Source organism: Halichoeres trimaculatus, unplaced genomic scaffold, assembly GCF_033239565.1.
Source record: "Halichoeres trimaculatus isolate MK-OKI-2021-1 unplaced genomic scaffold, fHalTri1.1 fHalTri1_scaffold_9, whole genome shotgun sequence".
Taxonomy (NCBI): domain Eukaryota; kingdom Metazoa; phylum Chordata; class Actinopteri; order Labriformes; family Labridae; genus Halichoeres; species Halichoeres trimaculatus.
In genome coordinates this window covers 28,915,991-29,049,856 of record NW_027437188.1, presented here as the reverse complement: position 1 = coordinate 29,049,856, position 133,866 = coordinate 28,915,991, and the positions used below count along the sequence as shown (strand labels likewise).

At 40.1% G+C, this 133,866-nt stretch overlaps 4 protein-coding genes across 5 annotated transcripts; 3 read left to right on the top strand and 1 right to left on the bottom strand.

Annotated features, from left to right (window-relative positions):
- Window positions 1–35,231: 35,231 nt before the first annotated feature.
- On the top strand, window positions 35,232–48,284 carry LOC141797538 (uncharacterized). Its single transcript, XM_074679009.1, has 14 exons — window positions 35,232–35,320; window positions 37,787–38,119; window positions 39,160–39,468; window positions 42,110–42,385; window positions 42,463–42,619; window positions 43,373–43,542; window positions 43,668–43,949; window positions 44,068–44,367; window positions 44,459–44,743; window positions 44,839–45,001; window positions 46,364–46,524; window positions 46,660–46,735; window positions 47,877–47,904; window positions 47,988–48,284. The coding sequence occupies exons 1-14, from the start codon at window positions 35,254–35,256 to the stop codon at window positions 48,135–48,137; spliced, it is 2,757 nt and encodes a 918-aa protein (XP_074535110.1). The 5' UTR covers window positions 35,232–35,253; the 3' UTR covers window positions 48,138–48,284.
- A 654-nt stretch (window positions 48,285–48,938) lies between these two features.
- rrp8 (ribosomal RNA processing 8) lies at window positions 48,939–52,718 on the bottom strand. The gene is made up of 8 exons (XM_074679010.1): window positions 52,515–52,718; window positions 52,285–52,405; window positions 51,406–51,658; window positions 50,414–51,281; window positions 49,887–50,016; window positions 49,696–49,802; window positions 49,511–49,607; window positions 48,939–49,302 (listed from the first exon to the last, which is right to left on the bottom strand). The coding sequence occupies exons 2-8, from the start codon at window positions 52,390–52,392 to the stop codon at window positions 49,189–49,191; spliced, it is 1,677 nt and encodes a 558-aa protein (XP_074535111.1). The 5' UTR covers window positions 52,393–52,405; window positions 52,515–52,718; the 3' UTR covers window positions 48,939–49,188.
- Window positions 52,719–53,627: 909 nt separating this feature from the next.
- LOC141797540 (scaffold protein ILK) lies at window positions 53,628–69,396 on the top strand. Its single transcript, XM_074679011.1, has 13 exons — window positions 53,628–53,780; window positions 54,708–54,958; window positions 62,954–63,119; window positions 65,212–65,307; window positions 65,421–65,517; window positions 65,615–65,698; window positions 65,938–66,023; window positions 66,122–66,231; window positions 66,407–66,534; window positions 66,697–66,818; window positions 66,941–67,040; window positions 67,595–67,725; window positions 67,850–69,396. The coding sequence occupies exons 2-13, from the start codon at window positions 54,870–54,872 to the stop codon at window positions 67,997–67,999; spliced, it is 1,359 nt and encodes a 452-aa protein (XP_074535112.1). The 5' UTR covers window positions 53,628–53,780; window positions 54,708–54,869; the 3' UTR covers window positions 68,000–69,396.
- A 1,147-nt stretch (window positions 69,397–70,543) lies between these two features.
- apbb1 (amyloid beta (A4) precursor protein-binding, family B, member 1 (Fe65)) lies at window positions 70,544–81,052 on the top strand. 2 transcript variants are annotated; one of them, XM_074679392.1, is made up of 14 exons: window positions 70,544–70,708; window positions 71,364–72,014; window positions 72,364–72,569; window positions 72,660–72,719; window positions 73,500–73,588; window positions 73,681–73,747; window positions 73,921–74,067; window positions 74,209–74,336; window positions 74,923–75,037; window positions 75,158–75,242; window positions 75,333–75,413; window positions 77,831–77,946; window positions 78,132–78,308; window positions 78,655–81,052. In XM_074679392.1, exons 2-14 carry the CDS (start codon window positions 71,381–71,383, stop codon window positions 78,808–78,810), a joined length of 2,061 nt encoding a protein of 686 aa, XP_074535493.1. In that variant the 5' UTR covers window positions 70,544–70,708; window positions 71,364–71,380; the 3' UTR covers window positions 78,811–81,052. The 2 variants fall into 2 exon arrangements, with proteins under 2 accessions (XP_074535493.1, XP_074535492.1); XM_074679391.1 differs by having other exon boundaries at window positions 70,545–70,708; window positions 73,497–73,588.
- Window positions 81,053–133,866: the final 52,814 nt, after the last annotated feature.

Sequence of the window (133,866 nt, the reverse complement as noted above, 5' to 3'; positions counted from 1 at the left end):
GCGTTTGGGGCCCATACACTGGCTGATTCATGGCGAGCACACTGATGGCTGTTCGAGTCATTAAGGTCAGTGACCATCAGTCACTGTCACCGTCCACACCTGTGCGACTGGCTAACTGACCCATTTCACACAACTCTTCATCCTGTCCAACTCAGCACCCTCTTCATCAGAGCTCCACAGAGGAAGAGACACCTCTGGGTGTCTCTATCACACCTGCATGGACCAGACATTTACTGACCACCCACAAATCCCCCCGGTCACCCCTCAGTCCTCAGAGAGTGAGATGTTTCTCCTCACTAATGTGAACTTACAGCTCTGAAATCATGCCCTGAGAACATTTACAAAAGAATTTACAACAGCAGCCCTAATCCAGACCCTCCCGCTTTAAGTGCCTGGGTTTAATCCCTGGTGTTAACCTGGCTTTGGAGGTGGCACAAACACTATCAACGTGTGTTGTTTAGCAAAGTGACAATCGTCCCCTCTGGTTCAGATTAAGAGCAGGAGGAGAAACCAGATACCTAATCCTCTCTGGCATGTTGGACACAATCTCCCTTCCTTGACTTCACTTTCATCACTTCAGCCATGTCCACGTTGGCCGAAAAGCACTCACTCTGTTATCGCAGCATTGGCTGACTGGGATAACCCCAGTCTAATCCATCACTGTGACCATCTGCATGTTTGCGCAGGCAGTGTGGGTAAATAACGTCGTGTTGGTGGGCTTGGGTTACCGCTCCGTCTTTCCTTCTTTCAGGTTTTTTGGCAGATGGCTGCAAGGGGCATTTTTTCACACTTAATGAATCAGTCAGCAAATGTGTTTAGTTTTGTTGGCTCGTAAAGCAGCGGCAGGTCTTTTCTTGAAACATTCCTGGAGACCCCACCCAAAGAAGTCAACGTGGAGAGCATCAAACTGTAACCTTTTGGAGCTATACTCATAAAAATACCTGCTACTTCTTCCTAGTGTTGGTCTCTTTTGTTACATCTCTTGATTTATTAATCTGAAGTGAAGTAAAAAGATGTGGCCTCCTCCTCCTCCTCCTCCTCCTCTTGCTCACTAAAAACACTGATTGTTAGCTAATGAACACGACAGCAGCACCAGGGAGCACACATCAAAGGCTGCAGCTGACTGAGCTGAACAGACAAATTGTTTGAGCTCATGGGTTTGGAAATAATGAAATGCTGCAGAGGGTGGGAGAGTGCGGAGCAGTTACAACAAAAATGTTGTCACATGGCCTGCGCTCTGGCCGGTCCTCGTCTCGGTGTGAAGTGTGTGAGGCTTTGGGGCGGCAGCCACCTGCAGCTGAGTCAGTACCCAGGGAAAATAGTTTGTGTATCAGTCATTGAGTGTTAGGGTGGTCCCTTTGAACGGGAAAGTGTGAGAAGCACATTTTTGGTTATTTAGTTCAAAGGTTGTTATATTAACCGTTGTGAAAATAATCTTACTGCAAGATCCACTAAGTAGCTGTGCTGAACATAGCATAATTTCATCCAACAAAGTCTGCAGACTTCTTTTAACAATTTAACATTGACCGAGCTCCTCAAAGATGTTTTATAATCTTAAAACAGCTAAAATCAATGTATTTACAATGAAAATAGATGATAGAGAAATAAGCATTATCTTACAGCTTTAGCAACTGCTTTTGTGTCTTTTAGCATCGTATTTTGGTTTTCAGGTCTGCAATTTCAGTGTTTCATTGATACTTCTGTTGTCATGATAGCTCCCTGATCACCAATTTTGCTAAGGAATTAGCTGATATTAGCACAGCTAGCATAGCATTAACCCTAAAGCCCTAACATCAGGTGATTTTTACCTACACCATCATGTGATTTTGAATTGCTTGCTGTCTGAGTCGCATGGGACCTTGACCTTGGGTGGCTTCAGGCTGCTCATGACATAATGGAGGGTAAGTGTGCTTACTTGTTTCCGTCCCTGGTGTTTTTTCAACAGGCACGTGTTTGGTTGACTTTCATGCAACGTTGGGGATTTAGGGTTAAAATATCGTTATCGATATTTATTTTCAATAAAATAAAAATTGTTTTTTGGGCTTCACTGGGCAAGCCTCACATGCCCAGTGAATGTCCAATGAATGGGTGGATTTTTCACTTATCTTAGAGCCTTACTTTTGGGTCTGCCCATGATACCTCTTTTTTTTGTTTTTGTTTGATAAGAGGACTGATGATTTTATATCAGGTATAATTTACCTGATGTAAGTGATGGTGTTATAATTTGTTACCATGTGGTAACAAATTATAACATTGGTGTTCAAAGGTCAAGCTGTTAGACATACACATATAACCTTTGATACATGGTGGTGACCAAAGATGGGGCCAAAAGGGAGTCAAAGCCTTGGGTTCAGTCGAGTCAAACACTGAGGATTGTCAAAAACAAAGTTCATACACTGGCAAAAAACTGAAATCTTATCAAGTGTTTTGATTTTATTTAAGTAAAAACTATCTTATCTTATTCAGAATGAGCCACATTCACCCGACCAGTCCAGAGAAATGTCTTGTTTCAGGTTATTTAATGACAAAAATTGCTTGTAACACGTGAAAAAAAAAAATCTGCTAATGAAAAAGAAAGAGAAAAATGACTTGTATTGAGACATTATTCAAGTTTCAAGCAAAATTTTAAACAAAATTTTCTTGTTCCATTGGAAGATTTTGTTACTTGTTACCAAGGTTATAGTAGTTAACTAAAACTAAATTAAAAAGGAAAACTAAAATTTAAAATACATTGCAGTTAACTCAAACTAATAAAAACTAGGAGAGAAAACAAAAACGATAAGTAAACTAAAACTGAATCTTGTGTTCACAAAACTTACTGAAACTAACTAAAATGATAGAGAAAATGTCCTTAGTTATAGTTTTTGACAATATTAATAGCCTTTAGGATTTAAATTAATCTGACACATTTTCCCAACCAATTTTAGACGGTTTTAGGCAGTTGTCAGTGCCGCACAGCACCATCATAGCGACGTATAGGGACGAGCTTGTTTACTGCACTGACTGGCTGTGCGCTCTACTGCAACGAAACGTGGTGGAGCGATGAATCAGAGCATCTGTAATAGTTTAACTGTTACAGAGTCCAAGTCTTTACTTATTGAAGCTCATATTATATTGTTTTTTTTAATAATTTATGTTAATATTATATTATGTAATTTATGTCAACAATATTTTATATAATTTATGCTTGTATTTTTTTATACTAAGTTTATATTATTTTTTTATGTGTTTAAGGCAGCAGCCAACATTTCGGTATCAGCATTGACTGAGCAGTGAGCACTATGTTGGACTTGAAAATAAACAGCATTACAAAAAAATGTACTCTGACCTTTTTGAATCCTGCACCTGGTTAATAAGGTATGAAAAACACAACTCACTGAATTTCTTTTACAAACACAGTACTACAGTAACATTAAATAGTCATTACCGTTATAGTGTCCAGGAGCCGTTACAAGGAAGTGGCTACAACCCAACGCACCAACACTGGAGGACTGGCAAGAAAGTATTCATGAAATCTATAATATGGAAAGACTGACTTTTGCTTTCAAACTACAATCTGAAAAAATTTAAGAAGATGTAATTGGATTACGAAAAAGAGACGAAAAAAATTACAAGAAAGGGACAAAGACGAGAGAGCTGCTGCAAGAGGCAGCTACTTGGGCAGCGCCTAGCAACGAAAAAAAATAGAATAGAATAGAAAAGAATAGAATATACTTGTCTACAGTCTATTTTTCGTAATCTTTGTATTTGGAGAGGATCATTACTTTGTATGGCTCATTTGTTGGTCATGGACACCAAACTTTTTGTGGCTTCAGTGATATTTTTACTACTTTTTCTCCAGTGTTTGTCTGGAGATCCTACATGTAACCATGGCTGCATTGTATACATGTGAACTCAGCTGTTGGCAGCCTGTAGCATGTCAATGCTAACTGGTGTAAGGCCTGATGTCTTCCCACAAGGTGAGGAGAAGGAGGTGAGGACGACGTGCTGGTTCTCAGGTGTGAGCTAAGAAGTGACGACATTGACCTGTCCTTCACTCCATCATTACTGGGAACATAAGATCTATCTCCAATAAGATGGACCAGCTAGCTGTGCTAACCCAGCAACAGAGGGAATACCAGAGGGCAGAGTAGCAGAGTAGCATCATGCTATTCACAGACATGGCAAACAAATCTAACATCAGGCACCAACGCCACATCGGAAGAGCTTCACCTACAGTGAGCAGACAGGATCCAGGAGACAGAGACTGAACAGACTGCTGAAGAAGCTCAGTCCTGGACCCTGTGGAGGTGGAGGCTGGCTGAACTGGGGAATGATGGACAAGCTGTCATCACCTATTTTCTTATGGACCATTTTTGCTCCTCCTATAAACTTTCTTACTTTTGTTTTCTTGATTGCTGCTGTGACTTCAATTTTGTTTTTACAATGACAATAAAGTTCTAGAGAATAGAATAGAATAGAATAGAAAATACTTTATTTATCCCCGAGGGGAAATTCAGGAGTCACCGCAGCATTTAAGAAAACAAAAGTAAGAAGGAGTATAGAAAGTGCAAAAAAAGTCCATAAGAAATTAGATGACGACATCCCGTCCACCACTCGTCCACCACTCTCCAGCCCAGCCAGTCTCCACCTCCACAGGATCCAGGACTGAGCCTCCCCAGCAGTCTGTTCAGTCTCTGTCTCCTGGATCCTGTTTGCTCACAGCAGGCGAAGCTCCTCCAATGTGGCGCCGGCGTCCGATGTCAGCTCCGTCAGGCACATCCGTGAACAGCACGATGCCGCTGGGTTAGCACAGCTAGCTCGTCCATCCCCTGGGGCTAGATCCCACGTTCCCAACAAGGATGGATGGAAGGACAGGTCCACGTCGTCACCTCCCAGCTCACATCCGAGAACCAGCACGTCGTCCTCACCTCCTCCTCCTCAGCTCGAGGGAAATCATCAAGCCCTACTCTAGTTAGCATTGACATGCTACAGGCTGCTAACAGCTAATTTTGCATGTAAACAATGCAGCCATGGTTACATGTAGGATCTCCAGACAAACACAGGAGAAAAGTAGTCAAAAATATCGCCGAAGCCACAAAAAGTTTGGTGTCCGCGACCGACAATGAACCATACAAAGTGATGATCCACTCCAAATACAAAGATTACGAAAAAGAGACAAAAAAATTACAAGAAACGGACAAAGACGAGAGAGCTGCCGCAACAGGTAGCTACTTGGGTAGCGCCTAGCAACGGAATGTCTATTCTATTCTATTATATTCTATTATATTATATTCTATTATATTCTCAAAGGGGCTTTACTTTCTGTGTGAAAAAGTCTGTCATCTTTGCTTTCCTTGTGTATATCATTGTGTATTATTGTCTTATATAACTGGTGCTTTGAAAACATTGTTTTTGCTCGGTTGCTAGGCGCTACCCAAGTAGCTGCCTGTTGCAGCAGCTCTCTTGTCTTTGTCCGTTTCTTGTTAATTTTTTCGTCTCTTTTTCGTCATCTTTGTATTTGGAGTGGATCATCACTTTGTATGGTTCATTGTCGGTCACGGACACCAAACTTTTTGTGGCTTCAGCGATATTTTTTACTACTTTTCTCCTGTGTTTGTCTGGAGATCCTCCATGTAACCATGGCTGCATTGTTTACATGCGAAATTAGCTGTTAGCAGCCTGTAGCATGTCAATGCTAACTAGTGTAGGGCTTGATGATTTCCTCAAGCTGAGGACGAGGCGGTGAGGACGACGTGCTGGTTCTCGGGTGTGAGCTGGGAGGTGACGACGTGGACCTGTCCTTCCATCCATCGTTGTTGGGAACGTGGGATCTCGCTCTGGGGGATGGATGAGCTAGCTGTGCTAATCCAGCGGCATCGTGCTGTTCACGGACGTGGCTGACGGAGCTGACATCGGACGCCGCGACACATCGGAGGAGCTTCGCCTGCTGTGGACTGCTGGGGAGGCTCAGTCCTGGACCCTGTGGAGGTGGAGACTGGCTGGGCTGGAGAGTGGTGGATGGTGGACGGGATGTCGTCATCTAATTTCTTATGGACATTTTTGCACTTTCTATACTCTTTCTTACTTTTGTTTTCTTAAATGCTGCGGTGACTCCTGAATTTCCCCTCGGGGATAAATAAAGTATTTTCTATTCTATTCTATTCTATTCTATTCTATTCTATTCTATTCTATTCTATTCTATTCTATTGAGTTGAGTTGAATTACATTAAACTGAGTTGAGAGATTTGAATGTAAACACAGAGTTCCGTCAGAACACGGTCACAGTGAGGAGTTCCAACAGCACTGTGACCTCACAGAACATGTTCCACAGTTTTTAGACTAGACCAGCATTTCAGCTCACATTTCTTCACAGAGACGATCTCTATCGAGCGCTCACCTGCACGAAGTACGAACGATTTACAGTGAAACTTCGAACATTTTCCTTCCACCTAAACTGAGACTGACTGACTGAGTCCAGAAAGCTCAGAGGAAGAGAGACAACCTTCATTCAAAAAATAATTCATTTGACGACGTCTGATCCTAGACAGGTAAGTTAGTGAGCTGTGCCCACACTTTAAGGTCATGTTGTTTAAGTTTTTTTATTGAGTAAATATATTCAAAAGAGGTAAATAGTTTACAAATTGAGATTACTCTGCTGTTAAATAAGTTAGTTAATCTGATTGACTTGGGGATGAGGTGTAAACTGAAGAGCTTTAACTTCTGGATACCCAGTGTTTTTATGAGCCAATCTGATTTAATGAACAAGGATAAACCCACTATATCACAAATTGAACTACATTTTTTTCTGTTTCAGCTTCTTAATTTCTCCCCAACAACCGTCTTCCATATTACCTGTAAATATTTTTCACTGACATCTATATTTGCATTGAATATCAAAATTAATAAAGCCAATCTTTGTTATCATTTTCAGTCTCCTGTTAAAAACTTGAAGTCTGTGTTGTTGTTTTTTCGGATCACTTGTGGGCAAAGATTCACATCATATTGCTTTCTTGGTCTTGTCCTGTAGATGCTACAACAGAAAAAAACACATATATATCAGATCTGATCAAAATGTGTTGCTCACAGCAAACATTTACTGATGAGAAAGTGGGTTTGTAGGGGGAGGGAGGGGTCTTTCAAAAGGCCTTAGCTAAAAACAAAAGCAACTAAAATGTTGGTTTACAAAGACAACAGATAATAAATTAGGTTTTTAAGCTGTGAATCATGTAAAGCTTCAGAGGAACATAATGAAGCCTGAGAGGAACATGATATCTCCCCTTCAAAGAGTTCCTCTCCATCACTTCAGCACAGTCTAACGTTTTCTGATGTTTGTGTTTTTCTGCTTTAGATTCCTGTTTCTCTTGACTCCAACAACAAAGAAACAGAGAAAATGGACAAAGTCAGCGCCACTACTGCATGTCCCACAACCTCTGAGATGGCCGAGACAAACAACACCGTCCAGAAGGAAACCACAGCTGATCTCAATGAGTCCAAGAACCTAGACGCTGTCCTGAATGAGGAAGACATCACCAGCTCTCATGCTGCCTCACCAACTGAACAGGACGGGGACTCCTGGTCAGACAGCGAAGATAGCTGGGATGGTTACACCAATTCAGAGTGTTCCTCTGACTACGAGATCTCTGAAACCATCTCATGTCTCGATCAGAATCTCGATGAGGAGATTTCAAAGGCCTGCCAAACCCTGTTCCCAGAAGACCTGGAGACTGAGGCAGAAGACAAAGACAAAGAGGAAGACCAAACTTTGGAAGAAGAGTCAGCCTCTAGACTTTCCATCAGATCAGAGGCATCATGGGCCTCAGTAAAGTCTGTGTTATCTTGGGCTACCTCCAGATGGTCCTCCTCATCCTCCATCCACACATTGCCCGAGGTTTACCAGAAAATGAAGGACAATGAGTCAATCACCAGCAGTGACAACCTTGGCTATCCTTTCCTTGACCTTAAAGAGGACACTGTCCTTGCCCCCAAAGAGGACGCTGTCCTTGAATTTGAAGAGGACGCTGTCGAAGAAGAAACAGGGGTCACTGAGGAACTAAACTCTGACCCATTCAGCCTTAAGGTCATAGTGGTCTTTAAAGACAAACCAGAGGCAGGAGAGTTTTTACAGAGGAGGAAGAGGAAGAGGAGCTTTTTAAAATGGAGAGCATGGAGAAAGATCAATCCAGCTCCAGAGAATAATGTGGATGGTGAAATTAATCCAGCCAGTCCTGGGTCCACAGCTTGCTGGTCTGTCGATGACAAACAGGACTGTGCTTGTCCACAAGAGCCACCTTCCTGCAGTGGTGCAGTCCACGAGTCCATTCCTTTAGTCCTGGAGGACTTCACAGAGACTGATGACGAGGCACAATCAGAAGCTGAACCTGTGGAGCCGTTTTTGACTCAGACCAGCTCAGACCCTCAGGTTACATCATGTGAAGTGCCAGAGGACACATCAGTGGCTGAGGGGACAAGTTCACACATGGACAAATACCAGCCCAGCTATCCTGAGCCTCTGGAGCGCTGTGAAGTGACTGAAGACCCTGAGCCTGCAACCAAACCCAGGAAAAAGGCATCCCTCCTGATTCACATCAGAAAAGTCTTCTCAAAGGTAAGGATGAATATACATCCAAGCTAATAATCATTTTGTCGGCTCAAGAAGCAACTTTCGATGTAAAGATTCTTTTGTGCTGCAGCTGCATCATTTTAATATTATTTTTTTATTGTGAAACAATAAAGGGGTCTGTCCTTTTTTTTGTTTTCTGAACTGTGAGCTTCACATATTCATGTCTGTTGTGTCTGTTTTCATACTTTCAGAAAAATAAAGAGGAGAAGCCAAAGGGGGCAGAGAAGACGGATTCAGCTGAAAACGTCGTCAAACAGAAGAAGAAGAAGGAAGAGAAGAAGACCAAGGGTCCCTCTTTCTGGGCACGACTGTTTCCCTCCAGGCGTTGCCAAGTTGTGCCTTTGAACCAAAGAGCAGAGCTTAAACTAGAGACCCATGTCTCCTTCTGTACATTCTCCTCCTAAATGTACCCTGAATAAAAAGCAAAAAAAAAGAAAAAAAAATGTCATTAAGGGATATAAATCTTTATTCTTTCAGAGTAACACTAACACAATAAGGGTTGTTAGGATCAAAACAGTCTGAAGTTTCACATCAAGTGTGTGTATCTGTTTATCTAACGTGTGTGAAGTGTCTGAATAAATCATGGATTTGGTCTCAGTGAGGTCAACAGGTTTCTGACTAACAACACCCTCTCTTTAAACATTCTAACAAGCTGCTGTTTTATTTGAGTTTGTGGTGAAATCCACAGGTAACGTCTCATCTTTAACCTCTCTTCATGCTTAGATGTAGCTAATGTCACATCCATCATCTCACACTCCACCCTGCGGTAAACAAACTCACCTCTTGGAGAAATCCAGGTGTGAAAATCATTTCAGTAATTGATGCTCTGTAATCTGATCTCTCATTATTAGAGCATTGTGTTTTTACAGACAGACATTGTTCATGGTAAAAGCCCTCCACATGTCGATCTATTCATAGAAATGTGTTGGTTGCAATCATATTAACACTCAACCTTTCTCTGGGGTGATTCGGAGCTGAGGGGCAGGGTGCAGAACAAAAGAAACACGAGGCAAGTGATGTTAAAATGAACATTTATAATGACTCTTTGTTGCCGTCGCAAAAATAATCTTTAAAAATACAAGTCAATTATTAACACTGAAATGCTGACTTCACTGGTAGTCCACAAGTCATAAAACTAAACTAAAACTAAGCCTTGTTGCAAAAATCAAAACTAAATAAAAACGAGAATGCCCGCTCTAAAACTAAATAAAACTAAACTGTAATGGAAAATAGAATGTCAAAACTAACTAAAACTAAACTATAATGAAAAATCCAAAACTATTATAACCTTGCTTGTTACAAGAAATTCAGACCTCATTTTTGTCTTTAAATAACTTAAAACAAGACATTTTTCTGGACTGGTCAGGTGAATGTGGCTCATATCAAGTACTTTAAGATAATTTTTGCTTAAAGTAATCCAAAAACACTTGATAAGATTTCAGTTTTGTGCAGTGTAATTATTTATACTGCTTCTGGGGCTATAAATAGAGTACTGTACTGTAAAATTTGTGCTGATTCAGTTTAGAATATTAAAAGATTTAGGTGTTGTGTTCATTGTGACCATATTTCCAAACCTCCAAATAGTGGAACTTTGATTTTTACAGCAAGCCATATTACAGCTCATGGTGTAACAAGGTTTTTCCATCATTGCACCCTTGGACATTTCCATTTCTGTTTTCAAGCCTCTATTTGACATGCATTTGTGCACAGTTAGTGTCAATGCAGTTGTTTTGGCTTTTCATAGCATGTTTCTTTATTTGTGTCTGTGCTTTTCCACTTTACGTGTGTTGATTGTGTCGATGCATCGTTTCTACATTTGCAGCTCATTTCTACTGATGAAGAATAACTCGGGCTGTTGTAAATTGTTTGCCCTTGTGTGCCACTATAAGAACTCTCTGGAACCACTAACTTCCTTTTTGGCGTCACAAAAAGATTTATCTGGGATGTTTTTGTGTGCAAACACACAAGTTTAAGGATTTGGGCTCTTTAAGTGCTCAAAAAGTAATGAAAGTTGACAAAAAAAAAATACAATTCCATGATGACAGCAGAAAACTAAATCTGCTGAGTTAGTGCTGGCATCACATTCTTTCAAATGTGTGTGATACAGCAGTGTAAGTCCTGACCGCTTTGGTTTCCTTTCTTTGTTTCTCAATACCCAAAACAAAGGTCACCCCGAGCCAGTGACTGAATGTGATATCTTAGTCATTCACTCTAAATGAAAGAAGTCCCAAACCGGTAAACAAAAACAAACACAAATTAAGTATCTTTCAAAAAATGTTGAGTAAGACATGAGCAGCCTGTGACCTGCAGGTTTTGTTTGCAGTCTGTTCCTGTTTCGCTCATTGTCTTCTACAAGCCACTGGTGTAAAGTTTCACTGTGAAAAACATGAAGCGTTTAAATGATGCGTTATATCACCAACGTGACACACATACTGTTCCTCATTGTTTTCTGGCCTCTTTAAGCTTCATGTTCATGTTCCCATTACATCACAGGTTAAAATCTGGACTTACACTTTATCAGATAAACAAAGAAAAGAGCAAACGACAGTCATATCAACATTCCCACACTCCCTTCACATGCATCACCTTCAGCAGGACTTTCTGACTGGTTTGCAGCCTGGACGTGCAGGGATGAGAGGTAGGCCTGTGTGACAAACCCCCCTTTGTGCGCTGATTCCTCTGAGACAGGGAGTAAAGACAATGAAGGTTTTCATGGATGCACCACATTGTTACTCTAGCTCGCACTGACTGAGGGCCTTTCACAGATCGGATCGTGTGTGTCGTGTTCCCAGCTCGCTGTTTTCTGCCACTGTGGATGAGCTTGCTGCTCTGAGGCGCAGTGTCTCTCTCTGCTGAGTCAGAAAGTTTTTTTCCAGAGACGGTTTAAAGAAAAGCACAGAGGGAAGCATATCTTTTACCACAATGTGAAATTAAACGAGGATGATCGAGTAGTTTCCTCTGGGGCCTAATAAACAAGGTATAAACATACACATTAGGTCGAAAGAGGATCTTCATGTATCGCTCGTCTTTTGGCAGATTGAGCACCTCTGCTCCTCATGGCTGAAACAGGAACCTTTAAAGACAAAAACACATTTGGAGTGCAAGGTTCAGTCACTTACATGGTTTCACATGTGGACTCAGTTTTCTTATGGATCAGTGTCTAATTGGGCTCATGGCACGCCACAGGCTCTGATCAGAATGGGTGGGCACCTATCTTGCCGGGCCGGACAGGGGGGACCCCCTCATCCCTTCTGCATTGTTCTGCCGTGCTGGAGCAGATATAATCTTCAGTGAATTTTAATCCCTGCAAAACAATGCAATGTTCCCTGGGAAATGTCTGTAGGGTATATAAAAGGAAACAACAACACAGAGTTGAATACAGCTCGGACTTGACTTGACCTTCAACTTTACAGGAAAAAATGTGTGAGGAGCCCGCAGGATGATGACGAGAGTCTGCAGACAGGTTCACAGCTCCATGAAACAACAAGAGAGTTAACTGCTACTCAAACAAGCTAACACAGTCACTTTGGGAAAGCTAATTTTTCAACCTAACCAACTGTTATCTTTTCCTTTCTCATACTCTTAGACTACCATGTTTGTTTATTCTTTCATAAAATTAGAATGACAGCCTTATTTGTTGATGTAACCCTTGTAAAAAAGTTCCCTTTGACCTCAAGGTGTTGTAAGGTCTAGAGATTGATCACTCATATTGCATTTTATCCTCTGAGAACCATGAATTCAGTCCACACTTCTGTGAAAAATCAAAAATGTCCAAAAATTGTGACCTGACCACAGTGCCAAAAGGAACGGTAAGAAAATTATCAAAGCTGCTGGTGACACCAAATTACCGGCAATAAATAAAGTCCACTTTTGGCTCTACATACGTTTGCATTTAAGATAATTAATCATTTATCTGAAACCTCCTGATTGCCTGGGGAGATAGTTTGTAGTCGCATGGTACCAGTGACCAGCTACATTTAAAGCAAACATCAGGATGTATGCTTCAGAAAAAAGCTGCTTTTGCTTTTAACAGCAAGACATGATCTTTATCAGACAAATATACTTTTTTACTGACCTGTACACTTTACCTGGCGTCCCAACTTGTGAGTATCATAATCTACCCCGTCCTTTAGACATCCTTTAAAATTCAACAATAAATGAGGACGTACAAAAGTGTCAAAGTATGCAACTTTTTGTTGACTGCCTTGTTTTAAAGAAGTACAATCTTCCATAACAAATTGTATAAACCATTAGCCACATAAACATAGTGGATTTAAACAAAGCAACTTGCATTACCTTACCATGCCATTAGGGGCAGCTGTGGCTCAGTGGTAGAGTTGTTGCATCTCAAATGGAGACCAGGGGTTTGATTCCACCTCCTGTGTCCTTGAGCAAGACACTGAACCCCAGTGCTCCCACTGTTGGTCAGTGTGTTCAATAGGTGTGAATGTGTTAGTTAAGAATAACAATTTTCAATAGAAAACCTCTAGTGCCATCAGTGTGTAAATGTGGTGTGGATGGGTGCATTGGCCTAGCAGTGTAAAGTGCTCTGAATGGTCCAAGACTAGAAAAGCGTTGTATAAGTAGTGGTCCATTTACCATTTAAACAAACAAGACCATTAGTAAAAAGGTATTGATATGGAACAGCCCATTTGGCAGAAGTGTTATGCAAAATTGCCAAGGACTGCAAATCCATTGACAGACCCGTAATGTCCCACTGTCGGTACACTTCTATTGGTGCCAGACATAACAATCTGACCCTAGAATGTGGCGCTACAAGACTGCAGTTGTTTGGTCTAAAGAATTGTCAGCAGCTGTATTTCTTAGAAACGCTTTGTTTACTGTGTTGCGTTTTTCTTCTTTGTTAGCTGGGTACACTGTCTCGCACTGTCGTGACATCACGCTATTACATAACTGATGCATCTTCCGGCAACGCGCCGCCTACAAAGAAGGGCACAGTTGGCTTTGGATATGTAAACAGGACCCCAACTGCAATGATCCATACCTTAGTGGAAATGGGGTTTTTGGTACTTGGAAAAATAAATTGTAGTCCCACTGTTTGATGGATTTGAGCAACCATAATCAACGGAAATCTTGTGCATTTTCCTTGTGTTCATGTTGTTACCCTCTGAAAATGACTTCCTATCTGCCTTTGAACAACTGCTGTTGATGATGTCACTGAGGTCCTTAAATGATTTTCTTGGGACCATGAATACTGACACCAAAATTTAGGGCCATTCATCTTATTGTAAATCATATAATTCAAGCAACGGCCTTCAGGACATACAATAAGAGGCATATCCAGGACTCTACATCCAGCTGTTGTCCATGTATCTCAATATGAACCACACTCAAACACATGATTTCACCACAGGAAACATTTTAAGATCAGCAGACACATTAGGGTTCGTCCTCTGGGAACCATGAATAAGTAAACTTTGTGATTATGGCAGTTTGTCCAGTAGTTGTTGAGAGCTCAGTCTAGACAAGGAGTTGAAGGACTGACATTGCGATCCCTTGCACCCGCTGAAGGCTTAAAGCTGACAGAAGAATTCCATCTTTCATTTTCAGGGATGTCTGTCTGCGTGTCTGCTATTCTCTGCGTCTGTTGTTGTTATTTTTAGTGTTAAAGTCTGCGTCTTTCACCTGCTCAGTCTGTCAGTCTGTGACTGCTTCAAGGCCCCGGAAGCAGCAGATCTAATCTGACCAACCAGACGGTCCGCAGCTCCCTCTGCACGCTGCCTGTGAACAGCTGGACGCGGTCGTGTGGATGATGTCTGTCAGCCGGACCAGTCAGACTGACCGTCCGCTCTCCACTCTGCTACCACCAACTGTGCGCACGTGACGGCGTTCGTCATGTGACTGCTGCCTGTCTGCCTCAGTGTCAGAGCTCAGCAGCCTCCAGACCACCACGGGAGGCTGTTGTTGTTAGTTCCAACTCTTTGGAGCAGATGAGGGGCCGTAAAAGCTCACCTCACATTAAGCCCCACTGCAGGCTCAGCTCATTAAGAGCCAGGCAGGTAGTTTGGGTTTTACTCTGTTTTATCATCTGTTTAGCTTTGATTTGTGTTTGCTGCCTGTATTTTTCTGCTTTCTTCTTTTGGTCTTTTATCTTACAGGGAGACCTCTTCTGACGCAGACAGATGAGCCTGTCACACTCAGCTGTTGGGCTGGATGATGTATCACCAGGACTTGGGCTTACAGTCAGGACATGTGCTTTTGTTACAACAACATCAGCGCGGCCTTTACATATCTGATTTATAACTCAGATTTAGTGCGGGGGCAGACAGAGGATTTACATTTCTAAGGCAGAGGGAATCCTTCATCATTAGGAGAACAACCTTGTTAATTACATGACTTTTATTGTCATTGTTGCTGTCTATATTTGAATCATCTCACAACCTTTTTATTTGGCTTTCTTTTCAAACAGACTTTTTTCAGGGTTCTGTGAATATAGTTTCTTTTGGTTCAGCAGTTTCCATTTTGAGGTAACTTTGAAGTACCTTTTCTCACATTAGCAGGGTATGTGACGAAAACCATAATAATACAATGCAATATAATACTGTTAGGTACAAGACAATATGACACAATATATTATGATATATGATGCGATTTACAATAGAGTACCACATAGTGCAATAAGATGTAGCTCATACATGCAAAGCAGTATGTTATGATATATGACCTGATACAATAGGATAATAATAATAATAATAATAATAATAATAATAATAATAATAATACATTTAATTTATAAAGAACTTTTCTCAACACTCAAAGTACCTTTGCAGAGGATTAAACATCATCTAAAACAACACACCATAATAAACCAGAGTGAAAAAAAAAGAAATTAAACATTCAAAAAAGTACATTTTAAAGTATTTCTAAACTATTTCTGATAGAACAGGATGTAATGGGTTATGATACAATACCAAACAATACAGTATAACAAATTTAAAAATGTAATCCAGGGCAATTACAAGTCACCTGTTAAAAAATGTAATCATTAATTCACTCAAAGTATCACAATATTAAAGTAATGTACCTGATTACTTTACTTTTGGATTACTTCAATACCAAAGTTGCACATACAGACAAGAGAGTATTAGAGATGTGTCATTTACTCTGTATATTTTTTTAGAGAAACATACAACTATAAAATCTCCTTTTCCACTTTTAACAAACCAGGTGTCTATAAACTGAATTTTAAAAAAGGAAAAAAAGAAAATTAAAACTAAAAAGTAAATTCAGGCAGTGCACCTACTGATTACAAATCATCCAAGTATTTGCCTAAGTAAACAAAAATTTAAAAAAGTAAACTTACAATGTTGCATGCACGCTCACTGTGTATGTGTCAGCAGCATTGTAGTGCTTTTTTGATTTTACAATTTAATCCAGCTAAATAATCCCTGTTTTTATCAAGTATACCAGTATTCTGATTACAGATTTTTTTTTCTGTACTGTAATGGATTACAGTTACGTTTTTTTTGTATCCTAATAACATGATGCTGTTACATGTACTTTGTTACTCCTCAAGTCTGATAACAGGTTACAATGAGACTAAGTTTGATACAAGACAGTACAATACAATACAATACAATAATGGACTTTGTTGTGAAACAATGCGAGAAAATACAATGTGATGACATACATCGGTGATAATATATGATATATGGAATGCGAAATAAAACAATGTGATATGATATTATTTTGATACTATATGATATGAGACAATATGATACAATACAAAGCAAACCACACAATACCAATACTATAGAATATGATACGATGTCATGTGATAAAATATGATACTGTACAGTACAATTAGATAGGATACAGTATGAGATGTTACAGTCATATGAAACAAAACATAATGACAGGATATGACATACAGTATGAGACTAGTTAGTATGATACAATACAATATAACATGATGCAGTGGGGTATGATAAAGTATGTTGTTGTACAGTTTGATACAATACGATGTTATGATAGGGTGCAATACTATACTTAGCAATGTGGAATGATAAAACTGAATTTGATATGATGTAGATGCAAAACAAAATAAAACACTATTTTTCACAACGTATTACCAAATGATACAAACAGAAATATTCTACAACACATTATAGAAAATGGGACATTTTTTATTATGTGGAAACCCTGGAGCAAAATCAGGGTTTCAAATTAGACCAATCAAACAAACAGATCAACACTCCAAATGTCAACAGAAAATAACTGGAAGGCTTTACAAACACACTGACTGCATTAGAAAAAAAAGTTGTGTATAGATTTTTGCATCAACCTTTTAGTTCTTTATTTGATCATTGAGCAGGTTTGATGGTTAAATGACCTGTTGTCAAATAGCATGCCTGACAAAGCTTACCAATGACCCAAAGTAAGTAAATGCTAACACAATCGAAGGTAAGACCTTAACTGTTTGGTGAATTTCATGTTTAATGAGCTGTTTTTCTCTTACTGCCTATATAAAAACCACATTTGTATCTATTTGCGCCTGATTATGCAAACACAAAAGTGTTACTTTCTAATACAGGGCACAGAGAGTGGGAAAAATCGTGGGATCCACAGCTTATTTTCGCTCTAGGGCCCCATGGAGAGTTAATCTGTCGCTAAGCCTATTGATATACAGGCTTAGTCATTTTTAAACATGTTGACCTGACAATATATTTAAATGAACCTTTGGTTTCGGGTCAGTCTGCTTCCTTTCAGTGATTATAAGTAATCCGACGTCCAAAACAAACTGAACTTAAAAGCATGTCACGGAAAGCGCCACAGACTGGATGGTTATTCAACAAACTCAGCTGGGAGGGAGAAAGTCCAGCATCCATCTCTCGTTCTCTCTCTGTATCGTGGACTTGTTTTTTCTTACACAGTGATTCCCTGATTGACCACTTGACTTCTTAATTGTCATTCTCTCATCTAAAACAGAGGCACTGTAGACTTAATTAAAGCCAGCCACGATCAGGCACAGAATCATGGACGACAAAAGCAGACGGAGACAAAAGAAGGAGAGGAACTCTATTGTTCCAACACAACACAGGCGTGTGTTGTGGGAGAGGCGAGGGTGAGGTGAAGCACAGCTCATGTCAAAACGAATAAATTACTTTGAACAAGGAGGGTTGGGGGGCTGCGGGAGGCCCATTTAGGAGCTTTTAAAGTCGAGCAGCGTGAAGTCTTAATTACTGAGACTTAACACTGGCCAGCGCTGCGCTCACGCTGCGATGGTCAGGAGTTGGAGGCTGCCGCCCTCACTGCTTCATAGGAAGGAGAGAAGACCGAAAACTGAAGACAAAACAGAGCGTTTTTAGTCTCAGACAGCGGGAGGGGAAATAAAGGTTGATTAGGTTTCAAATGGTTGGATAAAAGTGGTTTAGGCCTCATCCTGTTCTCCACCTGGTGTGGTGTGATGAGATGGATTTACAACAAATTACACTTTTTCTCTCCCCGTTTTTCATCCCTGCTGTCGGATTGAACCTTCATGCACACTCAGGTTTATTGGCAGTAATGATCCTGCGCTGCTCCCCGCTGACCAATCACATGTTGATGCTTGCTGTTCAGATGGAGAGGGGGAGGAGGGGTCCAGTACTTGGAAAAGGAGCAAAGGTAACGTGGAGTTCCAGTTCAGTAAGGTGTGATGGTGTGATTCATAATAAGGCTGTACATGCTGACCTTTGACCTTTAAAGAAGAGAGGTGTCAGGAGTCGCATGGGATTTTGCTTCTTGAAGGTGTTTGAGAACTTCTGTGGAAAGGCTTTTGGGTTTACACAAAGACTGTATAAAGAGTGGACAGCGTGGCTCCGCCATTTACTATTGAGTGGTTTTGAAGCTAAAATACCCCTGTTAAAGGCACAGCCACTGGCAGTTGTGCAGCCAGAGTAGAGGCTATGAGGGACACTGGGGGAATCTGAGTGGAGCCGGGTGACAAAAAAAAACCCCTTTTTTTCTTTCAATAGTCTAATCTTTTCTTGACTCTACCTCCCGACATATTTTACAATCCCTGAAAAAAATACATAAGAACAGCAGCTGTCAATCATTGCTAAATGTGACGTAAAGCCTCGTTTTTAACCTCTTAAAACTACTGAAAACAAAACTTTTCAGAAAAAAGAGGACTTGTAAACAAGGCAGCCAAATTATATCTTCACCACAACAATTGGATGTGATAAACATTTCTACGAGGTGTATTAATTTTTTTTAGTTTGACCACAGCCCATCTGGAATGACTGGAGAGCCTGATTTCTCGACCTATACTGCAGCCAGCCACCAGGGGGAGCAATTTTTGGGGCGACTTTGAGCTAAGCAAGATGACTGGGTTTACACAGCAAAAAGCTCAAAATAGTGGCAGTTTTCCATTATTTATATTGGACAATGCGGTAAGATGCAGTGAGGATTTATCTATATGCAGATGATACACTCATCTATATTCATCAACTGTGCCATAGACTGTAGTCTTTATCTTAAGAAAAAAAAACTACAGATTTTGTCGGAAGGTGTTAAAAGAATCAAACCAACGTATAAACCCCTCACAGAGCCCCTAAATATGTCTCTGAACTATTGATGTATCTAAATTTACTGAACTTTTTTTCCCCTCCAAGTTACAAAAATGCTGATAGATTTACAGCAGCTGAAATATTTAAATGTATAAACACTAAAGCATTTAGGTATAAATCACAAAATGCTTCACAGGTAATGTTCCTGTGTCAAATTATCACATTTCTCTTTTCTATGCCTCTCAGGTCTTATTTCACAACACTTTACAAGAAAGGTGTGAATTAATTGTGTTTGACTCTGTGTTTACTTCTCCATTCTGCCGTTTTGCCAACGTCTCTCTTGTAAAATGGACTAAGCATCTCCAGAGACGTCTTGGTTATGTTAACGTTTCTGTGTAATGACCTGAAATCCCTGTGCTGCATTTTATTTTGGCTTTTTGTGTATTTGTAATTATAATGATTTTATGACAAAACTTTTATTGAGACTTAGAATCTCACCTGATTTGAACTTCTCATCATTCTGCACAGTCAGGTCTTTATTTCTCTCCTAATTAGCCAAGTATCCTGATGTCTCCTGTGGCGATAGCCGATCAAATGTCACGAGGCATTCTTGTTTTGGCAGAAGCACTTGTTTGTGCTTGTATAAAAACCTCCCCGGGCTGTGTTACCTTTAGAGGTCATGCTTTGGCCCCGCAGCAGCCGGGAGGATCATGGGTCTGGTAGCCGTGACGATACACTTTCATTTCAGCCTGCTAGTAATCCCACTATGCAATAAAACCGTCTGGGCCCTGTGTCTGGCTCCAGTCAGACCAACTTTACTCACAAAAATGTCCGAACCCCCCCTCGATGTTATTAAGAGGAATGTAAATCTCAACCTAGAAATTTAGAGCGCTTCTGCTTCCAAATCTGAGTTGTCATTAAACATTTGTTAACCAAGAAAGAGTTAGAGGTTCGAAAGGAGAAAAAGATTTATGTACGTCATAATGACAGTGTGCATCTTAACCAAACCAAAACACCAGAGCGGCCAGAGGTCAGAGCACTCAGGTCAGCCTGTGTTTATGTTGGCAAAGGAGTTACAGCTGTTTGCAGGGAGTGTGTCTCTGGGTTTAGACATTATTTTACAGTCAGGTTTGGTCAATGCCTCACAATAAACAAGTTGTTGCTGCACTGACCTTTGCTGTTTTATAAAGTGGGATACCAGTTTGATTAGAAAATGAGGACATCATCACTTTTCACTCTATGACAACTTAAGGAGAACTGTTTAACCTGCAAAACTCTTTTTTTTTCTTATTTTGGCCACCTGGTGATAGCAAAATCACGCTGAACATGTTGTTGACGTGTCAATACACATGTTCTTTTTTTTGTTACATCTCATTGTTAAAAGCCACCTTGTCATTTGTTAACCCCGTTAAGCCCAGGGTAGCACTGGGGCTACGATTAGCATACTTAGTTTTAATTGGTGGTACACTTAAAAACCAGATAAGATAGATTTATCATTCTTTTTGCACATGAAATCTGGGGAGTTACACTTTCATATTGCATTTTCATCCTGTCCTATTGCACTGTTTACTTCCATTAAGTTTTTGCAGGAATCCAGTATCAAGCATAAACAACAAAGATATTACAGTCCATTAGCAGTTGTCCACATCGCTTCCTACGCTGAATACATGTCATAACATTTTTTTATTTACATTTTGTTGGCCTCATAGAGTAATTTCCTAAGACGTATTTCAACGTTTTCAGAAAAGAAGAAAACATGTCAATGTATGTTTGAATGCGAGGCCAATGCATATATTCATGTACGAACATTTTTTATTTAAATGTGTTTATTTATCCACGTTTCCATGTTCCTAATAGAACTGTTGTTGCTCTTGTGTTGTGTGTGTGTGTGTGTGTGTGTGTGTGTGTGTGTGTGTGTGTGTGTGTGTGTGTGTTTGTGTGTGTGTGTGTGTGTGTGTGTGTGTGCATTGCCGATTGAGTGTTAATATGGGTTTTATGTGCCCGGTTGGTTTCGACCTGAGGTGGGTGGTTTGGAAGAAGGAGAGGGAAACAGGTTTATTGATAAGCTACCTCAGAGTTGTACCACTGTCGTTATCAAATTATTGTCAATCGCAAAAAATGTTAATAACAAGAGTAAAAATATTTTAATAATATTTTTGATATAACTGTTTATAATATAATGTTTATATCATCTGTATAATAATTATAATAATAATAATAATAAATAATAATAAGCACAGTTGCCGAAGTCAAAGAAATTTCAATGAAATTATTATTATTATTATTAATAATAATAATAACAATTATTATTATTATTATTATTATTATTATTATTATTATTATTATTATTATTATTATTATTATTATTATACTATCATGATAATAATAATTATAATAACAGTAATAATAATAATAACTATTATTATTATTACTGTTATTATTATTAACATATTTATTGTATTGAAATCTCTTTGACTTGGGCAACTGTGCTATCAGGCTACCAATTCAATTTTTGAGGAAAACAGCCATGACATTTCTGTATTTAGAAAAATGTGTGTAAAATGTTCATTTTTTAAAAATGCTTTATCACACTTTATAGCAATTTATTTAGTTAGTCTGGACATAAGTCTATACATCTTATTAAAATTTGGTATATAAGGGTTGTATTGATTTATGTCAAAAGTATTTTGCAAAAAAAGTGTCACCATAGCATGTAAAATTGTGAAGATACGCTCTGGCAGACTTGGTATGGTAGGTCATAAAGGGTTAAAGAACATTTTCTGCCCACCTGACAAATGGAAGTCCAATATAAACTTTATAAATATATATTTCTTGCCCTGGCTTTGGTCTCCACCAAGGCCTCATGGGAGTGTGTGTCTGCATATCCCGTAAATGACGCATTTTTTTCTTTTTGGCTCTGTCAGGACCTTGGTGTTAAGCAGCAACCTCAGTTTTTAGAAATGTCTTTACAATAAAAGCTGCTCTTTGTAAGCAGAAATTACGCTGTAAAAGCAGTAAAAGTGGACTTGAAACAGTAAAGCTGGCCCGACATCCAAACCATGGGCTAAAATTTACCATACACTAAATCTCCATAAAACAGAGGGGAACTGGTGGTAGTTTGTCTAACTTTATCCCCCAAGCAACCAACAAAATAATCCTTTTTCTTTGTGTCAGAGATTTCCACTGTTGACCAAAGACTATTAAACTCACATCAGCAAGGCCACACTCATACTCTGGGTGTTCCTTATGATTAACACAGCCGCTGCAGTTTATTTTGAGTCAAACCCTCAATCACCCTCCTGCTGCTGCCATAAATACTCAACAAGTAAAATCCTCCGAAACAAGCCGGTAAGAGACCTGCTAATGTGTCAGGAACATTTGTTAATGGAGGAGTAGTTTCATATCACAGCTCTGTAAGGCTTTGATGAGGAGCTTTGAGCAACATGCTATGAGCATGCAAATATACCTAGAGTTCACAGTAACCCTGACCCTAACCCTACAGACAGAGCCCTAACCCTATCAGGGTTTTCACATACATTTAAGCTTAACACAATATAATAGTGTCATTTACATCTTGAAACCAAATGACAATCCAAAAAATGAAGGTACAAACTTTGATCTAATGGTGGAGTGACATAAAACTGTCATATGTCAGTGATATTTTGGATTTTAGTCCTTGATAAAATTCCCTGTGATGTTATATTTGTTATTTTTATGGTGGCTATTGCATATAAATATGGACGACTGCCCTCCATCTTCTTAGATTACTAAAAACTGAAGCCAAAATCTTGCTTTCATACTGCACTGGTTATATTATTAGGGGCTGAAAGTTAGTTAGTTAGTCCCATCTGCTACCACATACATATGACCTTACACTTCAGCTAATCCAGGAATAAATGCTCAATTATCTGTATCCGTTAAAACAAACAAACAAACAAACAAACAAACAAAAACAAAACAAAAAAACAATCAAACTGCAGCCAGTTATCCAGGGGAGTTTTAAGTATGTTGGTTTCACCTTTGGGGAGTGGTTGCGTCATCCATCTTTTTGTACAGTTTATGTGGTCTATGATGTGTTTGAAAGAAATCTGGAGACAATCTATTTCTTTGTACAGTTTTATGGTTGTATATCCAATAGGGTTAAACGTTTCTAAAGCCTGCTCATTATCATGGCCCCTTATATAAATCCCTAGCATCCTCATTCTGAAGACTTAAAGCATGAATACTTCATCATTTCATCCTTCACTCCATCCAAAGTCTTATACTGCCTTTACAGCAATAACAAACAGTCTTACAAACTCTGCGCATTAATCTAATGCAGAGAAAGTGAGACCTATTGATGATGCAATGGAGATATGTCTCATATTACAGCCTGACCTTCATAAATCAATCTCACTTCATGCATCACATATTCAAGCTTAAGGTGTTTTTTTTTTAGTGTAAAATGATCCTTTTATCCTGACATGAACCAAAAGTGATGCTAAGTAAGAACACAAGGTTTTTTAAGGTGAATTAAGGTGGAAAACCAGATTAGGGAACTTGATATCATTTGAGATTTAAACTTTTATAATCCTGTTTTATTATTGGTAGCTGTCATGATGCCAAGACGTGGGCACTTACATTACATTTCTCCTTTCAGAGCTGGTTTCAGCTCAATAACTAATCCAAAAATATCTACTTAAAGGGTCAGTTAAATTAGAAAATAAAAACCACAACTCTTAGGTATGATAAGATCAAAACAAAATTTAGCCCTATTCATTAAGTTTTGCTCATTACTGTAATTATCCAGTTTCAATGAGTCGGAGTTTATGGCCGCAGCCTTTCGGGCCTCTTAGATGTGCTTAAGAGGATCCTGATCTGATCCCTGACAAATGCCTCTCACACCCAGCGGGCGTCACCAGCAGCATAATCACTTAACATTAAGCAGCAAATGCTGAGTCAGCACAGGTAAGAGGAAGGTCAGGCTGTGTGTTTGAGGCAGAGGCAGAGCGAGCGGTCACGCAGGGACACTGAACACACCTCCTGATGGCACAGTCTGATTCCATACGTACAGTAACCGATAAATGCATGCAGATATGAGACTCCTCCAGTTGGAGGTGAGGAGTGTGGGAATAATGTTATTTTTAGATCCTGTTGTCATTGTGCTGTCATTGACGTGCAGTACAGTGTGCTGCAGGAATGCACTGGTTGAGCGCTCACTGCATACACAGGAGGCGCCACCAGGATTTCTGAGGGCCTCTGTGTGTGTGTGTGAGTGTGTGTTTTCATAATTGCCCACATTGGTTAAAAGACTGCAGCTTCTCTACAGTTTACCTTTTCTTATCTTGGCAGCAAAGGAGGTTTCTTTGGATTTCTGCTTCTTCTCTTACAAAACCCACACTGCAAAGACAGCCGATCTTAAACAGATGAATATGATAACAAACAAAAAACTAAAAAAAAAGGTAATAAATAAATGAATAAATAACTGTTGGCACCAGAACTGCTCATCATTTAACCTTTCAAAGGACACTAGTTTCAATTCTAGAGTGTTATTGGAGCGTAACAAGATGTTATTACTTCTATGTTTAGTTTTTTTTTATTTTTCATCTTTTTAGTGTTTGCAGAAGTGACCAAAATAGTTCCTTGCCCTATTAAGGGTCAAATTATTGACATTTTTATTGTTGAAGGTTCAAAGGGTCATAGCATGGCATGGCTTTGTGGTATTTTGATGTGGAAAATGGAGGTAAAGTTGTGCGTGAGCTGTGTCTTATTAAACTGTCGTATAGATACTGGTCCAGGACGATTTATAACAGACCAAAGGCTGGTGGTGCTAGCTCTGCCAGCCTCATTTTTTGGAGCATCAAATCTATTAGGGCTGGGAGGATATGCTGTTTTTGCGATTTAAGTCTTTTACAATTTTTGGGGTGCTGATGTAATATAAATTGCGATTCTCCGCTATGTCATATTTGTGCAGTTTTTAGTTTGCTTTTTCAACAGCAGACCATGTGAAAAAGTTGTAGGATGACAAGTGTCTGTTCCTGACACTTAAAATGAAGCCAATCCACAGACGCAGTCACATTTGCTATGATGCAGGCTGTAAATTTGTCTCAAATCTGTGTCAATTTGAACAGCTACAGGGCCGCTCGTCGGTCACGTGACCTGAGCTGTGTCTCTGATTGGACAATCAAGGACAATCAAACGATCCTAATAACTTGTAAACTGCTCTCACCGTACAGCATGTGCCGATAGTGAAATCAGCGTTTTAGACCCAAGTCGTTTTTTGAACCAGGCTGTAAACATACTTCTCAATGCCGTAAATCTCTGTGTTTATGGCTTGGTGTGTAGGTGACTTGCAGTCTTTCTGCAGCCAGCCTCAAGCGGATTCTCGCTGAACAGCAACATTTAGCACTTCGACATAGGCTTCATTTTTATTAACCGAGTGCTGCCCCTTGGTTTTCCCCCCCAAAATGCACATCACGTGAGCCAGAGGGAAACATTTCGCCCTCTGCTGGGGAAAAGTGGTAACTTTTTTTCCAGTCCAGTTTATAAACAGACTGAAAAGAAGGATTTTGATTTGAACAAGTTATTGATTTTTTTAGCAAAGAATCCTGATTTTAATATTGTAAAAAATAAAAAATAAAAAAAGAATTCTGACACATCTGTGAATTGTTTTTTCCCCTACCCCTGATATCTATATCTGCACTAAATTTGTCTTTAAACTAGAGTTTAAATTAATATTTACAGTCCCGTGTTAAAGGGTTAATGTAAATTCAACACCTTTTGTGTGTGAATGGTTGAATAAGGTAAATATAGACTGTATCACCCTGTCCTGTAAAGGCTAAAGAGGGCTGGGTCCATTCAGCATGTTTTAAAACCCGGACAGGTAGTACAAAAGAAACATGCTGCTGCTGCTGCTGCTGCTGCTGCTGCAAAGAAATAAAAAAACTCCTCAAACTTCTCAATTATCACTTCTGCCTATAGATGGCAGCCATGAGTTTTGAGTTTGATTTAACTGGGAGCCAAAACTGAGCCCTGTTGCACAAACTTTGCACAAACTTCTTTTCTTTGTTTACCTCTGACATTTTTAACCTCAGCTTGTGCTGTGCAAAGTTGGATGAGCTCAAAACAAGATTAAACATGGTCTTAGAGCCAGAATAAAGACTTTAAAACAGCTCATATCAAGGGAAAACATCCCCCTCTCCATCACACAGTTTTGAGCATGTGTGAGTGCTGCCCATTTCCTCCTGAGCAGCCATGAGACAGAAAGATGAATGAAAGCAGTCAAGCAAAGAAGGAACATTTAGGCATGATTCTGGTCTATAAACCTGTATTGATTGTTGCTCGCCTTCCTGCACAGTCCCTGCCTGGCCGGTGCCAGAGTAATTTGTCCCCCAGGTCTAAGGTTGCATGTGAATTTTCTGTGGTGTCAGCTGAGTTTAGTGCAGTGCATGCTTGAGAGGAGGTGATCTTTCATTATCCCACACTGCTTTAATTAGGAGCTCACTGTCAACCAAAGCAGCATCTTTAACTCATTTATTACCTCCTACAGTAGGCATCTCCCTACTGCAAGAGGCAATATTTCATCTTCCACGGTAGATTGTGTGTAATTTTGTCACAAATACATCTGCAGAAAACAAATCAGGGCAGAATGAGGTTTTTATTTAACACGAGACCGCATGACGGCATTAGCTTCTTACTGCTGCAATCAGATTCATGTGTGTGTTTCTCTGTTCTTCATGTGTGCAAAAGAGGAGTAAGGGTGAGGAAGGGCGTTTACCTCCTCTGACTTTCTTACAGGAGCTCAGAGGTCACGCTCCCATTCCAGACCTGCAATTAAAGTTTGCTCAAAGAACCGTAACCCTTAACCTTTGCTAATTTTAAACTAGCGTTTGTCTCCTAACCCAAACATGACATAATAATTATTAAGAAGTTCATGAACACAGTCTTTCCATAAACTCAGCCACTCCATGGTTACTGTATTTGGATGGGGTTGACAGTGCTGCATTAAGCATGGATCTGTATACCTAAACATTGTCCTGAGACCTCACCCTGGTTGTCTTCTCCTTCACAGTGTGACTCGAGTTGAGCAGGGTTCAGTTCTTTCTTAAGAAGTGTGTAACTTCTAAGCTAGCTCATGGCATATGCCTGTGGGAAAGCATGCCAACTTTTCTGTAACCATGGTGTCGCCAGCTGTTAGTGTTCAACAATTTCCAGCTAAGACCTCATTTTCAATGCAGCATTTAATTCTTTTAAGTAAACACAGTCATTTCTTTACTTTATTGCATGCCCTGGAGTGTGCCCGATCATCTGTTTCTGGTGAGCCTCAGTTTAACACTTGATAGTAAATTAAACAGATAATTCAGCCTGGCTTACCCCAGCAGTATAAGTTCAATACTAAATCAATTTTCCTGGGTTTTTGCTTTAAACTCGAAAAAGTCTTGAGTTGGCTTAAAAATCATCATCCAGATTTGTGATAAGAAAAAGATACAAGTTTTGGTGGCCTGGTAATTCACAACAAACACAAATGCCTGGTGAGGGCCAGGTTGAAAAAAAAGATTGCAAAGTAATGCCTACAGTTTTAAATCAGTGCATGGGGAAATCTAATTTGCACAAGTTACAAATCAAGTTTGTGCATGTTGTAATGGTTTGGGGTCAGTGTAGCTCGGTTAAGGTCGTGGAGAATAGTCTAAAAATCAGAAACTTAGGTCCACATGACTCTGGGATTTCACAAACTGCTTGTTGTTTATGAAACACTCCAACCTTACTGGCTTACTGGCTACTGGCTTATGGCTACTCTTTTATACATGAACAATAAGGTTGCAACAGCTAACCACCACTGATACCTTGAGAAGAACAAGGAAACAGAAATGAAGAGCACCCTTCCAGGGCAGTGTGCGTCTCAACCATAGACTGTATATAGAGTGGACAGCATGGCTCCGCCATTTATGATTGTATGGTATTAAAGCCAAAATTCCCCCATTACAGATGCAGCCATTGTAGCAGTTGTGCAGCCAGAGTCTGCGCAGTAGACTGTGAGGGATTCTGGGAGAATCTGAGTGGAACTGAGTGACAATTTTTTTTTTTTTCTCAAGAGTCTAACAACTTCTTGACTCTACCTCCCAACATATTCTACAATTTCCAGAAAAAAATACACAAGAATAGCAGCTGTCAATCATTGTTAAACATGACGTAAAGCCTCATTTTCAACTAATGAAACTAAACTTCTTAGAAAAAAGATGACTTGACTACAAGGCAGCCAAATGATATCTTCAAATCACCACAACAATCGGATGTGAAAAACATTTCTACGAGGTGTATTAATTTTTTTTAAAGTTTAACCACAGCCCATCTGGAATGACTGGAAAGCCAGATTTTTTGACCAATACTGCAGCCAGCCACCAGGGGGAACAGTTTTTGTGGTGACCTTACTTCGAGCCGAGCAAGATGACATCTATTTTTTTTTACAGTCTATGGTCTCAACCATAGACTGTATAAAATATGGACTTAGTCTCGCTGACGTCACCCGTCTGTTACTGAAACGGAAAATGAAGCACATCAGCTATAGCAGCCATATTAGTAATGACAAGTGCTTCGCTTACAGCCATAGGGCGCCGGCTGTCATGTGACCCTCAGATGTGCCTCTCATTGCGGGAGCTCGCGATCTTAATATCCTCCGAACGGCCGCGTTAGAAAAAAATTCACCCCCCCCGTACAGTGGGTGCTGGTAGTAAAATTAGCGACTCAGACAGGAGACGTTTTTTGAACCAGGCTGTAAATAGGTTAATTTCTGCTTTGAAGACGGCTTTTTTTTGGCTTGGTGTGTATGTGACTTCCGCTACTTCCGGAGCCAGCGTCAAGCGAACACGAGAAACAGCAGATTTTAGCACTTCCGCATTGTCTCATACTCCCGGACTGGAGGCTGCCGCTTGGTCTCAACATGAGGCAAAAATGGAAGTCAAAGCATGGGTACTGCTTGATGATGTCACCACTGGGCGACACAACGTAGACCTTGTTAAAGAGACATTTCGTAATCTCAACTGTTACAAGGTGCATGGATTATAAATCCATATTCACCGACATTTAATTGTATGTCCTTCTTGTTCTTTTTACCTTGCACTTGCAGAGGTGGATTGGTTATCCTGTGACATCAGGAAAACTAAACAAATAATTGATTTTATGATCCAGTATCCTGCAAATTTGTGGTTTAATTTAAAATTTTGAACAAGAAAGGTCTGTAAGCTGCAATTAAATGCAGACATCTGTTAAAAGATACAAATACATGATCATCAGATTACTGCAGAAGGGCGGCAGGGTGTCAATACCACAGATTGTGTTCCACCTGTTTTTGCTCTCCATGCATCAGCCCCAGTCTGAGAAACCTTTGAAATGCTGCTTTATGTTGTTTCCTGTCTCCTTGTCACCTGAATTTCCTGTTTATCTATACTAAGTGTTAACTTTTTATCTCACAGTGCCTTCATCTCGTGCTCTCATTTGAGTTGACTAATATCTCAGCAGTAATGACAAATAAAGTTTTATTGGGGTTTACTTCACTAAGCAAGCTTTTTAGGTTAAGTGGGAGTGCTCAAAAGATTTCTGGGTCACAGTTGTGAAACCCTGCAGAGGAACTGTTTACCGACCTTTTTACCCGGCCAGTGCTGGATGTGGTTACTGAGGTGGGGCCTTTCAGTTGTAAAACAACACAACAGCTTTGAGGTTTGGGATTCACAACAAGATAAGACTTAAGATTGAAATATTACCCTCTGAGCAGGTTAAATGTCTTGACAGAAAAGGAAGACTGGGATCTAAGGTTTGTTTTGGGGCTCTTCTTTGGATATCATGTTGTTGGATCTGCTTCAGTAGCTCAGCTCACCCCCTGGTGGGAGTTGTACAGGTTGCATTAGCACAGACTCTAGGCCTGCTGGTTGGAGAGCCCTGTGGTGGGGGAAGCCAGGATGTGTGCCAGGTCTGGAGGGGTGTACAGGCCCAGCCATGCTCAGCACGTCCCAAACAACCGGTGTACGAACCGCAGCCATCTGCTGTCCATTTCACTTACACTCTCACTTGATACTCTGCCAGCCGCTCCTTCTCTCACCCCTGGAAGCGAGAGCCATCCTTCCATCCTCTTAGGAGCCACCGAAGCTTCAGGGTTCAGCTGGCAGGACACCACGGTTACTCCTCTTGTATTTGTCTGAGAAAACAAAGAGTTATACTTCCCCTGAAATGTATTTCAAAGCAGTATCATTTCTCACAAAGCCTCATCCTCCACTTACTGTAATGACCGGACTTCCCCCTCCACTCTTTATGAGCGTGTTTCAGTCATTTCCATCAACTAAATAACCATTAAGCACTCAGTAGCCTGGCCCCAAACTGTTGAAGTACATAAACGACTCATGACCTGAACATCATGATGCATCATCTTCAAGACCACCGCATCACGGTTGGAGTAATTTCCACCGACTAAATGACCATTAAGCACTCAGCGTCCCGGCCTCCTCGACCGTTAAAACACACTGGGGCATCAGAGAAGAAGAAGAAGCGATTGATCAGAGAAGTTATGACTCACAGAGAAAGCACAAAGAGGCTTCAGTTAGAGTTTTCTTTTTTCCATCTGAAAGCTTTCAATCCTTAAAAAGGGGCATTTATTTGTTTCTGAGTCACTGATCATGCCTGAAGTTGAGTAAAACTTTCTATTCTCTACTTCATCTTGAAAGTACAAGTTTGGGTGTGTTTAATGACTTTTCAGATGTTCTCTGACAGCTGTACGAAGCAGGATTTCAGTATGACTCACTGTACTTTACAACAGCACCCATAGAAAACCATGGTTTATTGAGAAACTACACGTAAACTGTGTGTGCGACATTTCAAGTTTACATTTTGGCAAAGTCATGCCACACTGTTAAGTGATGCATGTGAAGTGCATTTGAGAAAAGACCTGCTCTAATGTTGCCAGTAAAAGGTCATCAACATTAATGACAGCATTATGATTCATAATGGATGTATATGTTTTATATGGGCTGATAAAATGCATCAGTTACCTTAATGTGCTCTTTAAAACAAGGTCAGGATGTTTGTGAATGCATGTTGTGTGTCCTTATAGAGATGCCAATGCAATAGACTTTTAATAGCATTGCTTGAAATGTTGTCTTAAAGGTGTGTTGCTTTTCTTTGTTTGAAGGGTGCAACTGTTTTTCTGTGGTCAGTACCGCCTCACCACTGGTGTGCATATCCCAGCATGCTTTTGCAGAGAATACTATCCCATAATCAAAGGAGTAAAACTTCAATAACCACTCTTAAAAAAATGCAAACTGATAAGATAGAAAAAGGGAAATAGAATAACTACTGTCATACTTAGCCAAAGAGGGGCCCAATGATATTTCTGTCAACAGAGACAGAAAGTTAGGCCATTCATGTTTATAGTTGTGACCTAAATTAACTTTCTGATCATTTTAAAGATTAAACAAGAAATACTTAAAATTCAGTAAAAAAAAAAAAAAAAAAAAAAAAAAAAAAAAAAAGGAAAGCAGCAATAAGACTATCACTCTAAAAAGATTAGTTTTGAGACTTGTCATTGAGTTCTTTCAACAATGAGCTGCTTTTTTTTGTTTGGGTGATGCAGTGGTGCTTTAAGTAGCTATATTCAAAGCAAAAGTCTTTATAAACATAGCTTACCCTTGGAGGAATCATTTTGTTGGATAAATTCTCAAAATATTTTTTTAGTTATGCTGCTCCATGTCCTCTGTGCCTGTTAACCAGCCAGTTTGCCAAACAAAACTACCGGTAAGCTAACGTCAGTTACAACCGGAAGTGTGGTGTTGCTTTGCAGGCACGCATTCACAACATTCAAATCATCAAACACTGTTTAAAACTGTCTCTTTTTTTCACAAAAGCACTCCAACTCAGACAAAACTCGAATCTAGGAGTGACTTGAGGAGAAATAGTAGCGCTACTTGTAGAGTTTTGGTTTGCAAGCTAGCTAGTTTTCTCTGTTTCCAGTCTCTCGATCCCTTTTACAGCTTACGTCATCATAACGATGACGTGCTAACAAGTTAGCGTGCTTAAAACACTAATTTAAAACTGTCCACGGCATACAAATTGTCTGTTCTTTTGTTGGTTTCCAGAGATGACACGACACTACAGAATCATCTTCAATAAAGTTTTGACAGGATTACAACCATTACAACCGATGTGACGGAATTAGGAGTGACCATGCATAACTGGTCACTTTAGCCGAACACGTCCAAGAGGCAACATCCGGTTTAGAAAAATGAAGCCTATGCTACAGGAACAAGCAGGTAACCAACAGAGACATACACAGTCTATAACGTGTCAGTGTTGTTGGACAGTTAGCAGTTACCAAGTCACACTTCACACTTAAACACGATGAATGTTACTTGCTGTGAGTTATCAGATATAATTTCTGTGTCCAACCTAAACTAACCAGATTTGACTGTGAATTAATGATATTAAGTGCTGACATTCTTAATCCAGTTTTTAACAGCAAAGGGGTCTATATGCTATCTAAGCTATGCCAACTTGCTGCTAGTTCATGTACCAAACTTGGGCATGTGGTACCTCTCTGAAAAGAAGACAGTTGCTACATGTTTCTAAGATACCACTCATATGTCTTAGCAAAAAAGATAAAATATGCACGGGGATATCAGAGGATCTGTTTCCTTAAGTTTATTTATTTTAAAGGGCAGAGGGATGGACATGAGCAATAAAACATGAAGCATTTCCAGTCACAGGCTTTATACTTTACATGTGATACACACCCTGGATATATTCTCAGACGTCATTTATTCATATGTACTTTTTTGAATGATGTATATATCTCAGGGGAGTTGCCTTCTTTTAAATTTGACTTTGTACACAAATGCTTGGAGAGCCACACACAAGCACTATAATATGACTCAGATTAATTTTGGCTTATCAATCAAGTGTTGTGTCACAGTGGAATCTTCTAAAGCACTCCTGTGTGTGTGTATGTGTGTATGTGAGTGTGTGGGAGGACAGCAGGCTTTGGTGATAATTCAGCTGTAAATGAATAACAGCAGGAAGAGATGGTGCAGATGATCGGTGGTTTTCCTCCTCTGTACAAAGTGATGATAAGGCTCTCCAGAATTAAGTAGATTTCCACACAGCCGTTCACAGGCCTGGTTTGCTGGTGTTTTACTGCACATCCACATTATGACTGGCTTATCCCCAACTCGCCTTTTTTCCAGCTGCATTTCCACTTGTGCATGTCCGTAGAGAAAGTGATAAAGAGAACGCCAGCAAGGTGAAAAGGGTGCCAGTGGTACATCTGTGAAATGTATTCAGTACCTTGCCTGTGAAATGTTAACAATTCATCGTCAGTGAAATACTTTATTTCACAGACAAAAGAGTGAAGGTTTCCGGACTCCCTCCGCAAAATCCCCGTCCACATCCGCCTACCATCAGGAACTCACCACTTCAGGTAATTTAATTATCCAGGAAAATGACCATCAGCTCAGTGTTCATGTGTTGAACTAAGTTTTTAGAGATAAACCCGACTCGTTGGTAAAACTTTGCTCTTAAATTAAAGTGTTAGAATGATCGCAGATTTTCAGAGAATAAAAGTGGAGAAATTATAAGCTTTAATCCAGTTCAGATCACACTAACACTACTTTCTCATCTGTCTGTGAGGTTTAGAAAGATTTCTTTCTTTTGTAATTGGCATGGATTGGAAGTATACAAGGCTGCTGAACAGTGGTGCAGTGGTTAGCTCTGTTGCCTCAGAGTAAGAGGGCATGTTCTCTGCAAGTACAGCTTCCTCCCACAATCCAAAAACATGCTTCTTTGGTTAACGTGTCACTCTAAATTGCTTCTATGTGTGACTGTGTGTGTGTTTTTGGTCATTTGTCTGAGCATGCTAGCCCTGTGACCTGTCCAGTGTGTACCTCGCCTCTTGTCCAAGGACAGCTTGGAAAATCTCCAGCCCCCCTGTGACCTCGAATGGAAAAACATGGTTGATTTAAGCTTTGAAATTTGTTCCTGAACAGCTAAAAGGCAGGCTCTGAATGTTGCACAGGATACGTCTCCTGCTCTCACATAAATGATTCAGGTGTGTTTAAGAGCTCTGGTCTCTAAGCGTCCACATAAAGATACAACAGGGGCTTTAAATCCTGTTTTACAGGAAGTGTTTTGCAGAGAATGTGTTTCTAAAGGGGTGTTTGTGTAGTGTGGGTCTTCCTGCTGCAGAAACAGGGTGGTAATTCGTTCTCTGTCCTGAAACCCACTCTCACCCGCTTCACTGTCTCTGTACCACTGCTAGTTTCATGCCAGATGATTCAGAAAAAGCCGTTAAAAACCACACGTGAGTCCGACAAACTTCATTCACTGTTTTACGCTGTAGTTTTGATGACTCAACTCAAAAGTTGATCAACTTTAACAGGAAATGAAAGATGGCACTTTGACAAAGACAAGGTTCGATACTCTACAGCAGAAGTGTCTGCAGCTTTCTCACCCATGTTTGTTTCTGTTCCCAGTTCTCCTTATGGGGTGACACACTCTGCTCAGACTTAAAAAAGCAGCTTTGAAGTGAATTAGTAGAGCATGAAGTCATAAAACAATACAGAGAAGTGAGTAATTTCATAAACTGCAGGGCATGAGCAGTGGCAGACAGGCTGTCTCTGTGGGGCCACAGGAGGGACAGGATGGTATGAATGATGCAGAGGTGGTTGCATAAGAAACACACACACATACATACAGATAGAGTATGGAAACTTAAAGAAAACCTTGCTAAAAAAAATCCAGACAAAACTTTTGCAAAGAATCTGAATTGTTTGTGTTGCACACTTGTGTTCTCACTTCTCCCCTTATGACACCTGTCCCGCGTCATAGATGTGCCCTGCTCCCTTCTTTGTGCTTTGAACTCAGAAAAAAACAAAATCAGAAAACAGCTAGAGATGCTATCAGCCTCCCAGTTACTGTATCATGTAGCAGAAGCTTTTGCAGCAGAATAATAAGGTGTGTGTGTTTATAGGTGGCAGCAAAAGTCACACACAGCGGCACATGTATGCACAAAAAGTGTCAGCTGTAAGGGGTGTGTACATCCTAACCATAAACCACAGAAAACACACTCACACAAAGCTGCACACACACTTTAAATACCTTCAGGTCCTTCCTTCACTCAGTGAATCCATCATGAGATGCTCAGGGCTGCTGATTCTGGTTTTGGTCCTAATTGTTGTGCCCTGCTTGGAGACTCAGGGTAAGTCTGCAGGATTGAAATCTGTCTGTGACTGTCAGCTGTTTATGGGTGAGTTTTATTGGCCTGTTGGGTCTTGTTTAACCTGTGGCACTGACACTAAACAGAGCAGGCTTTGGTTTTCCACACTGATTAGTCCAGTTATGTTATGAATGCACACAGGCAGTTAAGCTGAATGTGTTAAGGCAGCATTAAATAAGGATTTCTGCGCATATATTCCTGCTGGCAGGTTGGTACAGTCAGTCCTGCAGTGAGTTCATTATTATTGATCGGTTGGTGTCACCTAAAACTATATTAGTTTCTTTACAGCCCTTTAAATCTGATGTAGTGGGGTCGTATTTAATTTATGAGGATCGTTAGAGTTTCTTTTCTTCGTGCGAGGGGAAAACCCTCTGCAGTCCTCCACTCATTTAAAGTTCCAACAGTGCAGTTTAAGGTTGAGTCTCTGAAGTCTTTGTTTCTGCAGAGTCACAGCAACTTCAAGCTGCAGATGAAATGTGTGAAAAAGCTCTCTTTTTCAAGTGGAGTATATAATTTGTTCACCACATCCCCAGCCTGCAGAGGTGGCAGAGGAGGGCTTTCTGTGTGCCACCGTTAAATGGTAGCTGTTTGTTGAGAAAAAGCAGTCCCTCAGGCTCAGGAAATACGATGCAGTGCATGAATACCTGATTTTTCTCTCAGTTATTACTCAGTTTATATCCTTAAGGTGTGCTTTTTCCATGCTTGGCTGACATTTATTTTGGCAATAACCTGCAAGGGCAAATGAATTATAAACCCACAAGGCTCAATTGAACCTGTGCAGCATATTTATTTCCCTTCCTCTCTGTCCTTACCTTTAAAAGGTTTGGAGGCTCTCCACATTGTTTCCATTTCTTGTGATAGAAAGTTAAATTCACAGATTTCACATAGTTGAGTTTAGACTGCAGCAGCTGCCTGTGTGTTAGATGGTGAGCTGGAGCAGGCTGTCATCATTTCCCTCATCATATATCTAAAGCTGAATGGAAGGTCTTGGCTACAACAGGCGAACAGAACAAACTGTGTCCCCGAGTGCACTTTGATGAAGTCAGCAGAGGAAGCAGGATGAAGGGGACTTTGTATGCATTAAGAGTCCGCTCACTGTCCTCTCTGCAAAGTGCTGAAACCTGTCAGCTTCTATTAAACCTCCATTTCTCTGAAGCGTCTCTAATCACAGCTGATTTCTCAAGTGTGGAGGGAGAGGTTGTCGGAGCCTGGGTTTGGATCAGGGTGTAACTTCTGGACTGTTTTCATTTCATTAACATAATGGAGTCCGCTATTAAATATACACTGAGGGGACGAGGCCACATTTATCAAGTGTCATTGTGTGCATAAAGCCCAATTCCTGTCTTCATCCTTGAGTGTTGGAGCTCTACATCATCTTTCCTTTACAGATATTGTTTCTGGTTGCAGCTGCATGTTGCTCAGCCAGTCAATATATCAGTGTCTTTTTTTTTAGAGAATCATTTTCTACTGATGTTCAGGTTCCCAAAGGATGCATCATTGATGACTTATGCAACAATAGCCAGAATATTGATTGGGCAAATTCCTCCTCATGTAGCTCAAACCATAACTTTTTCAGGATGGATTGGTGTCGAATGTTGTGCATATCTTCATGATGCACATAGGATACACCTGGATGACTTTAAGACTCAGCAGCTGACTTTCTTTTTAGGATTAAACAGTTTCAGTTCTGTTTTTTTTATGTTAAGCATTGCTGCAGGTTACCCTCTGTCATGTTTTTTTGGATGCTTATTTTCATCTACAGTTCCCTTTGATTGAAGCTTTTGCATTTTGTCGCATCTCACAAATTTAGAGTTCTTCATTTTAAAATTTATTGACAAAAAAAATCAATTTTTAATCTCACATTTTCACATTTAATTTGAATTCCCACTCACAATGTCACCTCCTGTCCACCATCACTCTTTGAATGATAAATGTGCAGCCTGGAGAAAACATATGGAGGTTCATTAAGTCTACAGGTCATCCTCAGCTGTGATTTGTTGGGAGCGCTAATGTTGCTATGCTAATACTCTTTAATTAGACAGGAAACACTGTTGACCTTGCCTGCTAAATAGCAGCTTGCTAGCATTGTCACTAGAAACATATTGACATGCTGACATTAGCATATAGCTTATAGCATTGCTAGCATGTCCTGTGTATATTGATCACTCTTTGGCACTTTCTAATTATGATAAAATGACTGAGAGCCTCATAACCACTGACCCGGTGTGTCTGCCTCATCCATCACAGTTTGATTTAACAGGTGAAGACAATAGAGCAGCCTAAATCCCTTCATAGGCACAACAGTGGACATCTATCAGCCCGTTGTCCGTCCTTTAGAAAGAGGAACAATCACATTTCACCTCACAAGACGTTTCGTTTTGCTTGACTTTGCACTTTCATGGCTGTTTGGGTGATCTGCTGACCTCTCACTGTGTTTTTATGTCTTAGGTCCAGGTGAAGCGCCCATTTTTGAGATCACGCAGAACGTCACAGCGGTCCTGGGAGAAGACGTGTACCTGAGGTGTAGATTTATTGGCGAGAGTGAGATCTTGAGTGCCATATGGAAACGCCAGATTAACTCAAAAGTTAAATCCAAACCGCTGGCAGAGTTTAAAGATAATAAAACATTAAGCCGCCATGTTGATTTTTCTAAGCCAGAGTCCGTCACCAACCTGACGGTGCGGATGAATGTGTCCAGCGTGAACAAAGAAGGAGAGTACGTCTGTGAGTTTGAATCAGAGGAAGCGTCTTACTCTGACAGTGTTTACGTCACTGTTGTAGGTAAGCTAAGCCAATAACTCACTGATATGTAATTTTTTCTTTTCTGTTAGTAATTCCATTCATACTACATGTCAGACAAAGGTAACACAAACTGTTTTACAAAGAAACAGTCAGATGGTGGCACACACTGCACTCCGCATGCAGCTAGCATCACACGCAACTCATTACATTTTATCTTGTTATATCTCACAACATCTCATTACATCATATCCTGTATGCAACAAATTGAAACTGCATCCCAACAAATCGCCATGCAATGAAATACATCGTATGGCATCATCGAAACACAAAGAATCGCAATTCAAGTTGCAATGCACCAAATCCCAATGCAATTGCAACACAACAAACTGCAACAAATTGCAACGCACCTAATCACAATGCGAAGAATAGCAACAAATCACATCCCAACAAATCGCCATGCAACAAGTTGCATCGTACTGCACCATATTGCAGCGTGAGGAATCGCAACTCAAAAGTTGTCAACAAAGGAATTGCAACACAAGTCACAATGCACCAAATCGCAATGCAATTGCAACACAGCAAATCGCAACAAATTGCATACCCAACATACGCAATACCTTAACGTAACTTATCACAACACAATGAATTGCAATGCATAGGATGCAATAAACTGCAACACAACAAATCACAGTACACAAATTGCAGCACGGCATGTCACAACAAATTGCGACACATTGCAACAAAATGCAAAGAAACTCAACAAAACTCATTTAGTCACAACAAAATGCAACACAAAGAATAACAATGGAAGAAATCGAAGCACAACAAATAGCGACACTTTGCTTTTCTTCTCTTTGATTCATTGTATTATATCAAACTGTTTAAAATTGTTTTATAAGTTAAGAGGATATTGAAGAAAAGCAGGAAAGACCCTTAGCGGTCTAACTAAAGTACAAACTGAAACAAAATCCCAGAAGAATTGATAAGCAAGATGAATACTAGTTAATACTGTATTTGAATGTACTTTTTTTTTTTTTTAAATCTGTTGATGTAAAGATCTTTTTTTAATCCATTGATAGCTCGGCCTGAAATCCAGACCCAGGTGAATGCAGAGATATCTAATGGCACTCACTACCAGTCAGTCTCCTGTTCTGCTGTTGGCGGCCGGCCTGAACCACAGATCAGCTGGTCGGTTGGCGGTCTTCCCCCTACAGATCATCACTTCACCACAGACGTAAATAAAAGTCTTCACTCAAACGGCACCTCCACCGTGAGCAGCATCCTCCGCTTCCCAACCCACCTACAGGACGAGGACAGTGTCACCTGTGTCGTCCAACACCCGACGCTCCCATCCCCCACACTCACCTCAGTGAGGGTGGAAATGTACAGTAAGCTCACATTCACAGCTAAGGGTGTTTATGTGTGTGTGTGTGTGTGTGTGTGTGTGTGTGTGTGTGTGTGTGTGTGTGTGTGTGTGTGTGTGTGTGTGTGTGTGTGTGTGGGGATTGTTGTGTTTGTGCATGTGTGTTGCCTGGAGGTGACAGATTGTATTGCATCACGAGTGAGAGTTTTTGCAATCATGCATCATGACTCAGCAGCTTTCAGCACAATGACTTTCTGCTGCTGGATGTTCAGGTGTAGCTCATTCCCTGTCTGCTCCCTTTACACAGTGTGAGAACACAAATCAGTTTGCACAAAGTAATGCATTAATGTGAGTGCACACTCTTTCAGCAGTGACAGCCATAAGGAGAATTACAATGCAGAGGATCTAATTAATAATCGTTTTTAATTTTACCACAGTGCAATATGCAATATGGTGGCTGTACTCCTCACATTCCTCTTTTCCCTCTTTTCACTGGACTGTTAAGAAGAGATTTTACTATTTCTACAACTTGCAAACTAAAATTATTTTCATGCTAATCCCCTTTATTTTTATGTCAAAAAATATTCTTTCAGTAACCCTTTATGTTTTTGATATCCCAAATTTCAAACTTAGAAGGTTATCGAAAGACATACATTTAAATATATATATATTTTTAACTTCCATGACATTTTTCTAAATTTGCATGTTAGGAACAAAACATAGTGACAGAAACCATATTTGGTGTATATTCAAATTTTTATCACTTGACCACTGTTTAATCTGTTTGCATGTAGGGGGCAGATTCTTTGATCTTTACTAAAGCCAGTCAGTAGAGGGAGCTCTAGATCTTATAGCTTCGCTTTTAGGTAGTTGTGATGCAGTTATCCTTTTCACATATCTTTGTTTAACCCTCACACTGCTGTTTTTTAGCACATGGTACTTATACAACCAAAGTAAACCAGCTACTCTAAGCTAGTGGCTACCAATGACTAGATACGCAAATACAGAGCTTTCTCCTGTCAGATACATCCCTGAAAAGCTACGAGACTCACTGTCGACAAATGTTTATATCATTGCTAAAGCTAATCTTGCTTCATATATGCTAAAAACGTGGACAAACAACCAATTTCCCACAAGTTCAACATATCAACCTTAAATAAATGAAATGTTATTAGGTTTAAAACTTGTCTTTGCTGCCCCTGGTGGACACAAAGATACAGAAGAGGATTAGGGCATAGAAAAAAAAAACAAAACATCAAAATTTCTATTATTACTAGTTTTCTGAGATAAAATTCAGAATGCTGAGAAAAAAAAAGGCAGAATGTTTAGAAAAAAATCAGAATTCTGGCTTTAATCTTAAAATTCTGTCTTTTTTCTCTCTAAAAAAAATGAATTAATAAAAATAGTTTTTTAAAAAATGTGCGTTTTTTTGTTGTTTTTCAGTGGCCTTAATCCTCTTTTGTCAAAAGACTGTTAACTCTTAACAAATCATTACATGATAGTGGACAAGATGTCTTGACATGACTACGCCAAAGGAAACACTTCTGATGCATAACCTAGCCACATTGTGGTAGTTTGACTGCGTTAGCCACGTCTGACACACTTGCCAAACATGTGCCCTTTCCACTGGTGTTGTTTTCACGTTACTGTGTGGTTTAAGCCTATATTGGTCAGCACCATGTTGTTGGTTTTAAGAGGTTGTGGTTATTTTTTAAATGTTTGTGAGAAAACATGCAACAGATGACTGAGGTAAAAGTTTAGAGCAAATTTAGTGCTTTAACATCAAGACAGATGGTTGGAGGGCAGTCTAAATAAACCTGGTATTGCAAAATGCTTATTACATAGATCATCACCACCTGCCTGTCAGAATAAAAAGCTTTTGTTTTACCATGAGATTGGTTGTCTTTAAAAATCAAAACATACTGAGGTTTTTTCAAACTTTGTTCAAACTGCCCCCTTGTGATCACAAACTGCAAATAAGTTCAGTTTTTCTTTTTCTCATAGTTATTCAATCCAGTGACTCGTGTTTTTATCTTTGGCCACTCTGGGGCAGCTGAGCATCTAAACCCCTACTGCATGAACACAGTGAGTTATCATACAGCAGATTGTATGTTAACGATCCATTTAGCAAGAGTCAGGCCAGCCAGCTCGTTTGTCCACTGGAGTAATTGTCTCTCCACAGCGGTTACATCCACACAAAACTGTAACAGATGGAAGTTTTAAAGCTCAAGCGCCTTAACTCACTTTAATCGTACATCCCCTTTCCAAACACCTGAGCTGTTACGAGGTGTTGGCTAAATGTCCTATTCATTTGGGAGATTCGGACTCTAGCTTGACACCAGAAATTTTATGTATTTGATAATAGACTTGAACTCAGCTCATTCCCTGTATAAAATCCTGCGGTTCTCTCAGTGTTGCAGCTGGGCCAGACATCTGCTCTCAGCTGCAGCCCGGCCAACAGATGGGACAGGTGATAAGCCTAAGTCAGCACTCTCCAGAAGCCCCTCACGGCTCGTGTTTAGCTAACATTAAACTCATCCGGCCTCAGCTTCCTATTTAACCAAAACACCCCCAGCTTTGACTTTCTATCTGACTTTTTAATTTGCTGGAAAAAACATTAGAGCCTGTGAAGAATAACTCTTCTCGCCTGTCTTCCTCTTCTGCAGCAAGGCCAAATGTGACCGTTAAAGCAGAGATGGTACAGCGAGGAGGAAGTGACTTCTGGGTGGTCTCTTGTGTTTCGTCTGGAGGGATACCTGATACTGAGATCTCCTTGGCTTTGGAAGAGGAGCTGCAGAGGGAGAACAACACATACTCAGACACACAAACAAGTTCTGTCGTCCTTCCTGTGACTGTGTACGAGGGACGCAACGTCACCTGTGTGTTTGACCATCCCAAATTTACACACAGAGTGTCTCAAGTCATGACCCTGCCATCTCTTTGTGAGTATCACTGAAGTTTTAAACACGTGCAGATTTTGCTGAGGTTGCAGCAACACAGTGATGCTTTTTTTCTGCAGATTTGTCAGGAGCTAAGTTGTTGTACTCTGAGCTGCAAAGCAACACAGATGACTCCAAAGACTCTGAAGTGTTAGAGCTGCAGGAAGGACAGAGAGATGTCTCCATTAGCCTGCAGGTCACTGGGAATGTGCCACGTTACAACATCACCTGCAAAAAGTAAGGAACTAAAAAAGCCTGTGAGCGTTCTCAGGAAATTAATAATGTAAAATACAGTATTGGAACCGTAGGGTTGAGATTTTATAGACTAAAGCTACAGAATAATCAATTTTAAACCACTTTTAATCACTTTTATGCCCTTTCTGTCTCTCTACCTCGCTATTACTCAAAGCTGCTCATTTCTTTTCAACAAATATGCTGCCTGGATGTGATCTTCAGGCAAAATTCAGTCCCAAAGTCACAGCTTAAAACTTAAACCCCGTCCAAGGTGTTACATTTATGCCCTCACAACCTTGCCTTCTTGATTAATGCCACAGAGGCGTGATGTCTGGAACAAAATCACATTATTTTAATCTGTCTCTTGAGTTCCTCGACATTACACAACACTTCAGAAGCAACTCTTGTGTCTCTTTAAACATAGTTGCATGCTGAAAGGAGGAGTAAATTCTTGTCTCTGAAGTTTTTTTCCCTCTCTGTCTTTTTTTTTGTGCTCATATTTTTGTTTTTCTTCTCAGAAAGCATCCCAAAACAGATACCACTCTTTTTTTTATGTCAGACTGAAAAAGTCTGTGCGTATCCTGAGGAGGATGTGGTAACATGTTCAGTAGCTCCAAACCACGAGAGACAGAGACAGCAGAAACCAGATGCCATCACGTTTCCTGATCATAATAGTAGCAACTGACACATTTGACTGACATCTTGGAAAAACTGGTGATGAATTCTGCTTCATACAGTATTTCTGTGTCCCTGTAGGGATGACGGGCCCTTGCCTGAGGATGTGGAGATCACTGGCAGTAACCTCACTCTTCAGGCTCCTGTGGGGCTTGAGCACGCCGGCCTGTACGAATGTTCCCTCTCTTATCTCCATCTTCAAGCGACGCTGAAGTTTAATGTTACAGTGAAACCTCACGTTTTACAGCCTGGTGAGTAAGAGTTACTGGAAATTTTTCTTGTAAGATTTTTTATGATTACATCCTGAATTTCCTGTAGTGTCAGACCCTGAAATATTGATGTGGATCCTTCCCTCTCTCCTCACCCTTCCTCTCAGTTCCTCCTGTTATACGGCTCGATATGCAGACCAAAGATGGACGCCGGGTGATTGAGTGCTCAGCAGCTGATGCTGTTCCTGCAGCCAACATGTCCTGGCTCCTACTGGAGGGTGTGTCTGGAGTCTCTTGGTTCAATTTCACTTCTCATAATGGAAGCCACTCAGTCAGAGGAGTTTTACTCCTCCCTGCCTGCTCGCCTCGGGAGCTTTCTGCAGAGTGTGTGATAAATCACCCTGCGTTCGAAGAGCCACAGAACAGAAGTATAACACTCCCTCTTTGCGGTATGTTCAACAAATCGAATGATGGTTGATTTTGTCTAAGTAGCAGACATATCAGCCAATGTAAGCGCACCATAGATTTAATCTTTTCCTCACATCCTGTGGTTCCTTTCCCACACAGCTCACCCCAACATCACCGTCAACTCCAGCACAGAGTGGAAAGATGGTGACAGGTTCACAGAGGTGGACTGCTCTGTGGAAAGTGTTTTTACTGCAGCAAACATAACCTGGCATGTTGGAGACACAAACAGCACCATCCGTGCTCACTCAGAGACTAAAGTGCTCTCTGATGGTTTTGTTTCTTCCCGTAGCTCGGTGCGCTTTTTGTCCTCTTTGTATTCTGGTCATAATTTGACCTGCATGGTGGAGCACCCGAGCCTGGAGGCAGCAGAAAGAAGAATAATCCCCATTCGTGTGCACAGTACGTTACTTCTTCCTTTCACACATTTCTCTGTCTCTGACTCACACAGCTGCTCATCCTCCTTCCTGTCATCCTGTGTTTTGTTTTCTAGAAGCCCCTCAGCTGAGTGTGTCAGTGGTGGTGAGACAGAAAGACTCCCCGCTCTGGCTGGCCGTGTGTGACTGCAGAGGGGAGGGAGTTGGGAGAGACCTCGCCTGGGTTCTTCCTGAAAATGTTAAAGAGCAAACATCGCTGCACACAAAATCTGAAGGCCAAGTCTTGGAAGCCAGGCTGACTTATCAGTTTCCTCTGGCTCTTCATGAGGGGCAGAATCTGACCTGTGTGTATCGCTCCAAACATGGAGCCACAGAGAAGTCCATCCACATCCCTGAATACTGTAGGTTTGACACAAATCAAATTAAAAAAAACACCTGAGCCCTTGTGTAAAAACTGACTCCATTTAAGTTTCATCTCCAACTGACTTTCCTACAGATATTTCCTCTCTGAGAGTCCTAAACCACACGACTCCTCTGCAGAGCCGCCACAGAGGTGAGGAGGTCATACACAGACTGGCTCTCCGAGAAAATCTTCACAACCAGAGAATCCTGCTGAAAGTCAAAGGCAACGCCCCTCAGTACAACCTCAGCTGTAACAGGTGCTGAATCCTTTATCAAACTATCTTTTCAGTGTAAGGAAACACCTGTACACACACACACATGGTGTACTTTATGAAACTCAAGTTTCTCACCATGAGAGGATTCTGCTCTTGGATTGCAGAATCATGGTGCATATTAAAGGGGCTGTGAGGAGTTTAAAAGTGATCTTAAAAGTCTCCTTTCTAGATATATGCCTGATTGTAATCCACACTTTAAAATGAGATTATCAGCACCAATAATGCTGGTTACAGGGTATTTTAAATTGCTACTTCTTAGCTTCCAGGACGGGTCGTCCAGGACTGTATTGACTTACAGCACACCAAGGTCTCTTTGACAACACCATGCTGGCTGACGAAGTTTAGTAGTGAGAAGAGATAAAACATATAGATCTGTGCTTCCTCTAATAAAAACGATTTTTATGACTAATTTTATTGTGATGGTGGACACTGGATCTTAACTGTCAGACAGAAAAAGGACACAAGAGCAGAAGAAAGATAAACGGAAGAGTGATATAGCCCGAGCTGAAGCCTAATTAGCCTTTAGCTTGGGCTGTATCACTGTATAACACAGGGGCTAAACTGTTTGTGATGATGTTCACTCCAACCCACAGTCAGCAGTTGTTCTGCAGTGGTCTGTTCAAACTTGAGAGTCTATCAATGAAATGAAGAGTGGCTGGCAGGACAAAGCTAACCAGGATTCACTAACTTTACACATTACTGACATGTCTTAGAGCTAAACACAAACGGCTACTATACTGCTTAAAAACTGACAGTGTTTACTTGTTGTCATGTTAGCCTACAGATACGTTGGAGCACGGGGCTGCCTATAGCACTACATATAGCCGGCTGCTACAACAGTTGCTTGATGTCACATTTCAAACTGTTGCGCTATGTAACTGTACTGATAAGTCCCTTACCTTGGCGTGTAGTATCTAGAAAAAGTTGTCTTGTACCAAAAAAAAAAAAAATGTTTCAATTATATCTCTATTTAATTCCAAAACAAACCACACACCTCGCTAAAAGTAATTCACGACAGTGCGCGTGAGACTCCGGGCCAGAAGGTGGCGAGCAATTAAAACAGATTCTCCTCATTGCATCTTCAAGGTAACATTTCACCAAAATTGCAAAGCCAAGATGTTGCTGAGCCATTGTAGAAAACATGAAGCTTCATATTGGTGCAACTTTGGGGATTTATGTCTTTAGTGGGAGCAGATGAGCTCCCAGTTCAGTGCTAAAATCAGAGTAGGAAACTCACACATGGTGGTGTTTCTGGGCTCTCTAATTTTCTTATTCACATACAGAAAATTATAAACAAAATCTGAGCAATCTCTCTCTTCATTTGTAATTGGACTTGTGTTGCAGGAGTGATGGCTCGCCTGTCAAAATGGATGGGTCTGCAATGGTCTTCCCATCAGAGCTGACAGAGCAGGATGAAGGTCTTTACATCTGCCAGGCTTCATTCTTCCACCACAAAGCCACAGTCGTCATTCAGGTTGAGATCTCCCATGCAGACAAACTGTTTGGTAAGTGTTTTCAGCTCTTTCAGACAACGAACTGTCACATTTCTTGAGAAATCCGGATCATATTGACCTCCCTGAGATGTTAAAACCTCTGCATGACTTTAACATCTTTGGAAAATGTCTACATTTCTTTTTCAGGACTGGTGACTATTATCTGCATGTCCACAGCCGCAGCCATCCTCCTCTTCCTCATGGTTACTCTCTGGGTGTGCTGGTAAGTTAAAAATCTCCTCAGGTGACATGCTGCATCTCTACAGGTGACATGTTTATTGCAGAATGAGGGCAACGCTGCCAGCCCCATACGAGACGAGACAAACAGGATATGCGAGTCGATAACCCAACTCACCAAAACCCCAGTACCATGCAGATTTTCACAAACAGGAAGCGGTGTGGCTGGAGCAGACAGGTGCTTTTCCACCACAGACCCGCGTGCAGACAGGTAGAATTTGTTTGTAGACTTGATTTATTCTCTGGCTTCCTGCTCTGGCTTTGAGCAGTGTTACTTCTGGCCACTTCTGCCGCAGGCTGCTTTTAGTCGGCCTGTTATTGCCAATGCAACACTGCAAAAGCTAAAGAGGCTAAAAGTTCAAAAAGTCCACAGCTTCGGAAGTTATTAGCATAATGAAATTCAAGCTGACATTCATCAATGACAAAAAAATCCCTAAATCCAACTCTTAATCTTATTACTGTTGGAGAAAAATCAGTGAGTCACTCCTCTTTTATCACTGATGTGAGATGGCTGTCACAATCCGAGAGCTGTTTATGGTTTCTGCCGGCAGAAGTTTACACATTTCCACGTCCAGTGCCAAATCTAATTTCTATAAGGAATGTTTGTCAGGATCAGATCAGGTCTTAGTGAGAAAAAGCTTCAGGAGAGAAGGTTCAGAAGCTTTTTGTGTCAGCTCCTCCTCTCCGGTCAGAACATTTGGTCAAGGTGCCACTAGGTGACAGGCAGTGGGTCCCATTATCCCAGACTGCGGTGGGAGGGTCCTGTCAGGCTAATTTGGGAAGGTCAGTCACACAGCCTACACAAGAAAACATGACTCCCCGAGAGAAAAGCTATTTCAGGAGCGTGTCAGCCCTCTTCGCGCCCTCTCCTGCAGCACTGGGGACACTCTGTGACAGCAGCAGGTCGGTGTCACTGAGGTCATGATGTACAGAGTGATCAGCTAATCCTGACATCACAGATCGATGATGAGGACGCTGGCCAGCATCGCTCATGTTTACTGAGATTCCTGTAATAATGCTCATACATTTGAAACCATCCATCTGAGCTCAGATTGAGCCACAGTGCCATCTAGTGGCACTGTTCTGCATTACAAAAACATTACTGTAAACTTCTGTTTGTTTTGCAGCAAAAGAAAATGCAGGCCACAGTATAAGGTAAGACTAACAGTGCAGAAATGTGTTTGAGAATCCCTCTTTTGTTTCATATCTTAAATGAACAATGTCTCTCTAATTCACAGAAGCGTGAGTCTCTTTCTGCCCTAACGACTCTCATGCAGGAGCCTGCGTCTCCTGAGTCCAAGAAACCCTCAGTGGTTGATAAGGACAGTAAGGAATACGCTCAGCTCATCAGTTACTCCATCGTCATTGACCTGAAGAGTAATGTGTGAACAGCAAAAGTGCTTTGATACTTTGCAGGTTAGAAATGAAGGCTTTACTTGATGCTGTTTTTATTTTGATTTCATTGCATTTTTTAAAGATGACTTTAGCATTACAGATTAAGAGATCCTTTCTCTATTTGCATTAAGATGTTTTTAGTTTAATTGGTGATTTTAAATGTGTTGTTTTTGCACTTTTTTTTTACATACTTGAACTTTGTATTGTTTTGATACACATGTACTTTCTGAGATCTGTGAATAAAGACCAATCTGCTGTTACATCTAAACGCATTAAACATCTTGATACAGATATGTCTGATACTTTGCTTCGTCATTCCCTCTTGGAATGCCTAAACCCGTCTAAACTCATCATTTACAAACCTCCGTAGAAAACAAAGAGCTTGTGGTACATTTTTGCATGGTCTATGATTCCGATAAAGACAGACTCATCCTCAGCTCGGCTTCCCCACATTTGGCTGCGGTGTTGTTACACCCTCTTGTGGCAAGACACACAACTGAGTGATTCATGCTTTAGTCACCACGGTTCAGACTTCAGCAATCATGATCTGTTCAACACAAGTAGACTCAAATTTTTCCACTTAGATCTATTTTTGTACAAGTTTTAAGAGCCTCTTGGAACTGTTGATTAAATGAACTACACGCGAAAGAACATCCACTTTGTTCCTAAAAGTACTGTGTATAATTCAGTTATAGGAAAAATTCCTGTTATGATTTTTTTTAGGATATTCAGTCTTTTTATAAAGGATACACTAATGTTTTCACTCAAAATCTAAAAAATAAGAATATAATTCAATTAATTTCGTGATTTTTTTTAGTTTTGAATTCATAACATTGCAGAGGAATATACCCCTGATTATCCCCAGCCAGGGTCAACAAAAAGGAAACAATTACATGAAAAGTCATTTACAAATGATGCAGATAATAAACTCTGAAATCTGTAAAAAGGTGAAGAAAATAAAATACAAGTGTTCAGCTTCTGCTTTGACAAACAGCTGCATGTAAAAAAAACAAAAAACAAACTCGGGACATGTCTCTTGTAAAATCATCTCTTCTTGTAGACACACGGCATCAGCTGCAGTCCAAACTTCTTTATGTTTTCTGGAGCTGCTCCTGTTTTCACACACTCAAAGGAGTAGAAATGAGTGTTTTCTGTGTCCTGGTGAAAGAAAGAAAGAAAGTAAGGAAAAAGAAAAAAGAAAGTTGGAAATTTGGTTATTAAGGTTGCAGCCCTTGAAGCAAAAAATGACACAAGACTTGCTCTTAGCTCCATCTCATCTGGTTAAGGTCATGCATATTTAGAGTCTGATAAAAAGGAAGTCATTTAAGATCTCTTCATACAAATGAAACCATGTTTGTAGCCTCACCTTGGTCACCAACTTGAATCCCAGATTTGCCAGCGCAGTACTGAAGTTTCTAACATTCTCAAACCGGCTCGCCACTTCTGCTATTTTCAGGACGCCCCTACAGTAAATGTGCAGAACAGTTATAAGGATAGATAGTTGATATGAAATTTTATAAAAACAAAAAACATTGTTGGGACATATTTTACCCCATCTTCAAGACACGATTGGCCTCTGCGAGAAAATCTGACAGGTTTGTTCCCATGAGAGAAAGACAGAACACAGCGATGTCCACAGAACGATCTGGAAGAGGAACCTGCCCACAAAGAATAAGTGTTTTATTTCTGAACAATTGCACAAACTGTATTTTTAACAAGCATACAAAGAACATCACACTCACATTAGCCATGTCACACACTGTGACAAGCTCACAGGTTGCTGCCAGATCGAAGCTGTGCACTTTGTTCTTCACACTGCGTGCAATTTTACAGTCACCACAACCAAAGTCTGCCACCACCAGAGAGGATGGTCTGAAATACACAACATAAAGTAATGAAACAGAAGAATTAGATGAGCTCTTAGTAACAATCCACAGAGAACAGCAGCTCAAACAACAAATGATTGTTTATCTTCTCCTGAACTGCTGACATTTACTACGGGGTCTTCTCACAGCAGCTTAATGAGGCATCAATTAAACACCCACAGAGCTGCATCATCGGCAGCATTACTCCTCGCTCCTGAACAGAGTCAGAGACAGGATTTACTGTACACAGCAGATAAACGATGTTCCCACTGTCAAACACCATCCTGTAAAAAGGTGTTAAGGGCCTCTCCAAAAAACTGAAAGTTCCTGATTTTGTTCCTCACATCAAAGTCAACAAATCAGAAGAAAAAGTGTATGTGCATTGACAGAACATAAAGACTCACTTTTGTTTGATGAAGGCGATAATGGCATTCACAGGATTTACGGGCCACCTCTGGACCTGTGCCGTGTAGCCCCTGTGATAGATCCCAAAGGCCTCTGGATCCTGTTTGAACATCCGCCTGGCCTCGCCGCTGGTTGTGCTGTAAAGAACTTCATTGATGTAGCGGAAACGGGCCGACTCCAGGCGCTGCTCCATGCGGGACCTGAGACTGGCAGAGCGGTCCATTTTCACCTCTGGTTGTGGTTGTGGTTCTGGTATGGGTGGCTCTTCCTTCTGCTCAGCAGGACTCTCCTGATGGTCTGATTTCTTGCTGTTGAGAATTTTTCGCATCCTCTCTCTTTTCAGACTCTGCTCTTTGCTCAGCTGGACTTTTGGTCGTTTAGAGGGTGTCTCTGGCTCTTCTGTGAACTCCTCTTGAGGTTCATCAACTATCTGTTTTAAACCTGCAGTGCCTTTTCCAGCTTTGTCGCCCTTTTCTTCTCCATGTGTTTGTGTTTCTGTCACGCAGGACATTTTGGCATCTTCTGTCTTTTTTCTTTTCACTGCTTTAGGTTCCTTCTCCTTTTGCTTAGCTGATGTCTGGCTGTTTTTTTCACTTTTGTTATTGTTGTTGTTGTTTTGTGAATCTGATTTGACTTCTTCGTGTTGTTTGTGTTCTTCTGCAGATTTTGTTTTTTTGACTGTCTCCTCTGGCTTCTTGTCTAGGCGATATTTATTTTTACAATTCCTCTTATTCTTCATTTTGTTTTTCCACTGTTGTCGGCTCAGTTTCTCTGTGTCCTCTGGATTGTTTACAGTTGCATTTACAGGTTTATCCTTTCCTTTGACCTCTGTTTTACCCACACAGTTGTTTTTCACTTTTTGGTTCCCTTGAGAAAAGAAAACGCATTTATAAAAAGTCACGATTATGTCCTTTGAACTTTACATTATCCTGAACTAATATAATTCCTTATTAACCCAATAGTTAAACATCGTCAACCAGTTAGAACTCACCAAATTTCTTGTCTTTCTTGTTTGTTAAAGTTTTTTCCTCTGCTGGAGTTTGATCTAACTCTCCATTCTCTGGCTGCTCAGTTGTCCCTGCATGTTTTCTTTTCTTCCTTCGTTTCTTCTTTTTCTTGCCTGATGATGGAGCTGCTTCTGTCTCACTGTCGCTGTCCTGCTGACGCTCATCACTTTTCCAATCTGGCACTGATCCCAGGGTCTGCAGAGTCCGCATCAGGCTCTTCTTCCCTACCACCTTTGGCTGAAAAGAGAGATAAATTCAGGTTATTATGATTATTATAATTGTTATTAGATTTTTATTTAGCGTTTGTGTTAAAGAATACTTTAAAGTAAGAAGTAATGGTGTGTTGTTACTGCATCAAAATTCACATCCACACTTGTACTTATAATCCTTGTCAATGTTCCCTAGTCGCGTTTCTGTTTTACGTGAACATTTGACTTCTCTTAAAAATGGATATACAGAACTGTTGAAAACCCAAATTTCAGTAGCCTGGCAACATCAAACCACTTTGAGAGTTATAACTTCTATTCCAAATCAGACTTGGAAGCAACTATTTTAGGATTTAATTTAGAAGACATTGCCATAGGTAAAATAATCCTTCGAACTTCACTTTATCAAACGATAAAAGTATAAAAGAGAGTATACCAAAATATTACAGGCTGTTATTTGTAATAACACTACTAGCTCATGTTATTATTTCCAATTTAGCGAACAATAAAAAACATTTAAGAAGATCCACAAAAATATTGTAGATCAAAAAGTTAGATATATTACTTATGTAGGACACTGCATAATAGAAGGTCTGGCATAATGGGGAGGTATACAGTACTTTAAGCTTGCATCCGTATAAGTAAATTCATACCTACCTTGACATTTTTGCTGTTTTTCACATTCTTCTGGTCAGTTTTGAGGACAGCTCTGCTCAGGACTTGAGCGTCTTGATCATCGCTCCACTCTTCCTCCTCAATAAACATGTTTCTATGAAAACTACAAAGAAAAAAGCTCAAGATTATCAATCACTGCTGCAGAACAGATCCATAAACTTCGTCTCCTGTCACATTACCAGTATGCTAACTCTGCTAATTCAGTTACTCACCGATACTGCACGTGAGTTTATTTACGCGCCACGCGCTTCTATTGGTCACTAACAATGTTGGTAAAATGTTTAACTAATGAACATGTCATTCCATTCATAAACTGAAAATTATTTTCACGAGAAGCAGAAAGCCACGTTGGTTTGTCGCATGTGTATAGAGGGAGCAAAACAGAACTACATGCGCATATTGATGACGTAAGTGAGCAAAAGATTTGTGGGAGATGGCGTTCTCTGCTCTGGCAGTGCATCAAAGCTCCAAAATTTCATCCTCGTTTCTTTAACCTGCGTCGTTCTTTCCTTAAGAGGGTGACGGCTGGATCATCTGTCAACGCTAACAGCTGTTTGTGTTTTGCAAATAAAGTAACAATGCTCTCCTGTGTTTTTATCCTGTTAAACGATTTCCCATAAAGAAAAAAATGCACTCTCTGTGTTCTGTTTAGAAGCACACGGATCACTTTGTCGGAACTACATCTAAATAACCATAAAAGAAATGAAAATATCAATATTATGACTAATCGACAAAATCAAAAATTTAAATAGTACAGTGTAAATTGGTACATAACTGAAAAAGTTTAAAAATCTTCTGACAAAGTGTAACAACGATGATACCAACCATTATTATTTCAGGGTGCCATTTTGACAATTAAACCCTCAACATTAAGGGGTAAAAAGTTGATTCAACAAGTTTTCATTTGTATATAAAGTTAAAAAACACAACTTTATTGCATCTCGTGGTCTCCTCTCTCCTTGAAAAGCTACAAGAATGAATTTACAATTCAATTTTATTACAATCACACCTTATAATTAGAAATAACGGCAAAACACCGTTGTAAAAATGTTTCCAAGTTGCAACATTAGCCTACTCAAGGACTGCTAATTCAAGACATTCAGTTTTCACTTCTGCTACTGCTGGCATTTCTGACATTCGCATCGTCAAAAGTAGTGAGAATACTTATTTCCTCACCATTAAACGGGTAGTAAACTTCCCCATCCCTTGAGGATATGCATATAATACCTGTTACCTGTGCTTTGTTGATGTTGAAGAAAAGTATGACCTGAGGCTGAATATTTTTTTCTCCCTGTAGTTCCTTCCACTGCCTGCAGGGGGCGAGGCGCTCTCTGACTGCCCTCAACGTTACCACGCAATGTACGCAGGCCGGTGGCGGCGAGGGTGTGGACGTCCAACAGTGTTCAATGTACTGGGTCAACAGCTAACAACTTCTACGCTCCGTAACTGTGTTACACAGCAGCAGGCGGCTATAAACGGTAAGTTTATCGATACAGAAGTTAATTTACTGAAAATGTGCGCCGGTTTAAAGGTTAATTCATCATTTTTTCCGTCATGCTAACGTCTGAAGCGGAGGCAGTTCGTGTAGACAGGTTAGCTTTTTAGCTTAACCTGCCCGCTGTGTTTCATTTAGTGAAGTGGAAGATGCCTGATTTAGGAAGCTTATCGACATGTTTTCAGTTATAAGAGTTTATTGAGCATATCGTGTACCTCTACCCGGAGCTACGTGGATAACCACGTTACTAAGCGAAGTGAACGGATCTTCCTCCTCGGTATTAGCTGGATAGCAGTGCAGCTAGTCATACTGCTGCAGAAGCAGTTAGATGTAAATGGTGATCTCAGCCGTGGCACCAGATTTTTGCCATGTCAGAAACTGTGATTCTCCTGTCTGGAATTTCTGTTATCATGTATATTCTTCAGTGCAGACAAACAAGTAGGCTATATAATGTTCTGAAACTATCGTTCATCTTCACGTACCCATTCAAAAGTATTGGAGCTGTGAGGCCAGTTACTTTATCTTAGCTGTTGACTGAAAACATCGAAATCGAAAGACGAATTTGCTGGTTCTTTCACACGAGAATGGTCTAAAACCTAAAGATTTGAACTATCAAGTTGTACAGAACAGAGTAAGCACAATAAACTTACTACCAGGTACTTGGCATGAGGGGAAAACAGTTATATACTCAGGTGCACAGGGTACTTTTCACAATCAAGTGTTGTGAGTCACTATGCTGTAAACTTCCCACACAGTATTACTAAAATGAGTTACATTAGTCAACACCAGGATTTGTTGCTCCTTGGCTTTCTTCCTTTCTTCTTCTGTTTGTACAGAATCATGAGAGAGAAGATGTACCTGTCTGGAGGTCAGACAGATTAAAAAATGTGTTATCACTTCTCTGTCTCAGGTGTCATCTATCTGATTGCGCCCCTCGTTGTCCCACATGAGGGACTGATGCTGACCACCACCCTGCTGAACCCCTTGGGTCACCTCTCCCATCTGTCCCAGTTCGGCTCCTAATCTGCTCCTGCAGTTCAATCAGAAGAAGAGAAGACAGCAGTAAACCAAAATGGATGATATCTTTACGCAGTGCCGGGAAGGCAATGCAGTGGCAGTTCGCCTGTGGTTGGACAACACAGAGAATGATCTCAATCAGGGGTGAGCAAAGATTTCATCTTTTCTGTGTGTTAACTTTGCAGCTATTTTTCTGCTGTTGCATAATTTTTATGTGATCTGCAAGACTGTTTGCAACATGAGTTTAGGGTAAAGTGAGTATCATCTACACTGCAGTACTGCATACAGAATGTAGCTGTGTGAATCTGAGATTCCGGTGCAGGCACAGAAGCCCGCTTTTAAGTCCCCAGCGAGATCTTGGCCTGTGATTGAACCCATTTCCTTGTGGGCGCGTGTTTATGTACTGGATGCCAGTGAAGTAATTCAAAAACGTGATGCTGGACAGGAAGCCTGCTGCGATGGTCATGCTTTAAGCTGTGCTTGTGACTTAATATGAGCCTTGCAGGCTTCCTTCTGTAATATTAACCGTTTTTAGTTGCACAGAGTATCAGTGCTCATCAGTCACCTTCTGTATCCTCAGCTGACTCTGTTAAACTTGGCAAAGCTTGCATGTTAAGTAGTAGGGGCCACCCTTGGCGCTTGAGTTTGGGATCTTTGTGTCCTAGATTTAGACTGCTGCTGTTTGTTTTTAAAGTAAACATGGGGTGAATAAATTAATAATGACCGTGTATCTTGGAGCTGTGCTCTCTGTTTTTATTCCTGTGTTTGTGTGTATTTATACTGAGAACATTAATCATAACAACATTTAATTGGATTGTTTTTGAAAGCTTTATTGATTTGTTTGCAATAGGGCGGTTGAATTGCAGAAGCTGGAGGCTGTGGTTGCTTTCCCACAATGCACCCTGGTATATGCATCCATGATAACATCAGATTTCTTTTTGAGTACAGCGTGCATACAGCAGTCTTATTCTCCATATAAGCACCACATCAAAACAGTGAAACTTTTAAGCTTTTTCTTCTCCTACACTGAGTAAGTGTCTCTCTTGACATCTGCTCTGGCTTTGTTTATTTCCCCGTTTTTGTTTATTTGGGTAAACTTTCACATTGTTGTGAGACTGGATGATTGCGCAGAGCTGTTGCAGATCCACACACCCTCACATGTGACTCATCCATTAGCTGATTACATGTCAAGTTCCCTTTTCCTAGAGATAAATCTTCCTACGGTGGGAGTAGAACACACTTTGTGCTGCTAATTCTCCCCTCGCTGTATTTCAGATCCACTCTGTAATATTCTCTGAGCTCCTGGATGATAAGGTGTTTACACTGATGTAACTCCCAGACAAAGAGTAGAAGAGGAATGCTGAAACTCCTTACAAGGAATGACACACAGGCCTCGAGGGAACCATCCACCACCTTCCAAAACTCACAGAGAGGGGGAGGAGGTTATTGTAGCGGGGCAGGGCTTTAAGAGTTATGCGTTACGAGACAGGGAATCATTGTGTGTGTGTGCCAAATAGTGCATTTTTCAACCGAGAAATGGAGCACATCACCTCCCCCTCTTTACTTTCATGTTTCCGGTAGTCCTCTCCCAGTGGTATTAGATAGTTCCACTCATTTCCGCTCAACATTTCCTTCAGCATGAGAGGAGTTAATTACAAAGTTAAAAAAAAACTCTTAAATGTTAACGGTTTAGTCGTTATCTGATCTTTACACTTTATATGTACACTAGGGCTGCACGATTATCGCAATCGCAATCGCAATCGCAATGTCAGCACATGCAATTACGTAATCGCAAAAGAGGATATCGCAATCGCAATCGCAATGTCAGCACATGCAATTCAGATTTTTCTCCATGATAACCAAGCAAATCTGTAGACTCATCATGACACAACCTTTTTTATTAAATCGCAAGCACAATCGCAATCGCAATATTGTCCACCTAATCGCAAATCGCACCTTTTCCCCAAATCGTGCAGCACTAATGTACACCAGACATTAACTTTAGTTTAAACTGAAGCGTTAGAGGTGATCTCTGCACCAGTGAACCCTGAAACTCCTTATTCAGTGTTATTTAAAAAAAACAGAAGGTGTATGGAAAATTGCCAACATCTAAAATGTTAAGATCCAGATATTGTTGACTCAGTCTGACAAAACCCACAGTGTTCTAAACAGAAATGTTGCTAAATACTAGTTGTTTAATTCACAATGCTCCAGATGCAGTTGTGTTTACTGCTATGATTTTGGCTCTCTGGTTTTAGCCTCTTCTACTGAACGTTCAAAAGTGGACACAACCTTTTCTTTGTGACTGTTTTGACACTAGGACGGCACATTTTTATAAAAGCTATCACACTGTTTATGTTAAAGTGTGATTTTTAGTACCGAAGTATCTCTGGAGAGTGTGTGAAGGTTTTATTAATAACCTCACTAGAGTAGCGGTATGAGTCTGCGACTGCACTGTTATGACTAGTCGGTGGTTTTGAGGCCTGTTGGAGCAGGTTGTCATAGTTTCATGCCTGAAGTGTTGATCACATTTCTAACAAAGGTTTGGTAAAGCTTGCTCATGATATGGAATAAATTATCAGAGATGCGCCATTGGCACTGTAGAATTTTACAAACACAACTAAATGGGAAAATTAGGGTTGCACAGGTTAGTTAGATCAGATTTCTGTGTCTTTTTTTTGCTAACATATCATGAAGATAAATACAGCAGTTTTCAGGTCTGTGTCACCATGAACTCTGACTGCAACTTGCAACATGTGCAACTTTAATTCTCACTTCTCCGCTGTGGAGGTTTAGAATTAAACTGTAACTCATGTTAGTTCGGGAGATGTTCTCACTACACATTTAATTTAATAATTAGGGATGCACCGATCCAACTTTTGTGCTTCTGATACTGATACTGATACCGATACCGATACCTGGGCTTTGGCATAGACCGATACAGATACCAGTGTTGAATAATAACCTGCATGCCCTACTGTGGGATAAGACTGGTAACGTTTTGGATAAAAGGTAAAAAATCAGTACATGGAATTTCTGGAGTTAATATTTATTTTAACTATGAAATATTTAAATGTTTACCAGCAAAAAAAGCTTCAGAATGTACACAAGTTCTTTTCTAATGTTAACGTTTATACCCTGTTGACTGGTAATGCATCAAAAAACAAAGCAAGTGCATCAGAGGCAACATTTCAAATCAAGTAGCAAAAGAGATAGAGCTGTTTTTCCTGGATCGGCAACATGGAACTCTTCCCACTAATACGGGTCCAGCTTTGAGGGCACCGATACACCAATACCACCAATCAGTATCAGTGCATCCCTATTAACAATCATATAAAATACAGTCAGTTTATTATTTTTTTATTTTGATTTTGGTTAATGAAGTTTGAAAAGTTGTTAATACATAACCCTGAGTCTCATCCTTATATTAAGGAACAAAGAATGCTAAATCAGTACCGCTATCAGATTGGATCAGTGGCAGTAACAGCCAAAATCAAAACCCAGGTGTCAGGACTTAAAAAGGTAGATCTTTGTATCCCCATTAAATACCAAGGAGATCTTAAATGGAAAAATTCACAAATAACTGATATGAGGTGGTTCATTACAAGTTGCACTTTACAACTTCAAGCTACATAAGGGCTACTTTCTTAATGTACTTTCCTTAAAATATAAACAATAGTAAAGTATCTGCTCCAGGCGTGTATCCACTTAAAATATTGGGCTGTTATATTTTACAGGCTCTTCATGAATTTACCTGCTGTATTTTGCCAAAAATTACCTTCTCTCCAAGCACAGTGAAGAGTTTATAGGAATCATAGATTTCTGAGTAGATGACACAATTGAGAAAAGAATTTAAAAGAATTTAAACTATGAGTCTCCCATGTTAGACTGTGTTCACAGACACATTGACAGTTATACTACATACAGACAAAGGGTGATGAAACCCTTTATTTCTTCTTCTCTGAATCATCCTCTCATCTGTTAAACATGTCTGTGAGTTTGTTTCCTGATCTGAGTCGTGTTATCTGACCTGTTGGGGATGTCAGGGCAGAGACATACAGGGTGCAGACAGGGCTCTTCCTCTGGCTTTCCCGTCTGCCAAACTGAGCCCTGTTGGCAGGTGGAAGTGCCTGAAATAAATGACCACAGCCTGTGTGGAGGGGCTGAGCAGGAGAAAACCCTGGCACTCAAGTGCCTCTGGGTTGTGGGGATGGAGCCAGCTTAAAGGGGAAATCTATCCTATAAAAAGAGCCTCTGAGCAGAAATACACTCAGAAACCAGAAGCCAGAGAGCCACTGGATGTGAAAGTGGTAGATTCTTCACAGTTATATGTGAAGTGGGCCTTGTCTGGTTTATAATATTTCCCCATCAGTTAATTACGGGTTGGAGCTGACTGGAAATTAATAGCTTCAGTCTAAGAATATAATTTCCATTGCTCTATTAAAAGTACCACATTTTCACAGGATGAAAGCATAAAAACAGAAAAAAATGAGTGACTCTGCTCAACAGCATGAGTTAAAGATGTCTGTCTCACATTTTCTTTAAAGAAAACATGGTTAAAAACAGTGAAACGCTGAATAAAGCAGTCACACATCAAAAACTGCTCACACAGAAATGTTAAGGAAACTTTCACTCAGTGAAATCTGGAGTGGCTTCAAGCTGCTGTAAACGTCAGTTCAGCTTGAGTTCAGGTGCAAAGCTGGTTATTATTCCCTCTGTGTCAAACATTAACAAGGCTCTGGTTAGTGGCCTTTTCCTCCACCCAAACATATCATGGGATTATCTCCAATAGAAACACAAAATATAGGACGTTTGCATAAAAATCTGTATTTGTGTAAAGCTGTGGTCTTCTGTAGGGGCTGCATGAAACAAAACGTGAACGGTTTCATATTTTTCTTCTTACCTGGAGACAGACGTACAGAGACTTTAATCTTTATTCCCCTATAAGTTTCAGTCAGAAACCTTATATACTGATAGTGTACTAAAAACTTTGAGTATGTATGTATGAGCATCAGAATCACCTTAAGTAAGAGATGCAAATAAACACCTTGGGATTCAAAGATTCTCAGTTTGTGAAGATGTAAACAGAGTAAATTAGACAAACCTCAAACTGTAGAAGCTGGAATATGAGCTCAAAATCAGGCCCCTGGGAACCGAATTTTAATCCTCATATTGAAACTGAAAAGCATGATTTGACATTCAGTTCAGTCATTTGAAATTGAATTTAAGAAACTCAAAAATTCACCTCTATATTCCTTAAATTCAAAAATATAAACTTCAGATTCAGTTCACACATTTCTGATTCTGATTTGCTTTCAGTTTAGCATGGCACAGTCATTACGTCATCTATGTCTGTCAGGAAAACTAATCGATGGGGATAGGTACCTTACATATTTGAAATCATACGGTACCGATGCCCGGTACCTGGCAATCTGTATTTGTACCCAAATTGGTACTTTTTTGTGTTTATTTGGAAAAAGAAATATAAATTTGTTTAAAAATTAAAATCTTTTTTTTTTCCAATTTAACATATTTACTCTTCAGTATATAACCTTGCAATGCTGTGTTCATGTCCAGCATGGAAAATCACCTACTCTTAACCTAAACATGGTACCTTTCGATTTGACATGAATCGGTACCCGGTACTTTTGGCTGAATTCGGTCAGTACCTATAAAAGTACCTAATTCGGTACCCATCCCTACTAATCGAGCACAGTTTACAAAAATCCTCTGCACATCGTTTTCGGACATCAGTTAAATTCTGTTTTCTTTAAGCTTGGTCATTTTTGCAGGAAGAAAATTTGCGACAAGACTTAAGTACAGGACTTAGTAACTGTAGCAGTGGCCATCTGTGCTGAAATTAGATATGTCTCGTTAATTTTTAGTAGAATAAGCGGATCATTTTTTCTAGGAGTGAATACTTTTGTTGATAAATGGACTGTCAATGGAGTTAATTTTTTCAATCACAGTGCCTAACTGATGAAATTATGCCATCCACAGTTTGCCACAAGTAGAGCATTTGGCAGTCTATGTCCATCTCACTCCGACTAGAGGCCCCCATTAACCAGGGAAATAGTGAACTGAATCTGAATTTGGGGGTCTGAAAATATTTTTTTTTGTGTGTATTTTTTAGAGTTGAATTTTCAAGTAGTTAAAATACAATTTCAGAGCAAATACAGTTTCCAAACAGATCATGCTTTTCAAATTCAACATAATAACTCAATTTCAGTTTCGAGAGGCACTAATCTCACCCAAACTGAGATCAGAAAATGGCCAAAGTCTTTATTTATGGAAGACCAAAACATTCAGTGTAGAGTGAAAACAGCTGCTTCCAATGCAGTAAAACTACTGCATTACACATAATCAGGGGTAAATTTGTTTATGTGATTACTGTAACTTTCAAAAATACCACCCTTAACTTCCCCACACTTTTCTTAAAGGACCTGAGCTTACCACAGAAAACCAGTAAAAATCATAGGAGTGAGTCTGTGGGGAGGTTTCCTCTCATAAACTTTGACTAATAAGCTTGAAGGATTTGGCCTTTTGGTCTGAGAGGAAATTGCTCACAGAGCAGATGTAGTGTGACTGCAGCAGGTCACCCAGATGCACAGATAGATGTGTGTTGTGGGACTGAGGCTCTCTGTGAGCCTCTTGCTTCCACTTTGAATCGCATTTTGCAGGATGTGTGAACACAAGCCAGTGAATTGATAGCAGGGGGGCAGGGGGTTCGGATTCCTTCCTGCAGATTCATAATACTCCCTCAGTCCTCAGATCGCATTATTATTCTGTCAGCCTACACACAATCTCAGAACAAGTGCGTAACTTTATTAACAGGAGGATTGTGCTGTGTCGTGGCTCAAATGGAAAGTGTCTGGAAAGAGAAATCTATCATCGGATGGAGCAGCTGCTTCAGTGGAAAGAAGAAGGAGAAGATGGAAGTGAATGAGACAGTGGGGGAGTGGAGAGTCTCAGACAAGGGAGGAAACTTTGTAAAAGAGGAGGAGGTGACCACGACCGGGCAGAGAAATGAAGAATGACACAATCACACACAGCAGCTGGAGCGTGTGCAGGCTGGAGGAAGTCTCATTGCGCCTTATAAGGAGCACAGTGGCTCCTCAGCGGGCTGTATCTTTTTATCCCATTCCTGATTGACTCCCTGTCACTCAGCACTCTCTTCTGCTTTATCTCTTCTCTCTGAGGACGTGGGGCCATCAGTCACTCTGCCGTGTAATCCAGGCCACTGTCCTACATGTGTCGCTGACACTGTCACCGAGAGAATGATGAGTGCTAGAGGCCTGTTAGCTGCTGCATCAACTTCCTTTTTTTCAGAGGAAGATGACAGAAATTCCTATGAAGTGTACTTCAGCATCACAATACTGAAGAGGAAACAACCTAATATAGTTACAGATAAATTTGGCGGACTAAGTTCCGGGCTTTTATAAAAAATGTTTTTGTTTGATCAGTTAGAGATATTGATATAACTTTCTACTGATAGTGGTGGATGCAGTTATCTTTACAACATTATAACTGTAATTACCAGGCTCAAAATAGACTGAGTGAACTGACATTAATTTTTAATGTTGACCATAAAGCATGCATTAGGCTACATTATGCGTCAAAATGATGAACTTAAGTTTCATTTTCTTTCCTATTTCATTGAATGCAGAGTGCTGCAGCAGCAGTTTCAAGACTGGCTGTAAAATGACCAAATGATGGACAATAAAAACAAAGGGAAATGTGATACAGACCGCATGTGAACAGGGCAGCAGTACTGTGGTTTCCTGGCTGCAGAGACTCTGTAGTGTACTGTGTAACGTGGGTGGTGCTGTTGTCAGTCGGCCCTGCCCTGCTCACCACCTTGTTTTCTTCTGGAGTGTCTTTTTGTTGACTTGAGTGGTATTTTAACAGTCAAAGCATAACCCAAAAAACATCTCTAGCCGGCACCTCATGGCCTTCATCCAAGTACACCACGAAGTTGTTTGCAAAGAACCTAACGTGGATAACTGAGGGGCCACTTTTCTTTTTCTGCCTGAAGAAACCAAACACTTTTCCTGCATCCTTCAGTTATTTAAAGTTCCTGCTGTGCTGGGGTTTTTTGTGAAACATGTACTGAATGTGAACACTCCTCTCCCTCTGTAGAGACGACCACGGCTTCAGCCCCCTCCACTGGGCGTGCAGGGAGGGCCGCTCCAATGTGGTCGACATGCTCATCATGAGAGGGGCTCGTATCAACGTCATGAACCGCGGTGATGACACGCCTCTGCACCTGGCAGCCAGCCACGGACATCGAGAGATTGTGGGAAAGGTGAAGTTTGTGTACATACTGCTGAAAGAGGTTCCTTATACAGTAATCCTCAGTATTAAGTATTTCTATGATGTGTAGGTCTCCTCAAAAATGCATGAAGGCAACAAAAGCTGTATGATCATCACATTGTCTGTTGCTGCTACTGTTACCACTTTCTTTTTTCATGTTAAATTAAAACTGATATTTGTTGCTGTATATCATGCAGCAACTCTTAATTGTACTTCTGAGATGTCATGCCCCTCTTCCTCCCAAATAGAACTACATGTGATTTTGGAACCACCATACATCGGACTTCTTTCAACAGCATTTGGAGAGACGCATGTCAGGTTACATACTCAGGGCGTATTCATACCTGGACTGGTTGGTCCACCTTAAACGGACAAGGGTTCGTTTTCCACGCTGGTGCGGACTTTTCATGCAGGTGTGAATAGACTCAAACGAACCCTGGTGCGGACCAAACAACCGGACCGAGACCCACTTTTTGAGGTGGTCTCAGTCCGCGTCCAAACAAACTCTGGTTTGGTTCGTGGTTCTCCGGTGCAGGTCTGAATACAAACCAAGGTCCATCCGAACTAACTACAGGATACGTGTGCCTTTTGGGCCTATAAAGCCACCGTAACCTAACCGTCTTTGGTTCATACCTGATCCTCCGTCTTCTGTTTAGCCGCGCTGTTGCTAGCATGTTGTGGGTCAGGACACACAGAGCATAGCGTCTCCTTGCTGTGCGCATTCGTCTTCGCTGTTCCAAAATTTGAAACAGTGTTGTTTAGCCTGCTTTGAAGGAGCTGCTCTTGAATCTGAAAATTAATTTGCAGCTCTAATAAGAGCACAAACACACGTTTACCTCCATTTCCGGGTTTGTATTCTGTGTGCCGCCTTTGTCAGTGCTGTCCAATGAGAGCCCTGATCGTCACACACGTGGACGTGTTTACAGAATATAGTCCACTTGCAAGAAGTACAATCTGAATAAGAACCGCACCAAACGAAAAAAAATAAAGTCTGCTTTTGGTCTTTTTGAATACAGCCTCAGACAGTTGCGATGAAAAAGGACAATGTGGAGCTATAGTATGTCATCGATTCGAAGCAGAAGCACAAACTAGGCTCTGCTCTTCTTGGAAAGATTTCCTGATAATGAAATCATCCCCCCTCAGAACATGACTCATTTTCTGTCTCTGATTTTTTTTGCTAGAATGAATCTTGTTTTGTGTGTCAAATGGTCCTCAAAAAAAAAAATCAACAACCAATGCATATTTTTTGCACATAGGTTTCATATCACTGGCTTTAATAATAATCCATTTTATCAGGTTTGCTTCATAAAAACAGGATGTTATGAAATTTCAAATGATGACACTGTGCAGCAATTATGAACACAAAGGTCTTGTCAGTTCTTGTAGTTCCACCATCTGCAGTTTGACAGGGAGTGTTTAGCAATTTGTCAGTGTTAGGGGGAAAAGAATAGAGAGCAGACTGAGTGAGGTTTGATTCTTAAAGAGAAAGAACCCGTTATACTCTATATGTATTCAGGACAGTCCTTTGGTAGCTGGATTCCCTAGGGTTACAGGATATGAGAACTATAGGCTGCTCACTTTATCAGTAGCTGATTTTCTCCAGGCATTTTTTTCAAAAGTTGGGCATTTAAAATCTATTTCTGCTTAGAAAATTGCTTGCTATTTATTTAATGATTTTCTCAAAAACATGACTTAAGGAAGATACCCCCTTCCTTTTGAATTACACCACGTTTGCTCTGTGCAAAGAATGTAAGAAGTAGCAGGTCTTCTTTTTAAATGGATAAAGTCAAAGTAACCTCACAGATTATAATTTCCGTTCATAGACACTACTTTTATCCTCTGGAGAGATACAGAAGAAGAACATTTTGTATCCAATGCCATCAGAGCTCCAGGTTGTCTGATTTAAAGTGGCTGCCAGGCGTTTAATATTAGGCATGTCTCAATACCTCTGGTATGTGTCAACAGGCGAGATGAACCGCCATGATTTTTATTGGCAGCAGTCAAACCCATCCCTGTGTACAGCCCAAACAAGACCTGAGCAGCTTTGTTTATCGTTTAATCTCCTGCTTCTGCTTCTCTTTTAGCTGATCCAGTGCAAAGCAGACACCAACGCAGCCAATGAACACGGAAACACACCACTGCATTATGCCTGCTTCTGGGGCCAGGACGAAGTGGCTGAGGTCAGTGTGCCCCCTGGTGGTCTTAGGCTAGACTGATTTGTTTTAATATGCTTTTTTTTTAATAATGATTAAGGGACAGAAAGTTGCTGACAGCAGTTTTTTCTTTTACTCAGGACCTTGTGGCTAATGGGGCTCAGGTTAGCATCTGCAACAAATATGGGGAGATCCCCCTGGATAAAGCCAAACCTCACCTGCGTGAACTCCTCAGAGGTACCCACTCAATACATTCACCTCATTTCACCAAATCAGTACAAATACTGGTCGTCTTTGTTATCACTTCTTCACATATCATCTCTATTTCTCACAGATAAAGCAGAGAAACTGGGGCAGAACTTGACGAAAATTCCCTTTAAAGACACGTTCTGGAAAGGAACCACCAGAACTCGACCCCGTGAGTTATACACAGACACACAACTCTATTTATGAGCCGACCAGTTTCCATCAATGGGTTTGGTCTGAACACTGCATGAAGGAAAAGAAATTTTCCACACTGCCGCTCTCTCCACTCTTTTTATGCTGTGTTTGAAATTTCCACCTCTTTCCCTCTGCGCAGCATTTAACTGAATGTCATTCGAACAGTAAAGCTTTTGTCTGAGCTTCAACCTGTTTCTTTTAATCTGATGTTTTTAGGTAACGGCACTTTGAACAAACAAGCAGGCATCGACTACAAACAGCTTTCTCTCCTGGCTAAAATAAACGAGAACCAGTCTGGAGAGGTACTCTATCAACTCATCTTCACTCCTAAATTTATCTTCTTCTCTCCTAAATCTGCTGGTAATCTTCTGAACTTCTTCTGTATTTTTCTCCTCTGTAGCTGTGGCAGGGGCGCTGGCAAGGGAATGAAATTGTTGTAAAGGTGCTTAAAGTGCGTGATTGGACCACGAGAAAAAGCAGAGACTTCAATGAGGAGTATCCCAAACTCAGGTTATTGTTTCCCCTGATTTTTCTTCTGTGCTGTTATCATCGCTCATTTCTCTGTTTGCATCGTGTCGATCCAGACTTTATGTTTCCTTATTTTTGGAGGTGTTGCATCTCTGTTTACGTCAAACCTTCTGTTGGTCTGTCTCTGTCTGTCTCTCCCTTTTGGGTTCCATCCCAGGATATTCTCCCACCCGAATGTCCTCCCCATGTTGGGAGCATGTCAGTCTCCTCCCGCCCCTCACCCCATCATCATCACACACTGGATGCCTTATGGCTCCCTCTACAATGTGCTGCATGAAGGCACCAGTGAGTACTTCTCCTCCACTCACAAAAACTAGCCTCCCCTCCTTATGGTGACTTCAGATTTGTTGCACACTTGTCACCTTTTGTAAACATGTGGTTTCGTTATCATGTTGGAAAAAAGGGGAGACTAGAACCTGCTTCATGTCCTATTAATCCTTTTCTCAGACTTTGTGGTGGACCAGACTCAGGCGGTTAAGTTTGCCCTGGACATAGCGTGTGGGATGGCTTTCTTACACACACTTGAACCCATGATCCCTCGGCATTATCTCAACAGCAAGAGTGTTATGGTAAGAAGTGTCAACACAGCTTTTAGTGTCATAAATGTTCAATTTGTCTTTTTATACTGGCAAAAAAAAGAATGAAAACCAGAAGAAATGTCTTTACAACTTCAACTCCTTTGCTTCCACAGATAGATGAAGACATGACAGCCAGGATCAGCATGGCAGACGTCAAGTTCTCCTTCCAGTGTCCTGGCAGGATGTACTCGCCTGCATGGGTGGCCCCCGAGGGTAGGCATCACTCATGCAGCTCAGATCTAAAGTGACAGCTGAAGCCACAAAAGCTTGTTGGTGAATGATGGATGCAGGGGGACTTTGGACTCGCAGAGCTAAATGCAATCTGCAGCTGATTTCCAGGGAGATAGGAGGAAGCATAAACAGATTTACAAAATGTGAACATAAACAGTAACAGGAACTCACGGAGGAGGTTATAGGTTTACTCTGTGGTGTGTGGAGCGTGATGTAGGTTGATACGGTGGATGGAGTAGATTTGTTGCAGCCAGTTCCCATAGAAACAGCTATACAGCACACATGTCATGGGTGGTGAGCCATGAAATTAGAGCACAGAGATGGCTGCTATCGATAAGGAACAAACACACAAACAGTTATTCTAATAGGCCTTCGTATGTTAAGTAAAGATGTCTTTTTAACATAATAAATAATATTAATGTGGAAATATTTTACGCTCTTACGTCTTTGGTGAAACATGCAAGCTCTGCATTACTGGAGGAGGTAGGTGTATGCACTGAGTGTTGTGTAATCAGGTGTGTCTTTGTTTCCTCCAGCTCTGCAGAAGAAGCCAGAGGAGATCAATCGTCGCTCAGCAGACATGTGGAGCTTTGCAATCCTGCTGTGGGAACTGGTGACCAGAGAGGTGCCGTACGCTGACCTGTCCAACATGGAGATAGGCATGAAGGTTCGCAGAGCCAAGATTCCCTCCTCAGATTACCCAATTAGCTGAGCAGGAAGCATTGTTTGATTAATACAAGCCTCGGTGCATTAAAGAAGATGTCTTCCACTCTCTTTGTTTTGCCTCTTAGGTTGCGTTGGAGGGTCTAAGGCCCACAATCCCTCCCGGCATTTCTCCTCACATTTGCAAGCTCATGAAGATATGCATGAACGAGGACCCAGCGAAGAGGCCGAAGTTTGACATGATTGTGCCAATTCTGGAAAAAATGCAGGACAAGTGAAAGAAAAGTCCTCCCCTTTTCTCTTCTGTACTGAATCTGTTACCCCAGATGGTGGTGTGGTGCTTACCAGTATTGCCTTAAACTCCTACTGTACCGTTGCATTCAACGCCACTGTAGCTTCTGAGTTAAATTCAGCAGCAGTCACTTCTTTTATACCTTTTTTGCTGCCTTTTTCAACATATAAAGATTTTATTTGTGTCTTTATCTTTGTCACTGATCTGCTGATACTGTCTGCCCAGGAGCTTCACGTTGACTTTTAACCTGTAATTACACGGACTGAGTACAATCTTAAAACCTATAGACCGAATAACCTGTGGAGGTCAGCATGACAGCCCGCTGCTCTGCTTCAGTGGATGTAAAGGCCTTGTTTTTTTTACTGGAGTAGGCTCGCTTATAAAAAGTCTTGCTGTGAGGAAATTGCTCCACTTTAATAGTGCCTCTGATGAAACTACAACTCAAAAGCTCTAAGCTTGTGTCATGGAAAAATGTATGTGAATTTTATGCAGCAGAGAAAGCATGATTGTGGTCCGAAACAAAGCATTTCAGTATATGAATGAGTGGTGCCAGTGAGAGTACTCAACAGTGTTGTACCATTCAGCTTGGCTATGTAGTGATGTGTAGAGCTTCAGCACCAGTGTCTGTACAACCTGCTGACAATGACGTCTATCCAGCCTTGCAAATATTTTCACCCCTGCCTTGAGTGCAAAATGTCAATGCTGTTTAATGCTAATTGAGATCTTTCAAAACATTTTGCAAGATTGCTCATTTTTAATTTGTATAATGCCATCTTATTAACTAGATTACTCAAGTGTATTACTGTCATCTAGTTTTTTTTTTCCCCCTTAAAAAAACAAACATTTTTTTTTATCATATTGTGTTCACTGTACTGTCCAACACCAAGTGCAGTCAGTTTCTGTTTTAAAATGTCTAAAAGTGAATACACTTGCTAGCGATCGTCAGAGCATATTGTTTTCCTAATAGTGTCAGGAATGAACTCTGCAACCCTCACCGTAACTTATTCTTGGACTTCACAGGTACACCTAGTTTGTTTTCCAGCATGAGGACTACATTCCTCATGATTTTACAGCTGCATGAGTAGCTGTTGCCTGCAGCAGGTGACCGGGACATTAAGGGTTAAGACAGGTTTTAATTTTAAGCCGTGTGTTGTAATTTTTTCCTATTTTTAAAAAAAATATTTTTTGATCCTTTAGTTTATCTCTGACTTTATATCTGTCTCATGGGTTGTTTCTACTTGCTGCATTGTTTCTGTGCCTCCACCAGCTTGCTTGTTTGTGCTGAATCACAGATTGAAGCCAAATCAAGAATGACTTATACAAATGTATGTATTTATATATAAGTATATTAAAAAGGAAAATATTGGAAATGGGAATCTTTGATATACAGTTTAATATTTTCAAGAAGGGATTTTATCACACCAAGATATAAATACAACCTGGTTGTTTGTAGTTATGGAGCCAAAGACGTTTGCAAAAAGAAAATTTTTCCTTAAGAATATTTTGATTTTATTATCCAGTGTTACTGTTATAACTCAAACACCCTTTTTCCACATTCTCATAAGTCACTTATTCTCACTCAGCCAATAATTCAATCAACCTGAAGTCATCTTCCAGGCTGCTCTAGGTTGGTGGGTCATTAGTACATTTTACTTCCAAAAAGATATTTTGATTCCTTAAATTTTCACTAGATTATGAGCCAAATTATTAACCTAAATGATATTCTGACATTAATATTATGGATGACATATATGTACCTGGGATGGGACAAAATGTTGACAAAGTTATATTTTGTGTCCTACTGACTTGTGCAATACAGTTATCATTTAATTGCCACCCACCAAAAATGTGTATATATTTTTGGACTCTTTAGGGGGATGACATCAAGGGAGGACCCACAAGTTGGAATCAAACTTTGACACTAATCCTGCACCTTACCTCTAAGGACCACTTTATATTTTTCACTCAATTTGACATAATTAAATGTCATAAAGTAAAGGCTCAAGGGTTTTTTGTTTTCATTTTAATTTATTTGTTGGTATGGTTATTTAAAAACAACTTTCCTCCTCTGCTACCACTGTAAACAGAAAGCATATTAGTCTAAATTGTGTAGGTGACTTTCCAAGAGGTCAAAAGTCAAATGGTAACTTGGATTTGGTGTTTAGTTTCAGACCATTTTCTTAATAGTTGTTTATCTTATAATTATAAACCAGTAATAAATGGTTCAATAAACTTAACAACAACTTAACAATAAACTTGTTAATATAATTTAGGGAGAATAAAATATTTATATATGTCTGCATATAAATATTGCAAGGTGAGTTGTGTAAGATCCTTCTTCAACTTCTTATGGTGACATTAATGCTCAGCATATTGTTTTGAGGATTCTCAAGTCTGAGGGATCTTCTGCCCTAACCTGGTATTTTTAATCTAATACCGGTGTGGTACCGACATGTCCAAAAACAGGCACATCATTCTTCTTTCCTCTGCTGCTCTGCCTGACTGTGTGGCAGCAGCACAGAGCAGTGGGCTCTGGCTGTGACGTTAATCCGTGACGCAGGTTCGCCCTCCATCAGCAGTCGAGCCCACTGACAGAAAACACCTCGAAACGAAGCGAGCCCACACGATTAATGGAAATATGTAGTTAACTGGTGGACTACCGTGTATTTCGACAATAAGGGGATTGGTAGAGCTGGTAAGTCCAAATTCCTTTTGTAACTTTGATAAATCACTGCCTCTGCATCCGCTGAGATTTCTGTTTGTGTAAGCGTTAGCCTGCTAGCCGAGGAGCTAACATTAGCCTAGCCGAGAAGACGGCAGTGATGATGGCGGATGTATTCCGTTATTCCCAGCTATGGTGATGTTGGCTGATAAATATGATTGTCTTTCACCGTGTATCTACTTTTAATGCTGTATTTAAGTGAACAAGCCAGTGATTGATTCTGACAGGAATTTGCCCCTGACTTTCTGTGAATTGAGCTCAACATTATAAGATTAAAGGCCGTGTTGGCAAATGGGAGATATAGCTGAAGTACGTTTCACATTGAAGCGTTAAGAGTGGCAGTGAAAGTAATCGTAGTGTTTGCCAAATAGGCAGTCGAAGAAGAAACTTACTTTGGTTGTTGAATCAGACGATTGGATTGTGATCAGCGAGTTAAATTTGAGCATCTCGCTTTGTAGTTAATTAAACCTCACGATGCTTATAGGTTAATATTTAGTCAGCGTTCGCCGCACATTCCGTCAACATTTGATGTGGTTCCAGGGACAGAATCTCTTCTGCAGTAATCGCAGCGATGCTAGCTTACATGCTAACCACAATGCTAAGAAGTCTCAACCTCTGTCTCCTTCAGATACATGGGAAGTTACCATGGGAGGCCATGATGATGAAGACATGTCATATGTAGTAAACAAACAAAAACAAGATGAAGAGCTGAAGAACAAGCTGAACGACAGCAGCCACTGGGGCGAACAGGAGTCCACAGGCAGCAATGCCAAGTGGATGAAAGAAGGCCAGAACCAGCTGCGGAAGGAAGCTGAGAACCAGCAGGATCAGGACCATAACTGCAACATCAGCCAAAATGGGAATAAGGAGGACCCTCAGCAGACTACCACTCAGGAAGAACAACAGGGAAACGAGGAGCAGACCAAGTCTCCTAAAATCACACTGAGCCCTGGCCTCACCCAGGAGGAGTCCAAGAACATCTTGAATGAACCTCTCCTCATTGACACTCTGGAGTCCACAGAAGAGAAGGACAAAGAGAGGGAAGAGGATGGGAAAGAAAAGGAGACAAAACCAGACGAAGATGAAGACACACCAGGTGAAACCAGAGGAGTCACAGGGGGGCAGAGAAAAGGGGAGTCTCAGAAGGAGGGTAGCGTTGTGGGGAGGAATGCCTGCCTCCTGTTTTCCAACATGAATGGGTCTCCAAATGAGGAAGAGATCAGCTGGCCTGCGCTGTCTCAGGATAACACTGCAGACAGCTCTCCAAACGGCAACAGAGGTAAAAGAAGTACATGAAGTCAAGGTTAAGGCAACTCAGTCATGTTAGAGGTGCACAAAACAGTCCAGAGAGCACAGGAAAATAATTATTGTAGATTTCAAAAGACATCACATTGCTTACAGCCCTTATATTTAGCAATTATGATCTGTTAATTATCATTTAACAAAGGGTTTGTATGACACTATGTGTATAACTTTGAAGGCTTGATATTGGAAAATGCAATATATTGTTTGGCTAGAGATTAACAATCATCTGCTGAGGTCTCCTTATTTTTTTATGTGTACTGTTCTTTTTCGGCCTGACCTCAAACATTTCCCATCTCCTCCTTTTTTTCATTCCTGTCAATCAGAGTCCTTCTGGGACTCCAGTGCTTTTGAAACCGACACAGACTTGCCTTCAGGATGGATGAGGGTGCGGGATACATCCGGCACATACTACTGGCACATCCCCACAGGCACCACCCAGTGGGAGCCTCCTTCACCTCTGGGGAAAGTTGGCGACTCCATGATGTCGTCCACCATGTCCCTGGAGACGACACCCTGCGAGGAGCCTGAGGTAAAGACTAATGCATACATTTTGCTCAAAAAGAAAAGAAAGGAAATGTCATTTTAGGCTATGAATAATAACATTTTCACTTAATTTTAGGAATCCTGGACCCAGCTTTCCAGCACAGAGGAAGCAGCTGGTGAAGGGGAGCTGTGGAAGGTAAATCATCACGGCAGGAATACAAATAACTGTACTTGAAAGAGGTGATGATTTGTCTGTATCTGTAAGTGGAGATATTTAAAGCCTCCGTTCTCTGCAACACTGTAAGGCTGAGTATCGTTACAAGTAAAGATAGCTTTCATGTCAGTTGTTGCCTTTGAACTAGAGGAAATGTTGAAAAATCTTGTAACACTTTACTTGACACACTTTTGGTGAGTAGCAGTAGATAAATCTGAACCTGAGGCTTGCAGAGGTCTGAGCACTTGCAGATGCCTCCATGGTCACACTGTGACACACTTCAGGTGTGTTATGAGGTTATCTGTAACGCCTGCATTCTTCAGAGCAGCACAGCACATTTTTGCAAATTGATTCAGACTTGTTCAGTGACTGGAGTCTCTCAAAAAACCCGCACTGTTCCACAACTTTTGATTTTGAGTTCTCAGGTGGTGGGTAGACTCACTCAACCTCTGACGTTTTTTTATTTCAGAACTCCTATGCTATTCTTAAATGCAGCAATTTCCATCTGCAGTGAATGTTAACATAATGTGAGCCTAAAATACTTGGAATAAAATAGAAATAGATAAAAAACTACGGAATTATTGTGTCGATCACATTTCTAAATAAATGCATAAAACGTCAAACCTTTTAAGGTTCAAATTTTACAGATGCATAAATCATAATTCATTCCAGAAATGCTCCATACTCAGCTCCTCTACTGATGCCCTCTTTAATGATAAAAGATTTCATATTTTAACTGTTATTTTGCTTTGTTTTCAGGAGGAGGAGGAGGAGGAGGTAGAGGTTGCTTCTGATCAAAGTCTGAAGGAGTTTGAAGGAGCAACTTTACGCTATGCATCCATCAACCTCAAGTATGCTCTGTTTTAGCTTTATGGCAAGTTAGAGCTACTATATCTGTGGTTTTATTGTGTTTATATCTGTATGTTTTTCTTTGTTTTTGTAGTTACAATTGCTCCCAGTCTGAGGAAGAAGAGAAGCTTGCTCCCCTCTGCACAGACATAGAAACCAAGGTAATTCAGTATTTAAGTCGTAATATTGACCTTTTTCTGACTGTTTAAAAATCTGTCACATTCATCATGCATGTTTTTTTCAGTAATGAAGTAACCTGTACAGCTAATTAGGCCCAAAAGATTGCAGCTCTCTTCTTTTTTTATGCTCATGTTTTGTGTCTTTGTGCTGTCAGTGTTTTGCTGTTCGCTCGCTGGGCTGGGTGGAGATGTCTGAGGAGGACATGGCTCCTGGCAAGAGCAGCGTGGCCGTCAACAATTGCATCAGACAGCTCTCTTATCACAAACACAACCTGCACGACACAGCTGGTATCTGGGGAGAGGTAACTAAGAAATCCTGTGAAATCCTCTGAACTTAAGTTTAAATTCAGTGTTTGGGGGGAAAAAAAGAAATTATTCATGTTTTAAGTTGCTCTACTGCTTGAAGTCATGATGGACTTTGTGTGATGTGTGTGCTGTGGCAGGGTAAGGACATGCTGATGGTGCTGGAGAATGACACCATGAACTTGATCGACCCTCTCGGACAAACTCTGCTGCACGCTCAGCCAATAGGAAGCATCCGTGTGTGGGGTGTCGGTCGAGACAACGGCAGGTTAGTCACCACAGGTCATGGCAGTGGGACGCAGACATGATTTACTAATCTGCCCCCTCTAATCATGAATTCAGTGTTTGCTTTAGAAGAGACTATTTTACATTTCTTAAAAAATGATTTTTAAAAACATTTTTCCTCTTACTATAACCGTTTTCATAAACTTGTCTACATTTTGTGGTTGATTCCCCTTTAAAACAACTCGCAGCCTCCCGTAATGACTCATGTGTGACTCACAGATTTGGCATTCTTGTATAGGAATCAGTCAAGACAATCACAATGCGCCTCAGCTTGCTCTTTTTCTGTGCTCTGCTGCCCTCTGCTGGATACTCACTGATACTGCTGAAAGAAATAACCCTGGCTGTCCCTGTGTGAAATATTCTAACCACATGTTTTCTCTTTCATGCTGCCTTTTCATCATGAACAGGGAAAGGTATACCTCACCATTATGTCCTTTAAAGTTTAAATGTCTGTGCTGGTGTGACTTATTTCTAGATATTTAAACCTCATATCTGCTCAAACACTCACACTCAGGCTGTTTTAATAACTCCATGTGTGAACGTGACCTTTTCCATTCAACCTCCTGCAGGGATTTCGCTTATGTGGCTCGAGACAACCTGACCCAGGTGCTGAAGTGTCACGTTTTCCGCTGCGACTCACCTGCAAAGAACATAGCCACCAGCTTACATGAGATGTGTTCAAAGGTCAGGCACACGTGGGATTAATTTGGTTTCATTCTGAAGTCAGAGCAGTGACTTAGTTCATGTTCAGTCTTGATTTTCTTCCTGAATTTTAAATATTTTCTTCATGTTATGTGACTTTAGATAATGATGGAGAGAAAGGCAACCAAGCCAGGAGTGAGCAGGCTCAACTCTGACCCCTGTAACCCTGGGATCCTCCCTGTGGAAGGTAAAACTCTGAGCACTTTAAGGGTTTCACATTTTATTAATCATTTAAATCCAGAGTGCTGAAGCAGACATCTTACTTATTTCTTTGCAGAGTTTCCTGCTCCGAAAAATGAACTCTTCCAGCACTTCCATGTCTATTATCTTGGTTGTGAGAATGTGGGAAAACCAGTCGGTAAGAGCACTTTTCAGATTATGTCAGTTTGACGACATTCACACTTCAGGCAAATGTGACCCAAGTCTGATTTCTTTTAACTCACATATGACTCAGTTCTGACATTTTGAGCATGACAAGTCACGTGGAGTTTGATCTTTTCAAATCAGATTTCAGCTTTCCTTGTATGTGGTCTAAATTAGATACAGGTCTGGGCCCCAATGCACAAAGTATCCTAAGGCTCTTAATGATTATTATTAAAAAACAATTCTTTAAATTTTCCCTCAGTAAGATAAAAGTTATTCAGAGTGTTTCAGGCCTAAGGTGAAAAACTGTTAGGAGGATGGAGGAAGACTTCAAAGAAGCCAAAGAGTGATTGGTGATACTGGTGTTGGACTTTTCCAACTTGTAAACAGAGTGCCCGCCAACTGCGACAGCTGTTTAGCTGGTGATTCACTACCTTAACAGTTCACTAAGTGAGCATATGATATTCTGTAACATTGATAAATTTATTCATATCAAAGTAAGTGATGTCAGCAGCCATAGCCTAAATGCTATCCTACAACACTGTTTGAGAACAGCTCCCCTTGTCCGCTCTTCATTTGTGCCCACGAGGAGAGGGAGCAACGTATTGATTTATTGGGAAATGCGCTCCCAAGTTTCCCTTTTCTTCTGCCGTAATACCGGGTCCCAATTTCCCTCTTTCTCGTTCTTTTTTTTTAATCCATCTTCTTCGTTATTTTGGTCATTCTGCCAAATCAAACTGTTTTTTATAAGTCTCCAAGCAATCACAAGAACTTCTGAAAGATAAATCTGTGTCCACCATAAGTATCAAACACATAAAGTAGTATAACTGCCAGCATCTGCTGCCGCATTTTATAATAATAACATAAAAGTCACAATTACACATTTCTTGATACAGTCCAAGTTAGGGCTGAACGATTTTGGGAAATCTAATTGCGATTATTTTGCACCGATATTGGGATTGCGATTTAGCATGTGATTTTTGAGGGGGGTGTTTATCTTCTACATGATTTATGTAACACAAGCAATAAACTGTTCTATAGTATGACCAACACAACAAAGGATACTGTCAACATATAAACAAGTCTTTCCTGTAATGAGATGAATCGATGCATGAATTGATATGATCAACGTATCTAACCTTTACAATCACAGTAGAATATTGACTGATTGGTTGAGCTTCAAGCAGAGCAAGAGGCCTAGTATGAATAATAATCTAAAAAGTAATTATGAATCCTCTCTTCTATGAATCTCACACTAAATAAACTGCAAAAATGTGAATAAGACCAAATCTCTGATGTAATTTTTGAAATATGTCAACATATGGCATGCACTGTTTTACGAAATGAAAAAGAAATACTGTGTGAACATAAATATCAGATGTATCACAATCTTATATCCTATCTCTCATCAGTAACAAACCACAAACTAAAGCGCAGAAATGTAAATAAAAAAGTTTTGGCTCAACTACTAAAATATATATTTTGGATTGCTTTTTTAAAATGCACTTTAAAACTTAAAAGAAAAAGAAATAAAAAAAATTGCAGCCTTTGCGATTTGAAAATTGCATCCTATTACATTGCGATGTCGGTTAAAATTTGATTCATTGTTCAGCCCTAGTCCAAGTGATATCATCAGTTGCGTTCACTGTCCATTACTTTCTTCATCCTTTTCCATTTTGTGACAACCAATCATAGCTTTTAGAAGACCGCTTCATACTTCACGTCATACTAAAGCCCTGTTTACACAGCAGCGTTTCATCTGAAAATGCTAGAACGTGAAAAAAAATCTGCCTGTACACGTAAAGGCTGAGGGGCTGAAAATGTTGCAGTAAGCATGCCAGGCCTGTAGTTGGCGCTATAAATGTCTTGTCTAGAAGTGGTGCAACAAATGCCCACTTTGTTCAAATATAGTCAGAAGATTCAGCAGATTGAGCAGCACAAGCACAACATGGTAGTCTGCGAGGATCGTAACAACAGTAATGTTGTATGGTTGTATGCGCTTGCACAAAGTGGAGCATGATGCCAGCATTTCCACTAAAAACGCCGTTGTCATGTAAACGGGCCCCTAAGATTGAAGTGTCTGTTCCTTCCTTGCTCAGGGTTGCTCTCAGAAGCTTCCTGAATCCCTCTTAAGTTAGGAAACTTTAGGCTATTTTAAGAGTGTTCTGAAAGGACCCTAAGAAGCTTTATGATTTTTTACACTATCTGAACAGCCACTTTTATACACGCAACTATAAAAAGATAATATCAAAAACTGAAAACAATTAGACCTGTGAATTCAATCCAAAGTGAGGCTTAAAGTTTGCAAGGAAAACTAACTCTAGTCCAGCCATTTGTTTGAGACTCTAAATTTATCCTCTTTGTTTTGCATCCTGATGCCAGCTGTACTTTCCTCTTGTTCACATTTCTCAGGTATGGATGTAATCAATGACGCGCTTCAGGCAGCAATCGATGGTAAAGATAGAAGTGACTGGACTCCTGTCTCTGTGAATGTTGCACCAGCCACCCTCACAATCCTCTCCAAACAGGTAACAAAGGAAAAACTCTGCCTGATGTGTCTGCAGGATATTGTTTATTGTAAACTGAAGTGAATGTGTTGCAGCTGTGATGGATCATTGTTTTCTGTTTCTTGTAACAGAACTTGAAAATGTACCAAACTTTTGTACCACACAGTTTTTAAAGCACACCTGTCATCTTTTTCCTCTCACTTCAGAATGAGGAGGTGCTGTCAGAGTGCAGGGTGCGTTTCCTGTCCTTCATGGGGGTGGGAAGGGACGTCCACACCTTTGCTTTTATCATGGCCGAAGGTCCGCGAGACTTCACCTGTCACATGTTTTGGTGTGAACCCAACGCTGCCAGTCTGAGTGAGGCTGTACAGGCTGCCTGCATGGTGAGTCCTGAGTGCAGAGTAGATGAAATCAAACAGGTGGAAAATAATGCTAAAAGTATATTTCAGTCTCAGATAACTGAACAAACTGAAGTGCCAGATATGTAAAATAACTCATCAGAAATCCTGTAAATAATCAGATCAGTTCCTTCCTTCCTTGACAGTTATTTTTTTTAAGAAGGCAGAGAAAAATGTGTTCACTTCTGTCAACTCTCAACTTTGTTGTGTCTCAAAGTTGAAAGCTTAAGTGGAACAAATGCGATTCAAACTTGTTTACATCCACCAGCCAGTGTTTTGAATTTCGTGGAGCGTCTCTGATGCATAATTTATGTGTGTTTTCTTTTTATAGCTTCGCTACCAGAAATGTTTGGATGCTCGTCCTCCCAGCCTAGCCTCCTGCCTGCCCACTCCTCCTGCTGACTCGGTGGCTCGCCGGGTCAAGAAGGGAGTGCAGAGTCTGCTGGGCAGCTTCAAGAGCTACAGGTCAGGCTCCCAATCCCCCTGAGCTGCAAAGAAGATGATCCACAGTCCATTAAACACAAGGTCCATCACCGCAATCTCACTTCTCCTCCTCCTCCTCTCATCTTTCTGCCACAGTTTTCGCCTTATGACCGTCTCATCCATCTTTTCACTGGTCTAGTGTGTGAAATAGTTTGTGAGCAAAATGTGTGTCTGAAAAGATTGAATCTCTTTCCTTTTGTTAGCTTTTCCTCTCTACATGGGTTTAAATCCAGAAGTACCCTGGCATATCTTCTTTTCACTCTGCTGGGAGTTTTCCCTGAGTTTTAACTATTTTTGTGTTTTAACAGAAACTATGATATGAATGTTTGATTTGGATGTAATTTTTCATGCAGATGCTCGAACTTGTTGAAAAAGAGATTGCTAGATTTCCTCCTCCTTCCCGTTTCCTCCATGGTGCAATGCTCACTCCTCCTTTTTGTACTGTTTTAGAGAAAGTACTGTAACGCAGCTGTCATGAGTGTCACACATCCCGATATTGATTTCTAGAAGCATCCGTGCACCTCCCTCCACTACTGTAGGTCGTGATACAAACGCCATTGGCGTCTCCGTAGTGTGCCACGTAGTTCAACGTCCCGACACTCCTCAACAATGTATTTTAGTCTTCCAAAGAGCTGTACGGTCATCTGTCACATAGTGAGCAACACTGATCTGAGTGTAGTGTGTTTCTCATACATTCTGCATGAACATTTGCAAGTTCAGTGCTCGTGTGCAATAATCAGATGTTCCTGTATGGTGTGGTGATTATCTGTTCACTTTAATGAGAGCGTCTGGCTGGATTGAGTGTGAGGCTAATGGAACAACAGAGCCATGTTGAAAATTATTATCTTCTGATAGAAATGATAGTAATAAAGATGAATAAATAAACTCTGGGTTTTCACACAGCCGATTACCACCAACAACTACTGAATAGTACTGTAGAAACTCGCCACAAGCTGCATGTTTTGATAACTACGAGTTCTCGCTGCTTGCAGCAGCTTAGTGCTTAAGATCCATCGATGTAACCTGTAAATTCTTACTCTGTGTTACTGTACGGTAAGAGGAGGCTGGGGTTGATGTGTTGTTTCGTGTTTCTTAGGCATGTCACTCTAGTTAGTGTCAGTGTTTATCATAAGCTAGCAGTAGAGAGTTAGACTTCCTGTCGGTTTCTTCAAACTGAAAATATGAGAGCAGGTACGTGTTTGTATTTACGGTTTGTGTACATGAAAAAAACCTAGACATGATTATCTCCCGTGGTTACATTTTTTGATGTTTTCCTGGGTTTCATTTCAACCTCTTCCCTCGTTTTAATGTATTTTTTATTGTTTTCACACACTACAGTGTACACTATGGAGATGATTTTCACATTAGTTTGTTAGATTTACTTTTTTATAAAGAACACACTAAAATAGACAAGTCGTACTTTATCTTTGTGTGTCTGTCAGTGATCAATACTGTATGTAGCACAGTAGTAATAGTCCTCTCTGATACTAAAGATGCAGTTTGTGAGACTTTTTGGTATTTTTAATCTCTGCAGGGCATTGATTTGGCCCTGAGACACTCAAAGGTTATCCAAACATCCCCAGACTAAATGAATCCACCACTCAGAAATTTGAATACCAGACACCTTTAATGAAGTGTGCCCTTGAGATAAACTAGAAACGAGGGAAAATAATGTCTAACAACGCATTTCTAATCTGAAAAAGACAAAATCTAACTGCGACAGTGATTTCTTAAATGCTAAAATGATGCCAAGTATATCATGCTGATATTTAAAAGTAAGTTTTTTTTTTTACTTTTGTTTTTACTATTTTCATATTTTTAGAAGTTTTGTTTTATATATAACACTAATCTTTAATATTTTTACTAAAATGCAAAAATTGCTGATATCAGAATGACCCAGAAGAGATGATAGAAAATATTTAACAATAAAATAAGAAGTGAATGAATTCCTGTGCTTTTTAATCCTCGTTTTAAAAGTTACAAAACAGAAACTCTTACCAACTGCTTCTTGATATGTGTAAAGTGTAACACTAATGAAAATTAGACAGCATTGACTCATATTACTGCCTCGTCACTTCACGTGTCACTCGTTGGATCTACTTTGCTTTCTTTCGTTGTGTCCAGTCGGTGGCAACACTAAAGCCAGATGAGTTAAAGAAGATTAGCAGATTAATTTATTTCTGTTTATGTAAATTAGGTGTATAAAAATGTATGTATATAAAAGTCACTGCACAATAAATGTGAACATATCATACCTGCGTATCTTGTGCTCTTTTCGTATCTTGGTCATGTGTGAAGCCAGGTGAAGAGATTAGCTCAGCCTGGAAATGTCTCCTTTGGTTTCTCCCCCTGCACGCTCAGACATTTACTCATTTTCCATTATTAGTTTTATCTGTCATTCCCAGTTTTTCCATTAAAATGTAAAAGAAGCCACACACAGCCTGTCAGGCCTGTTTGCATATGCATTAAAAAAGCTGACACTGGTTTTGCCATATGTATTGTCAGGCTAGCCACACACTGCATGAACAAAAAACCCTTCAAAGCCCCACTCCCACCCCCCTCCAGTCACCTGTCCAGTTCATATCTGCACTGCTGCCCCCACCTGGTGAGTTCAAAAGGAAAGGTCCGCCTGGTTATTGTTTCCTTAAGAGATGGCTTTTGGAGATGAAAGCCCACATCAAGCGGAATCCACGGCAGCCTCAGACTGGTTATAATTGGCTTCACCATCTCTGCACAAATAGTGGGACTGCCCTGCCAGCAGGGGCCCAGAGCGGCGGGACAGATCAAGGCCCCGGCTGTAATCGCTTCCTTTTGAAGATGGAGAGCGCCACCTTTGTTCCTGGTGACTTATTGGCTCCTCTTTGTGTAAATTAAACACATCAAAGTGTTGAGCCATGAAATGTCTGATTTCATCATGTGCGTTTTATACATGCCTCATGCGTGTGTTTAAAAGACAGAAATTGACTGCTTCTTTCATGCACTGCAAGTATTGCTCACGTTTACACCACAGGAACCCACCTTAGCAAATTCCGCTCAGGTTTTAAGCTCATATTTTCACACAGTTCCTTTCTCAGCCTGGTGAAAGCTAATACTATTTTATACCATACCCCATGCACTGCATCCTGGTTTTCCTTATTCGTGGTTACCTACAGGACAACCACTTTTAGTTGTGCCAGCATTTGCATTGAGCACAGAGCACAGCTAAGCATTAGCTGCTATCATGGCTACACACACCTATGTTTAGCCTTAGAGCCACAAAACACAGTAATTAAGCAAGACTTCAGAGGATGTTGACACACTGAGGTTAAAAGCTGCCCAGAAATGACACCACCTTCCATTTTCTAAGCTTTGAGTATCTTAAGAAACTCTTTCTACTTCCAGTGTTTTCGACAATCTACAACACTGCATTTGACTGTGGTGTACCGCGTAGGGGTGCACGTATTGATCTAAACATCGATAGTATCAATACCAAGATGAGTATTGGTATCAGATCGATACTAGCCCGATGAGATTGATACTTTGGTTTCTCTTATGTTGTCCAGTTAATTTACTTTACTTTCCTCCATCTGCCGCTTCTCTGTGCAAATAGGAGGAACCTTTTTGTTATTTTGCACTTGTGCTTTTTTTTCCCTAAAACAATTGTGGTGGTAGAATAATTATTTTATTACTTTTATATAGTTAAATTTTGTTTTATTGTTAATGTTAGTTAATAAAAATCGTTTTTATTTGCCTAAAATCTTTGTGCTGTGTTTTACCATAATCATTATCAAAATTGACCGACTCAAGGCAAAATCACAAAATTATTCAATGATCACTAGATTTCATGTAGAAAGTATGGGTATCAGTATCGGCGATACTAGCTCTGCTTTTACTTGGTATCGGATCAATACCAAAGTTCCCAGTATCGCCCACCCCTAGTACGCGAAACAGCCTAAAATACTCAAACAATTGCTGTCGCCCTCTAGTGGCTATCTACAGTACAGATTAAACGAGTCTGTAATCACTGAAAAATACTAAAAATTAACATGCACTTGAAAGTAAAATTAATATAACAAATAATAATGTATCACTTAAGATACAGTATTAAAATTATTTACTTCACATGTTCATCTCATGTTATTCTGTCAACTATAAATAACTTTTAGCAAAATTACACCATTTGTGATGTTGTTATGATTATGTAAGTCCATGGAAAAGAAACCCTGAGCCCTTAGCCTTTACAGACCTAATTGAGATCACCTGGAAAGTGGCTGAGTGCCTGAGTCTGCAAGGGTTCAATGTGGTCTAACTCAGATTGGGACAGCACTTTTGACACTTCTCGCATAACCTGCATGTCATCATGCAGCTCACCTGAGCAGCAGTATGATTTATTCTTAAACAATTGTTAGTTAAAAATACTTGAAACCTACGGACACAGTCCTTTAGTCAAAACAGTTTATCCACAAAACTGAAAGATCTTTATGTATTAGCCTAATTACACAGCATGGGAATATGTGTACAGATATAAAGATTTGGGCAGATTAAGCTGTATTATACATTCTTATTTTATAAGACAGATGGACTTCTGTCTCTGGAGCATTAGCATTGGTTTTAATTTCTGCAGTTCTTGTTTACCATCTTTCCATGGCCATGTTTGTGGGCTTCCTCCGGGAACCATGTTTTTCTGGGGTTTCATGCGACATTGGAATGAACTGTGGGCAATTCCCTTGCTCTAAATCTGTAAAAACGACAATTTACAGAACAGGTGCATAAAGGGCTCAGAAAGTCAGTGCAAAAGCCCTCACGTCCTTTACAGTTTTACATATGGACAGCTCTAAGCCCTCACGGACTTAGCGGGATCAAGCCTCCAAGTCAGTGAGTGTGGACATTGAGATTGGTCCTTTTAATCTATAAATTTAACTAAGGCAGAGTGAATATAGTTTTAAAAAAAGTTCAAAAAAACATACTAAGCCACATTGTTGGACCACATAGACTTAAAGTAGTCTTCTTTTAATTTCATTGAACATAACTCACTGAGGGCTGCTCAGTGGTGGTGCAGCAGTTAGTGCTGTCGTCTCACAGCAAGAAGGTCACCAGTACAAATCAAGGTGGGCCTTCCTGTGTGGGCCTTCCATGTTCTCCCCATGCATGCATGCATGGGTTCTCTGTGGGTACTCTGGCTTCCTCCCACAGTCCAATAACATACTCATCAGGTTAATTGGTGATTCCAAATGCCCAAAGGTGTGAGTGTTCAAGTGAGAGGTTGTCTGTCTATGGGTGTCAGTCCTGTAATTGACTGGCGACCAGTCCAGGGTGTAGCCCACCTCTCACCCAAAGACAGCTGGGATTGGCTTCAGCCACCACACCCCTGAACAGGTTATAGAAGATTAATGAATGAATGACTCAAACATTAGGATAGATAAAGAAAAACCAGAAACATATTATTTAGATAAGTAATGCACTATGACTAAAATGAACAACTTACTTCAGTATAAAGTTTTGACTGTTTTCAGAAACGGGGCTCATCTTGAGTCTTGTTTGAATTCTATCAGCACCATCTGTTTCATCATACTTGCACGTATCAAACTGTATGTTTCAGAGGGATGTTTGAGGTTGTTTTATTTACTGTGGGATTTTTTTTGTTCCCACAAAGAGCTTCAACAAAATCAAAGATCTAAACTGAAAATAAGATGAGGCTGATTGCCCAACTATAGTGTTACACAGCTATAATATTCTTTATCTTCCTTTTCTCTCAAGCAATTTGTTCTTGTTATTTATGTTCAAGCAACAACATGCAGTATCCTGTTTATAGCTTAGGTTATAAACGTACATCTAAAGCGTGTTTACAGCCACCCATGCCCTGAGTCTCTTTGTCCCCTCTGTGTTCTGCTGCTTGTTATTGTGCTGCAGGGTGTTTGTGTGTCTCTGATGCCACATTTCTGCACTCTATTTCTGCCGGGTGCCAATCACAATTTACATAGGTCGGCCCATGGAGAAACTAATCAGAATTATAATTATTCCTATAGCCTAATTATGCATATGGCATTTGTTTAATGGAGATTTATTTTGAGTAATGAAAGTGTAGCCTTGTGGAACATTGCTTTTCCTCTCGCTTAGGAGGAGAGGACCTGCGTCTTGTCTGCCGCGCTCTTCAATCTAATCACAGATCTCAGGCTAGATATAAAAAAAAAGATGGTGCAAGCTCCATCTTCAGCCTGGTATCAAGGTCTGAGAGAGATGATGGAGAAATCCCTGTGGGGCTTTTCCACACTGATTCATATAGCAAGAATGCACCTCTTTGAACAAAGATTCTCATATCCTCTGCAGCCTTTTTTTTGCAGCAGTGCTTATCACGTTTTCTGCCGCTTTTTGTGTGTTTGTTTTGCCCTCCTCTGGGTTCTGCAAAGATCTGTGATTCTCGGTAATCAGGGACGACACCATCGTGTGCAGAGCTTTGGTCAAGGCCATAACAAATCTAAGACAGCCACAGGAGATGTGTGGAGGCATGAGGCTGCTTCAACTACAAAGACAAACCAGAGGAGAGGAAATAATTTCTACGCTGCAACTGTGTTAAAAGAAAACAATTGCCATCTCAATGTCTTACATAAAATATAGAGTGACAGGTGATGGAGGAAAGACAACATGAAATAGAGATGTAGATACAAAAGGTCAATTCAGTCCACATTCAGGCCCTGGGTATGTATTTGGGGATTAAGCCGTCTAATCTCAAAATGTTCAGTAATTCATTCTCATCCAAATAACACGGTGATTGCTTCGCCTGTGGGAGCAGCCGGCAGCCCACTGGTGTCAGAATAATCGCTCCTCCAGTGGTCCTCGAGCCATTCTAGCTGCTCAGAGGTGGTTAAGTAGGAGTTCTTTACACATACACAATCTAGGAGGAAGAACTGTCTGGCTCTATGGACTCTGCTCTGTTCACTTTCTTCTTAAACTCAGACCATGACGTAAAGCACACATGTGTCTGAGAACAGATTCTAATTTTAGATTATGAGATATTGTTTGCAAGGATGGGATCAAATGAATAGTGAGGAGATAGAGCCAGCATCACGTTCTCCTCATCAGATCTCAAACATATTCTAACTATCTTGACTCACATCTTGGTTTTCAATGGCGATAATTACTCACATCCCATCCCTTACGTCCCATTGTACTGACATATAGGATGTTGTAGTTGATAATTTCACGGTTATTTTACACTTCAGATTAGAGATGGGTACCAAATTTGAAAGGTACTAACTGAATTCCATCTGTTGTACCGAGTATCAATTCATGTAATATCAAACGATAACCATGTTTTGGTACCTGAACACATTCTTGTGATTGTGATGGAGTGGAAGAATGGGCAAATTTCCATGCTAGAAATGAACAGAGCATCCCAAGTGTATGTATTGAAAAAACAAAATGTTAAATTGGAAAACCTTTGAGATTTTATTATGAAACAAATTAATATTTATTACCACATAAACACACAAAAAATATATTAAAAAAAAAAAAAACGTACCGTTTCAAATGTGAAGGGTACCCATCCCTACTATAGATGAATTATCACCAAACTGAAATGCTTTGTCATATTTTTCATATCTTTGTTGCTGTTTGTCTATTAGCAAGAATTCATGCAGTTACGCTCAGTAGTTAGCTTGTTAAGAGGCTTACCAGACTTATGATGTTACTGTCTACTACCTTAGTTCCCAAAATGGAAATCAGGATCCCCTGCTGTTGGACACTAATAGGGGGGTAACTAACCTCTTTTAAAATTACTGTTTAATATGCGTATTTCATACATTATAAAAGCAGAGACAGAAAATATTTGCTAATGTTTCACATTTCTTTTTTTGAAGACCCCTGAGGTGACTCGGCCACGTTAGCCAAGTTAATGCTGGGTCATTCCGGCAAACCGTACCTTGCTTAAGCACACTTCAACCCTGAAGCCCAGTTCTTTTGGCAAGTGTGACCACAAGTGTGTCTTAAACAAGATTCACTTTTCTGCTTTGGTAGAGGTGGGCTTAAGCATGGTTCTCTTCATGCACAAGCAAGAGGACATGAGATATGATCCATGATGTATGACGACTGCTTCTCTCGACAATCATTTTAAACAATAGCAGGGTGTTAGAGGGCTGTGTTGGACCAAAACAACGTAACATTAGTCTAAAAGTCTCTAAAGTTGTAGCAGAGTTGTCTGTGGCTCATTACGCTGACTTTGCTGAGATTGCACCTCATGTAAACAGACACTTCACGGTGATGTAAGCGGGCCATGCGTGTGTGATAACTGCTGAAGTCTGGTTCATATTGGAGTAGTGTGACCGCTGGCCATACTCTCCAGAGGGGGAACAGTGCTGTAGGGGGGTAATTGTACTTGAGTATGGCACAGTTTGGATGGCCAGTGTGACTGCGTTCTAAGAAGTTAGTTTCAATATGGGGTTTAGTATGGACTTTACACCCTAAATCAAGACTCAAGCTGGTACAACAGGCCATGAATGTAGAACTCAATCTTTGGAATTCATCAGCCACTATCTTTATTGTCATGGATTAAAAAAAAAAAGAGAAACAATTTAAAAAAACAAAGATGACATGAAAGACATCCTCTGTCGTCCTGATTACTGGCTACTCTCCAGGTGGCATGAAAAGTTTCCAGATGCATGTTAAAGATATCTCATAATTTCTCAACAGAGAAGTTAATATTGTGAGATGTTATGCAGTGATTTCATAAATGTCTGATTGATCCTCCCACCTGTTTCCTCTGAGTTGAATCTTTTATGGTACGGCCACACCAATCGAGAATTTGCGACGAGATTACATACAAAGTCAATGCAAGATGCATTTAGACCCCTATTTGCCCTGGGTGGCGCATTTGGGGCGTTTTGGCAGATGCAAATTCGCTCGAGTTGAAAATATTCTACGAAAATTTGCGTGAAGGCTGTGCTGCAGCAGCCAATCACCAATGACATTCCTCCACGACATCATTGATGAAGTGTGTTCTCTACAGAGACTGGAAAAAAAGCAGCAGGCTTGGGTGAAAGTCGCTGAGGAGAGAGGTTTTGATTGTAAGTTCTGTAAATATTCGTTCCCAGCTGGATTTGCCTGCATGGGCTATCACTGAGTCCTACTGTGTTTTCCTCAGTGGAGTTTTGAGCCTGATAGAGAGAAGGAAAGAGTGGGGCAGGGCCAGGGAAAAGATGGAAGTTCTCTGCGGTCCTCTCTTTCCTTGACCTCTTCATTATCCCCAGGGAGCCCTCCAGGAACATGGGTCGGGGGTTCGGGGGGTCGAGGATGAGATCGCAAGGAACAGCCAGGCAGGGCCGGTGGATTACCAGGGAGAGGCAGCAGGCCTTGATTGTGATCTCTAAAGCTTTCACACACTCTCCTGTCATGCTTTTGAAACCACAGCCTTGCCACCAGCTTGTCAAAATAGTCTAGCGTCCAGACTCGGGCGTTCACGCGGTGCATTACAGGCGATTCGCGCAAATAAATTTGCGAGTTCGCGTTTTGTGTGGCCGCGGCATTAGGGTTTGTCATGGCATGGACCATGTGATGGATATGGACCTGGGCCTGCAGGTGATCTTGCCATTTGTATCTCTCACAAGCCTTTTTGTTCAGAGCATATACATCCTTTGCCGCCTTTCGTCCAGCTCCAGTCACTCATTTCAAACTGAAATTCGTCAAATTCCATAATAAAGTAATTACCATGAAGAATAGCAACTGTCACACTGGCACTTAATGCTCTGTGTATACAGTACATTACCATGTCACTAGAGTCTTGAATCATTAAACTTCAGGTGACAGACTGCCACCAAGTCACATCCAAGCTACCATCGAGATGATCAGGGTTTGTCAGGCTGTAATGTTCACTGACAGGAGTTAGTTGGAAATGACATGTCTCATTATGCATGAGGCTGAAACACTGAGTGTTACAGAGGTTGTTATAGACAAAACAGAGTTTCTTCATCTCCATATAGCAGACAGTTAATCCATTGATTCATTGTAGACTTGTCTGTTAGCAACTATTGGTCACAGATCCTATGCACACAGCTGCTCCAGGCATGGCATAATCTGATCTCTAGGGAGCAGAAATTAAAGTCTTGGACAATAAAGAGAACATTTTGTTGCTTTGGGTTCGCAGGTCTTCAGTCAACCTCTCATTTTACCTCATTTCTTATTTGTGGCAACAAAATAATAGAGAGTTTTCCCAAAAATGTCTGCTTCTAACTTTCTTTCCCTCCAGTCGCAGGAAGCCCAGGCAAAGACAAAACTCCTAATTGTCTTACAGGTGTAATGGTTAACACTCAGATTAATTTACTTGCAGAGAAGTCCCTCGAAGAAGACAACAGCTACCCAGCCTGGTCTCCTGTGAGTCTCTGCACAGACCCCACCAATCTGACGGCCCAAACCCTCCCAAGGCATCCTCCAGCAAATTGCATCGTTACTTTGCAAATTTGTTCAAGCAATCAACTCAATCTCACTTGGGGTACCGATCTGACAACAGGAATGATTAGAATCCTGGGCGGCTCGGTGCTTGTCACTTGGGACCGAGATGAGAGCGGAATTACAATGAAGCCTGAAATTGCAGGCTATTGTTACCTCCCTGTTGTTCCTGTCCTCTTTCTCTATCTATCCTTTTCCTCATACCCACGTCTGTCCCCTCTATTCTATCCTTTAGAGATGTGGTAACAAGGTGTGACTGTGGGAGACAAAGCCAAAGGGCATTCATCTAGGAGGGGCAACTAGAAATAGCTCATCTTTTATTACGGAGCACAGCTGCCTTCACTGGAGTGTAAAAGCCCTCATCTGGGAGATGAAATATGCAAAGTTTGAGGGGAATTGCAACGGAGGATTAGATTTGATGGCCTCTGATGTTGTAGTATTGGACAGGGAGTGCTTTAAAAGAGGAATGAATACTTCATCACAGCACATCTTTGCAAAAAAAAGGAAAAAAAATCATCCAGGGTTGCTGCTTCCCTCCAGGTTGGGACAAAATACATTAAAATGACCTCAGCAATTGTGGCAAAATGCAGAGGGCAGCGGTAGGCAGCTCTCAACTTGCTTTATATTTATCAGTTTCTCCTCACATGTTGCCTTCAAGAGGAGGGTGAGGGGGGTTGAAATGACCTGACGGGGAACCGAGGGGAGGAGAAGCAGGCTGTTGATTCTCATTTCACCGTCCCCATCTCCCAGCAGGATTGTCTGAGACATAGATAAATACTGCCAGCGCTGCGATTTATAAGCTGTGCAGCAGACACAATTTCACCCATTACCTGACCGACTCAAAAGTCCAACACGCCTGAGTCCCCTGCATACAGAGTGCCGTGAATTTGACTGCTTTTGCCATTCTTTCCTCCCCCTCTTTTGCCTTTCATCTAACACTCTTTTGTCAACACCACAGGGGGGGGGTGAGGTAATCTCAAACTCTGAATACTCATTTTTGGGACTACTACAGCCATGTGCTTTGTGTAAAAATTAGCTAGTGCTTCTACTGATGTTCCTTTCTGATGTTTATGGTGTAAGGAGGCTGCTTTCTATAACCACACAGTTTGTATGATGAGCCAGTCAAAGCCAGATCTAATAGACCCAATTACAACCTACGTCACAAAGATGCGGACACATTTGGAAACAGATGCAGATTTTGGCTCCAATTATCCAGGCAAGTTAGCGTTCTTAAGATATCAGAAATAATTGCTCCTCTGTGGACTTAAGATACATCTGACAGGATCACAACCGTTATAGAGCAACTGGGGTTTTGTTGTCAAGAGTAAATGTAACAACAAAAGAAAGTTATATTAGCTGCCAAAATTCTAAATCCAGTTTTCAGCAGGTGTAGTTAATGAGAAAGTTGGTTTCATGCCGGGGTCATCACCAGATACAACACTTAGGAGCCAACAGAGAGTAAATGATAAATGAAAGTTTAAATTAAGATTAATAAAAACATATTTCATGTACACAGTAAAACTAGAGTACAGTTAAACAATTTACTTTGTTTATTTGCAATTCAAAATCAATATGATTCCTTTCCTTTTCAATTAACATGCTAGCAGGTATCACAAGCGATTAGCATGCAGGAGGTTGTCAAGAGCGATTAGCATGCTAGTGGTTATCGCAGGTGATTTACATGCTGGCAGTTAATATTAGGGCTTAGCATGCTAGCAGCTATCATAAGTAATAGCATGCAAGAGGTTGTCATGGTTGACTACCATGCTAGTGATTATCACAAGCAATTAGCTTGCCAGCAGTTATCATAAATGATTATCATACTAATGGTTAATATTGGTGACTATTGGCTCAAACTCACTGAAAAAAATCTGTGTTTACAAGGAAATGCTGAGGGGCTGAAAACACTGTAGTAAGCATGCCAGGCCTGTAGGTGGTGCCATAACTGTCTTGTCCAGAAGCCGCTTTTGGGAGATCTCCACCAAAGTAGAGTTGAGTCAATCATCTGATGTATTGGTGAATACTAAGTGCAAAAGATGAGCAACAGATGCACATTTTGTTACAGCAGATTGTGCAGCACAAGCACAACACGGTAGTTCGAGACGATGGTAACAACGTTACTGTTGTCCTGTTTTGTGAGCTTGTGTGAAGGGGAGTGTGATGTCAGCATTTCCACTGATACGTTGCCTTACTGTTTACATGGCAACGGTAAACGGTTACTTTAACGGTTTTAGAAAAATCCCACTCTGGAGGCTGTTCTTAAAAGTTTGCGTCTTAGGTCAGCTAAAACGCCTTTTCCATGTAAACGCAAGGCTAAACTTTTGCATTTCACCCTAGAACCGTTGTCATTGAAACGGCCCCTAACATGCTAGTGGTTATAATGAGTAATAAGCATGCTAGCGGTGATCACAAGTGGTTAGCATGTTAGCATCTATTATGAAGTATTAGTGTGCTAGCTGTTCAAACTGCCTAGCTAGATGGATAACAACAATTCAATCATTTTTCTGGTTTCATTTTTTAAATTCCACCAAACAAAAGAAAAGATGGAGCAAACAGAGGTTTTTAAAGCATACTGAGCAGTCAGTAAGTTGAATGAGAGTGCTGGGGGACAACTTCTCCACAGTTTACAGATAATTTGGTTGCTTTCAGTCTTTAATGGAACTGTCAACAGTTTTGGTGAAAAAAGTTTAACCTGGCTTTACCCTTCCTCACAGATTGCTTTGTGCACTGGTTGTAAATTTCAGCTGAAAACAGCCCATTATCCAGACTTCTGTAGATAAAGATGTGTCCTCTCATTTATCGAGTGTAGCAGTTATATATACCCCCTGAACACAAGTTTTATTATCCCAGAATGGAGCTGTTAGAATGAAAACAATCAGCACGATTCATTCAAATCCTATTTGTGAGGTGCTTTCACCTTAATAACAGATTAGCATGTTAAAAATATAACAAGGATTTGGAGCCATAGTTGGACATTAAATGTCTGTTACTACAAGCAGCAACTGTCTTCTTTTTCTGAATTTAAGTCATTTTGTTTTTTTCTGGTTGTATTAAAGACCACAGGCTTTCTACCCTCTCCATTCAAAGTCAAATTACTCCTTGAAGGCCTCCCAGTAATATGGGTTAATTGTTCTGGATGGCTGGATCACTTCCAAGCAGTTCATCCAATTTCCATTTAAATTGAGCTATCGGAGCGTGACACGGGTGACGCTTGGCTCGGCGCTGTTGCAGACAGGCGACCGCTGGCTGGGATGCAGAGAAACCTGTTTACAGGTCATACTGGAGACACCCAAGTGGCTGGTGACAAATGAAATGCGAGCGCACACCTTGCTGGCTCCCTCGATAGGGCTTTAAGAGGAGTCGGAGAAAAAGCCATGCGTAGTCAAACCAGTCAAGTGTACATGCACTGCTGTGTTCGTGGTCTCCGGTTGACTGTGGCTTCTTTTCTGACCTGACAGTTGAACAATCAGGGAGGATATGAGTGGATGAATTCTTATTCTTCTGCACTCTGGTGATTTGCACATTTTAAATGAGTATTGCTTCCCTTGTCTTCCTCCTATTTTGCTCAAATCAAAATGTATGAAATAAAACATCATTTTGGTAGCTCTCTCTGCATGCCTCATTTTCAAATGATCACACAAGTTGTCCATCTTCAGAACTCCCACTGTTATTAATTTTTGCTATTGCTATTGAATCAAGGCTCAAGTTCTCTAATAATGCGTTAACTCAATGAGGCCTGATTACTTCTCCCCACTGCTCTTGACAAACACTTCTCTTTGTTGTTGGTGAATCAGTGCTGCATTTCATCTGACAATGTGAATAAATCCCTTTTCATCGTACAAGTCATGCTGATAAACATGAAAAAAAAAAAAAAACTAACTAATTTTCTTGTGAATATATGCAGCAGAATCCATCAAATACACCACAGGATTCTTTTGTTGCTTCACTTCTTCTGCTTTTGAACTTGAAGTCAATATTCACTCTATGACTGCACATTTACTTCAGAGGTAATCATGTCTGGAATCACAAATTTACTCTTTCAAGCGACAGATCAATGAAGTCAATCAAGTTTATAATAAGTCCCTTGGTCTGTGTTACCATGCAAGTAGATAGTTTTTACCTTCTTATACCAACCATAGGAGCAGTTTATTGACAAATGCCCCATACCCCAATGACATTTGATACAATGATAGAAAATAAGAATATAGGATACCTACTGGGTTGTTTTGCAAAAAGTGAAGGGGCATTTCAGTCACTATTTGAGATACAAGTTGAAAATCTGTCTAACTATGGCTTGAAGAGTATTCCTTCTTCACTCCAATGCCCAAAGTCTTAAGGAAGCTGTCCAACCTTCTGGGTTTTTAAAAACCCCGTTCCCACCAAGGGGTTCAGTTCGGTTTGTCACAGCACACATTTTATGGTGTTTCCACGGACAAATCCTAGGACAGATCCCAAAATAACTGAGAGGAGCTGTCCAACTTTTTGCGACACTTCCGTAGGGGTGCCAGACTAAACTAATCTGATCCCAGAAGGTGGAGCTACAACACTGCAGTCCGTTGATTGGTCGAAAGAATCGTCACTTATAGTGCGACAGCAGTGGTATGTCTCCTCGTGGCACACAGTCTTCTCTGGAACAAATTGTTGATTATTGATTGTGCTTTGTAGCGAAGAGCCATATGCCAATCTCAAAGAAGGCAAATTGCTAGGTGTCTCTTATTGTTGCTCTTTCTTAACTGTGTTGTGTTTTTCTTCTTTGTTGGATTTATTAGCAGGGTACTCTGTGCTGTGCTGCTATGGCATCGCCCTATTGTACAACTGATGCAGCTATCGGCATCCAGCTTACACGTCGCCTACCACAAGGGGGCATGGTTGGCTGTGGAAATGCAAAAAGAAACAGGCGTAACCGAGCCAACACGTACCAAACCGTAATGATCTAAATCGGACTGCTTGGTGGAAACAGGGCAAAAGATTGCAGAGTTTACATACAGAAGTGGAGCAACAAATGCACATTTTATTGAAAGACAGACAGCAGATACAGCAGCACAAGCACTACATGGTAGTCTGCGACAATCGTAACAAGTGTACTGTTGTATGTGCTTATATGAAGTGGAGTAAACGCTGGTTTACTGTTTATAGAACAACAGAGGTGGCTGCATTTCAGAAAAATTCCTCTGGAAGCCATTTTTTAAAAAAGTTTGCATTTTAGGTCGGATAAAACACTGATTCCGTGTAACAACGCAAGGCTGAAATGCAACAAAACTTTTGCATTTCACCCCAAAACTGTTGTCGTGTAAAGCCCCTTAGTTTTGACTCTTTCTTTTAAAAAAAAAAAAAAAAGTTTTACACATAAATGAACAGACTAAAAGGACATAAAAGGGTTCAAAGTGTTACTCCCATTGTTCACATACGGAGCCCCGCATCTTCAATGTAATGGTAATACATGGGAACCTCAAACTGTGACTGTATCAAACGCCACATCACTTTCCCTCCTCACGTCACAAAGGCAACCGCTCTGCTTGGATGGCTTGGATCAGTCATACTCCCACAGCACAACTTCTCATAAAATCCACACCATTCCATATCATCGATTCATCCCCCTCTAGAAATGGGTCCCATGTCACAGGTATTGTTTCTAGATTGAAAGGGAGTTGGCCAACATCTGCTGTAAATCATAAACTCCCATTAACCAGAGGGAGCCAATCTGCCATCAGCCCTCTCTATCTCTCTTTGTCCTCAGTCACACCATTGTCCTGCATTTATTTCTGCAACCTCAGCAGGCAGAGCCCTCCATCACTGTCTGCAGCATCAGAGGGAAGAGTGTGTGGACACAACGATGTGGAGTACAACATTAAAACGTTTAAGTGGGGGAGCACAGTGACCTTGCACGCTTACACTATCAGTCAGGTCAGGATGGGGAAATGGAGCTCAAATACAGCACACAAACATGAAACACAGTGGACATAAATGGTCAAATCATTTCGGAGCACATTTGACCCATTTCTTCTCTGTGTGCTTTTCTTTTATTTAAGTTAAAAGCTCAGTTCACTCAAAGCAAATAAAAACATTTTTACCCACTCTGAGTGCTATCTGGCCATGAAGGTGGTTATGCTTTATTTGCAGGAGTACTTTTTACAACTATTGAAACATTACAAACATGAGCACCGGACTTTTACACAGTCTCTTTGACATCACATATTTTTGTTTTTGAAGCTAGCTCTGAAGCCCATTGGCAGTCAGCCTCTTGGAAAGGCAGACTCATCGTAACATCGTCAAGTTAGTTTGAGGCAAACACACACAGTTGAGGAAGGTCTTTAGTCTAGCTTTTCTCCCATTATGATTCTTTTACAAAATTTGGGGTGCTAATTTGATTTAAATTGCAATCCTTTCTGTTTTTTAGCATTCTTAGTTTGCTTTTTTAACACCAGAGCAAATGAAAAAAGATGACTGATGATGATAATTTCTTCTGACTACATCAGGAGCCATATTTTCCCCGAAAATGCACATCACATGAAAGTCAGTTTTTAAGATTTCTTCAGGGGATCTGACACCTCAACTTTTTTCCAACCTTGCCTATAAACAAATACTTAAATAAAGGATATAAAATTGAAAAAGAAAAAAAGAGAGACCCCCCCAAATAAATAAATAAATAAAAATGTAGAGTCATTAAAAATATCCAGATACTCCGATACATCAATGTTTTTTCCAACCCCCAGACTTTAGCCTCTTTGCACAAAGCTTCAGGGTGTCAGCCTGTCAGTCAAGTCAGCTGTGCCCTTAATTGGGCAAAACTTGTGCATTTAGTACCTTAAAAAAAGTAATATAAAAGTTACATAATAAACCCAAAATTGTGCAGTGGGTACTGATAGTGAAACACGCTAATCAGACCACAGACATTTTTTAAAAAAGGCTATAAAAATATTCATTTCTACTGTGAAGATCACCTGTTTTTAATGTGTGTGTGCGGTGTTTCTGGTGTTTCTGCAGCCAGCCTCAAGTGGGCACTGAAAGAACTGCAGTTTTAAGTGCTTGTGCAGTGGCTCCATATTTTAAGACTAGAGGTAGCTGCTTGGTCTGTAAGCTACTTTGTCCATGTCAAAAGTTGCTAAAGGACATTTTTGTGCTGACTCCAAACAGAAGACTATGAATAGAAAAAAAAACCCCAATTAAATTAAATATTAGATAATGACAACGCTTCTTATAGATCTAAAAAGATACACTTTGGGAATTACGCAGATTTACTTTGGGATTTAGTGGCATCAGACAAAAAGCTGTTATGAGCTGGCGTAGCATCAAAGATGGAAACACCAGTCATCATATTTGTTTAATCCATAAAATTCAAAAGTATCATGGTTACAATCATTATTTTACAGCACAATGTGCTGAGCGATTTCTTGGCTGACAGAAACAACTTCCTGGAGCTTCACTAGTTGCCTGGCAACTGGGCCTGCCTGGCCATGACATCATCCGGCACACTGCCCCGGGTACGGAGATTTTTGTCCAGATTATTCAAACAGTAGACCTCATGTTCATCAGAGGAACTTGTAAGCAAACGTTTCTCCAGACTTTAGCTTCACTCTGGCTGTAGCCAAGCCTCATATTTCACTTTTTAAAAATACATTTTGCAAATTCTATCTTTGTAATTTTGTTGAACTCTTTTTGAAAAATTTAACACATATTTATAAATACATGTTAAACTGACAGGTGTTCAGCTTTTATTTTCTCTTGTGGTAGATATTCTTATGTAACAGCTGTATATCTGAACATGTGACTCAACTGCATCATTGTTTTGTATTTTCTAAACAGAGTTACGTATATTTGTCCACAGTCTCACCCTCTGAAAACCAGCCAGTGAACGGCTCATTTTGAACCAGACTCTGGACTCCCACATTAGCAGTTCCCCTTGAGCTGCCCTTGACTGGAAAGCACTGAGCCTCAGGCGCTGGGCTGAGGGCTGGGCTCCCCCCCCCAGGCTCCCCTCCCCCAAGGACACTCTGCAGGTTGCCTTTCTGTCTGAAAAAAAAAAAAAAAAAAACATGTCCAGATACTTCTATTGTTCTACGCTCTGATCTTCACACAGGTTGCTAAAACAAAGCCCTCGCATTAATATTTATAGCCGCTCTGATGGGACGGGATCAATGGAGAGAGGAGAAAGAGAAGAGAGAGTGCGCCTGAATAATCATCATCCATCTACTTCCAGCCCTCTTTCTCTGCTCTCCATCTCTGTGAAGTAGAGGTGATGCTTTGGAGAGGATTTCGTTGTGTGAGCGAGAGATGGTAATTTGGTGTGATGGGAGAGAAGAATGGCTTTATCCGTGTTTGCATGTGACTGTTTATTTTAGCTTTACTGGTGTGCTGGCGATTTCTCTGACAGGAATGTTGCAGTTATTTTTACAACTGTTCTCCTCAGATTAAGAGCCAAATAAAGCAATACATCACAGCTCTGTATCCTCATTTGCCTTCAGATGTAATCTAACCTTCTGTGAGGACATCTGTTTCAATCTGATGCCTACTTTGCTCCTTTCTGGTGACTTCTATTCCCTGTGATTCTTCTCTTCTCCCAGCTGAGGATGTGTGGGAGAGTGTTAAGGGTGGATTTGTAACAGACTCCTGGTGTCTTCATTGGCAGGCCCAGCATGGAGGATCTCCAAGATGAAAGTCTGACAGCCTGAGTCAGTCTGCTCTGCGTCTTCTCGAGCTGGGCCCGCTGCCCAGTGCTCAGTAAGCGAATTAGGTGGGCAGTGCGCCCAGCAATGCCCCCTCCTCCTCCACCTTGACTGACAGTGGCCCTGGCGAGTGGTCTTTAACAGCACAAGGAGAAAGTTATTAATCAGATGTGCACGCTTCTTCCAGCTTTTCCTGCAGAGGAGGAGGAGGAGGCAGCCTGAGACCTGGCGAGGTGATGAATGCTCTCACTTCTTCACGTTTCAAAAGTACAGTTTATCCGTGAGAAATGGAGCGGCTTGTACGCGGGCAGAGGGGAAATTGCCTTTTCCTTTGACCTGCAGCCAGGGGTGAGAGAGTGAATGGAAAGCGATATGAGAGTGTCTGCCCTCTGAGGTGATGAATACGGTGCAAATTAGAGGAAGAGGCCTTTCAATCTCGCCTGCTGTGACTTCTTCCATTCTTACAGCTCTAAATTGTTTTCTGTCTTTTGCTCTTTTCAAGCTGCTATCCTTTTTCTTCCTCAATCTTCTATCCCCTTTTTTCCTTCCTCCTCTATATCTTCTCCACCTCCAGCCCCTCCGTGTTGCACAGCATTGCAGCAGGGTTTCTTGTGAGGGTGTTCGGGGTTGACAGGTTGAGCTCGGAGAGGTCGAGAGGGCAGGGGCGGCATTTGCAGATTGCGGGACAGAAAGCTGAGACAGCATGGCCCTCGGTGAGAACGCAGTGTGCAGCAGGAATCGGGAGGCCACGAAGAAAAACAGAGAAGCGTGACCTTGAGCTGTGAGCGGAGACTAAAATCAACACAAATCCATTGAGTGTGGACACAGACTCACAGACCTCAGTGCCCGGTGCTATGTGTGTGTTTATTGGCATATGGTGTTTTCCTTAAAATAGATCAAACCGAAACCCCAGGTGGATTCATATTGAAAGATCAGAATACTGCAAAACACTACTGAGAAACATATTGGTGTTTGTACCATATCCGCCTTTAATTGATATTCATAAATGCAGCAAATTGATATGCAACTCACATTTTAATTCTTATTTTTGATTGCTTTAATGAAATATTGTGGGTTTTGTTCTGTGTGTGTGTGTGTGTGGTTAATGTTTTCACATCAGATCTCTCGTTTAAAACAGCAGCCATGATTTCTGTGTGTTTGGCTCACATCAAATACTCAGAATAATACTGCAAACAGAAACTGAACAAACTACCCCGCACAAAGCCTGTGGGACATGAATCTCTGAATCAAGCGTGAGAGGAATATCAACACTGCTCTGTCTAAGAAGAGACTGATGGACTGCTTTAAAAATACATGCGATTCCAACTGGACCCAGTCTTTATTTGGAAACCGTCCTGCTGGATTGGCACAAACACCAACCAGGGAAGTGGCTCTGTGGAGTTTTTTTTCTTCTCCCCATTCCTCACACTTTGAGTGAAATTTATCCCACACAGGAGTAGATGTTTTTTAAGGAACTACTTGAGCTGACTTTAAACAGTATGTGCATATATTAAACGCTCCTTCAATAAGAAATTTGGCTAAGGCTGCTTTGAGGTGGATCTAAAAACTTAACATTTTGAACTCCCTCACAGAGCCTTTGGCAGGTAAAACTTTAAATGGGCTGACAGTGAACATCTACTGAACCCCATTTGAAATTCTAATCAAATGCCAGGATTTAAACATTTCATATAAAGTTGAGTTAAACAAAAAAGTCTCTATGACAAATAAACAAAAAAATCTTCTGATCACCCAGAATTCTGATCAATAGGTGAGTCAAAACAATACATTATACTTTACTGGAACAGTACGGAATTGCACAGTGTTGTGGATAATCCTGCTCCCTCTGGTAATATCAAACCCTGAATTCACTTAAAGAACAACCTTAGCCCCAGGTTTCAGCTTCACACCACCTACCACTGAGGAGAGGGTATGGGTCTCACATAGAGGTTGTGGATGTGCGAAGTTCACATTTTATACTGCGTGACTGCTGTGCTCAAGATCATAAACTATTAAAATGTAGGGTATCTCGCAATTATTATCAATAAACAGATGTAGTTCAGAAAAAAAAAAAACTTTTCAGGCCCAGTTAAAAAGACTTGTAATCAATTATTCATGGATGTTTATGTTAGCTTGCAGTCACTTACAGGGTAAAATCACAGCTAATTAGAAAGTTATGGAAGTATGTCACAACCTATGGGTGTCTTACATTTTTTGTGCCCATGAGAAAAAAAGGTTTGTATTTTTCTTGTTTTAACTGACCCATTGCAATTATTTTCTTTCCCATGAGCCAGTCATTCTTGGAATTTGCTGTATAAAGGAATTTACACTTTTTTACCTAGACATATATGAATTTTTTTGTGATGACAATAAGGTCAAACGATCAGATACAGTGTCAAAATATATTACTGTAGTCGCAATGAGCTTAGACGCTGTAATTATGATTACAAGAGTGGTTTGTAAATTTTAAGGTCTTTTTTAAAGATTTTTTGTTGATTTTGGTGACAAGTCTGGCACCCAGTGTTTAAAATAAGCACTGCAGTCCAACTTCAAACTATTAGAGAGCTGAACTACTTAAATGGTGTTAAAACAAAGATGCAATTCTCATTCATTTGGTAGTGTTCATGGGAAACTGAATCTTTATCCTGGAAAAACAGTAACTTTTCCATATAGTCTTCACAACACCCAGCCCAGACTGTTCAAACCTTTCTGATTTTTCTATTTACTCAGAGGCAAACTTCTGCTGATTGACCTCCTCTGACAGTCTTTAAATCCCAGTAAGAAAACTGAGGATGGTTGACCCTCACCAGCCATCATACAGAACAGTACAGTTAGCTAGTTTCCTGATTTGTAACAACAACCTGAAATGTATTAACTGACCCAAAATACATTTTGTGGAAAAATTATTACATTTTGGGATCTGGAGCTTTTTACATTTTGGGGCAGTTATTACATTTAGAGTTTTATTGCATTTTCTAAATTACATTTTGGGCTCAGCACTTTCGTTACATTATCAACCAGTTTTTACATTTTGGGTAGTAGTTACGTGTTGGGCCCTCTTGTGAGATCCATGAGTTGCTGCACTGCTGCTCTCTTAAGTAGCTTTATTGTTTTATCACATTCTGGACTTCTTTAGAAATGATGAGATTTACATGAAATATTTACATGTTTTTACCAAGCAGCAACCTCCGGTCCAAAAAATATGAGGGATTGTGAAAGTGACAAAATTAGCAGTACGCTGAGTGACAGCTTGAGGCTTGAGAAGTACTGGAAACCACAAAAACGTGCGTGACGTCACGGAGACTATGTCCATTCATTATACAGCCTATTGGTGTGTCCCTACTTAATGAAGTGCTCTGTTTACACTCTACACTTACTCAAACAGTGCACAAAAATCTTACATGATAGTGTTGTCCTAAATCAAACACCACAACTTTGCGCTTACCGGAAACTACGGCTGCATTTCACAACCGTTCACAGGTGCTCTGCTTTCATTGGTTATATCCATCAACCATCGTTTGATCCGTTCCTCTACTTAGCTAATATGACGATCATCAGCTTGAAAGTGTCCACTGATCCACACTCAACTTTCTGAGTTTTTCCAAACTGTAATTGTAAACAAAATATAGGTCATTTCAAATGGTGTTATCATTTTCAGGACACGTGACTGCTGAACTCTGCTGAGATTCGCTGAAATACACATCAAGGGAAGGGAATGACCCAAGATTGACCTGCAGGTTTTTATGTGACGCACGTGCGCTGTGATTCGCTGAAAAGCACGTGGAGAGAATGACGTGCATGTTTGGGGATTTTTGTAATTCACGTGGAGGGAGTGAAAAGTTTTTATTAATAATTATTTCTTTTTACGAACGCATTTTTGATGAACAACATAGTCCGGAACAATCTACACGCCGCGTCCGCTCTGAAGGGGGATTAACGCACATCAAGGATCCGGTTAAACGGCTTAAAAATCAACGCATCTCATCAAAAAGTAAGTTGCTTTGGAGTCAGATACTTCAGATTTGTTCGTCAGTTTAGCAGCTGGATGCTCTTTCACTGTGCTTGCTAGTTGCCAGTTTGGAGATGAGTTGCCGTGTGTTGGAGGTTAAGTAGAGCATTTACAACCTCTCCTCTCTGGACTCCTAATGAGGCTTCATTGACCACTTGGCCGGGCTCCTCCAGTTTAGGTTAAGCTTCCTTTGCCAGTTCCCTCTACAAGTATCTTCACTTTTCACTCTCTTTAAAAACAGCTGCTCTGCTTACATGCCTCTCACGCAGCCAGCAGATGTTTTAATCCTGTAAAAAGATGATTGGAGATATCCATCTTTGAAATTGGAAGTTGCTAAATGTCTTAATGTTTTACTTCTGTGACCTAAAGCATTCCAAGTTTAATTATTGAACCAAACTGATCTCTTTTGGTGTTGTGGGGGGAAACAGCTGCTGTGTGTTTCTGTTCCCTGTCTTTTAATCATGCTGCTCCAGCTAAGTGATACCACCGCATGGAGTATGTCTCCTACAGTATGTTTTCATGCAGCCTGTAGTTTCTCTCATTCTGAAATACTCTTCCATCAGTCTTTATTCTGAATTAGGAGTAAAACTACACAATGACAGATTAACTGTTGCATTCGGGTGATTAAGTGATCATAAAATTATTGTTTTTTCACGCTGGGAGACAGTGCATAGTATTTTCTGTCATTCTCTAAACTACGTGACTTGTTCTGATAAATGATAGGACTACTTCCCTGGGAGATGTCGAACATTTTCTGGATTGCATATGATAATGTGTGGGGTAAAGATTGGAGGCTGATGATGATTTACGGTCAGCTGGGGAGCTGCAGCTGTGATTACACCAATCTGTGACCAGACGGAAGAAGTAAACATGCAAAATTGCAACAGACTTTCACTTGGCCTCACATCACTCTGTGATTTCTGTCATTTGCTTTAAAATCCTGTGTTGTCTGCAGAGATGGTATACAACACAAATTGTTTCACACAGAGATGTGCTTCTTCAAGTAGTTGGAGAAGTCACAGCAGTACATTGTATAAGTGCAAACGCTTAAGAGATTTTTGTAAGTACAATTCTTTAGATGCATTTTTGTGATTCTATGTTTCCCTTCTATTTGTCCTGTGAGGCAAAGCTTACCACTTCTAGACAGTGAATCTGAAACAAAGGAATAATGGAGTTTTATTGACGTCTTGCTCTTAACAAGCAGGAAAGTATCCTTCTCATATTGTTAAATTTATCACACAGTGAATGTGTTTGACTGAATACTGATCTCTAGATGTGTTCTTATCTTTAAAGGTAAAAAAATAAAAAGACAAAACAAAGGAAATGCCTGACGTTCAGTTGTGCTGACACACGTACAAATAGCCCTGCACCAGGAAGCGTTCCATTCATCACCAAAATGAATTTTGTCTCATCATTTGCTGAGATTTCCGACCATTCGTCTCTATGAGTTATGGCCCCTCTTTAGAAGTGGATCCTTGCTCAACCTTCACGGCACTCGTGTACATCTCAAACCCGCTGTGCTGTGCTTTTGGTGGGGCCTGTCTGAGCGTGTAGCGCAGTGACACATCCACAGGGACTGCAGACATAAGGTTAAAGCAATTTGCCATGGAGGAAACTGGAGCCTGCTTTGGCACGGGCTAAGAATGGGCAGAGACAAGCACGGGTACCAGATGGCAGTGAATGTGTAATTACAATTCTCTGGTGCAAAATGAGGCACTGATGGAATGAAGTCTTAGAGCAGCCTCTAATATGCTGTTTTCAAAGTCTTTGTTTACTTGGCACGAGGCTCAGCAGACAATAGTTGCGAAGAGGTGGAAGTTTCGGATGGCCATTTAGCAGCATCAGACTGCGGCAGTGTTGGTGTTGGTTTCAGCCAGAGTCTTTGTGGGTTTGTAATTACCAGCCTAATCATAAAAGCAGAATGAAGATGGACAAAGACAGTGGAGCTGAATTTCAATAGGATGCAGCTCTAATGGCTCCCAAATGGAGAGCCTGCTCTCACCGCAGAGGGACTCACCCTCGGTTTAGCCTCCGTACTTTTGTGTGTGACGGACTGGCATTGTGGCATCACTTGCCGCCCCCTCCCTTGTGACCTCCCATGCTCTCTCTTCCGTAGGAGGCTGCATAATTGTCTAATTAAATGGAGAGACAACAGCCCCAGAATACCTCATTAAAGACATCGCTCCATCAGCTCCTGCCTTTCCATTTCCTCTTAAAGATACTCTTCATCCTGGCAGGAAAGGTCAGACAAAAAGAGAGGTTGAGGTGGCTGCATGCCCCCTTGACAATCCTCTGGATTTTTATTCAGCAGTCACCTGAGTGCACAGAATAAAACCTGCTTCTAATTTCCTTTCAGCATTTTTGAATACCCCCCCAAAAATTTGGTTACATGACTGATGTTAAGGCAAATAAATCTAGCAGCTCAAGCTTTTGTTAGCCAGTGTTAGGTACTCTGCTGTTTCTGCCCTGCAAACAGAGCGAGTTCAGTCATCTTTTTTTAAATTAATGAGGCATGCTTCATTGAATAATTTCAACAGATAAATGAAGCAGGTTTTGAGCTGCTTATAAATGAGGCTAGTTGAGCAAAAGGTTCCCCATGTGAGATCTCTGAGTGCTCAGAATACAGTCGAATAATTAACTCAGAGATTTCACACCCTGGATTTTCTGATATGAGCGTATGCTGATGATACTTTGCTTTTTTATAAACACTTGGAGAAGTGTTGTATAGAATATTTTAGCGTCTCACATATTTATTGAATTATTTTTCAGCACCAGTGTTCACACTTTGATTGAATCACCAAATGTAATGTTTTCGGCGTGAGAAAGCATAAAGACACACATGATTGACTGTTGATTACAAATCTGTCCCTGCTGGATAAACACATCTTATTTTACCTCTGTCCAGCAAGTGCTAAATGTAACCTTTCCGACTGCAATTATTTATGAAGTCTACAAACACACCTCCCTGCTTCATTTCCTCCCGGTCCCCTCACACTCATACACATATCATAAATATTTGAGGGGATAGATGTTGGGGAGGTTAACACACGTCCCATCTGAAATGTCACTCCCCTCTCTGATGGTCGCCATGCTGTTGACAGAGCACCAAACCACTTTGTTTAGGATGCATGACTCCATTATGGCTTTTGTTTAATGTCCTGGCCTGACATGTGCTTGGCTGCCCTGAATGTGTGCTCAGGCTGGTTCAGTTTGTTCACGCAGATGTCTGTATGCTTGACAGAATAAAAGAAAGCAATTTTTCTAAGGCCTGAATGTAAAGTGCTTCTGTTACCTGTCAAAAAAATCAAACACACCACATGACATCCAATCCACTTGTAGTGTTGGACTCTATAGATTTTGTGTCAAGATCTTAAAGTGGCTGCTTAAATTTTTTGCTTTTGGGTCCTCAAGGAGTACAAATAATCTTCTTGTTTGGAATGACAGCTTGAGACAGTGGACTGTGTTAACCACTGTCAAGCAGCTTTTTCATAGTGTGTGTGCTGTCTGAAGGATTTTCAAAGACAGCCTGAGATTAAGGGGAAGAATAAAGTGTCTTTCAACAGGTCTCTGTGAGAAGTCCCTGAAAGTGGACTTTTTCCTTCTTTCTGAAAACAATATCTTATGCAACAGTTACATTTTATTAAAATGCCAAGGAAGTTCAGTTGTAAGCTAATCCAAAGTCACCTTGGGGGGAACTGTGGCAATAAAGAAATGCAGAAAACATATTATGCATTTTCTGTTTGCATGGTTTTATATGCATTCTAAACATTTTTTTGTTTATATTTCTACAATATTGGATGACTTATGAAACTGTAAATAGTTTTTGATTTGGAGGGTATTTTGAGACCTCCCCAAGAGGGTCCTAGCCTTCATTTTAGGAACCACTTTAGTGACAAGAACAGTGCGCTATTAGTTAAAAGTGTACGGCAATCATCACTGGAAAAATATTGGCATTAAAATTCACTAGATCTGCATATGGTCCATCTCCACTCCGGTCTTGACACCTAAGCTGATAGCTTTCAATTCAAGTTAATGTATTTCCCTTCACTTCCTTGGCTCTGGTATGTTTCGGCTCTGTTTAAGATCCAGCAATCTTGAGTCCCCGAGAGCAGATGTGCAAGAATTCTATATTTGCTGAAGCGCAACACATAGAAATCGGCACAGGGTAGACCAAGCAGGAAATGTTGTATTACTTTCCTGTTAAATTTTTGGTGCTGTATTTTTTGAAAGTTTGAAATTAAGATTTAAAAAGGCTAAAAAAACACATTTGGAACTCCATGACCCTTTTCAACTGAGACAGGATATAAAGTGTTGATGTTTGGCCAGCTAACGTTAGCTAAGCTCGGGTGTGCAGCTTGTTTTCAGGGTAATATTCCTGCATTGTTCTTATCTAGACCATAAAATGGTGATATTAGTGGTTCCGAAAGGTTTACTAATGCATCTTGTTAAGTGACAGGAGTGTTTTTTCACATTGGTTTTTGAGGAGTTGTTAGTTTTAGAGTCAGGGTTAAAGGACCATCCCAGCCTACATATCAGAACATCTCTATCCAATTTCCTTGGTTGGAAAGTTTGATTCTGCTCCAGTAAACTACACAAACTTTCTGTAATGAATTCTACAATGACAAATTTTAAATTGACTTCCACTTTAAGTCTTATTCAATAGCACTACTTCTCCACCACTGCTGTAATTGTCCAGAAAATGAATAGAGCTCCTTGAACTGCAGGTAAATTGGCTAAATCCATACGAGCTGCGCCACAACCTCTCTCTGAAAGGGAAATAATCAGCATCATGTGTTTCAGGCCACTCGCTAAACACCTAAACGAAGATTCAGAGCTGACTTTGTGTGAATAATTTTGTTTATGTATTTAGCCCTGATGTTGATGGATGATCTGGGCTTTGCTGCTTTAGTTTATGAATAATTCATGTGGAGAAGAAGAGAGTGGTTCAGAAGTTGGGCTCTGGTAACAATATTGACGGGGAAAATAGTTGGGGATAGGGTTGTCTAATTAAAACATGAAGCAGCCACCAGCTCGGGTGATTCAGCGATGCTGATCATTACCTGGTCACTGAAAATAAAGACACGCTCATGTCTAGCAAGTATTAAATTAAGAGTCCAGGTATTAAAATTACAGTTACTCGCTTTAGCAAGCCTATTTATCTGAGGCGTCTGATATCAGCACTTTCATTACTAAATTAAATCACTTTTTTTTTTTTTTTTTGAAAACAAACCTTTTTCGATGCAGAAATGAAACATATGATTGACAGGGAATGAGCTGTCTATTAAAGAGTCAAAAAATATTTTATTGGTAAACCCATTTGATGAGACAAAAAATTGCAACTTTTTTTTTTTTCATGCAAAGGTACCATAGTTGGTACAGTTTGGTAACTTCTAACTCTTTCTGTTTTCTTGAATAAATATAAAACATATATCAACATTTATCCGTGGGTCAGTGGTCAGGGAAGTCCAAGTTCGATCATGAAATCATTATTTTATTTATTTATGTATTTTTCTTGACTTAAAAGTGCACAGATAAGTCCAGAGTTGATTTACCTCCCTCAGAATTGATTTAAACACTTTTTTAGGGTTTAGCTCTCATTTGAGTTTAATCATATTCAGTAATACTTAAGACGTTTTCAAATAATTCTGCAAGGACACTTTCTTGTCTCTGCAGATAAAAATGGCTGTTTTTGGTTTTATTCCTCAAAATATTAGACTTCCTCTGCTTAAAGATGTGTACAAAGAAAATTGAATATCAATTTAAAAGAAAAAAAACATATAAAGACACAAGACAACTCAAACAAAAGATATGCTTTGGAAAGTTCATCAAGTGCCCTGTGAGAGCAGTTTGCCTCAGATGCTTTTCCATGATGAGGCAGGAGTTGAGGCATGATCTTTTGATGTCTAACAGCAGAGAGACAGTAAGCTGGCTGGTTCCAGAGATGCTCCTCGGGACTACAATTGGACTGGTACTGGGAAATGAAAAATTAGAAAGCTATGCGCAAAATGATGTGCAACTATTAAAAAAATCATATTGTAAAATTGTTAGTTCAAAAGCTTCCTCACTTGCTAACCTGAAACAGTTTCTTTGTTTGGACTGTGGAAATCATGTCATGCAGATATTTAAGGTAAATCTACATATGAGGGTAGTCAGCTGTACATACATGTTAACGATTTCCATGAACAAGAAGTCTATAGAGTACTCTTGTAACCTGCTGCTGGACACATGCAGATAGATGCTCAAAGGCCAATAGAGGGAGCCCAATAGCTGTTTGTTCTCCAGCTTAAACAGAGCACAGGGATTCCACTGCAGTTTGTTTAAATGCAAAATAGTTTCAAAAATGTACAAAATGCCCCCCAAAAATGGGTTATTTTCACCTTTCAATATACAGATAGACAGTTTTAGTTTTCTTTTCAGCGCCTGTCTTCAGCTGTCTGACACTCACTAACAAGAATCTGTGTCCTGGTGTGAGAGATGAGCTGAGAGCCAGGTGGAGAGCTCTGAAACTCGGAGTCTGTCCCAGCAGATGGGCGGCGAGGAGAGTGTCAGGAGTCCAGGACAGCTGCGGTCCGTCACTTTTACAAGGTGTTCGAGCTTTCAGAGGCTTTCTGGAGGTTTCTGGGCGGCTCTAAGAACCTGTCAGCCGGTTTGCTTTGGGGTCCCAGGGGGACAGCAGGCTTTTCTATTACCACAGTCCTCATAACCACAACGGCTGTGGCTACTCCACTATGCTGTCATGCTTTGCTAGTGTCCCAGTCTCTAGCACATGTAGCCAGGCGATGACTCTTGATGTGATTGTATGCTCACTCTGACAGGTCTGGAGATATGACTCAATTATTCGTCTCCATAAAGGGTAACAGGATTTAAAAGCAGACAGCTACAACTCATGTTTCACTCATACTGCGAAAGCTTTACAACGAAATGTTGATGGAAACAATATGGCCTTTTAAATATTATTCTTGTTGTGATTTGATCCACCTGGCTGCGAATGATTGATGGGCTTAATATGTTTCATTAAGTCAGGGATTTATATCTGTCTTGTAATGAGTGGCTGAGCGCAGGTTTGCTGTAAAACTCCAAAGACAGAGCAGTCTTCAGTTTGAAAGGGCTCAGGAATATTGCTCTAATAAATATTTGATGGAAGAGGAGGCTCTATCGATTCATTACACAGAGTAATATGTGTACGTGTTCATTAGACGGCCTCTGAGTATGGTGTGTTTAATATTCTTTGTTTACAGTGGAGGGTCGCATATGGGGAAACACATGAATATGGAGCAGGGAGCCTCAGCTCGTCTGTGAGCTTTGCACAGATGCTCGCCCTCTATTCTGCACACACACATAAACACACACACTGTACATACACTGAGTGAGATCAGGCTCATGTTTAAACACATACACACTCTGTGTCTTTAGTTAAAACAGATGAAGTATCTTTTGTGACTCGTGGCATACATTTCCACGAATAGCAGACGTTTCATTTGAATGTCTTATTGCTTCCTGGTGAAACAAAACCTTATGTGGTGTTACAGGATACAGGCCCACTGACAGTCACCTCCTGACTCCTAACAAAGCAGCTTCTGTGGTGAATACGTGCATGAAGGAGGTGTTAAACACAAGGGAGAGAGCAGTGTTCCTATATTTGTGTGTACAGCTGTGGCGTGAAAGGGACAAAAAAAAAAAAGAGGGGGTTCATCTGTTCCCCGCAGAGAGGTTTGGGCTCTGCCCTGCAGCATCTGACACAAAGGGGTAGACGTGTATTATGCATGCTGGTAGTATCTGTGGGAGATAAGGTTTAGTCCGGGAAGATAAGGTCAGGTCGTGCTAATGAAACCCATGCTGAAGGTTTGCACTTGGAAAAAATTCCCCTTAACTTCTCTTTTCTTTATTTTAAGCACACAGGATATTAGGCAGGCTTTGTTATCTTATCAATCCTATTTCTGCATCCAATATTTGTGATGTGTCAGTCCTGGGATGTCAGATTTAGCAAGGGAATGCCTTTTTTGGTGGGGGAAACTATTTTTTTTGTAGTCTAATACAGAGCCCGACCGATATGAGATTTTTGGGGCTGATGCCGATACTGATACTGGGGGCAAAAAAAAGCTGATATCCAATATATCGGCCGATATATCGACTGATATCCGATTTATGGGCTGATGAATATAATAAATTCATTGATATACACAGGATATATACTGTATATAATCACAAATTATTATAATACCCATATGATTGAAGACAGAGACAGAACACTATTAAATTAAAACAAGGAACTTCAATTATAAAACTGTCAACGTAAGAACTTTAGTGTAAACCAATAATAAATAAAAACAAGCTGTAAACACAGTAAATAAAGAAGTCAAACTGTAAACACCTTAAATAAATAAGTCAAACTTTAAACACAGTAAGTATAAAAAAAACTAAAAATGTAAAGACAAAATGAGCAACTTACACGACGTTAAAACGCCATATTATAGTCTTACATTAAATAATGATGGACGTGTGAATTAACAGTAGCATTTATCTCTGTTTATCTCACCAAAAAGCATCTTACACGATGTTAAAACGTCACTCTATAGTCTTACATTAGATAATGGTGGACGGAAACACACAGGAGAAGGAGCGACAGAATCTCCACAGTGCAAAAAATGTTTTATAATCGGCTACATTTTGGCCGATGTCGATTAATCGGTGATGGGCATAATCAGCCCGATTAATCGACCCGACCGATTAATCAGTCGGGCTCTAGTCTAATATTGTCATTAGAAAGTATATTAAATTAGGGATGCACTTATCTGATCCTGATGGCTAGATCCCATATCAATGGCAATAGACCGATTCGAAGGGCTCATCTATTCAACTCAAGTTAGAGAAGCCTGAAGCTCATCATTGTCCATCTCATCCTTGTATAAATGAATCAGAATGTTAAAATTAATGCAGGTTTTGGATCGAGTATAAGCTGAAAGCAAGGCTGGAAAAACACTATATGTTGGTACACTGAACCAGTAGCACAGTTGTGTTGCCATCCCAGCGTGTCTGCATATGTTTTTGGTGTAATGTAAAAAAAAAAAGGGATGATCTGACTCCCTAAAACGAGCCATAATCCCCATCACCATTAACAATGAAAAGACACACCAGCGTTATTTAATCACCTGAAAGCACAACCTTCAAAATCAGTAAGGAAAAAAAGTTAAAAAATGATCCAAGGACATATAAAAGTGATCCAGAGTTAATTAGGACAGATATTGTAAAAACCAGCCTCAGTGCCAGCAGTCAGAGGAGCCCTGCTGGAGCAGAGCTGCCTCTTTGTTTATGTCCCAGAGCTGCGAGTGTGGCTGCGAGGCATCGCGAGTGGAATTCACTCAGGTGATGGCTTTAGAGGGGGAGCTCTCTCCTCCCTGCTGACTCTCCCAGCCGGCTCTGGCATTAAGTCAGCCCGGCTCCGTACCCGACGACAGCATGACAGCTGTTTCCTATGACTAGGGGAAAAACACATTGATTCACTTCCTCAGTTGGCCTCATTTGGGAAGAGATGGAGTGTGGCCAAAATACTCTGTACGAGCGCTGAGACGTGGACAGTAGAAAAAGGTCAGCAGTGAAGAGGAGAATGGAGAGGAAGCGCTGCTTTAAATGACACCACCAATATTTCAGCTGTAACTGGATTTTAACCTTTTCCACTGTGGGAGATGAACCTTGATGCTTGTTAGAGATTCCTCTGCTGTGGAAAGGAAAAAAATAGTCCGACTGCACATTTCATCAAAAACCACTTCAATTTCAAATCACAATTTTTTATTTTGCTATAGTCTAAATGTAGTTTAACCCTCTGATGAATGAATATGAAAGCCTGTGTCAAGATTTCTTAAGTGTTTTTATTCTACTTAGGGCATGAAAAAGAAATTCCTTTTTTTTTTTTAAATTATTTTTTTTAAAAGGTTACAGAGATTCCCTCTCCAGGGAATACATGCACCTAAGCATTCAACATTCAACAGTATGATGTTTATGTAAAAATGAATTAAACTTTTTTTTTTCTTTTGGTAATTCCATGAATTCAATGAATTATTTCTTTTCATTCTTTTCAAAATTTAACCTTTTCAAACAGTTTCCTTTTTATATTAAGTAGCTTTTCAGTTAAATGTTAGGTATGCAGCTCCTCAATAGAAACACTGAATTTAGGAGAAAATGACTGCCATGCTACTAGCTTGTTTCTTAGCTTCAGGAGCTAACTCTTACCAAACATACTATCTCAAGTTATTCATGGAGGAGAGGACAGGATGTATAGTATTGCTGTATCACTATTTTGTCCCATTTGTAGGATTAACCATTTGTAGTTATGGTGATAGTTGAGACTGCAAAAGCTAGCCAAGAGCTAAAACTGTAGGAATAGCGACATTTAGCAGAATAAAGTTAGTGAAAACTATTACTTAGATTAGGCTTTTATATCCACTTTGCTCAGGTCCCTTTTTTGTGGTCCAATTCTGCACTGCCAGGTTTCTACAGTAGCTGTGAACGGACAAACTAAAAACATACACATTATTGTAATGAGTGTATAATTCCAAACAAACGGTGGTTCATACCTATAATCACAGCACAGCACGAAAGGAGCTTCTTGGCCTCATAGGCCATTGTTGCTTCATTGACCAAAGTGGTAAGAGGGCATTTCAGTCTAGAATCTGACTGCTACATATTGTTGCCAATTATCATTGCTTAATATTGTTGCTTAGTGTTGCCACCGAATATTGTCACTGAAAAATGTTACTAAATAGTGTCTCTTTATAGTGTCTCTAAATGTTGTCTCTGAATGTTGTCGCTAAAAGTTGTTGCTTAATATTGTTGCTAAGTATTGTTGCTAAATCTGAATGTTGTTTCTAAGTTTTTGTTGTTGCTATATGTTATCATTGAATGCTTATACTGAATGGTGTCACTAAAAACTGTCACTAAAATAAGTTGCTAAGTGTTTATTGTCGCCAGATGATGTTGCTAAATGTTGTTGCTAATTATTTTGGCTAATTATTGTGCCTAAATATTGTTGCTTAGTGTTGTTGCCACCGAATATTGTCACTGAAAAATGTTACTAAATGGTGTCTCTATATAGTGTCTCTAAATGTTGTTTTTGAGTGATGTTGCTAAAAGTTGTTGCTTAATGTTGTTGCTAAAAGTTGTTGCTTAATGTTGTTGCTAAATATTGTTGCTTAAACTGCTGCTGAATGTTGTTTCTAAGTGTATGGTGTTGCTACATGTTGTCAGTGAATGTTGTTACTGAATGGTGTCACTAAAAACTGTCACTTAAATAAGTCGCTAACTGTTTATTGTGGCTAAATGTTGTTGCTAAATGTTGTTGCTAATTATTGTGGCTAAATATTGTTGCTGAATGTGTGGCGCCAAATGTTTGATGCTAAATGTTGCCACTGAATATTATTGTTAAATGTTGTCACTTAATACTTTCATTTATTATTATCACTTGATATAAATATTACCATGTGTTTAGAAGCTAGAATTAGTTGACATACTTTTTTTCAGCTGTTTTACAGAAACCTTTCTGTTCAAGGTTACTAGTATTTGTGGTTGAAAAGCACCAAGTCAAGTCATATCTGGACATAAGGATGCAGAAAATAAAACTAGTTTACAGTTAGCAGGATAACAGGCTTTAGTTAGCTAGTTAGTTAGCCATCTTGAACCCTCTCTGTTTGTGGCTTGAGGAGACACTAAATATGATGTTAATGAGACTTGTGTAACTTTCCAGCAAGCCCACTTTCTCTTCACCTACTTTGTTGTCTCAGTGGTGTTAAAGTTATAGTTAACATGCCCTTGTTGAGTTTTGCGTTAAAACACAAGCCAAGACAGAAGGAAAGTTAAAAGAAAACTTGGTTTTAAAGTGCTCTGTTCAACCTCTTTTTCCTGCTGTGAAGATTTTAAAAGCAACATTTGCATCTATGGCAATGACTTTGGTGAAATAATGAGCTTACTGAAGCACGAAATAGGACATTTAAACTTTTATGTATAAAGCAGAGTCCTAGTTGGCCTGAAAACTTTAAACTGTCTCTTTCTCTCTACCTCACAGCTGCTTCTGCTCTCTGACTTTCTGGGACATAACTCTGGAAAATGTGGCTTTTGTGAAAAGATAAAAGAAATATGGAAACAAAAAAAAACAATGAGATATCAGAAAAGATGCGCAATCAACTACTGAAGCTTTGTCACACAGGCATGAATAATTTACAAGGCCTGCTTAAGAAGTACAAGTAAGTCGGGCAGTTTTATATGCAGGTTTTTCGATACTCAAAAATAGAAAACATTTTATCATGAAAGCAAGTTGAACCAAAAAGAAGTCGCATAACTATGTACATCAAGTTTCAGGCAAATGTTCCAGTGTTTTATGGAGACATTAGCAATTATCCTGCTGTCTATCGTATTGATTTGACAAGTTAACTCATGCTGACAACCACACTCCTTTTGTTGAGTCAGTGCTGTGAAGGCTTTTGAAACGCCTCATTGCCGAGCTCATGCAAGTCCAATACCTAAACGCAGTGATAAAGGTAATAGAGAATTTTTATTTTCATCCTAAGAGGCATTTGTTCAGAGCTTACACATACTGTGCATCAATAAATGATTTAATTTACTGCTTCATTCCAACTGCCGTGCTCTCTATCTGCTACCAGAGCATTATTTTCTGTAACAGATTCATCAAAACAAAATCTGGTGTCATGTCATATCGTCTGAATCACTGGTAGAAGAGATCTTGGTTTGCACAATCAATACCTCCCCTCATGCTACTTCAAACATTGATCGTCTCCTTTGAGATTTAATTAGATCCTGAATATGCTCAGTGTAACATGAATATTGTGGTATAGCTATCGAGCCCTGCAGTGATCTATACTGCCTTTGTTCAGGGATCAATTATGAATGTTGTAATTTGCTATTGATGTAATTGATTGATTTGTCCAATTATTCTGGAGACAGTAGTCAGCCCTTTTTCACTCTGCAGCTCAATGAGGAGCTCATCAGCGGGGCGTCTTCAGGAGGAACAATGAGCTGACTCCTCCCAGTCTGGGTCTACCACTGGATGGGCTGGCCTCTTTTGCATCCTCTGTTTGGAATTATTTAAAAATCTGTAAAGTAGTCACATGTAGGAAATAAACACACTTGTACATCATTAGTGTCAATTTAGTGTCACTTTAAGAGTGATTTACCTCTGCTTGTACAACAGAGCCAAAGTAATCACAATTTATTTAACCTGACAACCCTGTAATCACAAACTAACCATCGATATAACAAAAAAAAACAAAAAAAAAAAAAAACAGGTTGAAATCTGATCCACTTCTTCACTAAAATACAGTTGTATGTGAACAAGTGATGAAGGCTGTGTCCAAAGCAAGTTTCCTGTAATACCTGGTCCAAACATTGATGATTTGGACCAGGTTTGCTCTGAAGCAGTTTTCAACAGCTTTAGACAGCGACCATTGACTTCTTTGAACCTTTTTTTCCATTTAGGACTGCTCACTTTGAAAAATTTATTTTTGAAGATAATGGCACTTTCTGTGGCAACACTTTAGTCCTACTTTATGTTATACTACCTTTCAGCAGACTTTCTGCTACAATTTGGTGTTAGTTGCAGGTTTGTACAATAATTTGTTACCTAACAGTGTTGAAAATTATGATGACCCAGTACATATTTCATATTCCGGATCTTAGTATCCAGAATATTGCCAGGATGTGGATGGTATTGTTAAATCTGTCAGAAATGATTGTGACCTAGTCTTGTATTGTTTTGCAAAGCAATCTGACCATTTATTGTGGACTCATACTGTATACAAATATGGTGAAAACAGCCCTATCTCGCACTGATAAAGAATACTGTAAAAAAGTCCTGTATCCACACGGTGATCCGGATCACCTCCAAAATTTGATCACTTATTCCTTATCTCATTTTGAACATTTCCTGAAAATGTTATCAGATCCATTTGTTACTTTTTGAGTTATGTTTTTCACAAACAGAAAAACTTTCCCAAAAACATAACCTCATTGGAGGAGGTAATAAACATCAACCAAACTAAGATGTTTTAACACTGAATACAAGTGGTTGATTCTATTTTTATTAAAAACTGGTAAAACATGGCTGCCTACCAAACATCTTGCAATCAAGATGGAGGATGTATTTCTTATCATAGTAAATCTGTGGTACTTGAAAGCAAGCTACCCTGAACTTGCTATCCAACCACACACTCAGCAGTCAGCCAGTAACATTCACACTGTGCCAGCAAATCTGATGGCTGAGTATTAAATTTAGTGATGGAGGTACACTTTATCCCTAATTTTTTGGGGTCTCAAAAACATCATTAAAAGGAACTTTAAGAAAAATATTTTTTTTTCTGAAATTGGTACACTTCTATGTCTATTTTTTTTTTCAAAAAGGCTTGCAACTTAACATGCTGTCTGCAACCCTAGATTCAATTAACCATCCTCCTTTTTATTTTTGTAATCATATTGATTGAATTTTGATTATTTTTATTCATTAAAAGTAGCAACAGGGAGGCTTACTTTCCCTGCCATAAGCTTCTTTTTATGTGTAGTTTTGACCAAAAGATTTACTTCTGAAAATTTAATGAAAAGTATGTAATTATCACATACAATCATCCAAAACATTAAATGTGGACCGTTCAGGGACCTCTCAGCAATCAAACTGTATTCACAGAGTTGTATTAGACTAAACTTAAGTGTACATGCAGTATGTGCTGTGTCCTACACTGATGTAAGAAAACGCATCTAGATAAACAATGTTCCAATTATATCTTTAAAGGTATCTTAAAAATACATTTACCTCACAGAAGTGCTACGTGCTCCTCCTGGTTAACAATGCTTTCACTGCCAGGAAAGATGAAAAATATTAACACAATTTAAATTGGATTTTAGTGGAACGACCACCAGAGGACTGTAAAATTTAATGCAAATTTACTAGTTTAATTACATCTTGTCAAAGTACTCCCTCAACACGGCCAGAAGTGCAGCCGCTTCCTGAGTGATCCGCTTCCTGTTCTCCCACAGCTAATTAAATCCCACTGATGGGAAAACAAAGCAAAATAACAAACAAATTGAACCTATTTAAAGGAATAAATTCAATAGAACATGGCAGACGAACTCCAAGTAGAACCTACACTTTTATTATCCGCAGAGTATCTGCTGAGGCTTGAAGGAAAACCAAACTGATTAAAGATTGAGAAGTTTTTTTTGTCATAAAAGAACACTTACTAAAAAATATACCTCATTGATCATAACTTCATTTGAAAACTTCTGCAAAGATCACAAATGTTGGAAAAAATATAGATGTCTTCTTTTCTGAATATACTGCCACTCTACTCAACGTCAGATATAATTGTTTCACTATCTTGTTAGCACTTCTTTATAATACCTCATCACATCTGTCTGCCTTATGAGAACAGCTGCTTTGTTCTAAACAAAGCTCCAGGTACATCTGCAGCTTCACCTCGAGATGTTAACCACAGAAAAGAAGCACCGTGGTCACCGTTCTGTACACCTGTCTGCTTTGAAACAACACTCACAATGTCTCTCCGTCCTCCCACACGTTAACTTTACCTGCTGCTGCTGTTTGCTTCGGGTATCTCTCTGTGACTGTAGTCTCTTTTTAACAGCTATAGGTGAAGCTTTTTCCTTCTCATTCCCCTGAGATTTTAAGCCTTCTTTGCTGGTTTTCAGGAGAACTCATTGCTGCACCCTGCCAGTCTTCCTCATCTGTGCTAAAGCTTCTTTTTAACTTTAGGTTATAGGAAAAGCATATAGATGACTTCCTTCAATAACACCTCACTGTAAGTTAAGCTGACATCTGTTGCAACTATAAGTGATTGCTTGCTCCAGCTGTGAGAGCTATTTAAAGCCAAGCACTACGTGGGCACTCTTGACATGTAAAAAGATTTTCTTCTGACTGTTCTGTTCTTTGTCTTCCTCAATAAATCACAAACTTGGTGAACAGGAAATCCTCTTTTCCACTTATAAACCTGTTGTACAGTCCACCTCAGATTTGGTCCAGGAAGCCTTTAGACTTTGATGATGTGAGTTATTGTGACAGCCATGTTTTTGTTACTCCCGTCTATCTGGTCCAATCTCATCAAAACCTCACAAGTATGATCATGGTCTACCCTTGAACACATTTATAGCCTGGTTTCTACTACTGGGTTTAGTTGACGGTATACCTTACATCGGGGGTCTGCAACTGGCACTCTCAGCCGACTCTCTTGGAGGCTCCACTCCTCCACCATCAGAGGAAAGTGACGTCGGGATATGAAGTATAAGATTTCAAAATAAAACTTGCCTTCAAAGTTACGTTGGGTAGACACATCCATTTTTTTCTGTTTTGTTTACCTTGGTTCACCTGATTCCACAATAGTGCTATATAAAGAAAAAATAGTATAAACTGCATGTCTTCTATAACACAACTAGTATTGGCGAGCCCTCTCTTTTGATATATTGGTTTTATTTTTTTTATTTCCTAATTTTTTTTCACACCCCAGCTATCTTAGCTTAGCAGATGGATAACAGTTTCCCCAAGACAACTGGTTCAGGATTTTCCACTTAAAGTTTTACTGAAGAACTGAACACACAAAGAAATGTACATTACTCTCTTGCACAAGATTCCTATTTAATACATTGAACATGTTATACATCTCCCAATATACCAAAAGCTGTATGGAAAAATTAGCAATAGCTTGATGCTAATGTATATTTTGCAATGTAAATTGCATTTATATGCTTGTAGCATTTATTGATATAACTTTAGTTTTAAACCAGAATTTCAACTTTCATCACAGAAATATATCTTTGTTACTTAAAACTCTAAATGTCCAAATACTAATAATCGCATCCAGATCCACGACCAATTTCAAATTTATGTAATTGTAAACTCTGTTAGCTCAGTAAAATGCAATTCTTTTTTTAGTTTTGGTTTGATTTCACATCCTTACTTCACTTCCTTCTGACGGTGGAGCCTCCAAGAGAGTTGGCTGAGAGTGGAGGTCTGCAGCTGGAACCCTCTCCACTTTTCAGCCAATGAAGTCTCTGCAGTCCAGGTGCTTAACACTGCTGCTCTGTGTGCTGACGAAAAAAAGTGCAACTTATAGTCCAGAAAATACGGTACTTACTTGTGTTTTGTCTTTATCTTGTTGCCCCCTGTTGGAAACAAGCCGTATCAACTGTCATACATTTTGTCAACATGCTCAAAATTATATGTAGTTTATTGATGCAGTTGTGCAGATAAAAACTTGGTCATATTCATACAGGATTGTTCTGTGTCCTTAGAACTTCATTGATATATTGAAAGTCTTCACTCAATCTACAGGTCCACATGTTTGGGTCATAGTGATTGTAGTTTTCATTGCCAACATGGTATTGATGTGTAACTGTTCCTTCCTGTTAACATGCAGTTATTTGGTCTGGTTTTCAAACAAGAAGAAATAAAGCTTCTTTTTGGGACCTGAATGACTGAGACAGTCCAAGAGGGATGTATCAAAAAGTAGCTGTGAAGGGGTGTCTGATAAATGATCAGGTGTTTTGGGGCTTCACTGTAGATATGGCTGTCAGTTCATCATTTTTTAGTTTGTTGGCCCTCACACAAAATGTGCAGACATCGTATGTTCCCCCGGACACTTCCTGTCATGGTAATAGCTCCAACATGTTACATCCATCACCACTGGACTGATTACATCTGACTTACTTTCACTTTAGACAGACTCTGCAATTGTCGTAATTCCCAGCCGCCGAAATAAACCATTTTTCTCAAGCCTCTCCTCTTGTTGAGTCGCAATTTACGCTGTAGATTGGTCCTTATAGTGGTGAGTGCTCGGTGGGCTGGCGTCCACACAAAGCCCCCGACAGAGGCTTTGATGTTTGCCTCAGTGGATCAAAGATGTTTGAGCACGGACCTGCCAGGTGCACGGCTCTTTCATCTCACTTACTTATCCGTCTGCTGCTTCCCATACTGTGTGAAAGGGACGGAACAATATGTCGCATTCAGGCTCTCACCGTAATTCACACCAATAAGACTTACTCGATTTCAGACACTCCACTCAGGGGGCACTGAACGATTTCAACAGTGGTATGTGGCTGGTGAAAAAAGGAGCAGACCATTGAGTTTTTTAAGGTTTTATTGTGCTCCCTTTCTTGTTACTTTGAATGGGTTATGTGTGAGTTACAAAAGCAATAGTCCAGAGATATGAACTCTATCTTAGCCCTCTGACCTTGAAAAAGAAAGGGAAAGGGCAGGGTTTGTTGAAAAATGCACATTTGAAGCATATGGTGTTGGCATGTGTCCTCGGTGACCTGTTTTAAAGGTGACGCCCAGCATGAGTCTGTCTCCACATTTGTCACTGTTGACTACCTGTGATCTGATCCTGCTTGCTTCATATATATCAGAATCAACAGGAGGTCTTCACCGTTTTTTTTTTTTTTTTTCTGGATGAGAGATAGAGACAGAAAGATATGTGAGCAAAGTAAGAAGTGCTAATATGACATTAAACTTTCCACAAAGCCTAATGGCTCATTAACAGTTCTGTAGCTTATCTGTTAATATAAAAAAGTTAACATCAAACCAAACAGTATCGTAGGCCTCAATATGTTAATTGGGTGGTCTTTTAGGTTTCGCAGGATAAATACTGTTAAAATGTTGTTTGGATGTTGTTTCAAAATTGTAGAGCAGCTAATTGCCACTAGGTGGGGATAATGCTTTAATGCTCTACTACCTATATAAAAACAAGCACAGATAACAAATCAACAGCACCCAACCTAACCAATTCTTATCAGCATGTATTAACCTGCAGTCAGGACCAAGGGCTGGTGATAGCTCTGCTAATGTTTGCCGCACTTAAGATGTTGTAAGATATTGTATACCCCCCTGTTTTTAGCAATACTGTATAAATTGTGCTCAGTTTTGACTGTTTTGTGAGTGTCATCATATCTGTTGAAGAGTCAGCAAAATGATCCATTTCTGTATAAACCACTGAAGTGATCATCTCTAATTCACACTGCGAAATAAATGTGGACAAATGTGTTTCAGAATAACTTAAAGGATGTACAAAAGATTGACATAGGCTGTTTTCCAAACCACCTACTACATACTAAGTGTGAATGCAGTATGTACTAGGCACTGCGTCCTGCATACTCCCTACTGCTTTTGCATGTAGTATGTAGTAGAACAGTTTTGTTGTGTCTGTTTTGTAGTATACTACTCTGGTTTTAAGTTTCAGAAGGTGGAGCTACAGGTGATGTTTTTTTTTTTTTTTTTTTTTTTTAGATTGTAACATTTTAGCTATTAATCAAACCACAGCAGAAATGTCATATTTGATTTTTATTCTTACACCAAAAGTTATGTTTATTCAAAAATTTCTGGAAGAGAATGACTTTTTATTTTTACAGCTGATGGAAATCACATTTGGTAAAAAAAAAAAGGTACTTTATATGGACTTGAATGAATTTGTAGAAGTAAACGCCTCTTTTACAACTAGAAGTTACAAGATTTACTGGTGTTTCTTTCTCATCACTTCATTTCTATCTCACGGATTGTCCAACGTTACTGTTGTTGTATTGTAGTTATAGTGCTGACTCATTCCAGTAGATGGCGGTAAATCACCGAAACCTGCCATCCGCATTGACAAACAGCATTAGTGCCGTGCATTGCGGGAAACAGTATGCCAGGTAGACTGGTCTGTTGCATACTGTTATTGCTCTAAATAAGCACATTTTGACATGGGTGTTAGTGAGACACCAGACTAAAGTGGACATGAGAGAAACTGCTGTTTTTGGCATTTCCCCATTGGCTTCATTTTTTGATATCAGAGGTTACCACTTGGACTGACTTGACATTTGACCTCAGGGATCAGCTTTAAGTGCATTGTCCTTGCACCTGCAAGACAAATTTTCATTGCGGGTGTAGACACGTCCTCAGTTCTGTGCAGCTTTTACATTTGACTGTACAGAAATGACTCCACATGTGCGTTCACACGTTCAGAAACATAGGGACGAATCTCTTCAATTGGTTTAACTCACTTTAATCATCTGTTTTTTTTTCATCAAACTAACTCCTGACCACGCCCTCTCCTCCCTGTTTGCTTTTCAAACACAGGAACTCTCAAAGGACTCATCCCAGTGTCTCCACAGAGAATTCCAACATTATTGATTACAAATGAGATAATAAGAGCTTGCATCACTTCATATGCTCTTGGGTGAAGATAACTTGTCTCCATTTACATATCATGTTTCAGTTTATCCCTTTGTACACACCCTGTGCTGTCTCACCTTCCCCCTCTCCTCCACACATGACTGATGGCTCATGTAAGGATGGTTCCCTTGTTGCTTCAGCTTAGATCATCGATGCTTTGATCTCAATGTAAGCGCATGACGTCCTCATGCATAATCAGAGTATTGATTCTTCCCCTCCTCTTCCTGGCAAATTGATTGGGAAACTAATTGTGCCCTTTTCTTTCTCGGCAGCGTCTCACCGTAGAATCATTTCTCCTTTTCCGAACTACCAATCTTATTTAAAGAGAAAATAAGCAGTTGGACAGTTTAGCAGGCAAAGGAGGCCGTTTAAGCTGCAATTAATGTCACAGTTTTCAGTGTAAGTGTCTGCCTGGAGTTGTGGTTATTGTAATTGTGTAAGTGGTGGATTTTGCATTACCTCCTGAAAAACAAACCAGACAGGAAGCAGCGAAATGCTTTATAAGCGCGGGTTTATTTCAGGTCTTGGATTGTTTGCAGTATCGTAAGAAATGAGCTCATCTTAAAGATGAAATCTTGATGAATTGTTTCACAGAAGGAATTATTTCTCCCAAACAGTACAGCTCACAAACTGGTTGATTAAATCACTTCCTTTGAAGGAAAGCTTTACAGAGCCGCAGTGTTCTCTGCAATTATTAAAACTTATAAGAGCTCCCAAGGTTGTACTTATCCTTTGCAAACAGGGTAGTGATTTATAGTAACTCGTGCTGAGAGTCAAAAAAAAGGAGCAATCCCTGAGTCAAAGCTGCACTTTCCTTTGTATAAGACTGTTCACTTTCCTTATCTGCTCCAGACAGACAAGTCATTTCTATGTTGCTCGAAGGTGCTGCCAATTTCACGTTAACATTTCTTGTTGTAGAGAGTTTCACCACTGCGTGATTCTTCTTGACAGTCTTCAGAAATCTTTGGAATTACCAGCTAGGTTAAACCACGAAGCTAAAAGGTTAAGGGAAAATATATGCAGTTTTGACAATGACTGATGTCTGTCGTATGTGTAAGAAATCTCAATAACACTAAAAAAAAGACAAGAAAATGAGGTGTGTTGCCAACCATTTGTTTCTGGGGACAAGCCGTCGGCTGTGTCCCATCACTGCCCATGACGCCCCCATCGCCTCCAACGCACAGATCCAGAGCTCATTTCAGCACAGCGCGGCGTGATGGAGAGGGACCTGTCTGTATTCTGTCAGGCCTTTGATGGAGTCATTGAGTGTGAGAGGTATCAGGGATGAGGAGCAGGGATTCAGATGGAGGTGTGGAGCTCAGAGGAGAAAAGGGCAGAACAAAGAAAAGCCATCCTGAAGGTACAGATACATTCAGGGCTGATCATACAAAAGATATCAAAAATGTCCACGAGCCATATTCTATCATGGTGTGGCCAGTGCACTCAAACACAGACTCAATCTGAAGCTTCTGCAATACATAAAATAACATGAAATTCATGCAGCAAGAAGTGGTTCTATGTGTGCACAGGTATCCAAGGTAACAAATCCCAGTGTGCGGATGTTTCCAAGCCGGGGTCAGGCAGAGAGATTACTCGTCACATTCTTGCAAAGGGCAAATCAGACTGCTCCTCTCAGCCCGTGTCATGCTATTTCGTATGAGTGCAGGTGGTTTAACTCTTAAAGGTACAGGAAGGCAGAGATGTAAAGGATAGAAAATGGAAAAATGCAGAGCAACTTTCTCTCAAAGTAGTTTTATTTAAATCTTGAGAGCTGAAAAAAAGGTGTGGTTTTAAACATTCTACTTCAATGAAAAATATTCTCAGAGAACCAACAAAATGTGTTTGATGGTGCAATAAAGAGCAGTTGAGACTAACCGGAGGGGTTTCGGAATGAATCTCCAGTCATCTAAGAGCAAAATAACTCAAATGAGTCCAGCTTGATTTGTGCAGCAGTCTGTCTTCTTTTCATTTTAACCAAATGAGCACCCTGATTCAAAGAACTTTAATTTTAGACCTTTTCAGAAGCATCTTTTTAGCTTTTATCACCTTTTTGTGGCCACAGAAGGAGCAGAAATGTCTAAACCCCTGAATAATTCTAGATTTAAAATACTATAAAGTCTGGAATGTAAGTGCACACAGTTTGTTTTTACTCCAAGAGGATTGTTCTTTCTTTTTCCGTGAAGACTTCTTTTATCAACAATGTGATGTTTGTGGATCTATGTAGCCATTTTTCCAATTCCAATCTTTTCATTTTTAAATAAAGAATTTAGAGACCCACATTAACATAATTAAGCCTATGTGGGAGTGCTGAAAGCAGCATTTCTTTAAGATTCATCTTAAAGCTGGCTGCAGAAACACCAGAAACCACATATACAGAAGGATGAAAACGCCAAAATTTTCAGCGTTTATAAACATATTTAAAGCCTGGTTTCATAAGTGGTTTGGGTCTCAAAGGCTCATTTCTCTATTGGAAAACACTCTTCAGGGGATGAGTTTTGTTTTGTTTGTATTTTCGATATACACATACAACTCATTTAGGGCTGTTACTAACAATTATTTTAGTAATCAATTACCCTCTATATATACAATTAATCGATAGATCGGGGGGAAAGAAAGGATGAGAATGCATAATAGTAAGATTTGCAAACCAAACTTGTTATTTTAGTTGATGACTATTGTTTGCTTATAGATATATAGAAAGAAAAAAAGATATTTGAACATGGTTTAAGCTGACCAGATGCTACATTTATAGAGTTTAACAAATGACATAAATGTATTGTTACTTAAAGAATAAACAGTTTGGGCAAAATAATGGAAAAACATATTATTATGACATCAGAATAAGATCTTAATGGGTCAAAAAGGCAAAAAAAAAAGTGTCCTCAGTCTTTTCACCTGCAGGTCAAACAGTTCACCTCCTCTGCTCTACCACTATCTGTAGCAGCTAACACTAATGCCAATGTTGGTTCAATGAACTCTTCATGGTTTTCAAACGGGTGACGATTTAATAAAAAGACGAAACGAGTCCTAAAAGACATACCACGCATTTCACAACATATACAAAGAGTGTATGTGGGATTTTGAAGCTACTCGCCTCAGTGTTGAGTCCTCCAGCCTGTTATTGATGAGCCCAACATGTTTGTGTTTTAAGTGCTGGATCAATGCAGTCTTACTGCCGTGCCATGCAAGGTCATTTTTGCAAATGTTGCAGTTAACATGCTGTGTGCTTTTACTCAGCGTGAAATACTCCCAAACTCTGGGACTTTTGGGACAAACAGCTTCTCCGACTCTGCCATTATTCACTTGTTTACTCGTTTCCCTCACCTGCCGGTTCAGCTTCTCCTCCACGCTGATCTGTTTACATGTGACGCATACAGCCCCACAGCTCAGGTTATCTACACTCCAGTCAAGTAGGTGGCAATAACGCACCTTCAGCTAGTCACCAACCGCTAGATAATCCAACAAAAAGGAGCAAGACAAACAAACTGAAGACAAACTAATACAGCAATGGTGCAGCGATTTTATCAATTCATTGTTGCAGCCCTAAACTCATTATTTTCAAAGTAATTGAACTTGTAAATATGCCCATATAAGGGCATGGCTGACTTAACTGTCTGCAAAGAAGTGAAATGATCTTTGCCTTATCCAAACTGGAACAATGCTAAATTGAGTTAGCATGAAGTGGCCCCTGTTACAATGAGCTTCAAAACTCTGTATCAAAAATAACTGGGTGATGTCACAAAGACTACATCAATTTATAAAACAGTCTATGGGTTTATTACTGAATACAAAGGTATCTAAATATGCCTTTACTCAACATGTTTTTCAACTTTAAGTAATTTTTTAACAACAAGCTCATCAAATTAGGCAAATCAGCAGGTGTGTGCACATATTTTTGAGTACCATGTTTTGGTTTTGTGCCACACATGCAAAATCAGGCCCAATTGAGGCTCTTAGAAGCCAATTCGAAAAGTAGCCTGAGGTCCTTAGCGTCCTGCCAAAAAAAGGGCCTCTGAGTGTGGGCAGTAGAGCCTGAAATCCTTTCCTACAGCTGTATTAGGTGGCATAATTAAAGAGAGGAAACACTGAAATTGACAATCACAGCCATTTGTTGCCCAGGTGTTTACAGGAGTGAGTGTCGGCAGGTTGCCTCTCCTCTTTATGTCACTCATCGAGGATAGGACAGGCTAGCATCTCTAAGAGTGTGAGGATTTCAGATGAGGATGTTGTGACTTTATGTTCGAAAAGTATTAAACTCTTAGATGTTTTGAAATTTCTGTGATGTGGTTCTCGGTGCAGTGTTGGATTTCTTATTCAGGTCTTAATGCTTATGACAGATCCATTTTTATATATGAGCATCTTATTGACTTTCTTGTAAACAGCCTACACACTGCAGTAGTGCTTATTTTCAAAGTTACACCAGGGCTTAATGATGATCTAACATCTTCTAACATCATTTCTTTTTCACTGCTCTGACCTTTTGGAGATGGTGTTATCTGAGGATTCAATGCATGTTTACAGACTCTGGAAGATGAAATGTGTTCCATTGTTCTGGTTAGAAATGGGCAGCAGAGCGTTGAAAATATTGACAGCAAAAGCTGGAAGAGCTGCTTTAACCAGCTTTTCAAAGTAATGTGGCGATTCATGGGGGTAAATCATTGCCATTGTAATAAAAGAAGTTTTAGGAGCACTCTGCACAATCCCGTGGAGCTCTGCTTTATCTCGACAGGTTCTGTTGGGATTAAAAGCTCCTTGTCCTCAATACATCAGAAATATGCAGGATCGCTGGATTTTAGCTGCTCCCGGAGCCAAAAACACCCTGCCAAATGATAAAAGTTGAAATGGAAATGCGAGTCATAAAGCCTGACTAAACATCCAGTTTTTATGCCTCATGAAACAACTATTTGACCCGAGATTTAAAACTGCTGCAAAGAGCCCAAGTTGTGCCGGCGACATTACAAGTAAAGCATGAAAATGTCTTCTAAATGGATTTCTTCTCACTTACTGCATTTAGGAAATTTCCTGAGTGTTTATCTTATGCTCAATTTGTGATGCCTTTTATAAAATGTTACCTCAGCGTGCCCTGGAATAAAAAGTAAATTTGATCTAAGGCGGAGAGACATTTTGCTGACAATTATCATTTGATTCCACACCACTAAAGATCTGAAGAATAAACCCAAGGTACCGAGAAAAAAACACAAAAGAAAAATCAGTGCCACACATGAAAAAGGCCGTCCATTATGAAGTGAACAACACATCCAGCAGTGAAGGCGAAACTCACGACTGAAGGTCACAGATTACAGAAAAATGTGCCGTGCATGTTGAGTGAAAGTCCTGGCACACATCAGTCTCTGTAAGCAGAATTATCTTGGCTACAGTTTTCATCAGCATATTTTGGCAGAAGTCTTCAGTATTGATTTGAATTTAAAATGTGTCGGATGTTCAGTGGGCTGGCATAATTATGTGACTCTGCTCTCTGAATATGAACAGGGATTGCTTCCAGAAAGTGTGCGCAGATGTCACAATGGACCAAACTTTGTTTCATTACATATGAAGATGTTTTTAAAATGTCTGAGCAACAGACATTATGATTAATTAAACCAAAACACTACAGTCATGACAAATATGACGATTTTTATCCCTGAAAGTATAAAACATGATGCAACAGCTTTTTTCTTAATTCAAAGAGACCTAGCAGAATAAGACGTGCTGTTCTTATTGGATTAAAATATTTTATATGATTGGGTTAAGATCAGGGATTCATACATGTTAGATTTCTACATTTTCAGAAACATTTCAAGAACAAACTCCAACACTGGCTTCCATTGTTATTTGTCTTGCAATGCACTCTGGGTAATGATATCAAATCGTCTTGCATTACCTTTTTTCCTGCATGATTGTTATCCATTTCAGCCTTTTTGATTTTAAAACGGGCACAGTGTGAGCGAACAATGAGTTTCTCTCATTATGGATAGAAATTATATCAATCAGACATGTGAGTGTGTGATAAAAAAAACAAAAAGCTGATACCATGACATCCGAATGACAATTCACAGAGCTGGGGGTTGAATCCTCTGTTTTAGAGCTGTTGAGTTAATTTAAAGGTGAGAGTAGGCGTGACCTCTTGTTGGTGACATGAATGACATGACAGTATAAAAGGAGCAAGTTCCTGGTTTGTTCAGTGCTCTACCCTCTGGGGCAGGCTCAAGAAGCTATAAGAAAAATTAAGTTTATATATTTGCGCAGCTCTCCCAGTCCCTGTGACAGTGCTTTCTATGGGAGCAGGAATAAAAAGGAGCTAGCTTCACCTCCTTGTGTATTGAGGCTAAACCGTGTTGGATGACAACAAATCAGAGTGGATTTTAGAGGATCCCCTCCCCTCTTGCACCTTTGGGTACTTGCTAATGAAGTGATTTTTTTTTTCTTTTTTCTTTTACGTAAGTTAACCCAAGTAAACACAAATAGTCTTGTGTTTATGAAGGCGTAAAACGTGTGATCACCACGTTTGGTGTGAATGCAGCATAAGCACGGCTGTTCACACCTGAGCAGATCCTGAATCCCCGTTTGCTGCACTGCTGGCTAGCAGAGTTGCAGGCTAAACACTGATGTTGACAGGTCAACAAACTGTGTTTTAAAGAACAACAGAAGGTTCAATCTGTAATCCAGATTTCATGAAAGAGGTCTGGCTCTGATTGTCGCCCATCAGGCCCCTGTTTCTGCCGACATCCACAGACAGCCAGGAAGTGATGTAATTTGTTACTAGCATAATACTACCATAATACTAGCATCATCTGTGCTACTTGAAAGTTAGCATGAACTGTTATGCATGAATGTTGAAATTTACTGTTATTATTAATTTTGTAGAGGATGAGCTTACTGTTTGAGGTTATTCAAAAGTTCTGTGTGGAGACTTTTCAGTTCAGGTGTGTACTTAGCTGCTGGTAACTATTTAAAGCCAAGTGGTGTGCAAATCACCATATCGTGATGTTTTCAGCAGTTAAGCCATGTGCTTCACTTTTTGGTATTTGTTGTATTTGGACTTGCCTCTTTCTTTTAAGCTCATTTGTATTTTTTCTCGTAAAAAATTCAGTGAGCTGCATTAAAAGGCTTTGTTTTTCAAGTGGATAGCAATTGTTTTAGAAGTTAAATTGTCTTTCTTAGATTCATCAGTCCTTGACTACATGAAATTCAAAGCCTACAATCGAACGCTGCACTGGCTTTGAACCTCATGTGCTGATTAAAAAAAAAAGGAAGAGAACGAAACCTTTCTTTGAAAAGTAGACCTGCTGGGGATGCCATTCTGGTTATAGTTTTGGTGCTAGCTGTCTCGAGAAAGAGAAGAAAGAAGTCTTACTTAATGAAAGTTTGTTAACTGTGGGGAAACCAAGAAAAATGCAAAGAAAAAAAAATTCAGAGGAAAAAATCAAGAAGTTGCTCAAGGGTTGCTCACTCTGATCCAGGTTGCCAAAACAACCTGCTCATCATCATCTGAGCAAAAACAAGAAAGATCATCTCGTCCTCTGTTTGAATACACAATCTGAATAATCAAAACTTAAAATAATGCCTTCAACAGTAGCTCTGCTTTGTACTTTGTATTGTTCGATTTGTTCCTTATGCAGTTTAATAATAACGCAGAGCTGTTTCCCTCATAACAACAGACCACAGTCAATAAAACCACTGCTTAAAATATAAACTGCACTTAACAGAGATGCATATATTTAGAGTTGTACAAATCATCGTCTTAAAGTTTGTGCAGCTCAGCAGTATATACATGGAGAGTATTAAAGTATCGACTGTTTACAGTGCGCACAGTGTGCTTCTATATGAAGCTGCTCATAATGGCCATGCAGGCAGCAGCACAATGGGGGAAGTAATAACAGGTGATATACACCTGCACCGCTTCGAGGCTCCAGCCCTGCAATTAAAATGCCAAAGGCTTGCTTTACTAATGTTATGGTGCCTTTCCTTTATCACACACATCTCTTTCTATGAATTATACTTTTCTGTTCAGTCAACCTGTAATTTATCCAAGTCTACTCGCAGGGGTGTCATTTCTTGCTTCTCATTTCCTGTCTTGAAACTTCTTCCTTGCTCTCCTTCCCCTGTTAACCTTTCACACTCCATAAGGTGCTGTAACATTTGGCTCTTGTTCTGACGTGTCCAGTCTGTCTGCCAGTATTGCCTTTTTAATGATTTCATGCTTAATCTGTGCGAATGTTCAGCAAACTATCCCCTGAATAGAAAAGGTCACTTACATGCCGTGTTATTGGAAAGGGTTCAGGGCTTCAAGAAATATCACCTCACTGAGTTTCATACGTCTGTTCATTTGTTCTGGCCAAGAAAGTGTCGCTCTCTCCTCTCTTTGCTGACTCACTGAAAGTAGAACAACAGGAGTGCTGGGATCCTATTAATCAAGATATTTGGCAGTTTGTTTGGTTGCAGTTTTAAGATCACCAAAGGAGTCATTGCTTACCCTCAGTATACTAAAGGGCCTTACTTTAAGATGGAGCAAGTTGTTTTTTATCTCGAGATCAATTCAAATGCATGCATCAGGAAGCAAGAGTCTGCAATGTGTGTCCTAATTCAAAGTTATGGAGCATTTTTTGATGAGTCTCGTCTGTGTAGATTGCTCAGGCTGGACTGGAACAGGTTGGAAATACTTTCATGGTCTCTGGCCCTTTTTGTTTTTTAACATTTTTACTGATAGCTGCTCAACTGAGTTGAACCAGACACTTGAATTTCATAATGTAGATTGCTTCTTAAAAGCTTCCTATCTCATTCCAGTTGTTGTACAATAGTTCTGGGGACATGTTGGGACATGAAGGATGCACTTAAGGAGTCCTTCATACTGCATTAGTGAGCTTACAAAATAGGATGGTCTTGGACCAGTTGTTCTGGCAGAAGCCATCAAAAATAGCCAGAATTTTTTTTCTTGGAACTGAGATGTTTATTAACCATTTTAACAAAATCCACAAAAATATTGCTATGTCATTTTGTTTGTATTTATTTTATCACATTTGATAAATTGGGCAAATTTGGCAACTTTTTAGTAAAGATTTTAGTAAATAAGCAGTCTTTCAATGCAATCAGTACTTATTCAGAAAAAAAATAGTAACAATATTATAAATTTTTTTCCTTACAACAACTTATTGAAAATGATCAGTGATTTTCCTAAAAACGTTTGTGGATGATTTCATGAGAGCAGCCATTATGAAAAGGGCCAAAATACAACTTCAGTTGACTGTAGTGGCATGATAATCCTCAAAAAGGTAGAATATTTATTTTTGACAGGGTTTTTCAGGAAACTTTTTATTGTGTTGATGAGATGGTGCAGAAACTCTTTTAACGACTATGATACGTTTGGTGTTACAGAGTTAAATTTTGCATTTTTTTGCGTTGTTCCACTGTGGAAACTGGACGGTCATTGGATAAACATTGGGCTTTGTCCCGCCCATCGGACGCTCAGTGTCTCTGGGGGTCTATGAGGCAGTGGGCTGGCCTGGACACTGGGCTTCTGCATGATGATTGGATGATCTGTCTGAGGCTGAATCCCTTTTTGATTGACAGTGAAATGAGCCAGTCAGCGATCTTGAAGTATAACCCTCCACCGGAGCATCTTCTCAGTTGTTCTGGACTGATCTGGAGGCTTTATCGATTCCCGGTGAGTTTACCTTTCTTAAAAATGATGAGCGTTGAGAGAACACTGGTAAAATCCATGGAAAAGACACCTGGTTGGTACGACAGGGTCACAGATCATTTTCTTGAAAAGGAACGGAGGGTAGAATTTATGTTTAAATAAATAAATAAATTTATGATGTAGGCCGAAAAAAATGCTTCCCCTCCTTGACTGACCAGCAGCCGCCACTGCTCAAGATGATGTCAGGTAGAACAGTGTTGACATGTTCCTGGAGTTAGCAGAGATTAGCTACACGGCTGCACAAAGATGGTCTTCTGCATACCGTGGTTACTCTGGCATCATCTGGTGTCACTTCACCATGTCTACATTTTAAAATGCACTGAGTTGCTGCCATGTGATTGGCTGATAATATATTTGGGTTAACGAGCAGCTGAACAGGCACACCCAGTCAAGTAGCTGGTTGATGTATCTGCTATCAAGCTGAAACAGCAGTGAGAAATACCCAAGAAAATAACCTTATTAAACACCACCTTGTCAATATAAATGTCATTTAACTTTTCTCTTTCATTTGCTCTCAATAGAAAAAAATCCCCATAAGAAGCAGGTAAATGTCACTCACGAAACAAGAGGTGGTTTGATGTAATTTGTAGCTACTCTAAAAATAGAAACTTTGTTTGAAAAAAAGCTTTGAATACAAATGAAACCCAGTTCTAAAAGTGTGTGCTGCAACTTGTAATTTTTTTAAGTGCTGAAAAAGATATTCTTTGGCCTCTTCTTGCTGAGCTAAGCTAGTCAAAGCCAATCTGCCTCAAGCACATATTTACTTTACAATCATTAAAGAAGCGTCTGTCCTCTTATGTAACCTTGCAGCTGACTTCCAGCCAAAAGTCAAATGGTTGTGCCTCAGAAAATGTTTTTCTTAAACCTCATACTTCTGGTTAATGTTAGTTGGCTCTTATTTCAATACAGCTTTTTTTCTTGTTCGTCAGACATTTAAATCCTCCCCTACTCTTACCAAAGGTACACTAAAGTACGGCAAATGAGCCTTGCAAAAAAAGTTATCCCTTCATAATCCTGAGGACAGAAAAATTATAATACATATAAAAGTGTTAAAGCTTGTTTAAATCAACGCCAGCTTTTGTTTCCTAGATCTGCTCAAAAGCCACTAATCTATTTGCTAAAATATGGTGAGTGTTGAGTTATGTGAAGACATTAAATCAGATGTCAGAGTCAACACAGATTACAGAGGTTGACTTTTATCTTTTGTGAGACTTGAGGGGATACAGTGAGCGTGTTGCTTCCTGAGGTGCAGCCCTCAGGCAGCGTTTGTGATACACAACACTATGCTGCTTGTATGTAACAGCAGATAAAGGCACTTTACTGTCCCTCTTTGCTCTTACCATCCCATAATGCACCTGTGTGATCAATGGGACCCTTGGCTTTGCTCTTATCCCTCCTCTCTCCCCAGTAATCAGCGTTGAGATGTGATCAGAGACGCTCGCCTGTCCTGTCTTCGTCTCATGTCAGACAGGACCAAAGTATTCCTTCTGTCATTTCTGACAGGCCTGTGATGGCAGGGCCGAGACGGGGGTTTGTCCCAGCGTGATATTTATCTTTGAAACGGAGGAGTCAGACCTGCAAGCGACCACTTCATGCGTCTCCTCGCCCTCTGGCTTTCCTTGGGAATGTCTTTCAAATGAGGAGGATGAAAGATTTAAGACTCAGCTCTGCTGTCTGCAGGATTTTACAGCCAGAAATTACCTCAACACCTAACACTGTATAGCTTTAATAAAATGCAAGGATGAAATTATTTTGTTTAGGGGCTGTGAGGAGCTTAAAAGTGATCTTGAAAAATTCTCCCTTCTAGATATATGCCTGACCGTATCAACACTTTAAAACAAGATTGTCAGCAATATTGGTGGTTACAGGTTATTTTAAATTGATAGTTCTTAGCTTCCAGGACAGGTCGACCAGGACTGGATTGATTTACGCCATGTCTAGGTGTCCATGACAACACCACGCCAGCCGACGAAGTTCAGTAGTGAGAAGAGATAAAACACAGAGATCTGTGTTTTTGTCTGCTAAAAGCTATTTCTATGATTAATTTTGTTGTGATGGTGGACAGC

Bases quoted from the DNA above. Each gene is read 5' to 3' on its own strand.
- LOC141797538 (XM_074679009.1), top strand. From the start codon at position 35,254: ATGAGATGCTCAGGGCTGCTGATTCTGGTTTTGGTCCTAATTGTTGTG. The intron at 42,386-42,462 runs GTGAGTATCACT...TTTTTTCTGCAG, and splicing joins CATGACCCTGCCATCTCTTT to ATTTGTCAGGAGCTAAGTTG. The intron at 45,002-46,363 runs GTGCTGAATCCT...CTTGTGTTGCAG, and splicing joins TACAACCTCAGCTGTAACAG to GAGTGATGGCTCGCCTGTCA.
- rrp8 (XM_074679010.1), bottom strand. From the start codon at position 52,392: ATGTTTATTGAGGAGGAAGAGTGGAGCGATGATCAAGACGCTCAAGTC. The intron at 49,803-49,886 runs GTGAGTGTGATG...CTTTGTGGGCAG, and splicing joins CAGTGTGTGACATGGCTAAT to GTTCCTCTTCCAGATCGTTC. The intron at 49,303-49,510 runs GTGAGGCTACAA...TTCTTTCACCAG, and splicing joins GATTCAAGTTGGTGACCAAG to GACACAGAAAACACTCATTT.
- LOC141797540 (XM_074679011.1), top strand. From the start codon at position 54,870: ATGGATGATATCTTTACGCAGTGCCGGGAAGGCAATGCAGTGGCAGTT. The intron at 63,120-65,211 runs GTGAAGTTTGTG...CTTCTCTTTTAG, and splicing joins ATCGAGAGATTGTGGGAAAG to CTGATCCAGTGCAAAGCAGA. The intron at 66,232-66,406 runs GTTATTGTTTCC...GTTCCATCCCAG, and splicing joins GAGGAGTATCCCAAACTCAG to GATATTCTCCCACCCGAATG.
- apbb1 (XM_074679391.1), top strand. From the start codon at position 71,381: ATGGGAGGCCATGATGATGAAGACATGTCATATGTAGTAAACAAACAA. The intron at 73,748-73,920 runs GTAATTCAGTAT...TTGTGCTGTCAG, and splicing joins GCACAGACATAGAAACCAAG to TGTTTTGCTGTTCGCTCGCT. The intron at 74,337-74,922 runs GTTAGTCACCAC...AACCTCCTGCAG, and splicing joins GTCGGTCGAGACAACGGCAG to GGATTTCGCTTATGTGGCTC.